Raw genomic sequence first — 144179 nt, 5'->3', positions numbered from 1 at the left:
GAGTTGGATGAAGTGATGAACAGTGTACCCAAGGGACAGAAAGTGGTGATTGGAGTAGATTTCAATGGACATGTTGGTGAAGGAAAAAGTGGACACGAGGAGGTGATGGGTAAGTATGGTGTCAAGGAGAGGAATGAAGAAGGTCAGAGGATAGTGAATTTTGCCAAAAGGATGGTCATGGCTGTTGTGAATACATATTTTAAGAAGAGGAAGGAACATATGGTGATGCACAAGAGTGGAGGAAGATGCACACAGGTAGATTACATCCTATGCAGAAGAGTCAATCTGAAGGAGAATGAAGACTGCAAAGTGGTGGCAGGGGAAAGTGTAGTTAAGCAGCACAGGATGGTGGTCTGTAGGATGACGTTGGAGATCAAGAAGATGAAGAAAGTGAGGGCAGAGCCAAGGATCAAATGGTGGAAGTTGAAAAAGGAAGACTGCAAGGTTGAGTTTAGGGAGAAGGTGAGACAGGCAGTGAGTGGCAGTGAAGAGTTACCAGACAGTTGGGAAACTACAGCAGATGTAGTAAAGGTGACAGAAAGAAGGGTTCTTGGCGTGACATCTGGAAAGAGGAAGAAGGAAAAGGAAACCTGGTGGTGGAATGAGGAAGTACAGGAGAGTATACAGAGGAAGAGGATGGCAAAGAAGAAGTGGGATAGTCAGAGAGATGTAGAAGGTAGACAAGAGTAAAAGGAGATAAGGCGCAAGGCGGAGAGAGAGGTGATGAAGGCTAAAGAAAAGGCGTATGATGAGTTGTATGAGAAGTTGGACACTAAGGAGGGAGAAAGGGACCTGTGGGCTTGACAGAGGGACTGAGCTGGGAAAGATGTGCAGCAGGTTAGGGTAATAAAGGATAAAGATGAAAACGTACTCACAAGTGAGGAGAGTGTGTTGAGCAGATGGAAAGAGTACTTTGAGAGGCTGATAAATGAAGAGAACGAGAGAGAGAAGAGGCTGGATGATGTGGAGACAGTGAATCAGGAAGTGCAACGGATTAGCAAGGAGGAAGTTAGGACAGTGATGAAGAGGATGAAGAACGGAAAGGCCGTTGGTCCAGATGACATACCTGTGGCGACATGGAGGTGTTTAGGAGAGATGGCAGTGGAGTTTTTAACTAGATTGTTTAATGGAATCTTGGAAAGTGAGAGGATGCCTAAGGAGTTGAGAAGAAGTGTACTGGTGCCGATATTTACGAATTAGGGGAATGTGCAGGACTGTAGTAACTACAGAGGGATAAAATTGATGAGCCACAGCATGAAGTTATGGGAATGAGTCGTGGAAGCTCAGTTAAGAAGTGAGGTGATGATTAGTGAGCAGCAGTATGCTTTCATGTCAAGAAAGAGCACCACAGATGTGATGTTTGCTCTGAGGATGTTGATGGAGAAGTTTAGAGAAGGCCAGAAGGAGTTGCATTGCGTCTTAGTGGACCTGGAGAAAGCCTATGACAGGGTGCCTCAGGAGGAGCTGTGGTATTGTATGAGGAAGTCGGGAGTGGCAGAGAAGTATGTAAGAGTTGTGCAGGATATGTACGAGGGAAGTGTGACAGTGGTGAGGTCTGCGGTAGGTGTGACGGATGCGTTCAACATGGAGGTGGGATTACATCAGGGATCGGCTCTGAGCCCCTTTCTTATTTGCAATGGTGATGGACAGGTTGACAGACGAGATTTGACAGGAGTCCCTGTGAACTGTGATGTTTGCTGATGACATTGTTATCTGTAGCGATAGAGCAGGTTGAGGAGACCCTGGAGAGGTGGAGATCTGCTCTAGAGAGGAGAGGAATGATGGTCAGTAGGAACAAGACAGAATACATGTGTGAATGAGAGGGAGGTCAGTGGGATGGTGAGGATGAGGTGGATGAGTTTAAATACTTGGGGTCAACAGTACAGAGTAATGGGGATTGTGGAAGAGAAGTGAAGAAGAGAGTGCAGGTAGGGTGGAATGGGTGGAGAAGAGTGTCAGGAGTAATTTGTGACAGATGGATATCAGCAAGAGTGAAAGGGAAGATCTATAGGACGGTAGTGAGACCAGATTTGCTAAGATTTGCATTGGGTGTGATGAGGATGGACAGGATTAAAAATGAGGACATTAGAGGGTCAGCTCATGTTGGATGGTTTGGAGACAAAGTCAGAGAGGTGAGATTGCGGTGGTCTGAACATGTGCAGAGGAGAGATGCTGGGTATATTGGGAGAAGGATGCTAAGGAAAGAGCTGGCAGGCAAGAGGAAAAGAGGAAGGCCAAAGAGAAGGTTTATGGATGTGGTGAGAGGACATGCAGGTGATGGGTGTAACAGAACAAGATGATGATGACAGGAAGATATGGAAGAAGATGATCCGCTGTGGCAACCACTAATGGGTGCGGACAAAAGAGGATGACGATAATGGTGTGACCACAACTTCTAATTCTAAGCATTGTAAGAAACAGAAAGATCAAGTAAAAAGGGTCGGGCAAGTTGTTACTGTATATTATTGAAAACAACAAGAAAAACAAATAGACTTTCAAAAAAGGAACAACAAAGTAACTTCTTTCCAGGCATGAATGTCTTTCTAGACATACCTAAAATGGCCAAACATCCAGTCTTATGAGCTTCTATCATGAAGGGGTGGGTCAAGGAGGCTGAACAGTGGCAGCGATGTCAAAGATGGTAGAGTGGTCAATCTTCCGGTGTACAGAAAAACAGAAGGCATTAGTACACAGTGCCAACCCCTGGTTCGGTGGGTAGTTACCCTCCACCTAGCCCTTAAGCTGTTTCCCAAACACACAAACGTGACAGCATGGTGCTTGAGCACCTTATGAAAAGAGTTGGGTGGAATGGTGACACAGCGGTAGTGCTGGTGCTTCGCAGTAAGTATACCATGGTTCATGTCTCCAGTGCTCCCTCTTTGGAGTTTGCATGTTCTCCCCATGTCATGCAGGTTAGGTGAATTGGTGACACTACATTGACCCCTAATGTGTGTGTGTGTGATGTCTGTGTGATGAACTGGCTCCATGCTTGCTGGATTTGGCTTGAGGACCCCCACCAAGTCCCTGTTCGGAACTAAGTGGATTGAGAAAATGGCATGATATGCAGATTTTAGATCTTTGACCACAACCAGCTTGCGCCTTTTAAAAATGTAACTTTATCATATTGATATTATGGCCTACAAGGGGCACACAGCTCCCCAAACCCGACACGGAGAGATGTTCACACAAGTTCAGAAGCACCACACACATTTTATTCTTAGTGGGAAACGCCTTCCCTTCAGGATTTCCCACACACCAAACGTAACAGCAAAAGCTCCCAAAATAAAACTTATTCTTCTTTCTCTTCTTCTGCCTTCACTCTCCCTTTGGCAAGCTTCGTCCTCCGCCACCCGACTCTGGTTCCTGGAATGAAGGCGGGCGGCTTCTTTTATGCCACACCTGGGAGTACTCCAGATGGCTCATTAGCAAGATCAGGAAATACTCCCAAGTGTGGCTCAACAAAATAGGGCTCTGCAGTGCCCCCTGGTGGCACCAACAGACCCAAACCGGGCTGTCCTGAATTCCAAGTCCCAGACTGCCTTGTGGGAATCCTAACCTGGGGGGCTGCCATCTAGTGGCCCGAGGGAGGTACTGTCCTGTGTTTTTTCAACCACCACCATCCATCCATCCTTCCAGGTCACAGGCATCCCAGCTGGGCAAGGGAACCTGGCCATCTGCCAAAATATGTATTCGGTATTTCATGAAAACTTCACAGTTGTCATTTGCAGGACTTGTCTTGTCACAGTCATGGTCACACCAATCGATGCTTTTAGAATTGGGAATAAGGCAGAGACCCACTCTGGATAAGAGAGGCCTGTCTGTCACATGACCCACCCATTAGCGGACAATGGGAGGACATCCCCACAAGTGTGAGACGTACAGTACATGTGCACTCTGCACAGGACTAGTGTCCAAGTAAAGTGAGATGGCTGCACCGCCTGCTGTGCCACCAGTCCTCCCCACAATTTAATGTCAGTAATATAAGCCATTTGGAGCGGCTTCACGTTGGAGTGGCGCTCTACAGAGCGGACACCACCCACCTTATTTTGCACTGTCAGTGCTGATGACGCCATTGGTATGCAGCTCTGGAATGAGAGGAAGTTGAGTTTTATCACCGAAGACAGAAAGGAAGCCCCCTCGTGTTTGTGTTTGGCGAAAAAAGCGCTGAAAGCCTGAGGTACACTCTGCAATCAAAACAGTTGACTCATTGTTTTCGGGAACCCTTGGATTCCACGCTGCCCAGCTTCTGAGTGAGCTCAGAGGAATGGAATCTTATTTTGTCATTAATCTCTTACACAATTCTGGCATCAACCAGAGATGGCAATTTTCTGAAACGTAGCAATGCCCCTGCTCTTTGTCTGGGGTTAATTGAGATCAAGTGAGGACAGTGAAGGACATGGTGGGCATCGCCTGGCTGAACCTGCTATACACGTTAAGAGCACAAATGGTGGCCACAGGGGTCTTATTATAAGGAGCTAAGGGGTCAGTTACTCTACAAATTTTGATCTGAAGAAAATGGAATCTGCTTAAACACATACACTCACTGGCCACTTTATTAGGTACACCTTACTAGTACCAGGCTGGACCCCTTTTTGCCTTCAGGACTGCTGGAATTCTTCAACAAGGTGCTGGAAACATTCCTCAGGGGTTTTGGTCCATATTGAGATGATAGCATCACACAGTTGCTGCAGATTTGTTGCCCGCACATCCATGATGTGAATCTCCTGTTCCACCACATCCCAAAGGTGCTCTGTTAGCATGAGATCTTGTGACCATTTGAGTCCAGTGAGCTCATTGTCATGTTCAAGAAACCAGTTTGAGATGATCTGAGCTTTGTGACACGGCATGTTATCCTGCTGGAAGGAGCCATCAGAAGATGGGGACTCTGCAGTCATAAAGGCATGGACATGGTCAGCAACAATACTACGCCTGTGGAATTTAAATGATGCTCAATTGGTACTAAGGGGCCCATAGTGTGCCAAGAAAATATCCCCAAGCATCATTACACCACCACTAGCCTGAACCATTAACCCAATAATGGATCCCTGCTTTCATGTTGTTGATGCCAAATTCTGACCTTACCATCCGAATGTCACAGCAGGAGTCGAGACTCATCAGACCAGGCAACACTCCTCCAATCTTCTATTGTCTAATTTTGGTGAGCCCGTGCAAATTGTAGCCTCAGTTAACTGTTCTTACTGTTGGTGACAGGAGTGGCACCCACTGTGGTTTCCTGCTGATGTAGCCCACCTGCTTCAAGGTTTGACGTGTTGTGTGTTCAGTGATGCTCTTCTGCATACCGCAGTTGTATTGAGTGCTTATTTGAGTTCCTGTTGCCTTTCTATCTGCTGAGACCAGTCTGGTCGTTCTCCTCTGACCTCTGGCATCAACATAGGACTGTTACTCACTGATATTTTCCCTTTTTCAGACCATTCTCTGTAAACCCTTAGAGGTGCTTGTTCATGAAAATCCCAGTAGATCAGCAGTTTCTGAACTACTCAGACCAGCCCATCTGGCACCAACAATCATAGCACGTTCAGAGTCACTTACATTACCTTACTTTCCCATTCTGGTGCTCAGTTTGAACTTCAGCAGGTCGTCTTCACCATGTCTTCAGGTTGAAATGCATTGAGTACAAGCAGTTGAACAGGTGTACCTAATGAAGTGGCCGGTGAGTGTATCAGCTCCATGATACTACAATTCCCAGCATACCATACAGGTGTCCATTTGGGCACCAATTGTTTACGGATACTGTCATCTAGTATATCAAAGGGGACTTATCCACTTCCCATTGTCTGCCCTTGTAGATAAATAGTTAGTAAAGGCACTATATAATAGATAGATAGATAGATAGATAGATAGATAGATAGATAGATAGATAGATAGATAGATAGATAGATACATAGATAGACAGATAGATAGGAAAGGCACTATATAATAGATAGATAGATAGATAGATAGATAGATAGATAGATAGATAGATAGGAAAGGCACTATATAATAGATAGATAGATAGATAGATAGATAGATAGATGTGAAAGGCACTATATTATAGATAGTGTGTGACACAAAGGGGTGCCACCGAGCCCTAATCCCTGGATACAACTTACACAAATCCAGTCACGGGTTCAAAACAGAAGGTTTTTGGGTGATTATAATTACCTCACAAATGTTTCTTCAAAAGTTGTACAAGCACGAGTATAAGCAAATTCTTCTTTCCATTCTTCTCATCTCTCTCCATTCACCTCCCACCAGTGTGTGTTCTCGACTTTGACTCCCCTGTTTGAGGTCGAGCAGCTTCTTTTATTTTAGACCCGGGAGAACTTCTGGTGCAAGGGCATAGCCTGCTGGGAGCACTTCTGGGTCAAGCAAAAGTCAACAAAAGCAGGTCACAAATCTCCACAGTGCCCTCTTAACAGGGACGCTCAATGATACTACAATTCCCAGCATGCCATGCTGGTGTCCATTTGGGCACCAATTATTATGGGGTACTGCCATCTACAGTAGTGTATCAGAGGAGACTATCCACTATCCATTGTCTGCCCTTGTAGATAAATAGTTAGGAAAGGCACTATATAATAGCTCTTTTGTGCCCTATGACCCGGGAGTATGTCATGGTCACGTGATAGGAAGGAACGACGTGCTCCCGGGTTGAAGAAAAGGACTGTTTGCCCTGACCCAGAAGGAATAAGGAACTGTGGACTGTTGGGACAGGAACACCTCCGGGTCAGGGCCTGTAAAAGGACAGTGCCTCAGTCCAGACGCTGAGCTGAGCTGGGAGGTAGATGAGCAAGTGTCTGGGCGAGGAGGAGGGTTTTGTTAAGAGAGAGAGAGAGAGAGAGTATTGTTTATTGTATTTAAATATATGAGTAGTGTGGAGGGTGCTTGGTGCACTGTGAAAGAAAATAAAGTCTTGGACTTTTACCTGGTGTCTGGAGTTATACTTGAGGGTTTAAGGGAGCACTAGCGCCCCCTACTGCCACAATAGATAGATAGATAGATAGAACTTTATTTGTCTCCAGGGGAACAGCTGACAATTTGGAATGCTTTATAGTCCACCCAAACCTCAAAGGGTCCTAATCTTTGCACTGCTTTTCCATTCTGTAAGCTGACGCAGCAGTATTGCTGATGATACCCGCCACCGTTGGCTCAAACTGAGCACAATGAACGTGAGGTACGTGTTAAGTTGTAAGTCATTGAGTTTGTCAAGGCGCGATGTACTATAGAACTCGTATCACAGTACACAACCATCATAGACTCAGCCAGCCTGCTAGTGAGCTTTGCTGCTGCGTCTCAGTTGCCTGCTATGGTGCTGTGCTCAAGTGGATAGCCGTAGAATTTTTTTTTTTAAACCCAAAAGCTTACGGAAATAGTGCAACAAATAGATTGTCTATAGTTATGTCATCGCGAAAAAAGGTATAAAGCTGCTGATGTTTTGAAACAGCTTAATTTGTTGCAAGATGAACATTTTGATGATAATGACAGTGGTCTAGACAGTGACAATCACTTAGATGTGTCTATTGATGATTCAGATAGCTACCCTGAAGGCATTTCTTCATCATAAGGCACTTGACTCGTCACGACTGTCACTTCATTATGCTGCCCACGTAACACAAATAAACGGTAACTACTAAAATGTGTTTTGTGCAACAAGCTTGGACAGCACAAAGAAATATGTTTTATTTACGGCACATTCACTTCTAGGCCTGCACTCTGCTTGGTGCCATCCTTCTAGGACTCTCAGTCAAATGGACACTTTAAGTCATGGTACTGGTGAAAATGAAGTAATTAACATTTGCTTTACATTTTTACTGTTGATAATAAAACCCTTACTTTCTAATACGTTTCTTTACATTTTTTTTATGAGTTTATCATGTATACTGTATGCATAGACCTCTACTGTAACGTCCTGGTAATAAATGGTCCAGCAGTCAGTGTGTTAATGATGGTCATCATCATATCTTATCACGCCACTGCCGTATCCAGGTAAGAGCGGCATCATTAGCATCCTTGAGATCTTCATCGGTACATTTAAGGCCTCGGGAACATTCATGGTAGAATGTGGTCCATTGTTTGGGTGGGCTCACCACAGGGACATTCAGTGCTTGTTGTGAGGCCCCATCTAAATAGGTTGTCCCTTGTTTTGCCCACCTTTGACCTCGCTCGGGTAAGCGCGACCCAGTCTTTCCTAGAGAGAGATGTTCCTTTGGGTAGATGCTCTTGAGGTGTAGGAAGAGCTTCATTGGGACGGCTATAGTCAGTCTCTCGCCACCTCTCGAGCCTATGTTTTGTGGACTGCTTTGGATTAAGGGGCTCCACTGTGGCAAAGCTGAGACGAGACGGTAGTCGTGTAGCAAACCTTCTCGTGGTGCCCCTGTTAATCTGCCCTACCAGACAGAGACCAATTGCTACACTACACAGTCCACTGCGATCGTCAGGGGCGCAAAAAGATAAACCCTCGACCCCAAAGATGTCCATGTTTAGAGTTAATGATGGTGTTAGAGGGGTTTACAGCCGTACAATTGTGAGACAGCAGAGTGAACAGAAGTGGGTGTCTCAGTGCTCAGTGATGGTACTGGAGGTGGTGGGCTTTCTGGGGTATCTCTGTCAGGAAGTCCAGGATCCAGTTGCAAATGGGAAGTGACGTATCCCAGCAGCCTTAAGTTCCCTATGAGCTTCTCAGGAATGATGGTGTTGAAAGATGAACCTGAAGTTACTGAAATGTGTTCAAGCCTAAGTGTTTTACTATCTAAAGTTTTTCGTTTAAATGTAAAAAAACATTTTGTTATGTGCTTTGTGTTTTGTGGGTGGAGCCTCAGGAGGTGTGGCCAATGGTGAAGGACCACCTACAGTATATATTCTGGTTGAGGGTCAAGAGTGGCATAGTGAATCAGTGAGTATGGTTTACATTTTCTGTTTTATGAATTTCTGAATAATTTTTATATACATTTGAGAATTGGATTATGGGTTGGCTTTGTCCGATTTGCTTGCTTTTGTTCATTTTTTTTTTTTTGCCTTAACTGATTTCTGCTTTTCCTGTTGTAACTCGTTGAGGCCAGAATATATTCTTCAAAAAACTCTGGCAGTGGGGAGGAATGTGTGGTGGGCCGGCTTCACATGGCAGGTGGGTGGTACGGGAAGTCGAAGTGGTGGTCCTCCCAGGTGAACGTTGCCATAGGCGCATCAGCTACCCGAATGTGTTCAGCACCACAGTCAGCTGAGAAGCGATCAGCGAATGCTGTACCTCACTTTCGTTTTCGATCTCCATCTCCAGATCACTCACTTCAAAATCAGAGTCCAATTCAGCGATAATACGCAAAAAAGCGGTGAGTATTTTACTTGGCACATTTGCTTCGGTCTCTCACCAGATATCAATGCAATTTTAGAGGTGGTTTGCTTGTCACTACTCATACATGCGCAGGAAATCGAGTTCAAATCAATGAAGCGAACTTTTCTTCTAGCAAAGAGAGTCGAACTGAAAGGCCTGTCGCTGTTTAGTGCCGATTACCGTCCTCTAGCCCTGAATTTCGCCAAAAGTCGACATGCGCCCTGAAAGAGTTAATTTATTATTGGCTGGTGAAGAGCCTGCCAGTGGAGGTTGGAGTCAGGGTTTTCTAGGACAATCACTATGGAGAACATGGAAAATCCATAAAAGACAACAGCACAAGAAGATATGCACCATGGTGGGACAAGAAACAGAAGGGGTTTAAAAGGCCGGAGCAGTGGCTCAGGTCAGAGCTCATCACCCTTGATGTGATAGTGTCAAAACATCTCACGAAGAAGGGACTCACCTGAGGATGACTCCACCAGGAGCTATAAAATCCAGCTGCATGTAAATATGACTGCAAATCTCATTCATATTATCTTCTTTGTTGTGGTGTCCTTTGACCAGAATTTCATGCTCACCCTCATTTCTTAGGGGCAGTTTTGAGATATTTGAACCTTAAATTTATTTTATTTATCAATTTGAATTTCTGTGTATTTTGTTTTATGTGTTTTCGTTCATTTTGTGTGGTTGTCTTTCATTTCTTTATGTTATTTCTATTGGCTTCGATTGCAATTCTATTGTTATGTTCTTTCTCTTTAAATGTTCTACCCTTCCTTGTTCTTTGTGGGTGGAGTCCCAGGAGGTGGGGCCACCCGAACGTCACCACCCCTTACCTCATCCCTCTGCTACATGAGTGGTCTTAGAAGGCTCCGGAAATGGAGATCATTCATCTTCTGTGGGGTTTGTGAGTTGTGCTGTGTATTGTGGTTGGATTTTTTGGTTATGCTCACTCTGTCTTATCGATTCTCTTTATTGGATTTTGTTTTGGGAATACCTTTGAAGGCAACTCATGTGCCTCTTTTTATTCTGCTGACCTTTACTTTTTATTTTTCTATTTTCATGTAGTTAGGATATAGCGAGTTTGATAATGGATGGATGGAATAAACCTTTATGAACTCTATTCTGTTTGCCCTTTTTATACATGCCAAGGGTGTTTGGGCCTACATTTATTGGTTTCTTTCTTGTACATTAATTTACATTGTGCCCTGGCATATCCTCGACTGGCTAAATCTCTGTCTTTCTATGGTCTACAGTTTAGAGCAGGGGTGGGCAATGTCGGTCCTGGAAGGCCGCAGTGGCTGCAAGTTTTCATTCCAACCCAATTGGTTAATTAGAAACCAATAATTGCCAATCTGAAGCCGAACTGAACGCAGCTGTTTAAGACTGAAATAAGCAATCAAGGGTGGGGAACCTTAACAAGCGAGACCACCAAAATGAAGCAGAAAAATGTCACTTGAGCAAGAAGTGCTTCATCAGCAATCATTGAGTTTTCATTCAGAAACTGGGATGGAATTAAAACCTGCAGCCACTGTGGCCCCCCAGGACCAACGTTGCCCACCCCTGGATTAGAAGGCATTGATTAACCTAACAGCACATCCTTTAGAGAGGGCATCTAATTGAACGTGAGTCTCTGGAACTCTGAGGCAGTACCACTCACCACCCTGCCAATGAAGCAACGTCTTACTAATCAGTCAGGCTTCATAGTTCACAAGATAACAAGAAGACGTTATCTACATGTTAGCATCTCATGTACTGCCCTCAAAAGGAGGGTACAACACAAAACACACAGCAATACCCCAAACAGCTCTACCCAATAATGGGAATAATAATCTATCTATCTATCTATCTATCTATAATGGCCAGGACAGATACACAATGAATCAACAGGGGAGCTATTTAGCAGTTCAGCGTCACTGTGGAAAAGTCTGCAAGAACATATTGTGATAAGTAAAAAGCACAGAGACACCGGTTAAGTGTTGGGAAGCCTCCCCATATACTGATTTTAGGTTCCAGTACACTCAGACTGTCATAAATCAACTCAAATATTTGACCACATTTGACTTATATGGAAGCTAAACAGGAAGCATAATTAAGAGCTGCTGGTGTAATAGACGGTAGTAGTGGCCGGAGATGACGTCAGTAGCAGAGGGACAGAACTGAGGACATCAGAAGGGGACCGGAAGTGAGGTATTTTCTTGGAGCCGGAAGAGGAGTATTCTTATTTTGTCGGGGTGGGACTGGATATTGGAGAAATATGTAGGATGGAATGCTTTTTTATTCTGATGTTTTTCTGTGGATGGAAGGAGAGAAAGTCTTAAGTGCTCCATTCCAGTTCCCCCTCGCGACATCGAGTCTTTTGACTGTCCCCTAATCGCTCATGTGTAACAATATATGGACTACAGATGTGTCAAGTCAGAAGCAAATGTGGAGGAGGAGTGACATCACTGCAGCACAAGGTGGTAACACCAGGCGATAAGCAGGAGATCTGCACTCAGGAAGCACCCTACAGTACTGAAGGTCCCTCAAAATCAGTGCCAAATGATGGACCCTTCTGTTGCTACCCAGGAAAGCCAACCTGTCAGAAAAAATGATTGAAATGGCCCATGATGGGATTTTGAGGAAAGAAGAGGAGCAGAGCAGCTTGTGGACTTGGGGAGGCAGCAGAAAAAGCCTCTTACAGGATATGACATAAAAGGAAGGAGAGAGGAGCTGATGTGCACTTAGAGTATGTGGCCATCAATGCTGACCCTTCAAATGGAGGGCGTTACGGTGGAGGGTCGAAGGAAACTTTGGGTACCAACAGATGACATCAATGAGGTGACTGAGGACAAAACATCCTGTCATGTATGTTAGAATGTTACCAAATATTATAATGTATATTGAGAGGCAGCTAAAGGTCCTGGATGATAGTAATTCCACACCGGACCAGGGGTGGCCAGGTGCACTGACTTACTTTCTCAGTCCCTTGCAGACCATCCACGGGAAATCCTGCACGGTTCTGGTGCCTCTGCTGATGCCACTGTTCCTCGAACCTCTGATCATGCCACCTCTGGTTTTTGGAACTTCTGATGACGTCACTTCTGGTTCCAGCCCTGATAACATCACTTCCTGTCTTGGCATAAGAAATACCCCATTTGCAGCCAGGGAATATTTTACAGGTGGCTGCCCCAAAACTTTCTTGATGTCTTGGGCTCGTTCTTGTGAACAGTTTATTGTTGAACAGTTTCAAGTAGAAAAATAAAAAAGGGAGCAACGACTTGAACCTGAAAACAGGTCAGCATTAAACTATTTGAACTCTGAACTAGTGCCAGGCTCTCGGGTTTTGTATGATCCATCATAATTAATTGCTGTGGCTCCCACAACGTTCCTCCATACACACACCATGCATACATTTCTTGTAATTATTTCATTCTGCATGTTTCGTCTGTCTGGTCCCATCATCTACATCTTCCCTTTTTTAATTCAGTTGTTTCTTTGCATAACAAGCCAGGAATTATTCTCTCCTGGCTGCTCCTGAATGCCCTATTGGTTACATTTGGCTCCGCCCACAGCCTTTCTTATTGTCCTTCATTTGAATAAGTTTTAGAGCCCAGGGTAAAGATTCTTTCTGCTCTGTCAAGTGCCCATGAGAGAAGAAAGATTCCAGTGTAATGCCAACTCACCCAAACAAAACTCTTCAAGGGATTCTCCAATATGATAAATGCCAATACAAGAAACACAAAAGACTAAAAGGTAATACGGGACGACTAATCACCTAAACCATCCTAAAATTTAACAACCCCTAACCCACACAGAGAAAACTGATTGTCATGAGACAAGTTAACAAGAATCTCACAGATTAAAAACACAGAGAGGATGCCTTCGGTCCTCCACGAGAGAAGAAAGATTCCAGTCCCAGTGCCCATGTGAATGTCACGTTAGTCACAAACACATGCAGACCGGCGCACTACGATATAATTATAGTTCATTCATTAGACCAGTGGTTCTAAAAGTGTGGTTAATTGGTCCACAAGCTTGTGCCAGGTGGTCCGTGGGCTGACCTAGTCATATGTCTTAGAACATTCCAGCTAACAAAGCCACAAAAAACTGCTCCATGACTCCGAATTCCCCTTCTCAGACTTTCTTGTAGAAGATTAACAGATTATAGTTCTACTCTGATTGCAGTCTTATTTAATGGGTAGAAAATGCCTTGTTAGTTGAGACAATTTTAGTTCAGAGGTCCATGATGTAATATATAGGATGTACCACAATGATCCGTTTGCTGTTATTTTCAACCTGCATGCTCCCAATTGACCAGATTATCTCAAAACACAAGGTGAGCTACCACAATTATGCAGATGACATACAGCTTTATTACTCTATAGCCCCTTTTGACCTCTGATCCAATGTCTTGCTTGTATTTCTGAATGGATGAGTAGGGATTTTCTTCAGATAAAGAAGGAAAAAGAAAAATCCTACTTGGTGGCAAAAATAGAAATTGTGAAGGTCTTAGAAATAAACTTGATTCCTTAGTATTAAACATCAAGATGGAAGCTTTAAGGGACAGCCGGCTGGGACGCCCCAAGAAGGGAAGGATGGGGGAAGGCAACTACATTTAGACACTGCCTCCCCCAAGACGCTAGATGGGGACTTCCCTGTAGCATAGCAGTTCCCCGGATTCCCGCAGGGCATTATGGGATTTGGAGTTGGGCTTCACAGCCCTGCTGTGGTACTGTGGGTGCCCTCTTGAGACACTGCAGGAGGACCTGGGAAGTCGTGCTTCCCTCATAGCCCAGAAATACTAGTGAGTCATGAGGACAGAAATCGTGAAGTATTTCCGGGCTGAAGAAAACGCAAGTTCTCCATCTGATCCTGGTTGTACACTATGTAAAGGACTGCTAGTCAGATGGTGGTGGATGAAGCTTGCTGGGAGGTGTGGATAATATATATAGTATATATTGTCACATGTGAGTGCTTGGGCAGCAGTTTAAGGACCCAATTCACACCGTGACAAGTCTTGCCGTTGTCCCTAACCTCTCTTTCTTTATTTCTTAAGAAAGATAGAGACACCTCCGCCGTAAGACCGCCCGGATGACTCGAAGAGCTGCAGCACTTCCTTTCTTCTCTCTGCTTCCCCATCAATGAAGTCAGACTCCTATACACCAACACGATTTACCCAGCTTCCCACGTTCTAATTTCTGGTCCTTCCCTATAAACTGTCCGTCTTCCTACCTTTCAATGTCTTTTGAGTTTTGTGGAAAACGATTGACCAATTTTTGTTACAATATACGGGGCTAAGAACCCCAAATTTTTATGAGTGTCTGTCTGTCTTTGCAATATATATATATATATATATATATATATATATATATATATATATATATATATATATATATATATATATATATATATACAGTGGTGTGAAAAACTATTTGCCCCTTCCTGATTTCTTATTCTTTTGCATGTTTGTCACACAAAATGTTTCTGATCATCAAACACATTTAACCATTAGTCAAATATAACACAAGTAAACACAAAATGCAGTTTTTAAAATGATGGTTTTATTATTTAGGGAGAAAAAAAAATCCAAACCTACATGGCCCTGTGTGAAAAAGTAATTGCCCCCTTGTTCAAAAATCACCTAACTGTGGTGTATCACACCTGAGTTCAATTTCCGTTGCCACCCCCAGGCCTGATTACTGCCACACCTGTTTCAATCAAGAAATCACTTCAATAGGAGCTGCCTGACACAGAGAAGTAGACCAAAAGCACCTCAAAAGCTAGACATCATGCCAAGATCCAAAGAAATTCAGGAACAAATGAGAACAGAAGTAATTGAGATCTATCAGTCTGGTAAAGGTTATAAAGCCATTTCTAAAGCTTTGGGACTACAGCGAACCACAGTGAGAGCCATTATCCACAAATGGCAAAAACATGTAACAGTGGTGAACCTTCCCAGGAGTGGCCGGCCGACCAAAATTACCCCAAGAGCGCAGAGACGACTCATCCGAGAGGTCACAGAAGACCCCAGGACAACGTCTAAAGAACTGCAGGCCTCACTTGCCTCAATTAAGGTCAGTGTTCACGACTCCACCATAAGAAAGAGACTGGGCAAAACGGCTTGCATGGCAGATTTCCAAGACGCAAACCACTTTTAAGCAAAAGAACATTAGGGCTCGTCTCAATTTTACTAAGAAACATCTCAATGATTGCCAAGACTTTTGGGAAAATACCTTGTGGACTGATGAGACAAAAGTTGAACTTTTGGAAGGCAAATGTCCCGTTACATCTGGCGTAAAAGGAACACAGCATTTCAGAAAAAGAACATCATACCAACAGTAAAATATGGTGTTGGTAGTGTGATGGTCTGGGGTTGTTTTGCTGCTTCAGGACCTGGAAGGTTTGCTGTGATAGATGGAACCATGAATTCTACTGTGTATCAAAAAATCCTGAAGGAGAATGTCCGGCCATCTGTTCGTCAACTCAAGCTGAAGTGATCTTGGGTGCTGCAACAGGACAATGACCCAAAACACACCAGCAAATCCACCTCTGAATGGCTGAAGAAAAACAAAATGAAAACTTTGGAGTGGCCTAGTCAAAGTCCTGACCTGAATCCAATTGAGATGCTATGGCATGACCTTAAAAAGGCGGTTCATGCTAGAAAACCCTCAAATAAAGCTGAATTACAACAATTCTGCAAAGATGAGTGGGCCAAAATTCCTCCAGAGCTGTAAAGACTCACTGCAAGTTATCGCAAACGCTTGATTGCAGTTATTGCTGCTAAGGGTGGCCCAACCAGTTATTAGGTTCAGGGGGCAATTACTTTTTCACACAGTGCCATGTAGGTTTGGATTTTTTTTTCTACCTAAATAATAAAAACCATCATTTAAAAACTGCATTTTGTGTTTACTTGTGTTATATTTGACTAATGGTTAAATGTGTTTGATGATCAGAAACATTTTGTGTGACAAACATGCAAAAGAATAAGAAATCAGGAAGGGGGCAGATAGTTTTTCACACCACTATATATATATATTATAAAAAGAAATACTGGAATGCAAAAGCAAGGCGACGATATGTGATTTTCTGGGAAGTTCTCGAAAGACATTTAAAAGACCCGAGAGACAAAGAGACTTGCCACGGAGCGTCTCGATGGTACCGTAAACATGAGACTTGGTGCCAAGAGACTGTCCCAGGGCCGTCTTGCGGGGACGTGGAGCATGAGATTCTTGCAAGACACGCCCTACTTACAAAAGATATCATATAAGAGCACATGCGTCAAAAAACAGTCAGTCGTGTAAAAGCACGTAGTACACACACATCCTGTGCTCTCAACACATATAAAGTGTATAAGGACAATACGGAGAATAGACACCCAAAGGCGTTGGAGAGAAAAAAAGGCAGATAAGAGATTATGAAACCAGTAAAATTCGAAAGTATTGCAGCATTCCTGCCAGGTGGCTGCCTTTTTGGTTTTAAGTGACAGTTCGGTCCGATTGACGGAGGGCGAAGTACAGCACGGAAGACTTATAGTGGGGTATTGATTGATGCGGTAAGGGGGGGCGAGACGCGGGGATGAGGGGGTTGGAGAAGGTGCTAGAAAGTTGTGTTTGGGGTGACGTAGTCAGGGATTGTTCAAGTAAAATGTTTGTGACACTTTATCACTTCAGTCGCTACAGTATCAATAAAAAGATAGTAAAGATCGCATTACCGCAAAACAAAAGGTGATTAACCATCAGAACCAGGTGTAATTGAAAAAAAGATCAGGACAAATTGAGGTCACAAATAAGTGGCATAGAGTAGAGTCTTTTCGCATTTGCATCATTCTTATGCACACAACGTGGATTTACACAATAATAGACCATACGCTATGAGAATCTGTGGTCCTGGAACAGTTAAAGCAACGACACGTTGAATTTCAAAGAAAACACAATTTGGTCAGGTGTATATTTATGATCACAGAGAAGCGATGCAAATTTTACCAGGCAAAAAGAAAGGTAATGTATAAATTCCGCGAAGAACATTACACACCAAAGGAGATTGTGATATGCCATTCGTATTAAAATGTTTAGAGTTTACCGTGAGAACAGCCTTTGCTATGACAATCAATAAATCACAGGGACAAACATTAAAAAAAGTCAGATTATTTATTAGAGAAACAGAAGCAATATTCACTCACGGACAGTTAACGTTGCATTGTCACAATGTGTCTCCAAAAATATTGTTTTTAATGAAGCTTTAAAGAAAAAGTGCAAATAATGAAATTGAAACAACTGCAAAGAAAAAAAAAACTAAAATTGTATATCCCATTAACCAAACACAGGGTTTGGCGAGCGAAGCCCCCTAGTATGTATATATTGTCACGACGAGCGCATCGGGAGCAGTTGAAAGACCCGACGCGCAGCGCGATAAGACCCGCCAGGAGACGAAGGCAGCGTACTAACCTCTCTCTCCCTTTTTCCCTCAGAAAAGATGAAGCAACGCTGCTGTAAAACAACCCGGAATGAACAACGGTCTCCATTTCCGGGTTCCTTTCTTCCCTCTGGTCCCCCAAAGATGACGTCAAGCTCCCATACACCACCACGCCTACCTACCCAGCAACCATCTCGCCTGATTTCCGGTCCGACCCCTTTATATTGTCCCTCCAATCCGCCATTTTTTGTCTTATGATTTCTTACAAGTTTTTTTGTGAGAAAAAGACCTGTGCAATCTATTTTTGTTACGGTATATGGGGTGTAAAAACCCCAACCCTTTATGCGACTCTGTGTTTTCTTTTACAATATATATATATATATATATATATATATTGTGGAAGACTGCCGGCTTCCCAGGCGGTCCGCACCCCCAGGCCGACAGGAGGAGCTCTCCCGACACCAGGATCGTGCCCCGAGGTCCAGCAGGGCCTTATGGACTCTGTAGTGTTTATACACAGCCCTGCTGGATACCTTGAGGACCACCAGGAATCGCTGTGGGGGGACTTCTGTGTTCTGTTGTGCCTTATGACCCGGGAGTACGTCACAGTCACGTGACGGGAAGGAATGGCGTGCTCCCGGGGTGATGTAAAAGACTGATTGCCCTGACCCGGAAGGAATAAGGAACTGTGGACTGCTGGGACAAGAACACCTCCGGGTCAGGGGCTATAAAAGGACGGTGCCTCAGTCCAGACAATGAGCTGTGCTGGGTGGGAGAGGAGCAAAGTGTCTGGGCGAGGAGGAGAGGTTATTGTGTTCATTTGTAGAGATTTGTGAGTAGTGTGGAAGGTGCTTGGTGCACTGGAAAATAATAAAGAGTATTGGACTGTTACCTGGTCTCCGGAGTTGTACCTGAGGGTTCAAGGGTGCACTACTGCCCCCTACTGCCACAATATATATATATATATATATATATATATATATATATATATATATATATTGTCACAAAGCTGAGACATACTCAAGAAAGGTTTGGGGCAGCCACCTGTATATTCTGGTATCCTGGCTGCAAAGTCGTTTTTTATTGCAATCAACAGCACTGATGTGCGTACAAATGAGTCCAAAACAAGACTGAGGGAAAGGGGAAAAAGGGCAGGCTTTTAAAGGGAAGACAGGAAGTGAGGTCATGGGAATCGGGCACGTGTTCGTCACTCATTGGATCAGGCCCGGACGTGACATCAGGGGGGCCGGCGCCGGTTAGTTCTGTCTCCATTGGTTCGGTCCCGGAAGTGATGTCACGAGAGCCAGGTGGAGTCTCCCAGGGATGGTCTACAGGGAAGTTAGAAAAAGAGTCAGTGCACTCTGCCACAGCCCGTCACTCAAGCCCTTTAGCTGCCTCCCATGCGCACGTGTGTGACAATATATATATATATATATCTATATATATATCTATATATATATATATGTACACAGTGTGTATATATATATATATAAAGAGAGAGAGAGATAGAGAATTGTGAATATTATTGTATTTACTTGTATTATTGTATTGTAGTGCTTGGAGGGCACTGTTTAATGAGAAGAGAATGAAACATCTTCTTAGTGCTTTTACTTTGTGTCCTACGTGTCTGTCTGTTGGGTTTGAGGGGCAGCAGTGACCGCTACCATCCACAAAGCAAAGAATTTATCATGAACTCTGACCTAAACTTATACCGCCTGATAACAAGATTACTAGGACTGCTGTTTTTCCATTTAGGGAAAATTACAAAAGTTAGATCTCTTGTTGCATTGCATTGCAAGAAATTGATTCAAGCTTTTGTTAGTCGACTAGATTACTGTATTGCACTCCTCACAGGACTACCTAAGAAATTAGTGCAAAATGCAGCAGCAAGAATCTCAATTAGAAAAAGAATATCTGAGCTTATCACACCAGTCTTAGCATCCTTGCATTGGTTGCCCGTGTCATTTTAGAACTGACTTTAAAAGACTACTAATAGTGTGTAAAGCCTTAAGGCAGTTCAAAGTGAGACCCCTTTCCATGTAGGCTGGGCATGCAGTGGGTGTCAAAAAAGGGGGTCAATACAATACAATACACAGAACAGAACACAAGTCATCCTCAGTACAATATAATAGTGCAATGGAAATATTACAAGTACAGAGCAGAATTCAACAGTAGATGATCTCACATAATAGGATTTGGATTTGTTCAGAGTCCAGGAGACCTCTGCCATCAAGCTGCCTCCCCCTATTGGCCATTCCACAGCTGAGTCAGCGCTGGGCCAGCCAATCCAATGAAAGGACCCCTCTACCCAATGATTCCTGCTATCCTCCATCAGAGATGACTTTACCATAGGTAGGCAGAACAACTTGGCCAGTGGGCAGTGGCACCAAGTGCCACATTTGAGTACCAGAAGAGAAACAGAATAGGTGAGGGTTAGTAACAAATATCATGTTACTTATGTTTTAGTGCTAATGACTAACAACAGAGATGCAGTCTGCACAGTTAATCAGCAGCTCTGGTCAGGGTGTGCTAAACTGAAGTAGTGAGTCTTCAGTCAAGATTTGAAAGCTGAGACCGAAGGGGCATCTCTTATAGTGGCAGACAGACCAGTCCACAGTTCAGGGGTCCTGTAACTAAAGGCTCGACCTCCCACTGTTATTTTATAAATCCTTGGAATCATAAGCAGACCGGCATCTTGAGATCGTAATGTGCGCTCAGGTTTGTAAGTCATGATAAGTTCAGACAAGTAAGTCGGACCTCGGCCATTTAATGCTTTATATGTTAAAAGGAGGATTTTGAAATCTGCCCTAAACTTAACCGGGAGCCAGTGTAAGGATTTAAGAACTGGAGTTATGTGTTCGTATTATCTTGTTCTTGTAATAATTCTAGCAGCAGCATTTTTGGATTAACTGGATACTGATTAGAGAACAGTTTGAACATTCAGTGAACACCGCATAGCAGTAGTCAATCCTACTAGAGATAAATGCATGAATTAATTTCCCAGAATCCTGTTTATTTAGAAAGCGCCCTAATTTCTCAACATTTTTAAGATGGAAGAAACATGATTTGGACAACTGTGTAATGTGTGCTTTAAATGACATGCTAGAGTCAAACATAGATAGATAGATAGATAGATAGATGAAAGGCACTATATGATAGATAGATAGATAGATAGATAGATAGATAGATAGATAGATAGATAGATAGATAGATATTTTTATTTTTTTATTTTTAAAAAAGACCTTTATTGTGAACATAAAAATTGAAAATAATAATACACAGTCAAAAACAAAACAAGCCCAATTTTCAGAAATATAACAAAAAGAGCCAAAAATATCAGACAACCACTACTCCCCCTTTACACTCCTCCTACTCCACACACTTATAAAAGCATATTGTTGATGCCCACCACTTTTCCATTCCCAGTTGAGCACCAGTTCTCCCCCCTCCACAGCACACAATACCTGATTAGATACTAACATCATCCTAAGAAAACAAAATACAAATACAGAAAACTTAACTAATGTCTCATACATTCATTTTTAGTTCTCCATCCTCAATTGAGCAAAGCACCCTTTAATTCCCCACACATTTTTAAATAACTCTAATGTATTCATCAATCTATGATACGTATATTCCATTATTATTCTAGATCGTACATTTATCTTTAAAATCAAGACAGCATCAGTGGCCCCTGTCCCAGATTGTTTATTATTTCGACTCTTTAAAATTGCTAGTTTGGCTTCACCCAATAGATAATTTAATAACTGAGCTTTTGCCGATATTTTTTGTTGTATTTTGTACCATAAATGAACATGATATTATTAAATTTCCCCATTAACTTTTACAAATTCACTAAAAACTGAAAAAAAACCTGAGTCTCATACATTGCAAGAATAAATGGAATATAGTTTCTTTTTGTCCACAAAATATACAATTATCATCCCCTTTCTGCTCAATTACTTTTAAAAAAGAATTTGTAGCGACAATCCCATGCAGAATTCTCCATTGCAGGTCAGCCGTTCTTTTCTTACTTGGGGCTTATATAGCTCCCTCCAAGCGGGTGCACTCCCACCATCCACCCCCAGATTGTCTCTCCATGGTGTGTCACATACTGTTTTTAGTTCTGTAAAGTGTATAATTTTAATACAATATTTATAAAGGTCCCCCTTTGACAAAGACTTAAAACTCACGACTTCCCCTTTATGGAATGTCACGATCGTATTGTCGGTGAGTGAGGACAGATCAACAGCAGGGCAGACCTCCATCTCCGTTTGTTGCTCTGATCGAGTTGTTCAGCCGATGATAATCTTTGGCCATGAATGATAAAAAACTCTGAACTATTCTGACCGACTTGACCCCCAGTATTGAAGATAGCTCTGTTGGGTCAATAAAAGACTTCTTGCTCTCATCGTAAATTTGGGACAGTGTAAGTATTTGATTTGTGATGAGTATTTTAACAAAACTATCGCTGAACAACAGAGGACATGAGAAAACAGAGTTGTAAACTAAAGGCTCATCAGCCAACCAACCAGATGTAACAAAGTTTCTTTTAAAAAAAAGTGCCATGTTAATAGGACTCCCTTGTAAAAATGGGGTAGGCTGGACAGGTCCATTTTGTGAATGTTCATCACTAGAAGTTGTCTATCAAAACGTAAACCTCCCACTCGTCTGAAGAAACCCAATGCCAGCTCTCTCCAACTCAGAGGGTGAGAAACAAAAAAAACTTTCTGCAGAGCCTGAAGTCTAAATTGTGCAACTTTAGAGACAACGTCAATGAGCCCCTGACCCCCCTCTTCCAAAGGTAAAAGATTACACTTTGTTTTATCCAGTGCAGGCCAACCCAAAAAAAATCAACCAGAAGTTTCTGGATTCTGTGTAAAAGTCCAGGAGGAGGGTCCCCACTCACAAGTTTGTGCCAAAGCATAGAAGCTATCAAATTGTTACAAACAATCACTCGTCCCCTGTAAGACAGCTTGGTCACAATCCACCTCCATTTGTTCAGTCGCATTGTTACTTTATCTAAAAATCCTTCCCAATTACTTTTGTCCACCCCCTCAGCACCCATCACCACCCCGAGATACCTAAAACACTTTCTGTCCCACTTAATTTCTAAGGGCAGATCTGGTGGTGAACTTGCAGTCCAGGATCCAAGTAAAAAAGCAGTACTTTTGGCCCAGTTGATTTTTGCTGAAGATATTCTCTCAAATATCTGTTGACATGAGATTAACATTTTAATGTCATCGTTTGACGTGACAAAATGACGACATCATCAGCGTAAGCCAAATATTTAAAAGTAACATTTGGGCACATAGGAAAACTCACGCCCTGCAGTTTGTGACTTATCTGACGTAAAAACGGTTCGATTGACAAAGCGTAGAGCATTCCAGATAAGGCACAGCCCTGTCGTATTCCTCTCTTTACTGAGAACGGGGCACTCAAAGAACCATTGACTTTTAGGACACCAAATATATTAGTATATAAGAGCCTGATCATATTTATAAAATATTCCCCAAATCCAAAGCTTTTCAGCGTATAAAACAAGTATCGATGATCTACTCGATCAAAAGCCTTTTCCTGGTCTAGAGACAGAATCCCCAAATCAACCCCGCACAGATTACAGGCTGAGATAACATCCCTCAATACAAATATATTATCATGGATTGAGCGGTCAGGCACACAGTACGATTGACACGGGTGAATTATGGAGTCCATCACATTCCTCAGGCGGTTGGCCAAGGCCCTTGAAAAGATTTTGTAATCCGTGCACAATAGGCTCACAGGGCGCCAGTTTTTGATTTGGCACAAGTCCCCTTTTTTTGGTAGCAGAACAATGACTGCCCTCCTGCAGCTCAGTGGTAATTCACCAACCTTTACACTCTCCATAAAAACTGTAAGCATGTCCGGTCCCAGCAAATGCCAGAACTGCTTATAAAATTCTGTTGGAATCCCATCAATCCCCGGAGTCTTTCCAACATTCAGATTAGAAAGTGAGTCAGAGAGTTCTTGAAGACTGATCTCGGTATCCAGATGTAATCGGAACTTTTCTGAAATTGTTGGCAAACCTTCCAAAAACTCGGACATGGCAGCTTCATCAATGCTTTCATCCTTAAACAAATTCTTGTAAAAAGAGACAGCAAAGTCCTTATCTCCCCTGTAGTGCACAGTTCTTGGCCGTGGTGTCCGGAGCATATGAATTGTCTTACTCTGTGCTTCCTTCTTTTCTAGACTAAAAAAAAACCTTGTGGGTGCGTCCAGGTGATTGAGATTCTGGAAGCGAGACCTCACTAAAGCTCCCTTAGCCTGCAACTCCAGAAGCTGAGACAGTGAATGTTTCTTAGCTGTTAAAATCTCAAAATTGTCTTTATCAAAACTGTTCTGAAGAGTGGCGTGTAGTTCAGTGATGTCCTCCTCCAGGCTTTTCATATGCTCCACACTCCTCTTCGTCACTTGCTGGGTGTATTGTTGGCAGAAAGCTTTAATCTGAACTTTTGAGACATCCCACCATTGTCTGAGGGAAGTGAATTTGGATTTAGTGAGGGTCCATTGCTGCCAGAAAACTCAAAGCACTGAAGGAAGTTTGAATCATCCAACAGGGAAACATTGAATTGCCAGAAAGACTTAAAGAAAGGTTTTTTTGAAAAGGTGAGCTTTAAAGCCACCAGAGAGTGATCAGAAAGACCGAAAGGACAGATATAAGTAGTAGTGACTGAATTTAAAAGATGCCTTGAACAGTAAAACCGGTCTAACCGTGCCATAGAAATGCGGCCACCCCCCCTTTGACCCAGGTGTATTGTCTATCTGTAGGGAATTTAATCCGCCATACATCCACCAGATCTGACTGCTGTAACAAAGTATTTAATACTCTGACAGAAGCTGGATGTGGCTCAGTACCATTTCGATCAAGCTGAGCGTTATCAGTACAATTAAAATCCCCTCCCAGTAGAAGAATTTCCCCATTAATAAAAGATTCCACCACTCTTCTCAAAGAATCAAAGAAACAGATCCTCTCTCGACCATTTGTTGGTGCATATGAATTAATTAACACGAGGTCTTGTTCCCCATCTTTAATCTGCACCACCAGCAGGCCCAGCCACCACCTCACTAATATTAGTGATTTTAAATTCACAGTTTTAGAAATCATCACAGCTACCCCAGCACTGACATGAGATCCGTGACTAAGCACAGCCTGACCCCCCCATTCACGTAACCAGTCCTGTTCATTCTTAATATCAGTGTGTGTTTCCTGAAGTAGTGCAATGTGAAGGCCTTTTTGCTCTAAATACTCAAAAACTGCAGCCCTTTTTGCGTCTCCCCTACACCCGTTCACATTCAGACTCCCAATATGAAAAGATTCCATTAATTCAAGACATAAGGGAGTAACCAATAAAATACATAACACAAATAAATAAAAGAAACGTAGGACTAAATCCATCATGATTAAAGCAGTGATTTCCTAACCCTACTGATCAAATTCTTTAGTCTCACTGACTCTTTCTGGTCCATGCCAAGCTGCACGGCATTGCGCATCACCCTCTGTGCTGACACCAGGAAGAGCTGAACGTCTGGGAAGTGCTCCTCCACTTTAACCCCTCTCTTACCCTCAATAAATTCTAAGAAATACCGTATACTTGCGGTGCTGTATCCAGTGTATATCTTGAAGAGGATTCGCTTCTCACGGAGGTGTCAGTGTCACTACCCTCATCCTCTCTGTCGCCCACGTCACAGTCACTGTAACTCTTGAACAAGTTGCTGCGTTCACTGGATGGCTCGCTGGACACAAGGCTTTTCTTTGCCGACTTAGTATTCTCTGATTTAATCTTTCGTTTGTGACGGGCACTTTGAAAATCTCATCCCTCTCGCTCACACTTGCACTCCCACTCTCCACTTCACACACCTCATCCATCGGCCTCTCATTCATCTGCCTTTCCACGGCTTGCTCTGGGATAGGCTTTATCAGCACCGCGTCTTCAGCAGCCTGCACTTGTGCAGCTTCATCGGATGCCTGAGACTCGTTCACAGCGGAGGCAACTGGCGCAACTCCCTCGGAAAGAGTGTTCAATGTCGTCCCCTCACTGCTACTAGTCTCAGGCTCTGTGCTCACTTTACTCGCTGCACTTTCAGTTTCAGCCGCCATATCCTCGGCAACAAGAAGCGCGCTCTTCTCTGGAGCGTCTTTAGACAGAATATTTTCGGGCCGATCACACACAACACCCGCTCCATCCAACCGCTCATTACACTCAGACCCATCCTTCTCCATATTCTCCACCTCACTTTCATACTCAGACTCGCTGTTTTCATCGTTAACCCTGTCAGTGTTCTCCTTAATCGGAGCGGAGCCGCCCGGCAACACTACGGGCTCATGTTTGCACTGTGCCGCTTTGTGTCCAGCTCTGCCACAGTTAAAACAACGCATTGAATCAGAAGTTACAACACAACATAATCATCGCCTTCCACCTTAAACCTGAGGGCCACGTTTAAATCTTCATTCATATTATTTAAAATCATATAAACTTGTCTCCGAAAGGAGACCACATGTTTTAACTCCTGCATTTTGCAGCCAAGGGGGATTAGCACTATATCAGACATAATCTGCCCATAACGTCTCAATTCCCTTAGTAAAATATCGTTTTTTAAGAAGGGTGGAACATTAGAGACAATAACTTTCTTCGCAGGCGCCGATAACGGCAGGACAGGAACTAATGCGCCATTTATAACAACCCCTTCTTCAACAAGTTTATTTACGAGGGACTCGTCGTTTAAAAAGACGACTACAGCCTTATTCATTCTGCTTGCTGATAGAACATTTTATAACCAACTATTTTCCCTACTCCCACCACACAAGCTTCAGCAGAAACCTGAGGGTCCACCAGGACCTTAGCGCCATGGCGGCGTGAAAGACTTTCAAACGCCTTTGAAAACAAACCAGGAGCCCGGCCTTTGGACACGGCCATGGCGATAACCGCCAAGGCCGCGTCTTAACAGTAAAAAAAAACTTATAAAAAAAACAATAACAACTCCAAAACAAATCTCAAAGAAAAGAAAAAAAAAACAAATAAGAGAAAAGAGAAAAAAAAATGAGGCTTACACAGAGACGTCGACGCCCGTCGGCTTCCACCGACTCAAACACGCCCACCCCAGACAGCACTAATCGAGCAACACACAGACAGCAAGAGATAGATAGATAGATAGATAGATAGATAGATAGATAGATAGATAGATAGATAGATAGATAGATAGATAGGAAAGGCACTATATAATAGATAGATAGATATGAAAGGCACTATATGATAGATAGATAGATAGATAGATAGATAGATAGATAGATAGATAGATAGATATGAAAGGCACTATATGATAGATAGATAGATAGATAGATAGATAGATAGATAGATAGGAAAGGCACTATATAATAGATAGATAGATAGATAGATAGATAGATAGATAGATAGATATATAGATAGGCAGATAGATAGATAGATAGATAGATAGATAGATAGGAAAGGCACTATATAATAGATAGATAGATAGGAAAGGCACTATATAATAGATAGATAGATAGATAGATAGATAGATAGATAGATAGACAGATAGATAGGAAAGGCACTATATGATAGATAGATAGATAGATAGATAGATAGATAGATAGATAGATAGATAGATAGGAAAGGCACTATATAATAGATAGATAGATAGATAGATAGATAGATATGATAGGCACTATATGATAGATAGATAGATAGATAGATAGATAGATAGATAGATAGATAGATATGAAAGGCACTATATGATAGATAGATAGATAGATAGATAGATAGATAGATAGATAGATAGATAGATAGATAGATAGATAGATAGATAGGAAAGGCACTATATAATAGATAGATAGATAGATAGATAGATAGATAGATAGATAGATAGATAGATAGATAGATAGATAGATAGATAGATAGATAGATAGGAAAGGCACTATATAATAGATAGATAGATAGATAGATAGATAGATAGATAGATAGATAGATAGATAGATAGATACTTTATTAATCCCAACGGGAAATTCACATAATCCAGCTGCAGTATACTGATACAAAAAGCAATATTAAATTAAATAGTAATAAAAATGCATGTAAAAGCAGACAATAACTTTGAGTAATGTTAGCATTTACTCCCCCGGGTGGAATTGAAGAGTCGCATAGTGTGGGGTCTCCTCAGTCTGTCAGTGGAGCTACTCCTCTGCCTGGAGATGATCTTGTTCAGTGGATTAGCTTCAGTGAACAGACAGTAACTTTGAGATTTTGGGCTGATTCAGTAAAATTAATGTAAAGTAAAGTTTTATCTGTATTTAAAGACAAGTAGCTCTCATCCATCCACACCTTTAATTCACTAACACAACTAATTAAAGACAACATTGGAGGAAGTTCATTTGGTCTAAAAGAAAGGTATAACTGGTTGTCATCTGCGTACGAGTGAAAATGAGCGTTATGTTGTCTAATGAGAGATCCCAGTACAAGCCTGTAATACTGTAGAACATTTACAAAACTGCAATAAAAACCACTTTTTTAATTTGCCTTTTTTATAGCTACATTTTAGTTCTCCTCCTAATAGATTATACTGTACATGCATATAATTATAATATTCTTCATGGATTTAAAGTCATTATTAATCTGTACTTTTCTTTTCTGTCTTTTCTGCGGTGGCTTTGTGTGCCACCACCAGCTGATCAAAGTCCTGAACAGCCACCTGAACCTGAAGCTCGAATGAAGGCAGAGGTGCCCCAGCTGTCCACAAGACCGACTGCATCGAATCCTCTGAGTTGAAGCCTGGAAACAGTGAGGAATGATTTACCCCTGCAGACAGTTTTCTATTTTTTTCTGTCCTTCCAGGCATCTGACCTTATCATTATACTCATTGTTGAGCACTTAGAAGATGATACTATAGATGTAAGGACTCTACCTTTCTATTAATTCTATATCTGTTTTATGTAAGCTTGCATTGATATACTTTTGTGTTATTTTTCTTCACTTTTATTCTGACCTAATGTAATGAGAAGTCAAGCAAAACGACACCTTTCATTGGCCATTACAATATGCGATTACAATACGCGAGCTTTCGACGGGGCGTCCAAGAGATGGTAGGATTCGGGAAGGAGCTTCTTTAGGGCACTGCCTCCCCAGAACGCTAGATGGCAGCACCTCTGGGTTTTACAGGTGCCCTGGATTCCCGCAGGTACTTTACCTGAGCCCTGTTGGGTACCGTAGGTGCCACCAGGGGGTGCTTCAAGGACTGAGGAGACATAGGCATGGTGTTTCCGCCTTACCATGTGGCCAGAAGAGTAGAAGCACTTCCGGGTTGCCCCGACATAAAAGAAGTTGCCGACCTGACAGAGGTGAGTCACAGTTGGGTGGAAGGTGGACGAGACTTGCTGGGAGGAGCAGAGGAGGCAGTGGCCAAGAAAGAGAAAGAATAATTGTGTACTTTGCCATTCATATACTTGTAGCTGTGGTGGTGGGAAACACTCTTGTGAAGCGTTTTCCACAGAACAAAAAAAAACTCTTTGTACTTTTAATTTGTGCCCTGTGTCTGTTGTGTTGGGTTTGGGGAGTTTGGAGTGCCCCCTTCTGTCCATAGATGGCAACAGAATACTACAAATGGTAGCCTGTTCGACCTGTTTGTAAGTCAGCAGTGTGGTTCTGTTTCTACCGTGAACAACACCTGTAAAGTTGCAGAAATCTCTTACAGGGTGGCAGGCTGGTTAGTACTGCTGTCCCACAACTCCATTGTCTCAGTTCATATCTGATGTGAGGTTCGTCTCTGGGTTCATCACAGGTTTTCAGATCTTCCTAACACATCCCTGAGAAATGCATGTTATGGTAAAGAGTGTGGATGCTTGTCCTAAATTGGCTTATCCAAGGGTCATTCTCGCTTTGCCCCATTCCCAGGCAAACAAAATGACACTGGGCCAGTGCAGGCCAAAATGTGGGCAAACATATTGGCCCCATGCGGACAGCCAACAAATGCGCAATTGAGATTTGCAAATGAAGGGCAACACTGGCCCCAAGACAATGGCCGAGTGAGGGCAAACAGGAAGGGAGCCCAAATTTGGTCACGGACTTGAAAAAATGTCCATACTCAGTACATTCTCTGCACCCGCTTATCCAGAGTAGGGTTGCTTGGCACCTGGCGCCTGTCCCAGCAGGCAATGGGCACAGGCAGAAACAAACCCTGGGTAAACACACTCACTTACCCACTCACACACAGTATATGGGGACTCCAGCCCCAGTCCACCTAACCTGTGTGACTTTGAACTGTGGGATTTAACCAGAAAACCTGGAGGGACATCAACATGGACACGGGGAAAACATGCAAACTCTGCAAAAGCTTTAAACAATTTATTCTTACAAAACCCAAAATACCTTTTGTATTTAATGGTACTAGTCCAGATATTTTCTTTAATTTTTTGTGGTTTTACAACCCTGAAAATGAAAATATTATCAAGAAAACATCAAAAATTGCCAGTTTAAAATCGATATTTTTTTGAAGTTCTTAAAATTATTTATTCTGTTACAGTCAAAATCTAAAACCCACTAATAATACACATTCAGTATTTCACTTTCTCTGTGACAACATTAAAAAGTGGGACACGGTGGGGTACCGATGACATCAGCCAAGCATTACCAAGCCATCACTGGGCCATCAGGGACTTACTGTGCTGCTGCGGCCAGCCATTTTGAGCCACTAGTGAAACTCTGTTTAGGGGATCCTTGTAGCAGCCCCCCAAACTGGGCCAATGAGGTGTTTAATTTGGCTTTCCAAGCCCACACTGTCCACGGTCTGCTGACAGAGTCAACTGAGTGTACGTTTGCCGGACGTTTCCTGCTATTGATTTATCCATTATGGGCCAGTAGGTGGGGGGATTGGGGGCACCCTGTAGCAACTCCCTATACTGGGCCAGAGTGGTACTGAATTGGGTTTACCCCAGCCCACACTGCCCATGGTGGGCACTACTTTGTGCATGTTTGCTGCAGCCTCTTGTGGCAGACCCCACTTTGGGGCAGCGTGGCATTTAATTGAGTTTTCCACACACACACACTGCCCATGGTCTACCCACAAGGGGGCCGCTGTGTGCAGATTTGCTGGGAAACCATCACTGGGCCAATCTGGGGCTTACTGAAGGTTCACTGCCATTGATTAACCCATTTTCGTCCTTAAGAGAACTTTGCTAAAGGACCCCCACATTTGGGCCAGTACAATATTTCATTACATTTTCCATGCCCATACTGCCCATGGTCTTCCTACAAGGGGCTGCCTTGTACATGATTGCTGTAAACCATTACTGGGGCAATAAAGTTGCTTACTGAACTGCCAGCAATTGAGCAGCTGTGGACCACTAGGGAAACCTTGCCACCTTGTAGCAGTTGGGCCAGTGTGGCATTTAATTGACTTTTTCTCAACCCAAACTTACCATGGTCTGCCCAAAAGGGGGCAACGGTGTGCATGTTTGCTGCAGCCCCTTATAGTAGCCCCCACATTAGGCCAGTGTGGTATTTAATTGGGTTTTCCCAAACCCAGAATGCCAATGGTCTGCTCACAGGGGGCCACAATGTGCATGTTTGCTGCAGCACCATGGGCCAATGTGGCATTTGATTAAGTTTCCCATGCCCACATAGCCCACAGGGGGCTGTTGTTTGCACGTTTGCTGTGAAACCATAGCTTAATGTGGTTGCTTACTGAACTTGTGCTGCCAACAATTAACCAATTTAACGCCCACATTGGGCCAGTGTGGTATTTAATTTGGGTTTTCCCAAACCCAGACTGCCCATGGTCTGCCCACAGGAGGCCACAGTGTATATGTTTGCTGCAGCCCCTTATAGTAGCCCCCACATTGGGCCAATGTGGTATTTAAGCCGACATTGCTTATGGTCAGCCGACAAGGGGCCAGTATGTACATGTTCACTGTGGCCCCCTGTAGTAACCCCCACGTTGAGCCAGTGTGGTATTTAATTTAATTTTCCCAAACCCAGACTACCCATGGTCTGCCCCCAGTGGGGCACTGTGTGCAAGTTTGCTGAAGCCCACTTGCACTAACCCCCACATTGGGCCAGTGTGGTATTTCATTGGGATTTCTATGTCCACTCTGCTCATGGTCAGCCCACAGGGGGCCAAGTGTGAACATGTTCACTGTGGCCCCTTGTAGTAGCCCCCAAATTGAGGTAGTGTAGTGTTTAACTGGGTTTTAACAAGCTAATGATGCCCATGGTCTGCCCACATTGGGTGGGCACTGTGTGCATATTCACCACGGCCCCTTGTAGCCACCCCCCACATTGGGCCAGTGTGGTATTTCATTGGGCGGCACAGTGGCACAGCGGTAGCACTGCTGCCTTGCAGTTAGGAGACCTGGGTTCGCTTCCTGGGTCCCCCCTGCATGGAGTTTGCATGTTCTCCCTGTGTCTGCGTGGGTTTCTTCCCAAAGTCCAAAGACATGCAGATTAGGTGCATTGGGGGTCCTAAATTGTCCCTGGTGTGTGTGTGTGTCTGTGCCCTGTGGTGGGCTGGCGCCCTGCCTGGGGTTTGTTTCCTGCCTTGCGCCATGTGTTGGCTGGGATTGGCACCAGCAGACCCCCGTGACCCTGTAGTTAGGATATAGCGAGTTGGATAATGGATGGATGGATGGATTTCTATGGCCACACTGCCCGTGGTCGGCCCACAGGGGGGCCACTCAGCGCTTGTTTGCTGGGTTGCCTGTTTGGTCCCCTGTGATTGTTTGAGTTGGATTAGGCAGATTTAGATAACAGATAAATAGAAGGATTTGTGTTGTTATTATAACCGTATCTACGGGGCGCACAACGCCAATAAGATGACAGCACTGCACTCACAGAGGAAGCAGTGGGATTTATCCGTAAACTCAGCTCCTTAGCCACAGGTCGGACAGAACACACGTTCCCGGCAGTGCTGTTTTTTTCTCTCTCTCTCTCTCTCTTATTCTCATTTTCATTTTTTCCACCACTTAACATCTGCTTATTGTTTACTGGCTGGTCCAGGTCGCTGCACTTGGCGAATATGACCCTTGGGTCCGAGCCTGGAATGGGCGGCTGCGCTTCAGCGGGGAGGTGTGTCTGCCGGACTGATTAAGCCACACCGAGCCAAGCAGCGGGGAGATTGGCGTTGTCTCCTGCCCGCTGTCGTGCCTCCACAGTGAAATCAGTAACACGATCGGGAAGGTCCTGAAAGGCAGGAAAGTCAATCAAGGGTGCATCAGAAGTGGAGGCAGAGGGAGGGAGAGACTGAGAAAGAGAAAGCGCATCTGTCAGCCCGCGGACGGGACCGGAGCAACAAGAAGTGAAACACACAAAAAAATCAAAATCAGAAAAGTCACTTCAATGAAGGGCACTCGCGCCCCACCAGAAAGAAGAAGAAAGCGTGGGAGGGAGTGAAAGAGGACGAGCCGAGACCACCGCACCAGGACCACAGAACAGGACGAATCTTTTAACTCTGGAGCTGAAAGTCAAACCATGGACTCTGCGCAACAGCAGCACTCTCTGGCAGTGAGTACTCGGGGATTCTTTTTCATTACTTTCACCTGAGAATGCCTTAGAAGACAGTGCATTATAAGAGAAGGGTCGGCATAGCCGGGGGGCTTCTTTTAATGTAAAACGCAAGTTCGCAGAGACGGACGCGCCTGTGTGCGCCTGGACAGGTCCGCTCCGCTGTGTCACTAACAATGACGGCTTGGCTCCTACATGGCACTTTACTGGGTTGTATGATTTCCTAGTAGAAGCTTTTCTTGGCAACGAACCTTTTCATTATGGGATGGGTTCTTTGCATATGAAAATTGTTCTTTAGGCTTTTAGTACTATAGGGTGACGTACCCTGTTAGCCATAATGGAAGCAATGAGAAGTGAAGCAAAATTACACCTTGCATTGGTTAACTGAACGGATTTCAATATGCAAGCTTACGAGGCTTCTCAGGCCCCTTCCTTTAGGCTTTTTATTAATATGTGGGCACATGTATAGTAGACAACCTCGCAGGAACTAACAGATCAAGAAAATGTGAAGCTAGCCAGCTGAATCTGTTATCAACCTACGGGTCCTGTTATGGATCTAAATAACTTAAAGGTCTTTGTGGACCCTCTCTGTGATTTGGTGCCTGGGGGAACAACAACAACAACAAAATGGTGCTCCTAACACTGCAAAAAATATTGTTAAATTTACAGTAAAGTAAAGGCAGCTGTCCTTGACAGAATTTTCCCATAAAAAATAAGGCAACAATATTTTTAGGTCTGAGGTATAACTTTGTAGTAAATAACTGTTTTTTTTTTAAACACATTCCAATAAAAGAGAACATTTAACCATAACCTGATATCCATGCACTGTAATAGATATGCCAATTACTGTAAAATGGTGATAATATTTTTAGGTCTACGGTAAACTTAAAAAAAAAGTCGTATTTACAGTAAAAAGCTGGCAGCTGTGGTTGCCAGAATTTTACAGTAAAAAATAAAGCAACGATATTTTTAGGTCTGCGGTATAACTTTGTAGTAAATAACTGTTTTTTCTTTACAACACATTCCAACAGAAGGGAATCCTTTCACAGGATTCATCACATCCCGGTCATTGCCTCTTCCAGCTTTTGCCATCGGGCAAGAAATAAAGAGCAATGAAAACCAGGACAGACCGCCTTAACACCAGCTTTGATCCAAAAGCAATCATCGCCCTGAACTCCGAATAAAACTGCTTTGTATCATTCTCCCAATGTGCAATATAGACCTTACGTCAACCAGTGCAATTTGTACATTTAACAAGTGCAATCTGTATAATTTGTAAAGTACTTTTAATACTATTCGCTTTGTTATTATTTTCTCTCTTCTTGTCTTTTTAACTCTTATGCCTCACACTGAGTCGACTGCACCTTCAATTTCATTGTTCCTTTGTAATAGTGACAATGACAATAAAGACCTATCTATCTATCTATCTATCTATCTATCTATCTATCTATCTATCTATCTATCTATCTATCTATCTATCTATTATATAGTGCCTTTCCTATCTATCTATCTATCTATCTATCTATCTATCTATCTATCTATCTATCTATCTATTATATAGTGCCTTTCCTATCTATCTATCTATCTATCTATCTATCTATCTATCTATCTATCTATCTATCTATCTATCTATCTATCTATCTATCTATCTATCTATCTATCTATCTACATTTAACCATAACCTGATGCCCATGCACTGTAATAAATAAGCCAATCAATAAACCATTAGAAAATACAATTAGGATCAAACACCAGTAGACAGTTTACATCCATAAAGTAACAACAATCGATCCCAAACATGTTGTATTATTTAATTACATACTTTGAAAATAATTCAGTGTTTAAGAAAGTTATGGCACATTGTCTGGTGGAGAAGTAAAGCTTGCTTAAGTGGTGTATGGTGTCCTACAGGTGTGCCAGCTTATCAAATACAACCCAACATCAATTAGCTTCCGTAACCTCAAGAAAACCTTCAGCACGTATGCAAAAAATAAGTCTGTTAACTTTGTTAATCCATTTTTACTGTTTAAAGCTATGCAGTTCACCAGGATCAATATGGTTAAAGAGGGTATGCCCTTATGCAAATATCGTAACATCGGCATTCCCGACACAGCGCTTCACCATTTTACGTTTTACAGTTGTGTTATTCTACTCCACCTGATCTAGTGTGGTGCTGAGGTGTCACCCGTTGCATGGCTGCACTTGGGTCTTAATCTGGATCCTGAGTTGGTTTGTCATATTGTGGGTGAGGCAATGCACTGTATCAGCATCTGCTCCTAACCTCCTCCTCCTCCTATGTATATTGTGATAATGGACCTACTTTTTGTGGTGTACACGTACTGTTAACCATTAGATAGATAGATAGATAGATAGATAGATAGATAGATAGATAGATAGATAGATAGATAGATAGATAGATAGATAGATAGATAGATGTGAAAGGCACTATATAATAGATAGATAGATAGATAGATAGATACTTTTTTAATCCCAAGGGGAAATTCCCATACTCCAGCAGCATACTGATAAAGAACAATATTAAATTAAAGAGTGATAACAATGAAGGTATAACAGACAATAAGTTTGTATAATGTTAACGTTTACCACAAAGGGTGGAATTGAAGAGTCGCATAGTGTGGGGTCTCCTCAGTCTGTCTCTGAAGCTGCTCCTCTGTTTGGAGATGATCCTGTTCAGTGGATGCAGTGGATTCTCCATGATTGGCAGCAGTCTGCTCAGTGCCCGTCGCTCTGCCACAGATGTCAAACCGTCCCGCTCCACGCCTACAATAGAGCCTGCCTTCCTCACCATTATGTGTGTGTATGCACGTTGATATAATTTCTCTTGGTAATACTACAACTTACAATAAAAAGAAAAAACACACAGAAGCGGTTATCACACAGCGTTTCTCCATTTTATATAAGGTAGAAAGTTGTAAGACACAACAAGTTGTTTACCATCGCTATTTAAGTTTTACATTGTCAAATTAACAGCGATTTTTTCAGTGTAACTGTAATGTATCAGTAAACGGTACTTAGCATTTTGAAGGAAGAAAAATATAGATTTTACAGAACTTGGCTGTAAAAAACAATGAAATGTATTGTTTAAGATATACAAATAATTTTCAGAAAAGGTATTTTACTTTCACCATTTACAGCATTTTTTACTGTTAAATTTACTGACACTTTTTTTCTAGCACATGGCATCACTCTGGCACCTTTGATATTTTTAAGAGTCAGTCACTCATTATCCAACCCTCTATATCCTAACACAGGGTCACGGGGGTCTGCTGGAGCCCATCCCAGCCAACACAGGGCACAAGGCAGGAAACAAATTCCTGGCAGGGCGACCGCCCTCCAGGCATGAACACACACTTGGGTCAATTTAGGACCACCAATGCACCTAACCTGCACGTCTTTGGGAGGAAACCCACGCAGACAACATGCAGACTCCACACAGGGAGGACCCAAGAAGCGAACCCGGGTCTCCTTATTGTGAGGCAGAAGCGCTACCCACTGCCCCACTGCGCCACTGTGCCACCCCTATTTTTAAGAGTGCAGGCACTGATAGTTTGTTGCTCGCCTCTTTGTTTCTGAGACTCTCCTTCAGCTTCTTCTCTTTTCTTGCACAATGGTAAACACTTGAGCGCCAGTCCTCTCATTGTCTGTGCGGAGGTCCGCATGGTCGGTCTTCTCATCTTCATGTGATGTTCTGCCAAGATCCAAAAGGTGATGCACCTGTTAGGCCACCTGGCAAATCTAAACTGGTCATTTATGAGTGAATGTAAGATGGGTTTGGCTGCCAACTTGGTTATAGCTGGAGATAATGGGGAGACATGGATTAATGCCCATGCAGCCATAGATCTTCCTTACCCAGTTATCGGTGCCACTCTTAAAAATGGCATTTTAAGGTTCTTAACTGGGTTGTGTGGTTCCTTGTAGAGCCTATGGCTTGACCAAGCACCATTTCATTCTGGTGTGGGTTCTTTGTGCTTTAAAAAAATTCCAAATATGTAGATAAAGCCGAAATCTTTAATGTGTGGTCGGCTACCTATCAGGACATATGCGGCAAGAGGCCTTTCAAAGTCATGAGCTATTTGGTGTGGCTGTTTACTGTATGGGGTCTGTGAGAGATCCAACCAAGTAAAGGGTCTTTCTGGATCCTTCATGTGGACGGGTCGTTTGGGAACCCAAAATGGTTCTCCTGTGGCATCGCTCTGAAGAAACCCACTCTGGCACCTTCATTTTTAAGAGGCGATTGCACAAGCAGATCTACTATGACACTAGGGAAGCTTGAACTTCAGGGCCCCTCATCCCAGAGAGGACCCAGAAAGCGATTCTAACTTTCATTTCTCCATAACTCAAAAAAAAATAATAGGCCTAGGAAATTTTTATTTGCACCATTGTCTTGAACATGTGAGATAACCCAGCACATCCATTTTAATCAAATTCTGAGATGTAGTCATTAAATTGTTGAAACTCTCTGGTGGAACGATGCCGTTGATGAGATAACAGAGCCTACTCAGACTTTGGGCCCCCACTATAACATTTGATGTTTCTGAGCCCCAAAAATGGTCCACTACTGAGCATAAGGACATAAAGCAGGAATAATCCCTGGACAAGATGCCAGTCCACACACAGGGAAGACTAAGCGCCACCAGTTCACCCAACCTATGCACAGGGGGAGAACATGCAAACTCCTCACAGGCAGCACCTGAGATGTGAAACTTCCTTCTCCTTGTTGAGAGGCAGCAGCGCCACCTATGGGTTACTATGTTACTGCAAAACACCCGATTAGTCTGTGAGTAGCGTCAATTGCACTGTTGTAGGTGCACATGCCTGTTTTATTTACAGCGTAAACCAAATTCTTGATGCTGAGGAGCTGCGGGCATTCAGGGCTGCTGTTTTACGGCAGTAATTGATTCGGGTTCACCACCCAGCCGAGCCCCTGTCTGTGTGGAGTTTGCCCCTTGTCATATCTGCATGGGTTTTAATACAAGCCTATATAAGTACAGTGTGTTAACCCGGTGCCCCGGCACGATGGTGCCACAATCTGCATGGAGTTTGTTTGCTCTCCTCGTGCCGCTGTGTCCTCCGACATACAGGTTATGACGACTGGCGACTATAAATTAACAGGATAGGACTCAGACGGAGATGGACATGTTGGCCTTTTCAGGACGGAACAGACTCGGCTTCAGTTGATTTAGTGACTGATCATAGAAAGCAATAAGAGACGAGAATCTCAGGACAGCTGATGGATAACTGATAGCTGATCGATATCGTCACGGGTGTGTTATATAATTGACCTGATAATCCTATACTGTGACGTTAAATCCATAAAGAAAGAGAATATTGAATGACAGGATGATTATTTATTAACGAGTCTTACTAGGCTTTACAGCTTGTGCACACGTGTGTGTGACTTTATAAATCATTTTTATTAGTACTGAAATTAATTTAAAATAAATACAGTAGGAGCCACAATCTTGAATTTGTACTCTCCAAATAAACCGACAATCAAATATAAATCAATAAATGACCACTGAGGGTCACCAATTAAATCATCACTTTGGCTTGCAGTCATTTGTCCCTCTGGTGAGACGCCGTTTGAGCGCTAAGCTTAGTGTCTGTCTGTCTGTAACACGTTCTGGCTGAACAGACAGAAGGTTACGAACAGGAGAGGCTGTTTAAAAGTGAGCTGGTTTGAACATCGATGGATGGATGCAGGGCCGTCTTAATGCATGGGCACACTGGACAGTTGCCCAGGGGTCCCATGCTTATCTGTGTCTGTTGTGACTTGCTGAGTGGTTGTGTAAGTAGGGGTCCCAGTGCACTGCTATGCCTGCGGGCCTATAATGCTGTTAGGACAGCCCTGGATGGATGGATGGATAGATAAATGGAGATTGTTCTGCTGATTGGAGAAATTAGGCAGGTATTGGTGATCTTTGCTGGGCTGAAAGGCCTGCTCTCGTCAATATGTGCCTAATGTTCTAACATACATCATGATCCTTCCATTTATTTTCTTGATAGAAAGACATGGCCTAGGATGGGATAACAGAATATCAGAGGGCATTTACTTCTTCTTCTTCTTCTTATTATTATTATTATTAACCTAGACACCATGGAATAAGTGACCAAATAGTGTGGTAGACAGAAGAACTTTAGAGACCTTCAGAACATGACTTGATGTTGTTTTAGAAGTAGGTGGATAGGCCTGGCAAGCTTTTTGGCGCTTTTCCACTACATAGTACGGCACGACACGGTTCAGTTCAGCTCACTTTTGGGGGATTTTCCACTGGGAGCAGTACCTGGTACCTGGTCCTTTTTTTAGTACCACCTCAGCCGAGGTTCCAAGCGCGCCAAACCGTTACCAAAACGTGACGTATAAACTCTGCTGGTCACTGATTGGCCGGAGAAAATCGTCATTACTGCGTCACTGAACTTGCGACACAAGACACAACAGACCCGCTAGATTTTTAGCACAGCCAGCGAAGGTTCGGACGCACCATTTTGTTTTAACCAAAAATGGCTGTTTCGTGGTCTATTGAGGAAGTACAGACGTTCCTCTCGTTGGTAGCCAAGGAGCAGATCCAGCGAGAGCTGGATGGGGCGACGCGGAATGAAAAAGTTTTTCAGGAGGTCGGCGCAACTATAACGACACGTGAATAATCCCGCCCACTCTAAAGCGGTACTAAACTGCAGTCGAACGCAAACCGAGCCGAACCGAGCCGAACCGAGCCGAACCAAGGTGAGCTGTACTGAACCGTGCTGTGCCGTACTATGCAGTGGAAAAGCGCCATTATTGGGCTCAATGGCCTGTTCTCATCTTAATTGTTTTAATGCTCTTCTTCTTCTTAAAATGTTCTGCAAACTCACATAATTCAATTTAGTACCATGGGGTTTATTATTATTCATTTTTGACCCTTCATCTTCCAACTCTGTTTTATCCAGCATGATTTGCAAAGTAGGAGGCAGCTTTGCATGAGATGTCAGTTTTATCTGAGCATGCTTAGACAAACATCTATGCCTATCAGTGCCGACCTGATTTCTTTGTTTGTGAGATGGGGCAGGGAACAGGAGCATCCATAGTGTGCAATGAGAGGACATGCCAGGCGAACTGTGGGTCAGCACTAACCAGTGGGCCTATAATAATAATAACAATAATAATAATAATAATAATAATAATAATAATAATAATAATAATAATAATAATAATAATTGCTCAGATTGTTTTTGTCATTTGGGATTGTGACATCGATAAAGACACACGACTGGCTCTTTTTATCGTGGAACACAATATGACGGTATGACGGTACAGTCTGTGGGAATGGTCTTGTCCCACATGATGGCACAGTCTCCAGTTTTAACAACCATGTCTGGTTTATGCTCGTAACACTTGCCAGTCGTCGGAACACCCAGCTGTGCCCAGTGCAGGTACATATAATGACCTTGTTGTGACAGTTAAGATATTCCTTCAGGTCCACTACACTGCATCCGGACACAATGTGGCTGTTGGTCTCCTCAGCATCACCACACAGACGGTATTTGCTGTTGACTGGTGTGCCAAACATATACTGTTGGTGGTGCCGGATGTTCAAGGCCTGATCTTGAGTGGTAGCCATGTGGCTTTCGGTTCCCCCCATGAGACCTGCACTTGAAGAAGTGGTCATACAGTGGCCTCTCCTTGTAGTGCTGCTGCATTCTCACCTCCATGTTCTTGGATATCAGTAACTGCTTGCGTTTCTCGCTGCCAGCCTTAGTCATCCTGGGCAAACGCTACCCTTTAACTCTTCACGATAGACTTGAGCTCATAAAGAACATGGTGGTGTTCGAGCAGCAGTCATAGTAGCCTTGCACTGGTCCACTCAGGGTACTTATACATCCATCCATTTTCCAACCCGCTGAATTCGAACACAGGGGTCTGCTGGAGCCAATCCCAGCCAACACAGGGCACAAGGCAGGAACCAATCCTGGGCAAGGTGCCAACCCACTGCAGGACACACACCAGGGCCAATTTAGAATCGCCAATCCACCTAACCTGCATGTCTTTGGACTGTAAGAGGAAACCCACGCAGACACGGGGAGAACATGCAAACCCCACACAGGGAGGACCCAAGAAGCGAACCCGGGTCTCCTAACTGCGAGGCAGCAGCGCTACCACTGCGCCACCGTGCCGCCCAGTACTTACACAGGCTATTATTATTATTATTATTATTATTGAATTGGTGTTGTTAAACTGGGCAGAGTGTGCTTGTGTCTCTTCACCCTGTCATATACTGGTGGTCTGTCCATGCATTGTTCGTGCCTTGTGCACTCTGATTGCTGGGATTGGCTCCAGCTTCCTCACAACCCTTTCCCGGGATAAGCAAGATAAGAAGATAGATGGACAGATGGATATTATTATTATTACTATTGTATGTCATTACAACATAATTTACTGTATCCGGCAATCTTTTTAGATTTGAATGATTTCCTGTGCCAGTTCAATTAATTAGCAGTTTGGCAGACAAAAGACTCTTCTTCTTCTTCTTCTTATTCTTACTCTTATTCTCCTTTTGGTTCTTCTCATTAGTAGCAGTATTGATGTTCTTCTTCATCACTCTCTTTCACTTAGTTAATATTTTTCAGTGTCTCGCAGTGACCGGTGAGACTAAATTGGATTAATGAGATTAAATAATGGTTGGAGGGATTAAGCACCTTGAGTGACTTGAGCATGGGAAAGGTGCTATATAAATTGAATTTATTATTATTATTATGATGATGATTATTGTTGTTGTTGTTCTTTGTGTCCGCAGTTCAGAGTTAGCCATGCATAGAGTCTGGCATCACTAAATGTCTCTACTCATGATGGCTGATTTCTTACAATGGACCCAAATATGTGTGTGTGTCTTTATTCCTTCCTTTGTTTTCTAAGCCTTTGAGGTAACCCTTGTCACTTTAGTATCTGTGACTGTGGGGGTCTTGATAACGGCTCCTTTTGCATACAGTCAGCTGACGGCCCCCTTAGACGAGTTTATCACACTCTTTATCGCGCTCCTCCTTGCCACCTTTGCTTATGATTTGCTCGTCTCGTTAGCCTCAGATTTGGCCGTCCCGGGTTGCTCAGCCCCTGCCACATGTGCTTTTTCACTTGACCTGCCATGTGGCTCTTGTGATCAAAGACCTGCACAAATTCATCTGGGCTCTTTTCCCACTTTCAGCTTTGCTTCTCAGCGAGGATGCCAAAACAGTATGACAGGATTCAAAAGTCTGTTTCCTTTTTTTTTGGCACATCTCGATACTTTTATATCAACAGATGAAATCCCACTTCTCCCATGTTAGTAGTTTTCCGGGCTTCTCTGACGGCACATTCAGTCTGTTAGCATTGACCTGCAGACGCAAACCCAAATGAACACATGTGGTTGTGCAATCACACATCCAGAGGCAGTATACAGTGGGTGACACAAAGGGGGCGCCACCGAGCTCTAATCCCTGGATACAACTAACACAAATCCAGTCACGGATTCAAAGCAGAAGGTTTTTTGGGTGATTATAATTACCTCACAAATGTTTCTTCAAAAGTTGCACAAGCACGAGTATAAGCAAATTCTTCTTTCCGTCCTTCTCATCTCTCTCCATCTCTCTCCTACAGTGTGTGTTCTCGACTTTGACTCCCCTGGTTGAGGTCGAGCGGCTTCTTTTAATTTAGACCCGGAAGTACTTCTAGTGCAAGGGCATAGCCTGCTGGGAGCACTTCTGGGTCAAGCAAAAGTCAACAAAAGTAGGTCACAAATGTCCACAGTGCCCTCTGGTGGCACCCATGGAACCCAACAAGGCTGCTCCATGATACTACAATTCCCAGCATGCCATGCAGGTGTCCATTTGGGCACCAATTGTTCAGGGGTACTGCCATCTAGTGTGTCAGAGGAGACTATCCACTTCCCATTGTCTAGCCTTGTAGATAAATAGTTAGAAAAGGCACTATATAATAGATAGATAGATAGATAGATAGATAGATAGATAGATAGTGAAAGGCACTATATAACAGATAGATAGATAGATAGATAGATAGATAGATAGATAGATAGATAGATAGATAGATAGATAGATAGATAGATAGATAGATAGATAGATAGTGAAAGGCACTATATAACAGATAGATAGATAGATAGTGAAAGGCACTATATAACAGATAGGTAGGTACTCGGTTGGGAGGCCAATACATTAGAAGGACAAGGGGAGACAAGGGGATGTGGCTATGGTCTCCCTCAATATGTGAAATGACAGAACCCCTGGGCCTTGGTACCCAAATGGACACCTGCATGGCATGCTGGTAATTGTAGTGCCATGAAGTGGCCCTGTTTTGATTTCATGGGTGCCACCGGAGGGTGCCGTGGGGATTTAAGATCCCTGCTTTCAGGGACTTCCACTTACTCTAGATATACTTCCATTGGGTTAGAACTAGCGTAGAACCAAACAGGGCTTCCCCATGGGACTACAATTCCCAGCATGCCCTGCATGTGTTAATCCAAGCCCAATGAAGCTAGCATCCATTGAATTAAGAGAGCATGTGTTGTCTCCCTGTGTTCTTGCATCCTACTGGCTTCCCAGCCGAGTATTGCTATTTGGTCCCAGCATAATGGGATGCAACAAATGCTATAAAAAGAATTCACAATCTTGAAAGTTTTCACTTTTTATTGTTTTACAACATTGAATCCCAGTGGATTTTATTGTTCTGTTTGGACACTGATTAACAGAAAAAGATTCTTTAATGTCAATGCCGGAAGAGACCATTTGAGGTGGAATCTCTGTGAATTATCCACTCTCCAGAGGGAGGAAGAGAAAAGATATTGGGTGACAGCGCCACCTTCTGGTCAGGAGTGCAGCTACCAATAGTCAAGCCCTGAGGTTATCTTCCATATAAGAACATAAGACATCTGACAAATGAGAGGAGACCATTCAGTCCATCAAACCCATTTGTTTAGCCAGTAGCTAAGCTGTCCCAACATCTCATCCACACAATTAACCCTTTTGGCCCTGGGTTTTTTTGTTTTTATGGGAAAAATTATTTTGTGAGATATTCTACCTTTGGGGAAGCTCAAAAATGAAAATACAAAAAAATGATCACTATTATTTTACAATAGCTGCCAATTACTTCAATCCTCTTGAGGAAATGAAATTGAAAGTTGTCCAGAAGCAGTCTATTTTAACTTCCATGTTTCATGGACTGTATGCCAGTCTCTCCAGTTTGTGTTAATAGTAGCATGCCCGGTTCCAACAGCTACAAACGTACCCGTTCTTTACAAAAACAGCTGCATATATATGTACTAGTAATAGGATGTCAGGGCAGAGAGGGTTAAAGATATACAGTATATTTCTTTGTAAAAATAAATACTAAACACTTTATATGTACATCAGTTTGGCCAAAGCAATTTAACCCGACTATACACTGATCAGTCCCAACATTCAAACCACTGACAGGTGACATGAAGAACACTGATGTTCTCATCACAATGGCACCCCTGTTGTGGGGTGGGATTTATTAGGCCTCACGTGAACACCCAGTTCTTGAAGGTGACATGTTGGAAGCAGCAAGCATAAGGATCTGAGCGACTTTGACAAGAGATGAAATGTGATGGCCGGCTGACTGGGTCAGAGCAACTCCAAAATGGCAAGTCTTGTGGAGTGTTCCCACTCTGTAGTGCTTAGTACCTACTAAAAGTGGTCCAAGGAAGGACTACCTGTGAACTGGCAACAGGGTCCTGGGCGCTTAAGGCTCATTGATGCGCATGGGGAGTGAAGACTGGCCTGTCTGGTCTGATCCCACAGAAGAGCTACTGTAGTAGCTGGCCATGATAGAAACACGTCAGAACACAGAGTGCATTGTAGCTTCCTGTGTATAATGGCTGAGCAGACACAGACTGGTCAGAGAGTCCATGTTGACCCCTGTCCTCCACCGAAAGTGCCTACAATGGACATGTGAGCATCAAAACTGGAAGAAGGTGGCCTGGTCTGATGAATCACGTTTTCTTTTAGATCATGTGAGTAGCTGGGAGCCTGTGTGTTATTTTCCTGGGGAAGAAATGGCATTAGGATGCACTGTGGGAAAAAGAGACAGGTGGTATGATGCTCTGGACAATGTTCTGCTTTGAAACTTTGGGTCTGTTCATTCACGTGAATGTTACTTTGACATGTACCACCTAACGGAGATTGTTACACACCACACACACCCCTTCATGGCAGTTGTATTACCTGACAGCAGGATAACAGGATTATGAGCCCACCAACACTGCAAAAACTGTTCACGAATCATTTGAGGAACAGGACAAAGAGCCCAAGGTGTTGACTTGGCCTTCAAATTCATCAGATCTCAAGCTGCTTGAGCATCTATGGGACGTGCTGGAAAAACAAGTCCGATCCATGGAGGGCCCACCTCAGAACTTACAGGACTTAAGGGATCCGCTGCTAACGTCCAGGTGCCAGAGACCACAGGACACCTTCATGGGTCTTGTGGGATCCAGGGCTTGATGAGTCAGAGCATGACGGGACCTACACAATATTAGGCAGGGGGTGTTAATGTTGTCGATGATCAGTGTAATTAAAAGAAAGAAAGAAAGAAAGAAAGAATATGATTGATGTAAGATTTGTGTTTCTGCTCCTACTCTGTTCAGTGTCTGCATGGACTGGGTGTTGGGTGGGTCGTGGGGTCCAGCGGCTCTGAGGCATCTGTTGGTGAAGAGAGATTCACTGATCTTGACTTTGCTGATGATGTTGTTGTCTTCTCTGAGTCAATGGAAGTTAACTTGGTTAACTGTTGAAAGTTGACATATTTTAACTTATTTAATACTAGCCGCCCCCTGTGGCTCCACCCTCGTAGTAGCGAAACAGAACAAACTTTAAACATCAATAAACAGACTGGTATTGCTAGCTAAGCGGAGCTAAGCTAAAACGTGACGAGGGGTAGAGCGACTCGAACAGAGGCTGGCGCGTGAGTGAGGAGGACCCTTCCCAGCTCCCCACTCCTGACGTCATACTTCCCCCTCTCCTCGGCCCACAGCCTCTGTCTCAGAATAGTGTGAATGTTTCACTCCTGCAAGTGAACTACGATTCTTAGCACGATGAGAGAAGTCGCTAAATCAACCGGAATGTTCAAGCAAATTATAGAAAAACTAGCCATGTGCGCCCAACTACGTCGTGTGTGTTAAATTTATCTGTGAAGGCCTCCCTGTTTAAACGCGGCTGCCAGTCGTGAACTGGGCCCTTCGTCGCACAACATTATGAGAGAAACAAAATTACAAAAGAAAACCCTTGGACATTGACTCGATAGGAACGGCCTACTCGGAATCACTGTCCGAATCGTAATTATGTGGTGGTGTAGCAGCATTTCTGCTTCTGTCCGTTCACAGTCCGTCTCGTTTTCATGACGCTATCGTTTCCTCTCACAATGTCTTCTCAACCTTTCTCCAGTCTCGCAGGTTGCTTTGTGGCAATCCAAAGAGTAAGGCAATATACACGGAGCAATGGTTATAAAAGGGGAACACATAGGTATCCAGGCTCTTTAAAGCATAAATAGGGATCACTTCACTGACATGTGAGCAAGCCACGGTACAACTGTGAGACGCGCAGCACTCGTCGGCTACAATGTAACAATAATAATTTCCGGAACTGTCATTCATTTTACCCACTGTTTTTCTTTCATTCATATGTTACGTGGCACGTACCTTTTATTAATCTCATTCTCTAACCAGGCCTCAGGAGCTAACCAGCGTAACACTGTCCACCACCCCTTTCGTTAATCCGGCACATTGTTGACATCCGTGAGTAACAACAACGTACTAAACTGGAAGGTGGTCTACGCATGCGTGGAATTCACGGACAAACAAAGATCAAGATCTAAATGAAGATCTCTTTAGTTAATTTAAAGCACAACAATTTGTTTAGTTTGAATGTCTGTGTTTTGAGGTGTGACTGGTGTACTACAGTCTTCAGTAGTATAAGCCTCGAGGAGATTCTTAATGCAGTGCCTATGTTTTAGCTGTCTCTCTACTGCCATCTAGTGCTTCTTCTTCTAATTCATTCACGGACAAACAAAGATCAAGATCCAAATGAAGATTATATATAGAGATAAAACCCGATTGAAATCCACTAAGTAGTTCTCTCATTCGCTAGCTAAGTGGAGTTAAGGTTATGCCCCGAGGCTGGCACGTGAGTGAGGAGGGCCCCGCCCCCCTCCTGTCAGTCCGCTATGTCTGTCTTAGATTGCCACAAATAAATCGGTACCACCAGCGAACTCTGATACTTAGCGCGATGAGAGAAAGTCGCAAAATCAACCGGAATGTTCAAGAAAATTATTGAAAATAAAAAAACAGATTTAAATCCGTTAAGTAGTTCTCTCATGAAAAGCGGACAGACAGACAGACGTTGGATTTTATATAAATAGAGATTTATTCAATATATACTGCTCAAAAGAATTAAAGGAACACTTTTTAATCAGAGTATAGCACAAAGTCAATGAAACTTATGGGATATTAATCTGGTCAGTTAAGTAGCAGAGGGGGTTGTTAATCAGTTTCAGCTGCTGTGGTGTTCATGAAATTAACAACAGATGCACTAGAGGGGCAACAATGAGATGACCCCCAAAACAGGAATGGTTTAACAGGTGGAGGCCACTGACATTTTCCCTCCTCCTCTTTTCTGACTGTTTCTTCACTAGTTTTGCATTTGGCTACAGTCAGTGTCACTACTGGTAGCATGAGGCGATACCTGGACCCTACAGAGGTTGCACAGGTAGTCCAACTTCTCCAGGATGGCACATCAATACGTGTCATTGCCAGAAGGTTTGCTGTGTCTCCCTGCACAGTCTCAAGGGCATGGAGGAGATTCTAGGAGACAAGCAGTTACTCTAGGAGAGCTGGAGAGGGCCATAGAAGGTCCATAACCCATCAGCAGGACCAGTATCTGCTCCTTTGGGCAAGGAGGAACAGGATGAGCACTGCCAGAGCCCTACAAAATGACCTCCAGCAGGCCACTGGTGTGAATGTCTCTGACCAAACAACCAGAAAGACTTCATGAGGGTGACCCAAGGGCCCCATGTCCTCTAATGGGCCCTGAGCTCACTGCCCAGCAGCATGCAGCTCGATTGGCATTCGCCATAGAATACCAGAATTGGCAGATGAACCACTGGTGCCCTGTGCTTTTACAGATGAGAGCAGGTTCACCCTGAGCACGTGACAGAAGTGAAAGGGTCTGGAGAAGCCATGGAGAACATTATGCTGCCTGTAACATCATTCAGCATGAGCAGTTTGGTGGTGGGTTAATGATTGTCTGGGGAGGCATATCCATGGAGGGTCACACAGACCGCTACAGGCTTGACAAAGGCACCTTGGCTGCCATTAGGTATCAGGATGAAATCCTTGGACCCATTGTCAGACCCTATGCTGGTACAGTGGCTCCTGGTGCACGACAATTCCTGGCCTCATGTGGTGAGAGTATGCAGGCAGTTCCTGGAGGATGAAGGAATTGATACCATTGACTGGCCACCACACTTTCCTGACCTAAATCCAATAGACACCTCTGGGACATTATGTTTTGGTCCATCCAATGCCACCAGGTTGCACCTCAGACTGTCCAGGAGCTCAGTGATGCCCTGGTCCAGATCTGGGAGGAGATCCCCCACAACACCATCTGTCATCTCATTAGAAGCATGCACCGATGTTGTCAGGCATGTATACAAGAACACAGGGGCCATACAAAGTGCTGCGTACAATTTTGAGTTGCTGCAATTAAATGTTGGCAAAATGGACTAGCTTGCCACATAATTTTTTCACTCTGATTTTTGGGGCGTCTTTGAATTCAGGGCTCTGTAGGTTGATCATTTTCATTTCCATCAAACGATGTGGCATCCTTTCGTTCCTAACACATTACCCAGTCTATATCAGTATAGATATCCAGGAGGATTTCTTTTTCCCATTGAGATCTGATGTGTTTTCAAAGTGTTCCTTTAATTTTTTTGAGCAGTTTATTTCAATTCAATAGCGTGGGTGGCACGGCGGCACAGTGTGTAGGGCTGCTGCCTTGCAGTTAGGAGACCCGGGTTCGCATGTTCTCCCCGTGTCTGCGTGGGTTTCCTCCCACAGTCCAAAGACAGGCAGGTTAGGTGCTTTGGTGATCCTAAATTGTCCTGTGTGTGCTTGGTGTGAGTGTGTCTGTGCCCTGCGGAGGACTGGTACCCTGCCCAGGTTTGTTTCCTTCCTTGCACCCTGTGTTGGCTGGGATTGGCTCCAGCAGACCCCCGTGACCCTGTAGTTAGGATATAGCAGGTTGGATAATGGATGGATGTATTGTATTGTACTGGAGTCCATCTCTAGAAAACTCAATTAATTGGACGTCATTTCTAAAGGCCCACGTGGACCTCGGTGTAGAAGGTCCAGAGGTCACACTGCATGACAGCCCAAAAAACCAAGCCATGAATTTCAAGGAGCTCTCTGTAGACTTCTGTGATCAAATTGTGGTGAGGCATTGATCAGGTCAAAGGATTTATTGCCATTTCTAAAGCTTTGAGTATTCCCTGGAGCTCAGTGGTCTCAATAATTGTGGAATGGAAGACGTTTGGAGCCATCAGGTATTTGAAATGGGCATCTCTCTCCTGGGAGGATTAGTTTTGCCGACGTGCTCACCTCGCTTGTGTTATTAACGGCTAAGCGTGTTTTCTGTTTCCTCGGAGGTGGAGCCCTTACCCCGACTCCACCTCTCACAGACACACATGCTTCCATGCGTAGATGTTTATATATAATATATGAGAGGGAGTCAAGCTAAGGTTAGAAAATGGGATTTATCAGAAAATAGAATGCACCTTCACAAAACTGCTCATGTCATTTCTCAATGTCCTCTCCACCCTTCTCAATGCACTTGTGCCACCTGCCTGGCAGTGCCAGCAGAATAAAAGGTTTTGTCTTGTCCTCACAACCACTCGTGCCCCTGAGTTCTTGTCAAACAGGACTACCGAGGGGTCCTCGAGTCACTAGTGCAAGTTACTGTGACTTGCTGGAGACCAATGTGAAGCCTGCTGTTCGATCCAAGATGGCAGAGTCTGCTATCTCAAGGAGTCCTTTTGCTGTAAGACAATGACACACACACTGCTAAGAACACCCATGGCCTGTCTGGAGAAACTGAAGTGTGAGGTATTGCAACATCCTCCTTATTCTCCCGATTTGGCACCGTGTGATTTCCACCTTTTTGGACCGCTAAAAAAAAAACACGTGGGTGGTCATTGATTCAGGACAAGAAAGCGGTACACGAGTGGTGGCGAGGACAAGACCAAATCTTTTATTCTGCTGGCACTGCCAGGCAGGTGGCGCAAAGTGCATTGAGAAGGGTGGAGACGACATTGAGAAATGATATGATGAGCTTTGTGAAGGTGCATTCCATTTTCTGATAAATCCCATTTCCTAACTTTTCCTAACCTCGTATATGCAGCATGTTCAATATTTGGTTGACAACTTCATCCTAGGCAGCTTATAACATTTAGGATAGGACTGGTACCATCAGGGACATTCTTAGGCATACACGAACTACGCATCCGCATACGGCCCCGACTTACAATTTTGTGTCTGTCCCAAGAAATTCAGTGCATCTCTTAGTCTAATTATCAATGGTAATTTATTATCCAAATTGCAGTCTTCACCTAAATCCATAATAATGTTGTCACGTCGTCGTAACTTTGCCAAATGCACTATAGCAAACGTTAATTTTAGAGATTCGTTTCGGATTCACTCGGAGAGATCGCCATAAAATCATCATAAAATAATCCCTATATTACCAGCCTTTACCAGAACAAAATCAATATTTTACCACTCTGCATACACATGTAGGTCATGTAAGGCCTTTTCCGGACATTTTATTAGAACACCTTCCTGAGCTATGGGGGGACTTGCTCTCCCGGACCCCCCAACCCCCCCATCCAGGTCCTGCACATTTCTGAACCGTGTAAGGCCTCCAAACTGCTAAGAACGGCCCCGGTTCCATTTCCTTTGTTTTTCCAATTGGAGCACAGGCGGGTCATGTGACTTGCTCAGGGTGACATAATGGTGTCAGTAGTGGGATTTGAATCCACAACCTCAGGGTTTGAAGTCCAAAGCCTTACAGCGAGTGCCTGCCTGTATGTTGTGTACACAGTATGTGAATAGACACAGGAGCCCAAATGCGTCCCTAAAGTCATACGTATATCCTGTCACACTTAAACAGGCAGGTATTGTCACATAACTACACACACACACCCGCACACACATAAATCAGGCACATACAGTACAAGACCCCCACATACGCACAACGTGCCCACACACACACACACGCCTTAGTTCATGTGAGTCTCGTGTCCCTTTTAGTCAATCGGTGGATATTTGAGTGAGAAGAAAGCAAAAAAAAAAACCAAAAGAAAAAATCAGGACATTCCAGTACAATGCAATTGATTAAATGGATTTCCTTCTATGGAATAAAATGCGATTAGATAAAAAGAATTTCCTGGTCCTGACATTAGCAAAGGATCTCTTTAACAATAGAACAGTTTTGAAAAATATTTGAAGGAGAAGCAAGTTGAGGCTGCCAGGCCCCACTTTCATTTCTCTCCTGTCCCTGATGGCCCCCTCGCCATTTTTTATTTGAGCTTCTGATTGTTCCTTCTGTCATGTTGTTCGCACTGTCGTCTCGCTATCAGCAGTTTATTATCTGAGCGGTATTTTTGTAAACAGGAAGCAGGAAAGAGACGCACGCCTTGGATTATCACCGCCAAACACGGCTCCGGGTCTGGATGTGGACGGCTCGCGGGTGTCATCTGCAGGTCATCCGTCCATCAGACAGCCCTTACAGGTCACACCACCAGAAGGGGGACATTTTAGTGCTTATTCCAGATTCTCTCTCAATGTCACCTTTGTATCTGGACTGAAATAATGACCCCCTAAGCCCACCCTATGCCCTGCTGGCACCCTGGCAGACCCATTTGAGCAGAAGCCGAGTCAGCGCACAGGATAAAATGTTCATCTTTGCAGTTGTCCCCAGTCGAGGACGAGTGAGCATTGCAGTCTGCAACAGTGACATTTGTCAATCTCAGCCTTTTTCACGTATTCGTCTTATTTTTTTTGAAAAGCACAACACAAAAAACTCAAAGTGAAAACATTCAGTGGGCTAAATGAATCGTAAATATAAAACATAAAATCATTAATTGCATAAGTATTCATAAGAAGTCCCAGAGTTATCTCAATGGACTTCATCCATCTGTACTGTAGTACTAGGGTGTTGTACCGTGGTAGCCATTATGGATGTAGTGAGAAGTCGAGCAAAATGACACCTCTTATTAGCTAACAAAAAGATTACAATATGCAAGCTTTCAAGGCAACTCAGGCCCTTTCTTCAGGCAAGATGGAATCACTAATCCAATTGTACTATAAATGCGTCTGAATGTGGGAGAAAGAACTGGTGGGCCGACCGACACAATGAAGACAAAGGAACACACTCCACGAAACTCCACAAAGAGCACCAGTCAGGGGATGGATATCAAAGTCTCGGAATATCTTGAAGTAATGGAAATCTATCTAGAGCTGGCAATCCACAAAAAAGTGAAGAAGACAAGGTGAGGGAGGCCATCAAGAGACCTCGGAGAACTCAGATGGAGTTACAAGCTACAAGTGACTTACATTGGAGAGACTATGTGGGCAGTAACTGCTGCTCGGGTGCATCACCGGTCACGGCTCTATGGGAGAGCAACTAAAAGAAAAAAAAAAATAACATATGGGACGTCTCAGCAGAAGGGCCATGGGGGACTCTGAAGTCAGCTGTGGTATGATGAGGCCCAATGTGAGCTTTTTGGTCATCAGAGAAGGTGCTGAGTTTGAACACATCATTTTCACTATAATGGATGGCAGGATGCTTCTCTGCAGAACGCCCTGGATGGTTTGTGAGAGTCAAATGAATGCAGCAAAATATGTTGAAATCCTGGAGGGACACCTGTAGATGTCTGCAAGAAACCTGCACCTTGCAAGAAGATTGGCTTCCCAGCAAAACAACCAGGCCAAGCATAAAGCACAGAGCTACACAGGAAAGGCTTCAGAATAACAAAGTGAAGGCTCTGGAGTGGCCGAGTCAGAGCCCTGATCTGAATCCAGCTGAGACTTGGTGGCTCAACTTGAAATTGGCCGCTCACTCATGACAACCATGAAGAAAAAGAAGAAGAAGAAGAAGAAGAAGAAGAAGAAGAAGAAGAAGAAGAATGGGGAAAAATGGCAGAGCTGATGGAGAGAGAGAGAGAGAGAGAGAGAGACCTGCGCACAGACTCAAGCCTGTCATGGCTGCCATCTACTAAACACTGACTTGAAGGGAGTGAATACTTATGAGATCAACAATTCAATCTTTTATGTTTGTAATTAATTTAGGCCATTTTGCAGAGATCCAGTTTTGATTTCTGTTGACCCTTGTCATTATGTGAAAAGGCTGAATATTATAATAAAATACTAATACAGGCTATATAGATAGATATACAGTATATCCATCCATCCATTGGCTAACCTGCTGAATCCAAATACAGGGTCACGGGGGTCTGCTGGAGCCAATCCCAGCCAACGAACCAATCCTAGGCAGGGTGCCAACCCACCGCAGGACACACACAAACACATCCACACACCAGGCCCAATTTAGAACTGCCAACCCACCTAACCGGCATGTCTTTGGACTGTGGGAGGAAACCGGAGCACCCGGAGGAAATCCACACAGACACGGGGAGAACATGCCAACTCCACGCAGGGAGGACCGGAGAGCGAACCGGGTCTCCTAACTGCGAGGCAGCAGCGCTACCACTGCGCCACCGTGCCGCCCTATACAGTATATGAAAGACACTATATGATAGATAGATAGATAGATAGATAGATGTGAAAGGCACTATATAATAGATAGATAGATAGATAGATAGATGTGAAAGGCACTATATAATAGATAGATAGATAGATAGATAGATAGATAGATAGATAGATGTGAAAGGCACTATATAGATAGATAGATAGATAGATAGATAGATAGATAGATAGATAGATAGATAGATAAATAGAACTTTATTTGTCCCCAGGGGGAAATGTGGCTGTTTGCAGAAGCTCAATAAAATAAATTCATAAATAGATAAATAAATGCATATCTGCATACACACTATGGTGTGAACAAACACCAGAATGATTAAAAAAGGGAGAAAATTTATAAAGAAATAAACCTTCTGACAGTCCCAGTCCCAGTCCCAGTCCCAGTCCCAGCGTTCCACCATATTGCTGTTGTTACAAAGGATCCCCCATTGCATTTCTTGGCCCACATCTGCTGAATGATTTGATGGCTGAAAGTCCTCAGTGTTGGCCTGTCAGAGAGAGGATGTGCAGCTTTGTTCATAATGGCACTCAATTTTGTTTTAATTCCCTTTTGCTATGACTTCTCGGGGTCCAAATCTGAGCCTTCCCTTTAAATTAGCTTGTTGATTTGGTGGGCCTTTCTTGAAGTGATGCTACCAGTCTAGCAAACCAGAAAACCAGTAGAAAATCACACTCACTGTCACAGAGTTGTAGAAGACATCATGGGTGTCACTGCCCATAATAAAGGAACACGTCTCCTAAGAAAAAATAAGAGCCTGTTCTGGCCTTTTTTGTATAGTTCCTCTTTGCAATTAGACCAGTCCAATCTGTCATTCTTGTGGACCCCCAAGTACTTATCAGAGAGCACCATCTCAACATCCCCTCCTTGAACAGTAAACCAGACATGGAGGCTGTTTGGTGCGGTGAAAGTCAATCAGCAGTTCCTTGGTTTTTACTAATGTTAAGTTGCAGACAATTCTCTTTGCACCAACAAACCAAGTTCTCCTTCCGACTCCTCTCCTTTGCCTCATCCCCTTTATCAATACACCTCATAAGTGCAGAATCATCTGAGAAGCTCAGCCAGTGACGTGACCTCATGTTATATTTCTAGCCGGAGGTGTGCTGAGTGAAGAGTAAAGCAGACAGGCCTGCTCCTTGTGGTTTTGCTCTCACAGTCCTCATGTCTCCCTGACAGACTGTCCATTACCCAGGACCCCATAGGCTCCTCCACCTGCATATCTAGGAGTTGTCCCCTTAACAGGGATGGCAGGATGGTCTTTGAGTCTCACCAACTGCAGTCTCCCCAACAGAATATGCTGCATCGAGGCAGAGCACGGACCCCTTCAACGAAACTGGGCTTTTACGAAGACTTAACTCCCCCTCGATGTTATGTGCCAATTGTTTCTGAAGATTTAACATGCCTGTCCTCCATTAAAGGTTTAGTTCGTCCTTATAGGCTGACGTCACATTACAGGATAGTGCAGTGTCTGTAGGGTGACTTTAGTAGTAGGCTGTTGTACTGTGTTAGCCATTATGGATGCAATGAGAACTGAACTGAACTGAACAGATTACAATACAGGCAGCTCAGGTACTACAACATGCCTGAGGAAGGGGCCTCAAAAGCTCGTTTATCAGAATCTGTTCAGTCAGTCAATAAAAGACGTCATTTTGTAGGGTGAATTAAAACCTATTAAAACACTTTATGATAATAAATGAAAACTATACACACACACCCGACATTACAGTGTAGTACAACACCCACAGCAAAATACACATTCATTTAAAGTTACAGTTCAATGTATAATATAATTATAATATAAATATAATTCCAACCATCCATCCATTATCCATCCCGCTATATCCCAACTACAGGGTCACGGGGGTCTGCTGGAGCCAATCCCAGCCAACACATGGCACAAGGCAGGAAACAAAGCCCGGGCAGAGTGCCAGCCCACCGCAGGGCACACACACCAAGCACACACTAAGGACAATCTAGGATCGCCAATGCACCTACCCGCAGACACGGGGAGAACAAGCAAACTCCACCTGGGAAGCAAACCTGGGTCTCCTAACTGCGAGGCAGCAGCGCTACCCACTGCGCCACCGTGCCGCCCTAAATATAATTAATAATGATCAATATAATTATATGAATGTATAATACAATTAAGTACTGTATAATTGATGGCTACCTACCCAATAGTGACACATCACAGCATAGCCATTCAAATTTGGAAAGTGTGGCGTTTCCAGTCCTAACCCTCCCTCTAAAATCCCCCCCCAACCGCCTTTCTCCCATATCAGCGGCGCCCAGCGGTCTTATCTGAGTGGGCCCTGAACAGATCGGTCTGATCCAGCCTTCCAGCCTTCCCCCTCCATTCTTACCGTATTTACTCCACAGTCTGCTTATCTCCTAAAGTATTTTATCTTTTTTTTTGTTGTCTGTTTTTCAGAGACTCTTGTCAATTTTCTTATCTCAAGGTTCAACTTTTAAAGAGGCAGATGACCTCCATGTCACTGATTAGTTAAGAGCTGGAGTCCATCTGCCAAAGGAGTCCTCTCCTGGTTGGGGGTTAGGGATGAAGTTACATTAACATATCAGCGGATTCCCTAAAACAATTTGAGTTAAAGTACCTGTTTATAAAGGTAGGGTGGGGGTTTGGGGGTCTGCTAATGTTTGTGTTTAGCCCCTGGTTGAAAAAATGTGAAAACAAGAAGCTCAATCTCAGTACATACAGTGGATTCAGAAAAAATTCCGATGGAATTCAATGGAAAATGTTGCCCCTTTTGCCCATCCATCCACACTCAATAACCCATACTTGGTGTTTTCCCACCGCAGGAACTTCGTTTTCCGGGACCAATGAGTTCCTGTGTAATGAAGGGTGGTCTCCGGCCACTTTAGTGTGCTGCGTTCCCACCGCACAACAGGAAGTGTAAACTTTATACAAAATCTGCACAAACAAAAGCCATGTGATATGAACAGATAGATAGATAGATAGATAGATAGATAGATAGATAGATAGATAGATAGATAGATAGATAGATAGATAGATAGATAGATGTGAAAGGCACTATATAACAGATAGATAGATAGATAGATAGATAGATAGATAGATAGATAGAGAAAGGCACTATATTATAGATAGATAGATAGATAGATAGATAGATAGATAGATAGATAGATAGATAGATACTTTATTAATCCCAAGGGCAAATTCACATAATCCAGCAGCAGTATACTGATACAAAGAAACAATATTAAATTAAATAGTAATAAAAATGAAAAAAATGAAAATAAAATTAATGTTAGCATTTACTCCCCCGGGTGGAATTGAAGAGTCGCATAGTGTGGGGTCTCCTCAGTCTGTCAGTGGAGCAGGACGGTGACAAAAGTCTGTCACTGAAGCTACTCCTCTGCCTGGAGATGATCCTGTTCAGTGGATGCAGTGGATTCTTCATGATTGACAGGAGTTTGTTTAGTGCCCGTCGCTCTGCCACAGATGTTAAACTGTCCAACTTTAATCCTACAATAGAGCCTGCATTCTTAACAAGTTTGTCCAGACATGAGGCGTCTTTCATCTTTATGCTGCCACCCCAGCACACCACCGCGTAGAAGAGGGCACTCGCCACAACCGTCTGGTAGAACATCTGCAGCATCTTACTGCAGATGTTGAAGGATGCCAACCTTCTCAGAAAGTATAGTCTGCTCTGACCTTTCTTACATAGAGCATCAGTACTGGCAGTCCAGTCCAACTAAGAACTGAGGCGCATTGGCAAGTTCATGGTGTTGCCCCCCACACACACACTTATTGCTTCAATGCAACTGTGACTTTATGGTGGAGATTACCATTTTAATGCAGTGCATGGCACAGGACTGTCGTAAGGCATCTATGGCGCTCCATCTTCATCATCAGCTCTCCAAAGTCCGGACAACTAACAGATTTATAAGATGGTGCCAGCTATTGGTCAACCAATCAGTGCCATGCAACAAATGGGCCAAACCCACAATGGTTCTTGGTTGAATAGAAAGTACACACCCTGGAGTGGGAGCTACAAAAAATAAAAAGTTCCAGGAACCACAAATGTCCAGAGTTCCTGCAGTGGGAATGCAACAAAAGTCCCTGATTCCCGAAAAAAAAGTTCCTGTGGTGGGAAAGCAGCAAAGTGAGAATATGTCTTCAGAAAGGTTTTCAAATTTCTAAATAATCAAAACCTGAATTGAGTCATTGCTACAAGCATTCAGAGCCTGAATTCGTTACTCTGTAGAAGCCTCTTTGGCAGCTTGAAGTCTTCATGGTAGGTCTCTACAAGCTTTGCACCCCTGGATTTGAGCAATTTATCCAGTTCTTCCTGGCTGATCCTCTTAAACTCTGTTAGATTAGACGGGAAGAGTCTGTAAGCTGCCATCTTCAGGTCTCTCCTCAGAAGTTCTATGGGATTTAAGTCTGACCCTCAGAGACTTGTGCCAAAGCCAGTCTGGCATTTTCTTGTCTATGGATGATCGTTGTGCCCCAGTCTGAGGCCACGTGCACTCTGGAGCAGGTTCTCTTCAATGACCTCCCTGTAATTGGCTGCATTCGTCCTTCTCTTAACTGTGACCAGTTTCCAGGAAACAAACCCTGGGCAGGGTGCCAGCCCACTGCATGTAATAATAATAATAATAATAATAATAATAATAATAATAATTATAATAATAATGGCGCAGTGGTAGCGCTGCTGCTGCCTCGACAGTTTATTAGACCCGGGTTCGCTTCCTAGGTCCACCCTGCGTGGAGTTTGCATGTTCTCCCCGTGTCTGCGTGGGTTTCCTCCCACAGTCCAAAGACATGCAGGTTAGGTGCATTGGCGATCCTAAATTGTCCCCAGTGTGTGTGTGTGTGCCCTGTGGTGGGCTGGTGCCCTGCCCGGTGTTTGTTTCCTGCCTTGCGCCCTGTGTTAGCTGGGATTGGCTCCAGCAGACCCCCGTGACCCTGTAGTTGGGATATAGCGGGTTGGATAATGGATGGATGGATAATAATAATAATGCATTTTATTTATATGAATAAAGTATTGCACGTAGAAAGTACAAATGTTAGGTTGGAATACACAATGGGAGGTCTGAAAATCGAAGGTCAACCTTATGAGAAGGATTTTGGATTAATAGTGGACTTATCACTTTCAGCTGCTAAATGGTGTTCAGAAGCCATTAAGAAGGCTAACAGAATGTCAGGTTATATAGCGCCTTGACGTGTGGAGTACAAGTCACAAGAGGTTCTGCTCAACGTTTATAACACACTGGTGAGGCCTCATCTGGAGTACTGGGTGCAGTTTTCGTCTCCAAGCTACAAAAAGGACACAGCAGTGCTAGAGAAGGTCCAGAGAAGAGCAACTAGGCTGATTCAGGGCTACAGGGATGAGTTAAAAAAGTAAGATTAAAAGAGCTGAGCCTTTACAGTTTAAGAAAAAGAAGATTAAGAGGAGACCTGAGTGAAGTATTCAAAATTAGGAAGGGAATGAGTCCAGTGGATCGAGACAGTGACTTTTAAAACGAGGTCATCAAGATCACAAGGACACAGTTGGACACTTGTTAAAGGTCCATTTCACACAAACGTCAAGAAGTTTTTCTTTACGCAGAGAACCACAGACACATGGAATGAATGACAGTAGGACTTTAGGGACGTTCAAAACTCCACTTGATGTTATTTTAGAAGAATAAAATGGGCAGGACTGGTGAGCTCTGTTGGGCTGAATGGCATCTTCTAGTCCAGACTGTTCTAACGTTGTAACGTTTGGATTTGGAGGACATTGTGGCTGCGTTTGATGCAGCCAAAGCCTAAAAACAGCATTTTTGAAAGTTAGAGTAATACCTTTATGAGCCATTTTTTAAGTTTTACTTTTTAAAATCTCTATTGTATACACTTTTTATTTTTTTTTTAAACATTATGTGCATGTTACATTTATTTTATATACTAGCTGGCCCCCGTGGCTTCGCCTGCATATTCCTAAAACAGGACAGTGTGGAGGGCCTGGCCCAGCTCTCTACTCCTGACATCAGTCTTCCCCCTCTCCTCGGCCCGAATGTTCAAGCAAATTATAGAAAAAAAAAAGATCTAAATCCGCTAAGCAGTTCTCTCATTCGCTAGCTAAGCGGATGGAGGATACGCCCCAAGGCTGGCGCATGACTGATAAGAGCCCTTTACCCTTCCCCTTGGCCCGCAGCCTCTCTCTCGGACTGGCACAAACAAATCGGCACTGCAAGCACACTATGATTCTTAGTGCAATGAGAGAAGTCTCAAAACCAACCGGAATGTTCGAGCAAATTCTAGAAAAAAAACCCGATCTAAATCCGTTAAGTAGTTCTCTAGTGAAAAGCGGACAGACAGACAAACAGACTTTGGAGTCTAAGAGATTTTATTTACTTTTTTAAGCATTTAGAATTTTAAAATTTACTTTTTTCTGTTATTATTGTCTTTCTATTTTCTAACACATGGTGCATTTATTGTTTTATATATATCCATCCATTCATCCATTATCCAACCCGTTATATCCTAAGACAGGGTCATGGGGGTCTGCTGGAGCCAATAGCAGCCAGCACAGGGTGCAAGGCAGGAACAAACCCCGGCCAGGCGCCAGCCCACCGCAGATTGTATATATATATATATATATACAATCTGATTTTCACTTAATAGAATTAAACAATTTGTGTGTATTAAATGCTCCATATTTATCTTATTCATTTACTGTATTTTGGTATACTTTATAAATCCCTGAGGGGTAATTATCTTTTCGCATGCCTTCTGAGGGTCAGAGCGCAAGGTCAGTCCTTGTACAGCAGCCCTGGAGCAATTGGAGCTTAATCAGGAGCCCAACAGAGTAGGATCCCTTCTGGCAGTAGCCTAAGAGCCCCCACTCCATCTAGACTCGTGACGCAGGAGAGGGTTAGTTGGAGGGGCACCCCATGGAGTTTTTTTTTTGTCTGTGGACCCCCAAGTCTCTAGAATCACCTCTGACTGCCAGCTTCATTTATGTTCATAAGTTTTTGATTACTTTGTTTTCCTGTCTGCTGCTGTTTACCCCATGCATGGCTTGGGCTTGGAATTCTATGCAATTAAAATTATCATATAGTGCCTTTCACATCTATCTATCTATCTATCTATCTATCTATCTATCTATCTATCTATCTATCTATCTATCTATCTATCTATCTATCTATCTATCTATCTATCTATCATATAGTGCCTTTCACATCTATCTATCTATCTATCTATCTATCTATCTATCTATCTATCATGTAGTGCCTTTCACATCTATCTATCTATCTATCTATCTATCTATAATATAGTGCCTTTCACATCTATCTATCTATCTATCTATCTATCTATCTATCTATCTATCTATCTATCTATCTATCTATCTATCTATCTATCTATCATATAGTGCCTTTCACATCTATCTATCTATCTATCTATCTATCTATCTATCTATCTATCTATCTATCTCTTACCTTTCACATTCCCGAGATGCCCCTAAAAGTGCCCACGATGCCCCCCAGGTGTCGACGGGACATGAATCGTGTAAAAGTTGCCTTTTTTAAGCCTCGCTCTTTTCCTTCTTTTTCCTGTTTTTACAAGCCGCCCACCTCAGTTTTCCTAAAGCTCCATCATTGCGTCAGCTGCATCCTCATCTGTGTTTATTCGTCGCGATCCGTAAAGGCGTCTCCTGTTCCGTGCCCTCAGACTGCCTTTCCTAATCCTTTGCTCATGACCCCCATGCTGCTAATCGAATGAATGTTAAAATTACTGCTTTGGATTTAAGTGATTAAGCCCCCAAAGAATTTCGAAAGGCTCTATTAAAGTGGTGATGACGCCCGGCTTAGATCTGCTTATTATTCCCTTAAGAATTCTGAAGGTGTCTGTCAGATCCATTGGAAGTGACAGGTTGTGGTAAACGTTGCTGTTTTCATGCCTTGTAGGCTTTACTGCTTGTGTCTTTGTTGGCACTCATGTCTGGAGCTTCGTATTTGAGTTTGTTTTTCTTAATATTTTCAACCTGTCAGCACTCACCTTTTTTTTTTGTTGTTGTTTTTGTTTTTGCTACTAGAGCCACAATGGTCCCTGCTAACCTGCTGGTTCTTATGGTTCTGCTGGTACCAGACGTCTTGCTGGGTTATGAGGGTAAGCTGAGATCTGGGATGAGCCCAAGAAAGGAACCGAGCCTGGTGCAATCCATCCAAACGCTTCTCTTAAGCAGGCTCGGCCTGCAGGACCGCCCGGCCCCCCGCTCTGACATCCACGTGCCTCAGTATCTGATGAACCTGTACCACTTCCATTCTCTCGAATTCCATCGGATCCAAGACTCCACGTTCAACTTCCCTTTCTCGCACACCCAGAGGGCCAACACTGTCCGTGCTTTCCAACACCATGGTGAGTCAGTGCTGGGTGGAATTGGGGGTTTGATTTTGGGTGGCCTAATATGGTGGGGTCATATGGGGGTCATCAGAGAGGGTTTATCATGCACATGTTCTCCAGATTCCTAATATAAGGCATACAGAATGCTTCCATGGCCAGCCCTCCATTATGGTGTTGACACTTTCATTATGGCCTTGACCTCCTGAGGGAACCGAAATACACTTTTAGGGGATGAGGTGTGAACAACACATCAACATCTGCGGCAGATGAGGCCACACGTCCACGGCCCTCGTTACAGGCGGAGAACCAGGGGCTTCCTCAAGGCCACTCAGTGAGTCAGTGTGGCTAAATGAAGATTTATTCTGGAAACTTCCTCATTTTAAGTGCTTTCCTTTCACCGCCAGTCTGCTCGCTCTCTCGGGACTTCACAAAACCTTCTGGATTTTTTTGGCCGTAATTTAACTTGTTTCCTCCCTATAAAAATACTCAGGTGTTTGTCGGTTCCACACTTTCTATTTTTTTATTTATTTTTTTGCTCAGTTTCTGCATTAAGAGCTGGCAGAGTGTCGCCGTAGAGAAGTCATTTAAAGAGCAGCCGGCAGGCCGGGGGACTGGCAAATGGGCGGATGAAGAAGGAAGGACTGCTGAACCCTAAAAAATGAACAAAGACAAAGAGCAGTCAGGTTTATGCAAAAGGCAAAGACTTAAATCGTAAAAGTCTACCCTGAGGAACCTCATCAGAATTGGCCGCTGTTAAGAGTGGTGGCCAGCAGGGGTCAGTGTTGGGGCCGCTGCCATCCATCCATCCATTATCCAACCCGCTATATCCTTACTACAGGGTCACGGGGGTCTGATGGAGCCAATCCCAGCCAACACAGGGTGCAAGGCAGGAAATAAACCCCGGGCAGGGTGCCAGCCCACCACAGGGCACATACTAGAGACAATTTAGGACCGCCAATGCACCCAACCTGCATGTCTTTGGACTGTGGGAGGAAACCCATGCAGACATGAGGAGAACATGCAAACTCCACGCAGGGTGGACCTAGGAAGCGAACCCAGGTCTCCTTATTGCGAGGCAGCAGCGCTACCCACTGCACCACCGTGCCACCCTGGGGCCGCTGCTCTTTTTAATACTCAGCGGGGAAAATAAGTACTGAATGTGTCAACTTTTTTTTCTCAGTAAATCAATTTCTAATTGGGCTATTGACATGAAATTTTCACCAGATGTCGGTAACAACTCAAGTAATCCACAAGTAGAAAGAAATGAAAACAAACAAGTTGTGTAATAAAGTGGAATGACATAGGGAATAAGTCTCGAACAAGAGGCCTGGAGAAACAAGAAAGCAGCTGACATCTGTCAGTACTGAGAAAGCCATCCTGATAGGATATCACAAATCTGCCCGAGCCCGTCTGCTGACCAAGTCCTTCTGTGATGATACAACGGATCCCAAATTATCTGCTAATCCACCTATCTTGGTATCATCTGCAAACTCAACCACCTTGTTACTTACAGAATCTCACCAAAGTGAGCGCACCTTCCCATTTTTGTAAATATTTAATTCTGTCTTTTCATGGGACAACACTGACAATGTGACACTTTGATCCAATGTCAAGTAGTCCGTGTACAGCTTGTATAAAAGTGTAAATTTGCTGTCCCCTCAAAATAACTCAACACACGGCCATTAATGTCTAACAACCAAAGTGAGAGTTCACCCCTAAGTGACATATGTCCAAATTGTGCCCAGTCAGCCATTTTCCCTCCCCGGTGTCATGTGACTTGTTCTTGTCACAAGGTGTTAAATTTGCTGTTCTCGCTCTCACACTCTCTCATACTGGTCACTGGAAGTTCAACATGGCACCTCATGGCAAAGAACTCTCTGAGGATCTGAAAAAAAGAATTCTTGCTCTACATAAAGATGGCCGAGGCTATAAGAAGATCGGCAACACCCTGAAACTGAGCTGCAGCATGGTGGCCAAGACCCTACAGTGACAGGTTTCACGGGACAGGCTCCACTCAGAACAGGCCTCGCCACGGTCGACCAAAGAAGTTGAGTGCAGTTGCTCAGCGTCATATGCAGAGGTTGTCTTTTGAAAATAGACGTACGAGTGCTGCCAGCATTGCTGCAGAGGGTGAAGGGGTGGGGGGTCAGCCTGTCAGTGCTCAGACCATACGCCCGCCGCACACGGCATCAAACTGGTCTGCATGGCCATCGTCCAAGAAGGAAGCCTCTTCTAATGATGATGCACAAGAAAGACAAGCAGACTAAGGACATGGATTACTGGAACCACGTCCTGTGGTGTGATGAGACCAAGATAAACTTATTTGGTTGAGATGGTGTCAAGCGAGTGTGGTGGCAACAAGTTGAGAAGTACAAAGACAAGTGAGTCTTATCTACAGTCAAGCATGATGGTGGGAGTGTCATGGTTTGGGGCTGCATGAGTGCTGCCGGCACTGGGGAGCTACAGTTCATTGAAGGATCCATGAAAGCCAACATGTACTGTGACATACTGAAGCAGAGCATGATCCCCTCACTGGGCTGCAGGGTATTATTCCAACATGATAACCTCCAAGACGACCACTGCCTTGCTAAAGAAACTGAGGGTAAAGGTGCTGGACTGGCCAAGCATGTCTCCAGACCTAAACCCTACTGAGCATCTGTGAGGGGGTATCCTGAAACAGAAGATGGAGGAGCGCAAGGTCTCTAACATCCACCAGCTCCATGATGTCGTCATGGAGGAGTGGAAGAGGATTGCAGTGGCAACCTGTGAAGCTCGTGTGAACTCCATACCCAAGAGTGTTAAGGCAGTGCTGGAAAATAATGGTGAACACACAAGATATTGACACTTTGGGCACAATTTGGGCATTTTTCCTTCAGGGGTGTACTCACTGTTGTTGCTAGTGGTTTAGATGTTAATGGCCGTGTGTCGAGTTATTTTGAGGGGACAGCAAATTTACACTTTTATACAAGCTGTACACGGACTACTTGACATTGGATTAAAGTGTCACATTTTCAGTGTTGTCCCATGAAAAGATATCACAAAATATTTACAAAAATGGGAGGGTTGTACTCATTTTGGTGAGATACTGTATATTCCTATCTAAATCATTTATATACAGTGTGGAAAGTAAGTATTGAACGCATCAACGTTTTTCTCAGTAAATCTATTTCTAATGGGGCTATTGATATGTAATTTTCACCAGATGTCGGTAACAACTCAAGTAATCCACTCAACCCAAAGAAATCAAAACTAAAAGTGAGATAACGCTGGGAATAAGTATCGAACATGCTTACTGAAATGTATTTCATACTTGGTAGAAAAGCCTTTGTTGGTGATGGCAGCTTCAAGACGCCTCCTGTATGGAGAAACGAGCCGCACTCATTGCTCAGGTGGGATTTTTGACCCGTTCTTCCACACCAACTGTTCTTCAGCTCTTGAAAGTTCCAGGGGCCTCTTCTCTGAACTCTGATTTTCAGTTCTTTCCATAGATTTTCAATCGGATTCAAGTCGGCTGATTGACTGGGCCATTCTGCACCGTAAAAAGCAATTCAAGGGACCTCTAACCCTCACTTAATCAAATGCATGCTATTAGGTTAAAAATTCAAGTTAAATATTTTAATTTGAAAACATCATTTAATGTGCTGACATGAAATAATTATATTAGTACATACCTTAGCTTACACTTGCAAATAATCTAAACTCAAATTCCTGTTTTCATTTATTGAAAAACTAAATTTAAGTTCGTCTAACCTAATCTAACGCTATGGCTACTTCATTTCTCTGCTTCATGAGTGTGAAACTCTTCCCACTTAACATGCTGTGACGAGATCAGCACGCCATACTGCAAGTGAAAAAAACAACTACGGTGAGTGATAGAACGGATATTTTAGTGATAGAGGAGCAATTTCAAGCTAATAATTCTTTACATTGCTCTAATATAGTAAATATCATTTACAGTAATCCCTCGTTTATCGCAGGTTCCAAGGCCGGCCGCAATAACTGAATTTCCGCGAAGTAGGGACACCGTATTTATTTAATAATTTAACGTGTATTTGGACGTTTTTAAACCCTCCCTGTACTGTTTACAACCCACCCTTTACTCTATTAATAACAGGGACAATATGAAATCGGTAGATAAGTTTACAGTTACTGTATAGCGAAGTACACGTACCTATATACGACGTGATGATGGTGATGAATATGCTGTGCAGTAAAAATGATGACGATGAAGGTGATGATGACTTTTACTGCGCAGCCGATGACTGTATTTTACGTCTCTTCAGACGGCGGTGCCATTTCCTGGGGCACCTCTTCCACGGTTTCCAAAGGTGTATCCGTAGTAGTAGTAGTAGGAACTGGCTCTTTATTGCGAGGCTGCAAAAACATTGTGATCGGCAGCTGCAGCCGCGGCTTACCTTCTCAGCGATCGTCATCATTCTTCGTTGGCGTTCAGGCTTAGCACCAGCCTTGGAAGAAGGAGCACGTTTGGGAGCCATTGCAGGGGGTGAAAATTGAAGTGAAGTTCAACACAAAGAAACCACAAAAAAATCACACACAGTACAGTGTAAAGTAAACCACTCGGCGAGAAAGCTTGAAGCGAAATGGCCGCGACAGAAAGACAAGGGGAGGTGCTGTGGGATCTGGGCATCAGTCAAAGCACCAATCACGGGCCCGATTAGAAAGCGGGAAGCTGTCGTCTCCCTCCCATGTACCAATCACAGCCCGTGGTACAACGCACTTAGTCACCAAACTTGTTTTGTTGTTCTTAGACTAGGCAATACTACTACTATATTTAAAAACCCGCAAAGTCGTGAATCCGCGAAAAGTGAACCGCAAAGTAGCGAGGGATTACTATACTTATTTTGCATTACAGGTTGAAAAGCTCTAGTGAAATTTAGTGCCATCCATCTTACCAGATTTTCTCAACATTACTTTTTTGTTCCAGCCGCTAACGATTTCTCACGTGCGTTTGTATGTGGGTTAAGGATTTTAGACGCGATATTGCTTTACTGGATGTAAGCCTGATGGCATATTGAGAAGATACTTCATTAATTGTAATAATCTTTCTTTGACTTTACTTATTTTCCAGTTGTAAGGTTAAGAGTTTACTCCGAAGCTGTAATGGAAAATGTTTTTGCATCTTGCAATAGAAGTCAGGTTCGACATATTTGGCAATTGAGTATTACATTGAGGCCGATATCTTTGCTGCTGTAGTATGGCTATTTGTTAGACAAAGTTTTTGAAAGATGCTGAAAAATGTAAGTAAAAAAAGTGGCTGTAGTTTTAATAATTTAGTAAGTAATTAAACTTGATAAAGCTTAAAATTATAGGCAGAAAACACTAATTACACCAGCTTCATTTTTTACATCATCACAACTTTAAAATATGTTAATAATTAAGTATTTAGAACTTAAAAGTGCAACATCAAATGTAACATAAATTAGTTGGGACAACTTAATTTTTATGTGCAGTGAATTTAAAAAGTGTGTATCCTATATTTTTTTAAGTAGATGGTACTTAAAAGTAATTTAAGATCTGAAGGAAAAATCTTTTCCAGTTACTCAATGTTGTGGGTTGCTTCTACGTAATTTTAACCAGAAGTTGTAGTAACTCAAAAAACTTGATGCAGAGCGTTGCGTTAATTTTTTTTGTTGGTTCAAAACACTTGTTTTTCGAGTGTACCAGCTTTATGTTCTTTATTCTCTGACACCAATTGAGAGTTTCCTCGGCTGTGTGTTTGGGATCCTTGTCCTGCTGAAATGTCCTCACCCGTCGTTTCATCTTCGGCATCCTGGTAGAAGGCAGCAGATTCTTATCAAGTATATCCTGCCACATTTCTCCATTCATCCTTCCTTCAATTCTATGAAGTCTGCCAGGCCCTCACACGCCATGATGTTCCCACCTCCAAACTTCACTGTAGCTGTGGTGTTTTTGGGGTGATGTGCAGTGCCATTTCTCCTCCAAACATGGCGTGTGCAATGACACCCAAAGAGTTCAGTGTTGCTCTCATCTGACCAGACTCTATTCTCCTAGTTATCTCATTGGCTTGTCCAAATGTTGTGCAGCAAACTTTCAATGAGCTTCAACGTGCTTTTTCTTCAGCGTGCTGAGCGTGCAGAGAGGCCATGGCGGTCGAGTGCATTACTTCTTTTTTTCTTTGAAACGACTGGACCTGCTAATTGCAGGTCTTTCTGAAGCTCTCAGCGAGTGGTCCACTCTTCTGGTTATTCTTTTGTCAGAAATCTTGCGAGGACCACCTGGTTATGGCCAGTTTATGGTGACATGATGTTCTTTCCACTTCTGGATTATGACCCTAGTGGTGCTATCTGGAACATTCAGAAGTTTAGAAGTACGTCTGTCACCAATGCCAACAATAAGGCTGTGAAGGTCTTGAGGGAGCTCTGTGCTTTTACCCATCATGAGATGCTTCTTGTGTGACACCTTGGGAATGATATAGGCCATCACTTAGGACTCAACCAGCGGATATTCATTTGTACTGATGGGGGGGCTAACAGGATTGCTTTCTCTATGTTTACAGATGTCAGCTGCTTTCTTGTTTTGCTCATCCTCTTCTTCAATACTAATTCCCTGTATCCATAACAATTAATGGACTTATTCGTTTTGATTTCTTTGTACTTGTGGATTACTTGAGTTGTTACCGACATCTGGTGAAAATTTCATGTCAATAGCCCCATTAGAAATAGATTTACTGAGAAAAACGTTGACGCGTTCAATACTTATTTTCCCCACTGTAAGTAACAAGTTGGTTAAGTTTGAAGACGATACCAAGATAGGTGGATTAGAAGATCAATTGGAGTTTATTAAATCATTACAGAAGGACTTGGGTAACATATAGGCTTGGGCAGATGGTTCACCGACAAAAGCGCGATAGACATATGCACCCTGACAAACCGCGACCGACAAACCCGCTAACTGGTTTTCGACAAATGCGCGCCGACAAAATCGCGAGAGAGGCCAAAAGAGTGGGACGGCCATATGCCGGGCGTGACCTTAAGGACTATCTGCGTGCCGTGCTGATGGCATGTTGCGTCTCATAATATTGACTTCTAAAATAAACATTATTATATATGCTTTAAACTAGTTTATACTAATTTATACTTAATGAAACTTTCGCGATTTTGTCGGCACGTTTTAATCGACGCTATTTTGTCGGTGCGCATATGTCTATCTCGCAAATGCCGGGTCACATGGGCAGATTTGTGTGAAATTTAACGTCAGTAAATGTAAAATATTACACGTAGGAAGGGGGTCAAGAATAAGGACTGGTCACGCTACCCCGACAGATTATTAATAATGAACTGCTTTTCTCTAGCGGTAGTCTGATCGTGCATCGGTCCTGGGTGTAGTTGTTCTCCCGGGGCGGTGGTACACAGTGCCAGAACATGCAGAGAAAAGTGCTGGGTAAACCAAGGGGGCATACTTGACAGAGGAGATCAGTAGTGAGGCCTGTTAGAAGCCCCTTGCGAGGAGTAGGAGAAAGTCTGTGTAGAATTTTGAACTGGGTGTACTGGTAAGCTTTGGTTTCTAGAACAAAACTTTACATGGGACAGTCATCCATTTTTACAGTACAGAATCCCCATCACTATACTGGTGGGCACTGGGATCCACACACAGGCCACAGGGTAAGCGGCCCCTGCTGGCCTCACCAACACCTTTTCCAGCAGCAACCCAAACTTTTCCTAAATGGTCTTCCGCCCAAGTACAGGCCGGGCCCTAAAATGCTTAGCCTCAGGTGGATGGTCTGTTTTGAAACGCATTCATGTATGGCTGCTGGCAACGATTACAGAACAGAAAGATAAACCAGAACTTAGAAACCTTAAAACCTGAATATTAACTTCTCTCTCTCTCTCTCATTAAATTAGCAAAACTGGGAAAAACACATCACAGCGGTCCGAATGTACAATGTATAGGCCATTATCAATTGTGAAAATGACATGTGGATGTGACTTCCACCCTGGGTATAAATAAGTCACTGAGTGTCAGCTGTCATTAGTTAATGCACTCTTAGGGACCAAACATGTCATGTCAACGAGGATGACAGCCATGCTTACGTCCAGTGTTTGGAATTGTGGGAATACGGAAAGGTGAATTATCCTTTGGTGAGAGCACAGTGATGAGAGGATGGCATCAGTGGGTAAGGGAGGGTTGGACCCACTCTAGTGAGGGGTCAGGAGCACAAATGAATGGGAAGACAGACATCTTGGGAGCATGGCAGTGATGGGCTGAATAACCTCAGCTGGGGTCTGTCACAAGTCGACGGGTACCTGCTTGCATTCTTTGATGCCATTTGCTCATTCACCAGCCATTGCCTCTGATACCCTTGAACCTCATCACCCATAGACAACAATCTGCAACTGCAATGGTGCCAAGGACTCCGCCAATGCTAGGATGACTGGCATTGGATTATATTTTCAGACGAGTTCCGGATGAGTAAAGGCAATTTATACCAAAGGTCGCCAATCCAATCCACTTAATCATTCTAAAATACCATCATGTCGAGTTTAGAAAGCCCAAAAAGTCCTACCATCTACCATACTTCTTGGTACCTTGTTCCAAGTGTCTATGGTTCTCTATGTGAAGTAAAACTTCCTAATGTTTGAGCGAAATTTACCCTTAATAACGTTCTAATTGTGTCCCCCTGTTCTTGATGAACTCATTTTAATTTACTGCAGCAAGATGAACGGATCCATGAATGAAGGCACTCTGGTTTTATGGGGTGGAGTGCCATTGGGTTCCATTCCCACCTCATACCCAGTGCTGGTACTGTGACCAGCCAGCAGTACATCCCAGAGGTGTTAGATTGGGGTCTCCATCTCCAGTCCCGGAGAACTACTATGGCTGCAGGTTTTCATTCTAACCCTTTTCTTAATTAGTGACCAGATTTTGCTACTAATTAACTCTTTGCCTTAATTTTAATTGATGTACATCTTAAGACTCAGGGCCCTTAATAATTTCTTTTTTAATTAATTAGCAAACCAAACAATATTAAGACACAAAATGAATCAACAAATAAACAACAACCTGCATCCATCACACAATAACTGAAAATAAAGAAAGGTGAAGGCCTCAGTAATGTTGATCTGCTCAGGTCCACAAAACATTTTGACTGCGCTCTTCAAAAAGAAAATCAACAGTTTTGGAAATGTCTGCCATGGCAGTATGAGCACCATGGAATTAAATAATGGGGTTAATTAGCAATGAGAATTGCTTTCAAATTAAGAAACTGAATGAAGTGAAGTCAATCAGAGTTTGAGGCCCCAACTTAGTTGGTCATCTTTTGGCTCACTTCACATCAAATTTATGTTTAGGTGCCATTTAAGGAAAAAAAGAATCAATTCAGTGGTCAAAGTCTCAAGAAAATTCTATTAAAATCAAGGAATATAGTGAATTAGCAGCAAAACTGATCACTAATTAACAAAAGAGTTAGAATGAAAACTTGCAGCCACAGTATTTCTCCAGGGGCCTCATGCATAACGTCGCAGAAAGAATTCACACTAAAATATGGTATATGGACTAAAGCAAAAATGTGCTTATGCACAAAAAAATCCAGATGCATAAATCTGTGTGAATGCCAACTTCCACGTTCTTCCGCTCCATAAATCCTGATCAGCATGAAAAGTAACGCACGTGCACAGCCTGCTGTCCCGCCCCGACTCCTCCCAGAATTACGCCTCTTTGAATATGCAAATCAAAGCAAAGCGTGTCAGAGAAACTCGAAAGCTCAAGTTCACAAAGTCGCACAGTGCCTGAAGTAAAAAAGAAGTTGTCATATATCAAAGTTGCCGTGAAAAGGTGAGTCGGAGCCCACCGTCTGAATGTCATATGAAAGCTTATTAGGGTACAGAGAAAAAAAAATAGGGACACAGTGGGGAAAAAACTTGAATCTCTAAATTTCCACTTTAATCACGTAATTTATTTTGTCTTTAAGGTAGAACATCATAAACTTCATCTTTAAATCATTTAATTTACTCGTTTCTCAAATCCCATCGTAACTAAAGTAGCACGTTAAATGCTTTGTTTTGTATTTGTTCTTCTATGTGCTCTGTGTGTGTGAATCACTATGTGCTTCTTAAATGGGCTTACTCTTCCTCCGACAGGACACAGAATCCATCACATTTGTGATACAACAGCTCTCTGAATAATTTAAATACTGAGATGTATACGTGATATCATTTTCATGATGATAGGTGTTAAAGCACGTTATTAAATGGGAACATGGTGGTGCAGTGATAGTGACGAACTCGTGTCCCATCCAGTGATTGTTCATACCTCACTCAGAATGCTTGCTGCGCTGTGCGTGACCTTCGATGAAATAATTTATTGTAACAGTACTGTCTCTTTCTAACGTACTAACCTCCAATTCCTGTCCTTACTTTTCTTTCTCCAAATACCCAATCGCCACACAATCAGCTCTGTAATAGACATTAAGCCATCTGTAAGCTGTGAATGCTGATTCTTCAAAACCTTTAAGGAACATTGAAATATCTTCATAGTACATGTTGAATTATTCTATCCTTCCAATGTCACGCCAGTCCCAGAAAGAATACAGCTCGTGGCAGGAACAATCCATGAGCGGCGCGCCAGGTCCTAGCTAACGCTGTGGCACCATATCCTGGCATGTTTAATTATTAACAATATAGATTTTTAAAATCAAGTTAAAGTTTTATCTGTATAATATAATAAAACATATTTTGCTGCATTTCATCTTAAAAATTATATTATCATCATATGTAAATACATCCATCAATCCATGTTCTAACCTGCTGAATCTGAATACAGGGTCACGAGGGTCTGCTGAAGCCAACCCCAGCCAACACAGGGCACAAGGCAGAAACCAATCCTGGGCAGGGTGCCAACCCACTGCAGGACACACACAAACACACACTAGGGCCAATTTAGAATCGCCAATCCACCTAACCTGCATGTCTTTGGACTGTGGGAGGAAACCGGAGCACCCGGAGGAAACCCACGCAGACACGGGAGAACATGCAAACTCCACGCAGGGAGAACCCGGGAGGCAGCAGCACTACCACTGCGCCACCATGCCGCCTATGTAAATACAGTATGTGCTTTATAAAGTGCCTCAACATTATAACTGTAGTGCAAGTTTACAGTGAGGTATTTGTACTTATAAGTCCAAACAGATCTACAGAAGCTCTTGATGGACTAATTGAGTGCTTTTAGAGCTCTTGGGAAGAAACTGTTGCTGAACCGCGAGGTCTGTGTTTTGGGAACAGTGTAGAAATTAGAAAACTAAGTTTGGTAAAAAAAAAAAACATATATATATATGTATATATATACACTGCTCACAAAAATTAAAGGAACACTTTAAAGAAACACATTAGATACATCAGATCTCAATATGAAGTTGGATATCTATACAAATAACGACAGGGCAATGTCTTAGGAACAAAAGGATGCCAAGTCTTTTAATGGAAATAAAAGTTTTCTGCCTACAGAGGGCTTAATTGTGTAGACACCCTAAAATCAGAGTGAAATGAAGATGTGGCAGGCTAGTCCATTTTTTCAAAAACTTAATTTCCGCTACTCTAAATGCTTTTAGTATCTTGTGTGGCCCCCACGAGCTTGTATGCATGCTTGACAACGTCGGGGCATGCTCCTAATGAGACGACAGATGGTGTCTTGTGGCATTTCCTCCCAGATCTGTATGAGGGCATCCCTGAGCTGTTGTACAGTCTGAGGAGCAACCTGGCGGTGCCTAATGGACCGAAACATAATGTCCCACAGATGTTCTATTGGGTTTAAGTCAGGGGATCGTGAAGGCCATTCAATTGTTTCAATTCCTTCATCCTCCAGGTACTGCCTGCATACTCTTGCCACATGAGGCCGGGCATTGTCGTGCATTAGGAGGAAACCAGGACCTACTGCACCAGCGTAGGGTCTGACAATGGGTCCAAGGATTTCATCTCGATACCTTATGGCAGTCAAGGTGTCTTTATCTAGCTTGTAGAAGTCTGTGCGTCCCTCCATGGATATGCTTCCCCAGACCATCACTGACCCACCACCAAACTGTTCATGCCGAATGATGTTACAGACAGCATAACATTCTCCATGGCTTCTCCAGACCCTTTCACTTCTGTCACGTGCTCAGGGTGAACCTGCTCTCATCTGTAAAAAGCACAGGGCACGAGTGGTGCATCTGCCAATTCTGGTATTCTATGGCGAATGCCAATCGAGCTGCATGCTGCTGGGCAGTGAGCTCTGGGCCCATTAGAGGACATGGGGCCCTTGGGTCACCCTCAAGAAGTCTGTTTCTGATTGTTTGGTCAGAGACATTCACACCAGTGGCCTGCTGGAGGTCATTTTGTAGGGCTCTGGCAGTGCTCATTCTGTTCCTCCTTGCCTAAAGGATCAGATACTGGTCCTGCTGATGGGTTATGGACCTTCTATGGCCCTCTCCAGCTCTCCTAGAGTAACTGCTTGTCTCCTAGAATCTCCTCCATGCCCTTGAGACTGTGCAGGGAGACACAGCAAACCTTCTGGCAATGACACGTATTGATGTGCCATCCTGGAGAAGTTGGACTACCTGTGCAACCTCTGTAGGGTCCAGGTATCGCCTCATGCTACCAGTAGTGACACTGACTGTAGCCAAATGCAAAACTAGTGAAGAAACAGTCAGAAAAGATGAGGAGGGAAAAATGTCAGTGGCCTCCACCTGTTAAACCATTCCTGTTTTGGGGGTCATCTCATTGTTGCCCCTCTAGTGCATCTGTTGTTAATTTCATTAACACCACAGCAGCTGAAACTGATTAACAACCCCCTCTGCTACTTAACTGACCAGATTAATATCCCATAAGTTTCATTGACTTTATGCTATACTCTGATTAAAAAGTGTTCCTTTAATTCTTTTGAGCAGTATATATATATACTCTATATATAAAATCCTAAGCCTAAAAGTGCAATGATTTTGTGCAACAATTTTTTGTGAAGTTTTTATGTCACGCTTTAACTCACGCTTTAAATTGGTTTATTTTAAAACCAACATATATATGTGTGGTATCATTCTTTTCAGAATTTATCGAACTTTAATGTGATGTTGTTAGATTTTCAGAGTTCTTATTTTTAAATTATAAAATAAAAAGATTCTGTGTTTTGAGAACAATGTGGAAATTAGAAAACTAACTTTGGTTAAAAAAATATATTAAAATGGACTAAGCAGTTATTTTGGAATAATGTATTTTTTTTCTATTTACCAATATTTTCATCTTGATTTTCATTTTACTTTTCCAGATGTTGTCATTGTTTAATTAATCCATTATTTTCTAATTAGTGGGTCTGACACCAAACTAGTTGCAGCCTTTCATGATTCAGTGTTGTTTGCATGAGTGTCTGTTCTGCCCATTTTAATAGTCATTATTAGGAATTAATATAATATTAATTCATAATTATATTAATTAATATAATTATTAATAATATTTAAAGGAGCAAACTGTACAGAGATAAGGTTAAATATATTGAAAGAAACAAAAGTGAGTTAAGCATTTAAATCTATAGCAAAAAGGGAAATATTTCTAAATGTCTTATAAATGTAAAAATCATACTGCTGTGCTTTCTTAAAGTAGAATAAGAGAAGAAAACAATCAGCTAATTAACTGAGATGAGTGCTTTCAGGTGTCACTGATTATGAATCTGGTTGAAGCAAAAACCTGAAGCCACAGTCGTGCCCCAGGACCGACTTTGAGAACACCTGGCTTAGTACTTTTATATATACATATATATATATATATATACACTGGGAATTGAAAAGAATCCCCCCTTCGAAATATTCCCATTTTGTTTGCTTTACGGCCTTAAATGAAAACACACAAACCAATATTTCTTCCCAGCTTTACTTACCCAATGCACCCTCTAACATCCAAGTGAAAGATATCACAGCTACAGTTCAGAAGAATTTAAAAAAATCAAAAACAAGAAATCCTGAGATAAATAAAGGGTCACCCCCTCCTAAACTCAATCAGGTGTCAGTGCCCAGTATTCCCATTGCAGTTACTGGCTCTCCTCCACCTGTGATCAGTTCTAATGAGTGTGACTAGTGAAGTTGTTCCTGGTCCATTCATTCCCTTATTTGGCAGTGCAACTGACAGCAAACAACTGACTATGGCTGGCAAGCCACTTTCAAAAGATCTCAGGGATAGAGTTGTGGACAGACATAAGGTAGGAGACATCTCAAAGACTTTATCAATCCTAAGGAGCTCAGTAAAGTCCATCATAAAGAAGTGACAAGTGTTTGGTATTACTAGGACCCTCCCTGGATCTGGCTGTCACCTTCAAACTAGATGGAAGAGCAAGAAGGAAACTGGTAAGAGAGGCTACCGAGAGGTCAATGGCCACTTTGAAGGAGTTACAAGATTGAGTGGTCATTGTGTGCACGCGCTCAAGCGCTCCACAATTGTGGCTTGTTCAGGAGGGTCGCAAGGAAAAAGCCACTTCTCAAGAAAGGCCACATTAAGGCTCGTTTGAGCTTTGCCAGAATGCACCTTGAAGATTCTGATGCCAAGTGGAAAAAAGGTCTTATGGTCAAATGAGACCAAAATAAAACTATTTGGCCTCAACACCAAACAGTCCACCAATGCAGCTCACCATCCACAACACACCATACCTACAGCAAAGCATGGAGGGGTCAGCATCCTGTTGTCGGGGTGTTTCTCTACCACAGGGCGTGGGGCTCTCATTAGGGTGGAAGGAAAAATGGATGGGGCAAAATACCGTCAAGTTCTTGAGGAAAACCTGCTACCCTCTGCCAGAAAGTTGAAGATGGGCAGAATGTTCACCTTTCAACACGACAACAACCTGAAGCACACAGCAAAACTGACCCCACAGTGGCTGAAGGAGGAAAAAGTGAATGTCCTGGTGTGGCCAGTCAGAGCCCAGACCTAAATCTGTGGAAAGATTTGAAGATAGCAGACCACCAACGCTCACCATCCAATGTGACCGAACCTGAACAGTTCTGTAAAGAAGAGTGGGGGGCAAATATTGAGTGGGCTTAGTCTAGATGTGCAAAGCTGATAGAGAAGAATCTCAACAGACTCAAGGCTGTCATTAAAGCAAAAAAGGGGGTTCAACAAAATGACATTGGGGTGGTGATCCTTTATTAATCTCAGTCTTGTTTTGATTTTTTTAAATTCTTCTGAACTGTAGCTGTGATATCTTTGACTTGGATGTTTTAGGTTGAATTGAGCAAGTAAAGCTGGAAAGAAATGTTGGTTTCTGTGTTTTCATTCAAGGCTGTAAAACAAAAAAATGGGAATATTTCGAAGTGGGGGATTCTGTTCTAAACCCACTGTATATACATACATGTACAGGTATATATATACTACGGGGGCAAGCCCCCCTGGCGCCTTCGGTGCCCAACGCCCAGTTGTAGCCAGTCTTCCACTCGTGTTGTGAAGAGGGGGGCTGAACGCACACCTAGGAGACGCAGTCGCTGCTCCGAAACCCCCTCTTAAATGGTAATACAATGGGAAACAAATCCAGTTTTTTTTTTTAACCTCCTCTTTGCTTGATCCGTTGCTGGCTTGCTGCTGCTGCCGTGCCGCGTGATCTGCATCTCACACAGCACTTCAAACATTTCAAAGCCTGTACAGCAGTTGTCCTACTCTTTGTCTTTTATTTCCGGCCCCGTGCGTAGTTAATTCTCTTGGGACTCTTGGTTAAGTCTTGTTTCACGGGATGTGAGTTTTATAATTTAAAAATAAAAATCCAAAAATCTAACAACATCACATTAAATTTTGATAAATTCTGAAAAGAATGTTACCAAACATATATATGTAGGTTTTAAAATAAGCCAATTTAAAGCGTGACAAAAAACATGACATAAAATGGTCACATAAAATTATCGCACTTTTAGGCTTAGGATTTTATATATAGAGTAGATATATATATATATATATATATATATATATATATATATATATATATATATATATATATACTGTGGTCCCCGCCAGGCGACGCCCAGGAGGACCGGAGGAGGGCTTGTGCCTCCTCCAGGCCACGAGGGGGCGTCCGCCCTGGTTATGTTGGGGGCCTCGGGTTAAGGGGCCACCTCCCTTCAGTCGATGGCAGAAGTCGGGTGGAAGAGGACGGAGCTGGAGGGAGGACTAGAGGCGGCCAGGAGAGAGGCACTGGAAGTGTGTGGCCTGGACATTGGGGGAATCGGTGCTGGAGGCACTGGGGTTTGTGAGTGCACAAAAAACTTTTACATATTTGTAAATAAACGAGTGTTGGGTGAAACATGATGGCCATCTGTGTGTGTCCAGGCCAGTGTCGACAATATATATATATATATATATATATATATATATATATATATATATATATATATATATATATATATATATATACATTTTTACCAAACTTAGTTTTTTAATTTCTACACTGTTCCCAAAACACAGAATCTGAGAAATGACAATTAATTTAACTAGCCCAGTAGTCCAATTAAAACAAAAGCTGGTTGGAACAAAACCTTCAGCCACGGTGGGTCCCCAGGACCGAGTTTGGGTATCCCTGCTGTAAACTAAATTCTGTAGATAGAACACAGGGAAACTGTTAAAAACATATTAAGGGCAGCTTCAGCACAAAAGATTTTATTCACACAAAGATCCACAGATACATGGGATAAATGACCTAGTAGTGGTGGAAATCAGGACCCTTAGGGCCTTAAAATCTCGACTTATTGTTATTTTGGACAATCGAGGTGAATATGTTAAATGAGATGAATGGCCTGTTCTCATCACAATTATTCTAATATCCTAATTTTCTACCTGCAGAGTTTCCTCCTGCCATGAGAACAGGGCAATGCTCGGTCACATTTGGAATGAAACGTTCTGTAGTTCCCGCATGGCCACCTCATTCTACTTCTTTCCTAGCCAGCGATTTGACTTTATATGTCACCCATTGAAGACATCACAAGATCTAAACAAAAAAAGTAATTACCTTCCAATGACCATTTGTTAGGAGCTAAGTAACTGATACCATTTAGAGCTCTTTTTCTTGTTTTTGCTTAATTTCGACTTTTGTTTTGGGCCTTATTGTTCAATTTCTTGACCCTAATTTGATTTTTATCTCCAATTTCTATTCTTATTTGTGGCTGTTCTGCCTCCAAAGATACAGAGAGAGTTGAGAGGAAAAGGAGTGGAAAAGAAAAAGAAAAGCAAAGTGAAAGAGAAGCTGAAATCGTAATCAAATTCAAACCGCATGATCTGATTTTGAAAATAAATTTATAAATGTTGAGAGTAAAGATATTCCTTAAGCCGTACTTGTAGGTCACCTTTTGTATTCTAAATATCGTTATCAATTGCAATCAATACAATTTATATAAAGGATTAGCAATTTTGGTTGCAGAAGATAATGTAAGATAGAGTTTGTTCCATCTGTAGAATAAAGTTTGTTCGTCAATTATATAAATTTATTTTCAACATTTTAAATCACGATTTAAATATAATTTAAAAATCTCTTTGAATCTATTACCTAACTGGTAAAGGATGTCGCCGAGTTGTACAGTAATCCCCCGCTATATCGTGCTTCGACGTTCGCGGCTTCACTCTATCGCGGATTTTAAATGTAAGCATATCTAAATATATATCACGGATTTTTCGCTGGTTCACGGATTTCTGCGGACAATGGGTCTTTTAATTTAAAGTACACGCTTCCTCAGTTTGTTTGCCCAGTTGATTTCATACAAGGGACGCTATTGGCAGATGGCTGAGAAGCTACCCAATCAGAGCACGTATTACATATTAACTAAAACTCCTCAATGATATACGATGTGCTTCCCCGAGCGGATTGTTTGCTTTTCTCGGTCTTTCTCTGACATTTTCTGCGCCTGACGGAGGGGGTGTGAGCAGAGGGGCTGTTTGCGTGGAGGATATGGACGCTCACTCTAAGAAATGAAAGCACGTATTGATTTTTTGATTGTTTGCTTTAATCTCGCGCGCTGTCTCTCTGACGTTCTCTGCGCCTGACGGAGGGGCTGTTTGCACAGAGGCTGTTTGTTTAGAAGATACGGAGGCTACTCTAAAAAATGCTGAAAGACTTAACTTCACATTGCTCCCTTCTTTGCGGCTGCTTTATCGCGGTGCTCATGCTTAAAAGCCCAACAGCACGTATTGATTTTTTGATTGTTTGTTTGTCTGTCACGCTCTCTCTATCTCTCTGACATTCTCTGCTCCTGACGGCGCTCGTTTGAAGAGAAGATATGTTTGCATTCTTTTAATTGTGAGAAAGAACTGTCATCTCTTTTGACTAAAGGGTGTTATTTCATGTCTAGAGTGCTCTAATAATGTTAACAGTGTGGGTGAGTTTATAAGGGCTTAAAATATATAAAAATAACCATATAAACATATGGTTTCTACTTCGCAGATTTTCATCTATCGCGGGGGGTTCTGGAACGCAAGGAGGGATTACTGTATTTCGCCAAGTAATTTTTTCGCCAAACTGGCTTTCGCTGAGTTGTCTTTTCGCCGAGTTGACTGTTTCCCAGTTGCCACCGAACCGATCTGAATGCAGAAATCAAAGACCCCGAATGCCAGAAAGCAAGTCTGGTAACCAGAAAGAATTTTAAAAAACAAGGAAATACACTAACAGTACTTAGATAGTTCAAAACTGGAAGAGCCAGACTTTAAATGGTCACCCCGATAATGTCACACGTCGCACACTCGCAAGGATTTGTGAGTGATTTGGCATAGCACCGACTGATGTGACTTTTGCAGAATAGAAGCACTCACACAGAAAACAAAATGGCGTCACGAGAAGATGTTCAAATTTTTCGGTTTCTCTAGACTCATGTTAGGAAAACACTAACGTCAGCATTAGATTCCTTGGTTAAGAAAACCCCAGAATCAATACCTAGAATAATAAATCCATCCTGGACTTGTCACAAAAACTCAAACACAAACTCAAATCACAACAGTGACCACACAAGCGATTAAGTGTCACTTCTTGATCCTTTAGTTGGGTATTGGTAACATTACTGTAATCAGAGTAAGATGGATTAAGACGAAATTAGGCCTGATGCCACAACGCAATATAGGCCTATTTTTTCTCGCCATTGGTGCAGGTGCATTCAACACTCACCGTACATGCACACGCAGACCGACCAATGAGCCTTGAATGCTTGCGACACAACCAGCCAGCCTTTATTGAACATGAATAATAATAACGACGCAGTATCGTAACAACTCGAGATTAGCATCAAACTATGTATCATCAACATTCAATAGCAATTGTCTGAAAAGTGCACTTAATGCAGAAAACTTAACAGTGAAATACACAAAATTGCGCAATTCTCTTACGAAACAGAGTAAGAAAAAAGGAATTTGCAGAGACATCGGGTCAAAGTGGCTCAGTTCAGGCTCTTGAGGGTAAAAATTTGTCCACGATTTAAATTTCATAATAGACCAGAATCCTGTCGAGGATTTTAAAAATTCTAAACATCCATTCCAGGCCCACGGGCCAGCTTTTAGTTTTACCTTTACAGATAACCATTTAAATAGCCATCTATTTTTACTGTACAACTAACTTTCAAGGTGAAAAATTTACTACGTGGCACTTACCGAACAATAATATAGTGGAAAGAATCGGCAAGATATTGCAAAAAACGCAGCTAAATTACTAAGTAAACCGTTTAATGTAAAATTGATAGCATTAACTTGAAATCTTCGATTAACAATAAACACCACAACGTTATAGTTACGTCACAGCGCAAAGAACAATAGCAACTGTATAATAAGTAATGCTGTGTCTAGGTGTCCAAAAGTTGGACTCCAAATTTCATTCTAAGAATTATTTTGAGGTTAATATAGCAAAGGAAAACCGTTCAGCTTCCGCAAAATTCTCGTCTGTTTTCATCTGGGCCAATTTCAGGAATGGGCCTAATGCTGCAGGATCAATAGCACCCACCTTAATCTGGTAATCTCCATGATAAAATAGACACTGTAGCATTTCTCTCACACGGTGTATATGTCTCCTGAAAAGTGGCTGTTCTGCATGAGGGTGGTCCAACGTATAAGTTGAGGTGGATTTTCTTTACAGGTTTTATATCCGCATTTGATGCAATTGTTCAAATGAAAAGATTTACAGAAGAAATATAGTGTAAAACCAGGAATTTAACATAAATAAATAAATGCTTATATCAGTTTAACATCACATTACCTTATTAGAGTTGCTCTTATAGTTGTGGGTTGGGCCGCTTTTTGAATCCACTGTTTCACAGAGTAGCAGATGTCATGAACTTGGAGTTCCTAAGTACAAAAGTACCTCAGAATGCCCACAGGTGCTGTCAAACTCCAGCTAGGCATGACAAGAGCTAACATGGAATCTCCACAATTTTTTTAATAAGCTCTATTGAACAAAGGAGGCTTTGATCGCCACAAAAAATAAAGAAGGATTTGCCTAAAATGGCAGTCAAATAGCAAACAATGTCCCAATACACAAATGTAAAAGAACAGTCATAAAATAACAGAGCAAACCAATAGACACACCAGCACTCACCAACACCAGGAGCACATTTAATGAACCGCAAGGGACTGCTTGTTTCCCCTGCCTGTACCGGGCTGAGGGCAGTTCCTTGACATTTATAGGCAGGTGGTCCCTCGTTTTGGAGAACCACCCACAAGACACATTGAACACAGTAGAAAACACACAGACGCATTAAAACTAAATGAACAACAATATAAACATAAAGAGAAAAATCAAAAATGAAAAAAGGCATAAAAAAGGAATCTGAAACCCAGCCAGGCTGAAATGAAACAGAGGATTTATCTTGAAGCAGAAAGGGGAGATTGTCGACAATTACTGATGAGCGAAACAGCCAAGTCTCATTACATGTGCAGTTTTGCCAAATTGATGCTGAAATTCATGTTGCATGCATTTTAATAATCAAAACATCCATCCATCCATTTTCTAACCCGCTGAATCCGAACACAGGGTCACGGGGGTCTGCTGGAGCCAATCCCAGCCAACACAGTTCACAAGGCAGGAACCAATCCTGGGCAGGGTGCCAACCCACCGCAGGACACACACAAACACACCCACACACCAAGCACACACTAGGGCCAATTTAGAATCGCCAATCCACCTAACCTGCATGTCTTTGGATTGCGGGAGGAAACCGGAGCGCCCGGAGGAAACCCAGGCAGACATGGGGAGAACATGCAAACTCCACGCAGGGAGGACCCGGGAAGCGAACCCGGGTCTCCTAACTGCGAGGCATAATCAAAACATACACTTCATTACTGTGGCTTATGTTTAAATTTCGTTTTAATCTCCTTTTTGACCCTTTGGTTGTTATTATTCATGCTGCTGATGTTGTTTGGATCAGTTGTGCTTATTGCTTGGTTTCTGCCCGTGTGCTTTTGTTCTGCCATGTCCCTTGTGTCTTGTGGGTGGTTCCCCGGGAGGTGTGGCCACCTGTCAATCTCCTGTGATGGATTGCTCCCAGTCCTATACATGCTCAGTTTCTCATGGTACATTGTATGCGCTTGGTATTGCTAAGATCTTCCGGTTTTGCTAATTGCCAATTCTTTGTATTTACTGGCTTTTTGACAATTTTGCTTCTGTTCTCGGGATTCTGATTTCTGGGTAATGGTTTGGGGTCTTTTTTTCCTGATGATTGCATTATTGGCAAATTCCTTTTTTACATTTTGAACTTTTTTCGCATCGGTAGCACTGCTGCCTCACGGTAAGGAGACCTGGTTCGCTTCCTCCCTGCGTGGAGTTTGCGTGTTCTCCCTGTGCTCTGCGTGCGTTTCCCGGGTTTCCTCCCACAGTCCACAGACATGCAGGTTAGGTGCATTGACGATCCTAAACTGTCCCTAGTGTATGCTTGGTGTGTGTGGGCTGGCGCACTGCTCGGGATTTGTTCCTGCCTTGCACCCTATACTGGCTGGGTTTGGCTCCAGCAGACCCCCGTGACCCTGTGTTAGGATATAGCGGGCTGGACAATGACTGACTGATGTGTGACTTTTTTCAATAAACTCTTTTGTTGCCTTGCTCTGTACTTGCCAGGGGTTAATAGTGATCCCTTCTCTAGCGGAGGAATTTGAATAACTTTTAGGACACTTCAGACCATATTTCGGAAATCTGGGAGTTAATAACATTTAGCCCAAAGTAGGCCAAAGCCAGCCATTCAAGTGAAGCTAGGCTGCCTATTGATGCACCTCCTCTGGCATGGCATTGGGATTCAGGTTGCTTCCCTGGCTATTTTTGAAGGCCTTCCACCACTTTGATTTTTTCAGGTGAGTTGTTCACTACTGTAGTCTTCTAATTTATTTCTAATTACAGAGTCCATAATCTTACATGGGACAGAGAGTGAATCTATTGGTCCATGATTACATCCACGCCACCTCGTTTTCATTTAAAAACAAAACCATCTCCTTCCACACTGAAGAATCCCTGTCCATACTGAAATGTCCGAAGATGTACACGATGTAGACATTCACACTGAACATGCACACATCGGCGGCAAACTCCTTGAAAGGACTGTGTTATGAAAAATTCAGAGCTCCATGAATATCCGATCCTTCATGTCCCTTTCAAAATTATCGGTGCAGGCAGCGTGTTCACAGTATAGTAAAAGAAAGAAATTCTTTTAGGGGCTGCAATGAATTGCCTTGTGTCACCTTAATGCACTTGTTACAGTTGAACGTTACAGTCTTCAAAACTGGAGACAGTTGTCTTCTCATTAAATAAAATGAACGGCTAAAAAATTTTTTAGCTTTACGTTAATTCGTGAGAGGATTGATTATAAGCAGTCCACAGAAATCGTAGCGTTCCTTGTACCAAACAACATTTGTAAAACTAACTTAATAGAGGAAATAAAAAAATAAATAAATGCAGGTGTGCATGCGTGTGTTTATATCTTCGATACACGCCATTGTGCTTTCGTGTCTCTCTGTTTCCTATAATATTGTGCGCTCGGCTGCATTCTACACTCACCCATGTCCTTAGGCGCCATATTATTCATTTTGCTACGGAATGCACTCCGACTTACTGAACAGATTAAGGTTAAGTTATAAACACTGATTTCAGGGTGTGAATTAAGTTACTTACAATCTGAGATTCACGAGGCTCGGATCTTTTCAGTACAACGGTAATGCTGCCAGCCATGGGATCTTTTGAAAAACTGGTAAGCGGTAAATAATTTGTATTTTACGCATGTATGCAGCATTTAACATGCAAATGGCACAATTTAGATGCATACACAACAAGCACCATGGCAAGCAGCTCTTTCATGCCCGCCTGGCCAATCAGGGAATGAGCTGTTGTAATGAGCAGGATCCAATCAGGAAAGGGCCATGAAATATGCACGAACCAATCAGGGTGTGATTTTTGGGTTTTGTAGTATTTTTCACTTTGTTTTTTTCTGAATTTTTACATTTTTTGATGTGTTGGAGGACACCATTATGTTGCCTGACAGTTTAAAACTTTGCTTTCTCATCACTGTGATATCGCTGTGCATGCGTCCACTGATGGCATTATTGTATGATGGCAACACTTTATATTACAAGAAGGTTTGACTCCTTCGTATCTCCATAACCTGCTCTGGCTCTACATTCCATCTCAAGCAGTGAGGTCCTCTGGAGCACAATAGCTTTGTGTACCTTCATCTTGGTTTCATTCTTTGGGTGACAGGCTATTCAGTGTACTCGTAGGTGGTCCTAGGCGATGGAAGGCTTTGCCTTAATCTCTGCAGACTTGCACTTCACTTCTAACCTTTAATGAATGGTTAAAAACTCATCTTTTTACAATAGCTTTACCATCATTTTCAGTTGTACAGTTGGAAACTTGTTAAGGGTAAATTTCACATAAACATTTGGGAAGTTTGTCTTCACACAGAGAACCACAAACACAGTAGACAGTAAAACTTTAGGGACCTCAACTTGGTGTTATTATGGAGGAATGAAGTGGACAGGCGAGCTTCTCATCTAGATTGTTCTATGTTCTGAAAAGAATGGTTCTGTATAGATACAGTTTTCATTACATTTATTTTCATATTCTTTCAATTTTTAGAATCATTGATTATTGAGTGATTCTTGAGGCCACATGAAAGGCACCTATAGATAAAATAAATGTACGGTTATTAGATAGATAGATAGATAGATAGATAGATAGATAGATAGATAGATAGATAGATAGATAGATAGATGGATGAAAGGCACTATATGATAGATAGATAGATAGATAGATAGATAGATAGATAGATAGATAGATAGATAGATAGATAGATAGATAGATAGATAGATAGTGTCAGGGATGCCAGGGGCAACGACCCGGCCGGGACGCCTTGAGGGACTGGAAGAGGGTCTATGCCCGCCAGATCTATCTATCTATCTATCTATCTATCTATCTATCTATCTATCTATCTATCTATCTATCTATCTATCTATCTATCTATCTATCTAATAGATGTAAAAGGCATTATACTGTATAATAGAGGGAGAGAATGATGTAAAATATATTATATAACAGACAGATGTGAAAGGCACTATATCATAGATAGATAGATAGATAGATAGATAGATAGATAGATAGATAGATAGATAGATAGAAATGAAAGGCACTATATAACAGATAGATAGATTGACATGAAAGGCACTATATGATAGATAGATAGATAGATAGATAGATAGATAGATAGATAGATAGATAGAAATGAAAGGCACTATATAACAGATAGATAGATTGACATGAAAGGCACTATATCATAGATAGATAGATAGATAGATAGATAGATAGACAGATAGATAGATATGAAAGGCACTATATCATAGATAGATAGATAGATAGATAGATAGATAGATAGATAGATAGATAGATAGATAGACATGAAAGGCACTATATCATAGATAGATAGATAGATAGATAGATAGATAGATAGATAGATAGATAGATAGAGATTTGAAAGGCACTATATGATAGATAGATACTTTATTAATTCCAAGGGGAAATCACATACTCCTCCAGCAGCATACTGATAAAAACAATATATAAATTAAAGAGTGATAAAATTGCAGTGCAAGTTAAAAAATGCAAGGTGGAGAGTGCAAGGCAGGTATAAGAGACAATCATTTTGTATAATGTTAACGTTTACCCCCCCAGGTGGAACTAAAGAGTTGCATAGTGTGGGGTCTCCTCAGTCTGTCAGTGAGCAGGACGGTGACAGCAGTCTGTCTGTCGCTGAAGCTGCTCCTCTATCTGGAGATGATCCTGTTCAGTGGATGCGATGGATTCTCCATGATTGACAGGAGTCTGCTTAGCACCCGTCGCTTTGATGCTGTGTATGACACCATCTTGTTTGACAATTCAGTATTCAAAAACTTAATTAAAATTAAGCAAAGGCTTTTTGAGAAAAGTAATAATAGATATGTTTGATTTAAGAATTAACCCAGGCCATTGGGAATATCTCGGATTGTCTACAACAAAGGAACAATTGTGATGAGAAAAGACCATTCAGTCTGTTGTGTATGTCAGTCTAAATGTATGCATTTTTTTTGTTGTCCTTGTGTTTCATTTTACATTTTTATGAGTTTTCTATTATGCCTATTATTATTTACTCAATTCTTTTTGCATTGTGGGTGGAGCCCCAGGAGGTGGAGCCACCCTGACATCACCACTGCTGAGCCCTCCCTCTGGTTATTTAAAGCCAGAACAGAATGAGCTCAGATCAAGAGAGCATCGTGTTAGTTGGAGTTAGTTGTGAGAGTTGCTGCTTTTCTTTGGATTTTTCTGTTTTTTCTGGCTTTCCTGCTTCTGTTTTAAGGATGACAATGATGAATTGTTTATTGGAATTTGTCTTTTAAGAAACTCCTTTTGCCAATTTTTGGACTTTTGAGCTTTTCCCTGTATCTTTCTTTTTTTCCTAAATAAGTCCCTTATTTATAAAGATTGCTAATTTGCCCTTCTATTTGGAAGCCAAAGGGTTTACAGTCATCCTCCCTCTTTTGTGAGTCCTTTTATAGTTATTTTGCCAGCTCCCCTTGTTTGGAGCCTACTAGACTGGAAGCCTGCAGCTGAAGTTATTAGCCTGGCTGGATTTAGGGTGATTCACCTCAGGTAGGCTGGTTAGGTTGTGGTCCTGCCTTTATGGTCCTTTTTGATGGTGTCACACCCTTTATTCTATATTTGAAACTCCACATCATATAACAGTCCAACAATCTTGTCTTTGCGATTCGTTGAGATTATCCAAATTAACATCAAGTTGAGAGATGAACATATCTAGAATTACATTTCAGATATCTCAAAATGCATATTACTTTAAGAATATCCCAAAGTGTACATGAAAAATCTAAATAAATTTAGCTGCACATTTTCAGATATCTGTAATTCATTTAAAAATATCATATGTAGGTTTCCAAGAGGAAGGATAGGCATCCTTGCCGGGATAATGGAAGGTTTCATACCAGGCCAGAAGGCCATAATGGAAGAGACCGGAAGCAATTCCCAGGTTTGGCATAAAAGGAAGCCAGCTGCCTCCCAACTCTGACTCATCCATGTGTGGCAGTGGGCTTCCTTTTATCCCTGACCCGGGAATAGTTTTCGGTTTCTTGTCACTCTCATCCAGAGCACTTCTGAATGGTGCTGAAACCTGAGCAGTCCTCCCACACCATTGCCCACTGGCAGACCCCAAAAACCCCAACAGGCATGCGTTTCTGTACGTCATTTCCTGTGGGTGTCCTAATTGGGTTTGGCCCTGGGGAACACTGCCACCTGCCATGCAGGGGAATGACCTGCTCCTGGTGGGTCTATTCTGCCAATCCTTCGATTATGGCCTCCTGGCCGGGTATGAAGCCTTCCGTTATCCCTGCCAGGATGCCTGTCACAACTACATCTGGACACCCACACATAAAATGCATTTTCTGTGACTGTAACCATTTCTTGACTTTGATGTTTTAGCCTATGCATTTTGTCTCAAACATCATTTCTCATGCTGAATTGGTTTTAATCACTAAACGCATCCTAATTCATTATTGGGGAACCATGTCTCAATACTACAGAAAGCCTCACTGCTCTACCATTAGAAGAAGCCATTTGGCCCAACAAGCTCGTCCATCCTATTCACTTCGATTGTCTAAAAAAACATCAAGTCGAGATTTGAAGGTCCCTAAATTCCTACTCTCCAAAACACTACTTGGGAATTTATTCCATATGTCTATGGTTTTTTTGCATGAAAAAAATAATTTAGCTAATTCCATATTATCTGTCCTTCCACCTGTTTGGATTTTATTTGCAAACTTGGCCTGCTTACTGATTATGTTCTCTTCTATATAATTTTTAAATATATAAAAAAAAAAAGCAGCACTGACGCCTGAGGGACACCACTTCAAATTTCACCAATTTTTGATAAAGTTCCTCATTCTTTGCTTCCTGTGTTTGAGCCCATTTTGTATCCACCTACAGACCGCACCCTGAATTCCCACTTTTAGTTGTGAAATGTGAAACTGAGAGTCATCTTTATTACCCAATGTTCAACCAAAATTGAAAAATATTCTTACAGAAGCAAGGAAGACCTATGGTATCCATGAAAAGATCTTCCAAGGCCTAACTTACATCCATCCATCCATTTTCTAACCCGCTGAATCCGAATACAGGGTCACGGGGGTCTGCTGGAGCCAATCCCAGCCAACACAGGGCACAAGGCAGGAACCAATCCTGGGCAGGGCGCCAACCCACCGCAGGACACACACTAACACACCCACACACCCAGCACACACTAGGGCCAATTTAGAATCGCCAATCCACCTAACCTGCATGTCTTTGGATTGTGGGAGGAAACCGGAGCGCCCAGAGGAAACCCACGCAGACACGGGGAGAACATGCAAACTCCACGCAGGGAGGACCCGGGAAGCGAACCGGGTCTCCTAACTGCGAGGCAGCAGCACTACCACTGCGCCACCGTGCCGCCCCCTAACTTACATGTCTTATATATATTTCTCTTTTGGTTCGTCCTGCTTCCTCTTCAAACCTGGTCCCGCCCACATGCAGCCCACGTGGCATTTCTCAATTCCTATTCGTCCTTTTCCAAACCCTTCCCCACGCTGCCTGCGGCCTCCCATACACCCCGCATTCCTCCTTCGGACTACTGCGTTCCCCGCTCCTCTCTCATGACCCCATTGGTGTCACGTCACCACCCGATATCTAGCCTGACCCCGTGACCTTTCAATTCGGCCATGTCTGTGCCTGGGAGTCTTTTCCATTGCCTGCTACAGGAAGGTACTCTCCCGACCATTGCCATTGGTTTCGCTCCTTGCTATTTTCGTTATACTGTGCCTTTGTTATAAAATGAACGACAATATCTTCTCTGTCAACGGGTTTTTGTACAACATCATCTCTATTCCAGGATCCGGCAACTGCCTGTTCCTATCAGTGGGTTATTTCTTGACACAAACAGGGTTGACGAAGACAATGCACTCACACTACGACATAGGGCAGTAGATTTCGTTGCATCACATTGGGACAGATTTGGAGACGTTCTTCCTGTTGTTCTTCCCAACGCAAGTCGAGTTTTCAGAACAAGTCACGAGTACTATCAATACATGGCAACATCTACAGTTTATGGTGGTGAAGCTGAAATTCAAGCTCTTTCCGAGATTAGATCTTTCGACTCATTATCTGTCGTCTCCAGCAAAACACCTATTCACAACTACATCTTTCAAGAAGTATTTCTTTCCTCTTGATTTCTGATTTCCTTTCTCACCGTTTTCCGTTCCTATTCTTACAATGGCAGGCGTCCACTAGTTTACATTTTATTTGCTTAGTAGTCTCTTTTATCCAAAGCGACTTACAAAAGAGATCAACATCATCGAGTAAGCATCCATTTTGGGGGTCTGTTTGAGGCCACGTGTTACAGGACAAGGTTGCAAAATTGATCACCACAACTGAAGAGCTCAGACAAAATACAAGCATGTTAGTCCTCCTCACTTACAAAAACCTAGTAAGGCAAAAATCTATCAAACATCTTCAAATGGTTCTTAAATGCATTGAGGGTGTCCGAATTTTGAAATGGAGATCCGCAGCTCATTCCAACAGCTTGGAGATACTCATGAAGAATCTGGATTGAGATTTGAATGCACCAAAAGACACCATTCATCAGTAGACATGAGTGGGCGAGAAGGAGCATAGGACCTCACCGATATACGAGGGGAAGTCAAAAAGTTCCTGGAATTGTGATATAGCAGGAGACTGAGAGATCAGATTACATACACAAACTGCAAGTGCGGTAGTGGTGCTAGCGTATCTGAAGCCGATTTCCCCAGTTTGTACGTGAACTTGATGTCAGTAATGTCGTTCTTCGAACTGTGACATGGCGGCGAATGACTATGCATCCATCTAACTCAAACGGTTATTAAAACAATACTATATGCCGAAACCAATCCAGACCTGTTGTAACTGGTCTACAGATGTGCTGCGCTCCCCTCCGCAACAATGTGTTTGTAATCTGATCTCTCACTCTCCCGCTAGATCACAATTCCAGGATCTGACAAAGCTCAGACTTATCCACACACTCTTTTTCTCAGCGGTCAATTATGGATGGCAAAGCTGGACATTAAAGAAATAAGTCAGAAAGAAGATTGACTTTTTTGAACTTTGGTGCTTTAGTAGGATTCTAGGCATATCATGAACCATCAGAAGAACTAACGAGTTTTGGAAGAGGTCAAACCGGCTATGCTGCTCAAAGCCCAAATGATGAAGTTACAACTGTCTTATTTGGGTCACATCAAGAGATCACTGAAGAAAGGCATCATGTTTGGAAAGATTGAAGTAATCAGGTGAAGAGGGCGACCTGCAAACAGATGGCCGGACACGTTGATGGCAACCATGGGGATGACATTGGAGTACCTCATCAGACAAGCACAAAACTGACTTATTTTTAGATCTTGCATCAAGTTGTGAAGACCTGAACCAGAGTTGATGGCACTTAATATTAATAATAAAGGAAGCCAGCGTAGTGAAAAGAGGAGTGACATGTGCCCAGTGTGGCTGGTTGAACACTTAAGTGTGCTGCTGCATTTTGAATCATCTGACACATGCCAGTACTCCCGTTAGAGAGTTGACGAAACCAGTATGGTCTGATCTTCCAGGTGTTGTATCGAGTGAATCTGCAAGACCGAGAAAGAGTTGCAAGTGAAGAACAGCGGGTCATCAGTCACCACCCCATGGTTGTGTACTGACTTGGTGAGTGTTGGCGATAGTCAACTGAACGGCAGAGATTGGGAGGTGAATAGATGGAGAAGCCGGGATAACAAGGAGGTCCATCTTGACCGGGTGGAGCTGGAGATGATTATCCTTCATCCAGGTTAAGATATCATCAAGACACACAGGGAAATTCTAGCTGATACCATGTAGTCTCCTGGAGGAAATGACAGGTACAGCAGAGTATCATCGACATGGCACTGATATGAGATATCATGAGGCATGATGATAGGACCTAGTGAGGAGGTGTGTAGAGAGAAAATGAGGGATGGGGAGAGGACTCAGCACTCATCCTTGGGGCACGCCCTGTGCTTGCATTCTTGACAACTCACCTCACCAGACCACATAGCAGAAAGAACCAGAATATAATAGCCCAGTCCAGGAGGTAGGGATTAAACTACCTGAGGGCACACACAGCGGTTAAAGAGGGTGGCAAGAGGGGACTTGAATCTGAATACGAGAGGAAGCAATTATGAGAAGGTGCATGGTAATATTGTGAACAGAAACACTGAAAAAATGAGGAATGGCTTCATGCTGAGCTCCCATTTAAATGACATGGCAGGACTGACATGTGCACTCATGTGACTAGAAATGACGCTCATTTCTCAAGCAGCAACGTGCAGGAAGACTGGTGAAGTCATAGACACAATGCACCAGAAGAAAGTGAGCAAAAGAAATAAATAATAATCCATCCATCCATTATCCAACCTGCTATATCCTAACTATAGGGTCACAGGGGACTGCTGGAGCCAATCCCAGCCAACACTGGGTGCAAGGCAGGAAACAAACCCCGGGCAGGGTGCCAGCCCACCACAGGGCACACACACCCACACACCAAGCACACACTAGGGACAATTTAGGATCACCAATGCACCTAACCTGCATGTCTTTGGACTGTGGGAGGAAAGCCACACAGACACGAAGAGAACATGCAAACTCCATGAAGGGAGGACCTGGGAAAGCGAACCCAGGTCTCCTAACTGCGAGGCAGCAGCGCTACCCACTGCGGCACCGTGCTGCCCATAAATGATAATCATCTAGTGATATAAAAATATACACATAAAGAAATAATCGCTACAACCTAATAAAATGCCATAACAATGAATAGCAATACATCTCGAGTTCGAGTAGGAGAGCGTGTCACACAGCTGACTGATCTCATCGATTTGAGGACTAGAAATCACAAACCATCACGGATTGTAGGACTCACTCATGACTTTTCTGCAATTTCATATTTCCTATTGCACCACAAAATAGTATGTAAGGCAAGATAGCAAGGATATCTGAGTAATAACCTGTAGAAAAACATACATCCAAAACCAAGATGTCAACCGTATTGTGACCAAGGCCAAATCATGAGACAAAAATTAAAGCAAAAAATAGGAGCAAAGTCAAAAACCAAAGAAGCAAAAGTAATAGGATTTAAAGGCACACATAGGGTTGTTTTGAATCCGCAAACTCGGATAACAAAGAGCTTCCAAATATGACCTTTTAACCTATTGTGTCATTAACCAGAATTTGTGATTGTTTCAAAATTTTCTCTGCTTTTCAGAAGATAGAAACATGACTTTGGTGTCACTTCGGAGGTTTTGATACCCAAGGAATTTAATTCTGCAATCAGAATTTATCAGAGCTGTGATTTGAAAGTTCATTTTTATCGTCTTTTCCAATGCCATTTTGTTTTACCAATAGGCATCACTATTTTGTGGAGTAGGCATTCTCTGTTATCTTAGAGACTTTCCCATGATGCACCATGTCACTGCCCTATATAATATTGTCAGGGGTGCCGGTCTAAAATTTCCCCCACTGGTCTTTCAGTATCTGGCCCCAATATACAGTACAGCAAATTTCCTGATTATTGCTTTTGAAAACAGCTCAGCTTTTTGACTTTGATTTTCACTTTGTATTTTGGCTCTGACGGTTTTCTCTTTTTGACGTATGGTTTTGAGTCTCGCTTTACCTTGCACCTCCCCAGTCTCTGTTTTTGGACTGACTGCCATTTTGCAGCTTCCACTTCAGAGGTCACAACCTCAGAGGACACGCCCCTAACAACGTGAGAGGCTGATGGGAATGAACAAAAGTGACAGCGAAAATGTCCCAAAATAAGTTAAAAACAAATGTAAGTTTTAATTCAATGTTAGATTCAGACTCTAGGACTCAAGAAACCCCCAAAGCGAGAGCTAGATCTTGTAAAAAGAAAGAAAATAACGTGCAAAAATTGAAATAAAGAGCCCATTCATTTCACAAAAGCTTTGTGAGGTCAGCCAATTAACATGACACATTTTTTTTTCCATTCTCTCAATTTCAGTCTTTTCTCATTTTGATTTAATGCCAGAGAGAAGAACAACCGATGTACTCTTTAAATTTAGACAGCTGATAGAGAAGCGTCGAGAAAATCAGAAAGGTTTGCATATGGCGTTTAATGATTTGGAGAAGACTTATGATGGAGTGCCACGTCAAGAGGTCTGGAGGTGCATGAGAAGTGTGTGAGGATTGTCCAGGATGTGTATGAGCGTTGGGGTAACAGACGTGGTAGAAATCTACATCGTAATTTAAGAAAGAAACTTATCCTCTCCAAAAACACAGAACAAATCAGTAATCAGGCAGGAGAAAGGCTGTTCATTGTATCTTTTAGTTACTACTCACCCCAAAGCCTTAGAGAGGAGGATTCTTCAAAAGCAGTCTGTTACAGCCTGGTCAGAATGATCAGAGAAACAAAGGATAGAGGTTCATCTTATAAACTACTGAATGTACATAGGGCGGCACGGTGGCGCAGTGGGTAGCGCTGTTGCCTCGTAGTAAGGTAACCAGGGTTCACTTCCCAGGTCCTCCCTGCGTGGAGTTTGCATGTTCTCCCTGTGTCTGTGTGGGTTTCCTCCCACAGTCCAAAGACATGCAGGTTAAGTGCATTGGCGATTCTAAATTGTTCCTAGTATGTGCTTGGTGTGTGTGTGTGTGCCCGCCCTGTGATGGGCTGGCACCCTGCCCGGATTTGTTTCCTGCCTTGCGCCCTGTGTTGGCTGGGACTGGCTCCAGCAGACCTCTGTGACCCTGTAGTTAGGATATAGCGGATTGGATAATGGATGGATGGATGAATTTACATCGGTGGCACGGTGGTGCAGTGGGTAGTGCTGCTGCCTCGCAGTAAGGAGACCTGGGTTCGCTTCACGGGTCCTCCCTGTGTGGAGTTTGCATGTTCTCCCCGTGAGTGCGTGGGTTTCCTCCCACAGTCCAAAGACATGCAGGTTATGTGCATTGGCGATTCTAAATTGTTCCTAGTATGTGCTTGGTGTGTGTGTGTGCCCGCCCTGTGATGGGCGGGCACCCTGCCATTTGTTTCCTGCCTTGCGCCCTGTGTTGGCTGGGATTGGCTCCAGCAGACCTCTGTGACCCTGTAGTTAGGATATAGCGGATTGGATAATGGATGGATGGATGAATTTACATCGGTGGCACGGTGGTGCAGTGGGTAGTGCTGCTTCCTCGCAGTAAGGAGACCTGGGTTCGCTTCACGGGTCCTACCTGTGTGGAGTTTGCATGTTCTCCCCGTATCTGTGTGGGTTTCCTCCCACAGTCCAAAGACATGCAGGTTAGTTGCATTAGTAATCATAAATTGTGCTTGGTGTGTGTGTGTGTGTGTGTGTGTGTGCCCTGCAGTGGGCTGGCGCCCTGCCAGGTGATTGGCTCCAGCAGACCCCCGTGACCCTGTAGTTAGGATATAGCGGGTTGGATAATGGATGGATGGATTTACATACGGTGTCAATCAATGCATACGTTTACTCTGGTTAGTTCATTGGTTTATATCCAAATGATTTATGTAAAATATTAGCTGTGTAAGTCCACGTTGTAAAAAGCCCAGGCTCCTAGAAACTATTGAAATAGTCAGAAAAAAACTAAAATGCACAGTCGGAGGTTTCGGTTCGCAGACGTGCGTGCCCCCCTAGTCTATCAGCGGCTAAGCGAGTTCCTCTCTCGTTTGTCTTTCCTCGCCGGTTTCACTTTGGTGATGGAGTCGCTTTCTTTTAGCTTTCTTCTTCCGACTCATTAACTTGGGGCTGCCTTGCCAGCTCTTTGAGCTTCATGCTGTAGCATATCTTCATATATAATACGCTACCGTGGCTGTCTGTTTATCAGTCCAGGATTTTAAATCACCTGTAGCTCACAAGCCATTTGACTGATTGACCTGAAATTTGGTACACACATAATACATGACCTCTACTGTCCGCTTTTGGGGTGATGATTTTCATTATTCTTTTTATTTTTATTTTATTTTATTGTAGAATCAAATCTCAGTAGAGGGCAGCAGGGTGGCCATGCAGCGCATGCGTACGAGCGCCATTTTCATCCCTACCAACTTCGCTGCCACTTCCCCTACCGCTCCATACAGACTTAAGTGCCAGCTTAAGTGAAAACTTAAGAAAAACACACTAAGTAATTGCAACACAAACACTGACTTAATCTGTTTTAACGTGAAAAGATGCCCACGGAAGAAAAGAAGAAGCGGGCCGCTCGGGTGGAGAAAAGAAGAGCTGCTCAGGAACAGCAAGCGCATCAAACTCTGAGAAAACGAATGATAAACGTACAGAGAAAGAGGAGGAAAACTGGGAATGCTCAAGTCAAGTGGATTCACTGCACGTTATCGTGCAGTCCGCCATTACTGGTTATATTATATTCTGGTTCTTCTTATACCTTTGAGTTGAGCCACCACCCTTGAATTTTCTGTCCATATAACGACTGTCCATTCTGGTTGTTTACAGCACATCTGCTGACTTCTTAGTCGTCTCTTAGTCACCTTTCAGTACATTTTGTTCTTCCCTTCACCTTTATCTGGTTTCCTGTTATGACTGAAAAGGTTTCTGACATTTATTAACCCTTGTCACAATAATAGTCAAAAGACATCGAAAAAAGGTTTGGGGCAGCCACCCGTATATTGTGCCCTGGCTGCAAGAGGATAATTTGGGTTTTAGTTGTTCACAGGTCTGAGTCCAAAACAGAACTGAGGCAGGTTGTTAAAGATGGCGGCAAGGCAGGACGTGATGTCATCGGGCCCAGAACCAGAAGCGACATCATCAGGGTCGGAACCCAAAGTGACATCATCATAGGCACTGGATCTGGAAGTGATGTCTACGTATACGCGGGATCGGGAAGTGACGTCATCATAGGCACCAGATCCGGAAGTGACATCATCATAGGCGTCGGAACTGTGTGGGATTTCCCGTGTATGGTCTGCAGAGGATTGAGAGAGAAAGTCAGTGCATCTCGCCACCCCCCTGGTCTGGCATGGTACTGCTATTATTGAGGCCCTTTAGCTGCCTCCCAATTGCCCGTGTGTGGCACCCTTTTTGCTATTTCTTTAAGATGAATGCTATGCTACCCTAAAATTATTCTTCCACACAGACAAGACCCCAGATAGAGGAGGTCTGCACCAGGGATCTTCTTTAAGTCCTGACCTTTTCGTTCTGCTTATGGCTGTATTGTGTCATGTAATAAAAGTCCAACCCCCCTCCCCGGTGCAGGCTGTTGGCCGATGACGTTGTGTTGTGTAACACCAGCAAAGTTGAATTGGAGAGGAAGTTGGAAGAACTGTGAAGGACTTTGGAAGAGAGGACTAAAGATAAATAGGAAGAAGAAGACTGAATAGTTGATATTTATTTATGATCAGAATTCAGAAGTTAGCCTTCAGGGAGAGCTATTGAAAAGAGTGGAAACATTTTAATATCTGTGATCAGTGGTAGCACAAGATGGTGAATTAGATGCAGAGATAACCCACAGAGTGCAGTGTGGATGGAACAATTGGAAGACGGTATCAGGAGTATTGTGTGTTTGAAGAATTGAGGCGACGGTTGAAGGTAAGGTTTATGAAGACAGTGGTGAGACCAGCAATAATGTGTGGAGCTGAGACATGGGCAATTAAAGAGGCACAGTAGAAGAAGTTTGTAGCGGTTTGCGAAACACTCAGGTTCTCACTGTCTTTAAATGGTAACGAACCCTCTGAAAATATTTACAGTCCTGGAAAAAGATATTTGGAGGAGTTCAAATATCTCAGGGTCTTGTTCACAAGTGAGGGAAGAATGGAGCGTGAGATCGACAAAAGGATCGGTGTGGCGTCCACAGTGATGCGGACTCCGCATCGGTCTATCGTGGTAAGGCAAAGCTCTCAATTTACCAGTCGATCTGCGGTTCCTAACCTCACCTATGGTCATGAGCTGTGAGTAGTGACTGAAACAACGAGATCGCGAATACAAGCGGCTGAAATGAGTTTCCTCCACAGGGTGTCTGGGCTTTCCCTTAAAGATAGGGTGAGAAGCTCAGTCATCCGGTAGGGGCTCAGAGTAGAGCCGCTGCTCCTCCACATCGAGAGGAGTCAGATGAGGTGCCTCGGGCATCTGATCAGGATGCCTCCTGGACGCCTCCCTGGTGACGTGTTCCGGGCATGTCTGACTGGGAAGAGGCCCTCGGGAAAGACCCAGGACATGCTGGAGGGACTATGTCTCTCGGCTGGCCTGGGAATGCCTCTGGATTCTCCTAGAAGAGCTGGAAGAAGTGGCCAGGGAGAGGGAAGTCTGGGCATCTCTGCTCAAGCTGCTACACCCGCGACCTAACCCAGGATAAGCGAAAGAGGATGGATGAATGGATGGATGGAAGGAAAAACTCTTTGCGGTAGGTAATAAAGAAGGCCCTTGAAGTGCATTCACCGGTTAACAGACGAAAAGATGTGGAGGAATACTCCCCTTTAGCTTCCCGTAACATGGATAGAAAATACAGTCCTACCACCAGAGTCCAGAAGATACATTATCTTCTTAGATGCGTCTCTTCACAAAGAGCATCGGTGGACTGGATTTGGGAAACAGAACCCACCGCCGTCCCTAAATCTAGTGGCTGCGCACAGTCCTTCTCCGCTGTGAATGTCCAGTTAATAAAAAAGGGTCAGGTGCTGCTGAAGATGAAATCGATCAAAAATGAACACGTCAAAAGGTCCCACCACATCCTTCTCTTCCAGTTTTATGTGTACAGAGCCTACAGACATCAAACTACAAATCCCACAAGCCCCTCTGCATCCATACATACCTGTTTAAAGTCACAGACCCCGTATTTACAAACAGGAACCTGCACGACCAGTGTTGTTATTAACATTCAATAAGCAGGACATACCTATAAACAGATGAAACCCTCTACAAAGAGGCAACCCAATGTCATTGTCGGGGGTTAAAGAAATGAATGAAGAAGACCCTGGACATGAAACAATTATAGTATCTGGGTGAAGGAACAGAGCAAACCAAATGTTCATCCAACCATATCCAAGATACAAGGCAAAAGTCTGAACCAAAAAATGTTGAACTAAACAAAAAGTTTGGTGTAGTTTTAGGTGGCGCGGTGGGTAGTGCTGCTGCCTCGCAGTTAGGAGACCCGGGTTCGCTTGCCAGGTCCTCCCTGCGTGAAGTTTGCATGTTCTCCCCGTGTCTGAGTGGGTTTCCTCCCACAATCCAAAGACATGCAGGTTAGGTGGATTGGCGATCCTAAATTGTCCCTAGTGTGTGCTTGGTGTGTGTGTGCCCTGCAGTGGGTTTGTTCCCTGCCTTGCTCCCTGTGTTGGCTGGGATTGGCTCCAGCGAACCCCCGTGACCCTGTAGTTAGGATATAGCAGGTTGGAAGATGGATGGATGGATAGTTTTAGGTGTAATGCATAGACTTGGGTAAACCAGGAAAACTAAAGGTCTGAGTGTTTGCTGCGTTCACCTGCTCTCGGACAGATGATAAATCCGAGTTGTCGAGTCAGAAATATCACGTAAATGCACAATAAACTCAGAATTACAATTTGGACAATTCAGACAAGGCAAAGCTTTCCAGAACTGTCCCAGATTTGACACAACACTGAGCTGTCAGTTACTGGTTTAAAATAAAACATATAACCTGGTGTGGAAAGCAAGTCCCCGGACACAGACAGACAGACACGAGAATGTCCAAAACACACATGTTTAATTATACACAGCACCACAATGCCTTGTTACCAACAGTCCCGTCTCTTAATCTCTCTCTCTCACCCTTCATCACCTCCACACACTCCTCACAAGCTCCATCTCCTTCCTCCCAACTCCGGCTCCCATGGAGCCCTGCGGGAGGCTGAGGCACCACTCCAACCCAGGGGGGCGGCCATCCAGTGTCCAGGGGGAGGTATTACACCGTCCAGGGCTGCTCCCCCTGAATACTGTATATAGTGAAGGGGCGTCCACACTGGTCAGCCTAAAATACTGTATATTTAGATGTAAGTAATACACATGTCATATGTACAGAAAAAAGGCATTTATCTTTAGTTATTTTTATTTATGTATTTATTTTTTTGCAGACCAACTCACAAATCAACAGTGACCTCACATTTTTCTGAATAGTCCGACTGGAAGCCCATGTGAATGCACTTAAGTTGGAAGGTGAAATGCCGCAAGTCGGAGGTCCAAATAGTCTAAGAACATGTGAATGCAGCATTTGTTTTGCCTAAATTGTCTGAGTTGTAATTCTGAGTTCATCGGGCATTCACGTGGTATTTCCAACTCAACAACTCGGATTTACCAGGTGAACGCAGCATTTATACCCCTGGACCTGTGATGCCATGCTATTTATGCCCCTTGATGTCAGCCCTAACAACCACACAGCAACTGACAACACTAAAGTACTAAAACGAAAAAAAAAAAAATTTGGCCGTGAGCAACAGTAGGCTTTGCAGCCTAGGAACCAACTATACTATGAGGTGTGATCAAAAAGTATGGTGAATGTTGATGCAGAGCGTCCACCCAAGAGCGACGCAAAACAATTCAATGCAGGTTCTGACAGATCCATCCTAGAGCCGAGTTTGTGAGAAGTTGTTTGATACTATCGGTCGTTTGTGAGCCACTGTTGAGTTCAAGTGTGTTACAATGACAGAATGTACTGTCGTCGTCTTCTTCTTCTTTCGGCTGTTCACATTTAGGGATCACCACAGCAGATCATCCATCTCCATCTATCCCTGTGTTTTTCATCATTTTCTACCTTCATGGCCTCCCTCACTACATCCATAAACCTCCTGTTTTCCTCTTGCCTGGAGGTTTCATCCTCAACATCCTTTTCCTGATGTACCCCTCATCTCTACACTGCACATACCCAAACCATCTTCATCGAGCCTTTGTCACTTGGTCACCAAACTGTTGTACCTGTGTTGTCCCTCAAATATACTCATTCCTAATCCTTTCTGCCCTTGTTACTGTAATGGAGATGAACAATGTTTAAATTAAAAGGTAGCAGTGTGGATATAGTCGAAGCAATTTCTCTTTGATAATTTGAAAACTCAATGGATTGTTGATGTAAAGTGCTCTTGAAAAGTCATTCTTACCATTTCATACCCCAAATGTGTTTCCTTAAGCCCTTGCTCTCCAAAATATCTCTTCACTGTCTCTTCAGAGTCCACCTTCCTGCTCACACAGAACGTGTTTTGTTTAGACGCTGATCCTTCTCTTCTTCCCAATGTTTAACAGTTTTGTGAGATTACCATTGGCACGTCTGACATGGCACAACACTTCACTTGGTGGCATTGTAGTCCAGAAGAGCCAGATGTCTCCATTATGCTCAGCAGGACTGTTCAATGGCAGAGTTTGACTGGTTCCCAGGGGTTACCTATCACCATTATCATGGCTTTATAGTTAGATAAAATGGTTTGTGTTGATCGAGAAGCACTTATAATAATAATAATAATAATAGGAATAATAATAATAATTTATATAGCACTTTTAATATTAATAATAATAATCTTCTTCTTTCGGCTGTTTGCGTTAGGGGTTGCCACAGCCGATCATCTTCTTCCATATCTTCCTGTCCCTGTCATCGTCCTCTGTCATCCCCATCACCTGCATGTCTTTTCTCACCACATCCACAAACCTTCACTTTGGCCTTCCTCTTTTCCTCTTCCTTGGCAGCTCTATCCTTAGCATCCTTTTCCCAATATACCCAGCATCTCTCCTCTGCACATGTCCAAACCAACACCATCTCGCCTCTCTGACTTTGTTTTCCAACCGTCCAACCTGAGCTGACCCTCTAATGTCCTCATTTCTAATCCTGTTCATCCTCATCACACCCAATGCCATTCTTAGCATCTTTAACTCTGCCACCTCCAGCTCTGTCTCCTGCTTTCTGGTCACTGCCACCGTCTCCAGCCCATATAACATAGCTGGTCTCACTACCGTCCTGTAGACCTTCCCTGTCACTCTTGCTGATCCCCGTCAGTCACAAATCACTCCTGACACTCTTCTCCAACCACTCCACCCTGCCTGCACTCTCTTCTTCACCCTCTTCCACACTCCCCATTACTCTGTACTGTTGATCCCAAGTATTTAAACTCATCCACCTTCGCCAACTCTACTCCCTCATCCTCACCATTACACTGATCTCCCTCTCATTTACACACATGTATTCTGTCTTGGTGGTCCTACTGACCTTCATTCCTCTCCTCTCTAGGAATATCTCCACCTCTCCAGGGTCTCCTCAACCTGCTCCCTACTGTCGCTACAGATCACAATGTCATCAGCAAACATTATAGTCCACGTTGACTCCTGTCTAATCTTGTCTGTCAGCCTGTCCATCACCATTGCAAAGGGCTCAGAGCCGATCCCTGATGTCATTCCACCTCCATCACTCCTACCACAGACCTCACCACTGTCAAACTTCCCTTGTACATAATAATAATACATTTTATTTATTTGTAGGCATCTTTCCACACATTTAAGGACAGCGAACAAAAGATAAAACACACATTATAAACAAATCTAAAAATAAAAAAAAATTAAATCAGAGTAATTAAAATCAAAGAGAAAAAGCAGTCTTAAACAGATGAGTTTTAAGTTTAGATTTGAATAATGAAAATGATTCAATATTTCTAAGCTCAGATGGCAGTGAGTTCCAGAGCTGGGGAGCAGAGCAATAACAGCATTTATTTCTATAGCACATTTTCATACAAACAGTAGCTCAAAGTGCTTTACATAATAAAGAATAGAAAAATAAACGACACAATAAGAAAAGAAAATAAGTCAACATTAATTAACAGTCCCCTCTGGGCATTCAACCTAACATAAATGAAACAGTCCTCTTTGGATTTAGGGAAGGACGGAAGGACTTGATGATGATGGTCACGTAGACTTTTGCCTTTTAATCTATCCATCATTGTTGGAGCATCAGGATGCTTTGAGTAGGTGGTGGTGGCGCAGACCACCACAAAGAAACCGGAAAAAGAAACAGAAGAGAGAGTAGGGGTCAGTACGGATTTTAGAGCCACCATGAGTAATTATTATGAGGAAATTGAACATACAGAGTATCAGGATTAAGTTAAAGTGAAGTTATAAAAGGCCATGTTAAAGTAATGTGCTTTCAGCAGTGTTTTAAAGTGTTTCACTGTATCAGCCTGGTGAATTCCTATTGGCAGGCTATTTCAGATTTTAGTTGCATAGCAGCAGAAGGCTGCCCGCCGCCCGCCTCACCACTTCTTTTAAGTTTTGCTCTTGGAATTCTAAGGAGACACTCATTTGAGGATCTGAGGTTACGATTTGGAATATAAGGTGTCAGACATTCCGATATATAAGATGGGGTGAGATTATTTTAGGCTTTGTAAAACATTAGCAGTATTTTAAAGTCAATCCTGAATGACACAGGTAACCAGTGTAGTGACATCAAAACTGGTGAGATGTGCTCGGATTTTCTTTTCCTAGTTAGGATTCTGGCAGCTGCATTCTGCACTCATTGTAAATGATTTATGTCTTTTTTGGGTAGTCGTGAGAGGAGTGCGTTACAGTAATCTAGTCGACTGAAAACAAACACGTGAACTAATTTCTCAGCATCTTTCAGTGATATAAGAGGTTTAACTTTACTTATGTTTCTTAAGTGAAAAAATGCTGTCCCAGTGATCTGATTAATATGTGATTTAAAATTCAGGTTACAGTCAACAATCACCCCTAAGCTTTTTACCTCCGTCTTGACTTTTAATCCTAATGTATCCAGTTTATTTCTAATAACCTCATTGTATCCATTATTGCTAATCACTAAGATTTCAGTTTTCTCTTTATTTAAGTTGAGAAAGTTACTATTCATCCATTCTGAGATACAAGTCAGACATTGTGTTAGTGAATCAATAGAATCAGGGTCATCAGGTGCTATTGATAAGTACAGCTGTGTGTCATCAGCATAGCTGTGGTAGCTCACGTTGTGCCCTGAGATAATCTGACCTAACGGAAGCATGTAGATTGAGAAGAGCAGCAGACTCAGGATAGAGCCTTGTGGAACACCATATTGGATATCATGTGTCTTCGAGTTGTAATTACCACAACTAACAAAGAATTTTCTCTCTGTCAGGTAGGATTCAAACCAATTTAAGACACTGCCAGAGAGGCCCACCCATTGACTAAGGCGATTTCTAAGAATATTGTGATCAATGGTGTCAAATGCAGCACTCAGATCTAAGAGGATGAGAACAGATAAATGGCCTCTGTCTGCATTTACCTACAAGTCATTTACTACTTTAACGAGTGCAGTTTCTGTGCTGTGATTTGTTCTAAAACCCGACTGAAATTTATCAAGAATAGCAGGTTTATTGAGGTGGTCATTTAACTGCATAATGGCTGCCTTCTCTAGAACTTTACTTAAGAAAGGCAGGTTAGAGATGGGTCTAAAATTGTCAAGAGCTGAGGGGTCAAGATTATGTTTCTTAAGTAGGGGTTTAACTACAGCAGTCTTAAGACAGTCTGGGAAGACCCCCGTATCTAATGACGAATTTACTATGTCCAGAACATTATCAATTAGCACGCCTGATACTTCTTTGAAAAACCTTGTTGGTATAGAGCAACTGAATGCCTTTTGTGGTAAGATGTACAAAAGGAATGGTCAAGTGGATGGAGGAAGAGGATCTGAGGGTGCGGGAGGGAATGGCAACATGGAGGAGGTTGGACAAATATGGAGGGGTGAGGTTATAGATAGCCTTAACATGTTGACAGGAGAATTTTGAAGTCAATATGGAACTTAACTGGAATCCAGTGAAGCTGCTGCAAAACGGGAGTGATATGGTGAATAGAGGGGGTTCTAGTAATGATGTGGGCGGGCAGCTGAATTGTGGACCAGTTGAAGCTTATAAAGAGATTTGCAAGAAAGACCAAAGAAAAAAGAATTGCAAAAATCCAGACGAGAAGTGACCAGGCTGTGAACGAGGATAGCAGTGGTGTGGGGAGTGAGGGAGGGAGAGGCGAATACGATTAACGTTACACAAGTCGAAATATGGAAACCGGGAAATGTTACTGATGTGGGACTGAAAAGATAAAGTACTGTCAAGGATAACACCCAGACTCTTAACCTGTGGGGAACAGAGAAACAGAGGAATTAACAATAACAAAGGAAAAATTACCAGATTTGGATAATGCTGATTTTGTGCCAATGAGGAAAACCGAAGTTTTGTCTCTTTTCTCACTAAGTGCTGTACATAAAGAGTGGGGAGCCACTATTGTGTAGCATCCACTTGGATGATGTGACAGCAGCCATTAGTGTGCCAGAACGCTCACCACACATTAGCTGTTAGGTGGTGAAGAGAGCCAATTCGAGACAGAGAATAATTAGGGGGGGCAGAATGACCAGGTCGTGGTGGACAATTTAGCCTGGACACCGACATATGCCCTACACTTTATGAAGGATGGCAAGTCAAGTTGTGGAGCATGCACTGGTACAGTGTGTTCCCACACCCACTACATGTCAAAACAGCTCGGGATCCCAGTTGGCAACACCCCAGGCAGACACGTGGTCCAATCCCACCCGCCAGAAAGGACCCTCTATCTACCACAGCCAGGTGTTAATGTGGGCAACCTCTTGGCCTGGTCCAGCCACTTGGGTCCTCAACAATGAGGATCTTACGAGCCGGATCTCCCTCGGGGAAACGAGGCTGTAGTGCCGTAACTGATGCTCCCTCACAATGCAGGTAATGTGCCTCATTCGGGACTCCATGAGCAATCGCTCATTCGACACAAAGTCAAACCAACGGTACCCAAGGGTTTTCCGGAGAGACACAGTACCAAAGGAGTCCAGTCTTCATCTCAGGTCACTAGATAGTGTCCATGTCTCACAACCATATACAGTAGCAAGACAGGAAGCACCAGGACTCTAAAGACTTGGACTTTCGTCCTTTTGCATGGATATCAGAAGCGGCACACACCCCTTTCCAACGACCCCATGAAGCCCCCCCCACCCCCACATTCTCTCGCAATCGGTCTACTGACTTCATAGGAAGAGTCACCAGAGACATGAATGTAACAGTAAACATCTCAATAAGGTCGACACTCTCTCCACAGACAGACACACTGCTGATGGCCGTGCCCAAGAGGTCATTAAAGGCCTGGCTGCTGGTTTTTATCAGGACACTCGCAAGCCCCGCCACTCAGACTCCTCACTCAGTCTCTCAAGCACCCTGATCAGAGCCTCCATTGACTCCAAGAAGATAACAACATCATCAGCAAAGTCAAGATCAGTGAATCTTTCCTCACCAACAGATGCCCCACAGCCGTTGGACCCCACGACACTACCCAACACCCAGTCCATACAATCATTGAACAGAGTAGGAGCAGAACACACCACTGACGAACAGTAGAATCAACTGGGAAAGACGTAGAGGTTCTGCCTCCACTCTGCACAGCACTCACAGTACCAGTGAACAGGCCCGCCATGATATCCAGCAACCTCGAGGGGATCCCGCGAACCCTCAGGATGTCCCACAGGGCAGTTCGATCAACTGAGTCGAACGCCTTGTGAAAATCGACAAAGGCTGCAAAGAAACTCTGCCGATATTCGTGTTTGTGCTCCATGAGAACCCTCAGTGCCAGGACGCGGTCGATGGTAGACCTCTTAGGTGTAAGACCAGACTGTTCCAGTCGCTGGTAGGTGAGCAAGTGATCACGGGATTTTTAATAATCGCAGAAGAGACAGGACCTTGGTTGTACATCTCATCTGAAGGACGGCATCATTTTTACAGCATGGTGTCCCCATCACTACACTGAGGCATTGAAATCCATGTTCATGCCACCCAGTAAGTGTCCCCTGCAGGCCCCACCAACACCTCTTCCAGAACATCTTCAAGCTTTTCCCAGATGGTCTCCCATTCAAATCCTGGCCGGGCCCAAACATGCTTAGCTTCAGTGGGATGACCTCTTCTGAAGTCAAACAGCCGCAGAAGAGCTCTCCGTGTGTGGAGGATCCCGTTTGGCGCATTAAGAAGATTTGCTGCATAGCGTTAAGAAATTGCTTACATTTGAATTGTTTTTTGTTTTCTTTAATAGGCAACTTGGGGAAAGGTTCCTGGAATTGGAACTGTTTTGTTTGATAAAGACATCAATTTTCAGACAATCAGCAGCCTGGCATGACCAGGAAACAGCCCACCAGGTTGGCTTTGTAGCCAGCGAGCCCAAACTCCTCAAGGGTCCGGTGCTCTCATTTTCTGAGCACCACCTTATGAGGCATCTGTTAATTTCCTCTTTTCTCATTTTCGTAATCTCACTATTATTTTTCAAAAGTTGTCTGCCAAGCAGTTCCCCGTAAAGCCCCCTCCTGTCTCGACACTCTTTTTTATGTGGGCCATGAGGTAGGAGACCAATACACATTTCAACGTGATTTGTTTTTTTTCTGTTTTCAAAGTCATCCAAGTCCACTCGAAATTCCAGCGTCGATATGGGATTCCAAAGTTCTATTTTTGCAGTAGTTCTCAGGCCCCTGGCAGCTGTCACTTATTCTGATTTATGTCTGTTTTTCTTTTTTTCCCACACAGAGGCTCCTGTGGATTTCCATTCCAGCCAGCAGGACTCTGACCATTTCTACTTTGCCTTCAACGTTTCGTCAATTCCTCAGGATGAAGAGGTCACCTCCGCTGAACTCCGCTTCTACTGCAAAGGCAACAACGAACTTGAAAGCTCCAGGTTGCAAACTTTGAACTTGTATCACATCCCTGACCTCCAGTTTAAAAAGCAGCCCCTGCTCCTGGAGTCACGTCAAGCTGGCCTACTTTCGGGTGTAGACACGTGGCAGAGCTTTTCCATCAATGCGTCATTTTTCAACAAGCCTGACTGCCGAGAAACTATCTTGACATTCATGTTAGAGCTGAGGCCCAACGATGAGAGTCCACCCACCAAGAAAAGACTCAACCTTAGGGTCCGGAGGTCAGCTGAACAGGACGAATCTAGCTGGGCGCATGAGAGACCTCTGCTGGTGACCTATAGCCATGATGGCCGTGGGCAGCCGTTAGCACAAAGAGGTGTGAAAGGCTACCACCCAAAACATCAAGTTCTCCATCGTAAAAATGAGGGTCACAAAAGAAGCAAAGATGGACGAGAGAGGGGTAAGAGAACAAAAAGAAATGGCAGGAACAAAAAACTTAAAAAGATGGCAATGGCCCGGTGCAAGAGACACCCACTCTTTGTGGATTTCAAGCACGTCGGTTGGAATCAGTGGATTGTGGCTCCCACAGGGTATCATGCCTACTACTGTCATGGAGAATGCCGTTTCCCCTTGGCAGACCACATGAACTCTTCAAGTCATGCCATGGTCCAAACCCTAGTGAACTCAGTCAATGGGAAGGTGCCGCAGGCTTGCTGTGTGCCCACTGAGCTTAGCTCAATTGCCATGTTATATCTGGATCACCAGGACCGGGTGGTCCTTAAGAATTATCAGGACATGGTAGTGGAGGCGTGCGGCTGCCGGTGAAGACCCGGCAATGGCAATTGGAAGGGTGAAGGACATGTAGGGCAGCAAAGAACGGAGAAGCCGCCTACTCGGTGACACTTTAATCGGGCTGGGGTGCCTGAGAAATTAAGTGTTGCCACTCGCCAAAAGTATGTACGTGCCCAAAATGAGGTGGGTGACTGAAATCCCACTCTGCCATCGTTTAAATGAAGGTCTTGGTATCCAAGAAGAAAAACTGTCAAGAGTGCAAGTGTGTTCTGGTAACGTGTGCCATAAACGGTTACGTGGTCACTGGAATCTGAAGCGTTGAATCGGAGAGGCAGTTTCATCAAAGGGGGCTTTAAATAACTGAATACGTTGCCAGCAGATTTGTTTCTTTTCTATCAGCCTTAGGTACTGTATGGCTTCTTTGACACTACACCTTTAAAAATGTATCCCTCGACAAAGGCCTACTCTTCTTTGCTCTTCACAGTTGTCAATTATACTCTGCTGAAAGGAAATTATTAAAATTAGAATACATTTTTATTTTGTGCCCTGCCAAGTGTGTGTCCGTTCATCCATTTATAGTTGCATTCACATATAATGCAAATCGATCACCCTGTCTGTCTGTCTGTCTGACCGTATGCATGTCCACATGAAGCGACTCAGCTTCAGTGTGAAATGAAATGCCTTGATGCAGGGAAAAGGTTTGGGGCAACCGCCCATATACTTGAATAAGGCTGCAAAAAAGTGAAGATTGGTAGTACAGTAGCGTACAGAACTGAATTCACAGCGGGAAGGGGTCAGGCTTTTAAGGCAGGTAACCGGAAGTGACGTCAGCGGGCTCGGAACTGGAAGTGACAGACGTGGCGTCATCAGAGTGGGAAACAGGAAGTGATGTCATTGGGGTCGGAACTGGAAATGGTGTCATCAGAGCGGGAAACAGGACGTGACGTCATCGGGCCCAGGCAGAATTTCCAGTGTTTGGTCTGCAAAGATAAAAGAGAAAGGTTTATTGCCTGGCATGGAATTGCCTTCTTTTGATCCTTCTAGCTGCCTCCCATGTGCACGTGTGTGAAAAGAGGCTTTGGTGAAATCTGGCCCACTTATTCTTTGAGGAAATATTCAAGTAAAATGACACCATTTATTGGCCGACTAAAAAAGATTACAATATGCAAGCTTTTGAGGCAACTCAGGCCCCTTCTTCAGGCTTATAGGATCTTGTCATTTTACTCAACTTGTCACTACATTCATAGTGGCTAACACGGTACAACACCCTAGTCCTACAGGAAACTTTCAGAAAAGTTCCATTGTAATCGTGGAGCACAAAATTTTTACATTTCAAAATCTCACATTAAAAGTCATTGGCGAACTTTTCAACTCTCGGGTGATTTCAGTTATGAACTGGTGTACTGTTTTAAATTTACCTTAAGAGAGGTTGCTCAAGCATGTGTCTGTATATATAAAATATTATATATATACAGTATATATATATACAGTGGTGTGAAAAAGTATTTGCCCCCTTCCTGATTTCTTATTCTTTTGCATGTTTGTCACACAAAATGTTTCTGATCATCAAACACATTTAACCATTAGTCAAATATAACGCAAGTAAACACAAAATGCAGTTTTTAAATGATGGTTTTTATTATTTAGGGAGAAAAAATCCAAACCTACATGGCACTGTGTGAAAAAGTAATTGCCCCCTGAACCTAATAACCGGTTGGGCCACCCTTAGCAGCAATAACTGCAATCAAGCGTTTGCGATAACTTGCAATGGGTCTTTTACAGCGCTCTGGAGGAATTTTGGCCCACTCATCTTTGCAGAATTGTTGTAATTCAGCTTTATTTGAGGGTTTTCTAGCATGAACCGCCTTTTTAAGGTTTAGCCATAGCATCTCAATTGGATTCAGGTCAGGACTTTGACTAGGCCACTCCAAAGTCTTCATTTTGTTTTTCTTCAGCCATTCAGAGGTGGATTTGCTGGTGTTTTTTGGGTCATTGTCCTGTTGCAGCACCCAAGATCGCTTCAGCTTGAGTTGACGAACAGATGGCGGACATTCTCCTTCAGGTTTTTTGGTAGACAGTAGAATTCATGGTTCCATCTATCACAGCAAGCCTTCCAGGTCCTGAAGCAGCAAAACAACCCCAGACCATCACACTACCAACACCATATTTTACTGTTGGTATGATGTTCTTTTTCTGAAATGCTGTGTTCCTTTTACGCCAGATGTAACGGACATTTGCCTTCCAAAAAGTTCAACTTTTGTCTCATCAGTCCACAAGGTATTTTCCCAAAAGTCTTGGCAATCATTGAGATGTTTCTTAGCAAAATTGAGACGAGCCCTAATGTTCTTCTTGCTTAACAGTGGTTTGCGTCTTGGAAATCTGCCATGCAGGCCGTTTTTGCCCAGTCTTTTTTTATGGTGGAGTCGTGAACACTGACCTTAATTGAGGCAAGTGAGGCCTGCAGTTCTTTAGACGTTGTCCTGGGGTCTTTGTGACCTCTCAGATGAGTCGCTCTCGCTCTTGGGGTAATTTTGGTCGGCCGCCACTCCTGGGAAGGTTCACCACTGTTCCATGTTTTTGCCATTTGTGGATAATGGCTCTCACTGTGGTTCGCTGGAGTCCCAAAGCTTTAGAAATGGCTTTATAACCTTTACCAGACTGATAGATCTCAATTACTTCTGTTCTCATTTGTTCCTGAATTTCTTTGGATCTTGGCATGATGTCTAGCTTTTGAGGTGCTTTTGGTCTACTTCTCTGTGTCAGGCAGATCCTATTGAAGTGATTTCTGGATTGAAACAGGTGTGGCAGTAATCAGGCCTGGGGGTGGCTACGGAAATTGAACTCAGGTGTGATACACCACAGTTAGGTTATTTTTTAACAAGGGGGCAATTACTTTTTCACACAGGGCCATGTAGGTTTGGATTTTTTCTCCCTAAATAATAAAACCATCATTTAAAACTGCATTTTGTGTTTACTTGTGTTATATTTGACTAATGGTTAAATGTGTTTGATGATCAGAAACATTTTGTGTGACAAACATGCAAAAGAATAAGAAATCAGGAAGGGGGCAAATAGTTTTTCACACCACTCTATCTATCTATCTATCTATCTATCTATCTATCTATCTATCTATCTATCTATCTATCTTTTATACTGCCTTTCACTATCTATCTATCTATCTATCTATCTATCTATCTATCTATCTATCTATCTATCTATCTATCTATCTATCTATCTATCTATCTATCTATCTATTCTTAAGCCCCTATGTGTTTAGAATGTTTTCCTGCTTTGGGTAACAAAACCCTTTCTTTTGTCACTTCTCTAGTTCAAAGTAGTCAGATTACCTTTTTAAATAATAAAATACATTTTACTGAGGCAAAAATACCTGCGTTACATGAAAAAAAATTGATTTGCATTACTGTGTTATTTTTTTTTAATATCTCTGGGGCTTCGCAATGCTGCTTTTGCTTGTCAGCTGCACTGTCAGGTAAGCATGGCCTGCCTTAAAATGGTATTTTTAACAGTTGGAGGCATTCACATTATGTTGGCTTAAAATGAAAAGGACAAAGAGCTGCATAATAAAATGGGCTTACGCAGGGCCGGTTCATGAGGGGTGCGAAGGCGGAGAAGATGATAATGGAAAAAGGTGCTGTGATGGTCCGGATAGGCCTCATGCTCCCTTGCAGTTACTGAGATTCTTTTAGAACCGGAACTGTCAATAATTATAGACAGACATGAGCCGGGCAAATGAGGACATGCACTTACAGCAAAGGGTCAGTGCTCAGTGCTTTTATTTAAAGTGTTCACAAGCTCAGGGCATCAAAATCTTATTCTATAAATGAATAATGTATAAAACGGTGCGAAGATAGTTGTTTAAACAATATATAAATAAGTATCCTTTTTAACTCTTAAACTGCCGGAAACAACTATAGTCGCTTCCCAGTGCAATTTGCCAGCACGCCGGAGCTGATCAGTCCGTGCCGTACATTTGTTGAGTAGCCAGCTCATGACCACTAGCGCCCCCTAGCGATTTAGCCTCACTGTCCCTGGAATTCAGCTGCTGCACTACACTGGCCTGCAGTCATCAGCATTGGCCTCTGTGTGCTCGTGTGCAGCCAGTTGAAGGGCAGTTGGCTCGGTGATTTACTGAATTTCATCAATGGTGTCAGTTGCACCTTGTACACATAATAATTGATCGTTGCAGTAGTTTTTTTTTATAGTTTCTATAGTTCATTGGCAGTGTTTAAAATGATCAGTGTTGCAGTAATTGTGATGCTCTTTGCATGAAAAAAATGTGTTCCATTAAAATTTCACATTTTATTGGTGAATTGTGACATTTCCTTTAAAAGTGCAGCAAAAAAGTATTTGGCATCCAGGGGTGCATTAACTCCCCCAAGTATGTGGCAGGTTAAGGGTTAAAAAAATTAGGTTAAAACCCACGGTAGGGAACTGTTCTTCAAAAATGTACAAGCCGCGGTGTCCTCCTTCTAAAAGCTGACGTCTCCCTTATTCAGACCCAGCAGTGCGTGGACAGGCATGGCCAGCCATCTTAATCCAGGCTCGGGTTTTCAGCAGTGTTTTAAAGTGCTCTACTGTATCAGCCTGGTGAATTCCTATTGTCAGGCTATTCCAGATTTTAGGTGCATAACAGCAGAAGGCCGCCTCACCACTTCTTTTAAGTTTTGCTCTTGGAATTCTAAGGAGACACTCATTTGAGGATCTGAGGTTACAATTTGGAATATAAGGTGTCAGACATTCCGATATATAAGATGGAGCGAGATTATTTAAGGCTTTATAAACCATAAGCAGGATTTTAAAGTCAATCCTGAATGACACAGGTAATCAGTGTAGTGCAATTAAAACTAGAGAAATGTGTTCGGATTTTCTTTTCCTAGTTAGGATTCTAGCAGCTGAATTCTGCACTAATTGCAAACGATTTATGTCTTTTTTGGGTAGTCCTGAGAGGAGTGCGTTACAGTAATCTAGTCGACTGAAAACAAACGCGTGAACTAATTTCTCAGCATCTTTCAGTGATATAAGCGGTCTAACTTTACTTATGTTTCTTAAGTGAAAAAATACTGTCCTAGTGAGCTGATTTAATATGCGATTTAAAATTCAGATTACAGTCAACAGTTACCCCTAAACTTTTTACCTCCGTCTTGACTTTTAATCCTAATGCATCCAGTTTATTTCTAATAGCCTCATTGTATCCATTATTGCCAATCACTAAGATTTCAGTTTTCTCTTTATTTAACTTGAGAAAGTTACTATTCATCCATTCTGAGATACAAGTCAGACATTGTGTTAGTGAATCAAGAGAATCGGGGTCATCAGGTGCTATTGATAAATACAGCTGTGTGTCATCAGCATAGCTGTGGTCGCTCACGTTGTGCCCTGAGATAATCTGACCTAACGGAAGCATGTAGATTGAGAAGAGCAGCGGACCCAGGATAGAGCCTTGTGGAACACCATATCGCCAGAGAGGCCAACCCATTGACTAAGGCGATTTCTAAAAATGTTGTGATCAATGGTGTCAAATGCAACAGTCAGATCTAAGAGGATGAGAACAGATAAATGGCCTCTGTCTGCATTCACACGCAAGTCATTTACTACTTTAACGAGTGCAGTTTCTGTGCTGTGATTTGTTCTAAAACCTGACTGAAATTTATCAGGAATAGCATGTTTATTGAGGTGGTCATTTAACTGCATAATGACTGCCTTCTCAGAACTTTACTTAAGAAAGGCAGGTTAGAGATGGGTCTAAAATTTTCAAGAGCTGAGGGGTCAAGATTATGTTTCTTAAGTAGGGGTTTAACTACAGCAGTCTTAAGACAGTCTGGGAAGACCCCCGTATCTAATGATGAATTTCTATGTCAAGAACATTATCAATTAGCACGCCTGATACTTCTTTGAAATAATTTGTTGGTATCGGGTCAAGGACGCAGGTGGAGGATTTTAATTGAGATATTATTTTTTGTAAATCAGGTAAATCTATCCTAGTGAAAGAGTTTAATTTGTTTATAACAGGATGCTGGGGTTTAGGAGGATCCTTAGTGTTGGGGAGATATACTATGTTATTTCTAATATCATTAATTTTTTGATTGAAAAATACAGCAATAGCCTCACAGGTTTTACTGGAAGTACTTAGGAGGCATTCCTTTGAGTTACCTGGTTTAGTAGGCAATCAATTGTAGAAAATAAGACTCTGGGATTACTAGCATTGTTATTTATAATCTTAGAGAAATAGCAGCGTCTCTCAAGACGGACAGTGTTATTGTATTCTGTTATTTTAACTTTTAATATTTCATGGTGGATAGTAAGTTTAGTCTTCCTCCATTTACGCTCAGCTCTACATGTTCTCTTTAAATCAGACACTCTTTGGGTCTTCCATGGTATAACAATGCTAGAAGATTTTTTCACTGTCTTTTCAGGTGCAACTATGTCAACAGCAGCTCTCACTTTAGAATTAAATCTTTCCACCTTACTATTTACATTATCCTCGCTATTATAGTTGGCACTATAAACGGACTGATTGCTTAGAATGTTTGTAAGTTTTAAAGCTGCTGCTGAGTCAAAGAAGCGTTTTTTAACAATATGCTTCTCATGGGAGTTTTTTATCATTATTTCTATATTAAAAGTAGAAGAAAATGGTCTGATAGACCAATATCAATGATCTGTTTTATATCAACTTTCAGTCCTTTAGTAATCACTAAGTCTAACGTATGACCTGCTTTATGTGTAGGCTGATTTACGAGCTGTCTCAAATCAAAAGAATCCAGGAGGTTCATAAATTCTTTTACTTTTAGATCACACTGATTATCTATATGAAAATTAAAGTCGCCAACTATTAGGAGTGTGTCATAGTTAGTAATTAAAATTGACATTAAGTCAGAGAATTCCTCAAAAAAAGACGCGTTGAATTTTGGAGGTCTATACACGGATAATACTAGAACTTGAGAATCTCCATGGATAACAACGGCGAGATACTCAAAGGACTTGAACTTACCAAAACTGACATCTTTACATTTTAACGGCTCGAGTAAATGTTCGCCAATCCGCCTTCCTTTTTCCCTGGCGGTCTGCACGAGTAAAACTGTAATCCGGAGGCAGATTCGATTAAAACAGCCGCGCTGTCTGAGTTAAGCCATGTTTCACTTAGTGCAATAAAATCTATTTTTTTATCACTAATAAGATCGTTGATAAAAAACGTTTTGTTAGTTAAAGCTCTAACATTTAATAGCGCCATATTTAATGTTTGGGATGTACAGAGATGAATACTATATGTGTTATTGATATTTGGAATAGGAACTAAATTATTTTTATTAGCGCCGCTCTGTGTGTATTTTTGTTTAATCTGTGATCTGTTTTATAGTTTTAATACATTGTTCCTCTAAAATAGTAATTTTAATTAGATTATTGGAGTTTATGCCGTATTTCCTAGATTTTCTATGTGCATTGAGATTGCTTATTACAGTATTAATGTTGTGCACTTTAACGGAAGATTCTATTAAACACTTATCATGTCCTAGCACAGCAGTATCATTTCGGAAGGGGCTAAGAGCAGAGATAGATAGTCAAGATAAACAAATTACCTTCGATATGTTTTCAGAGAGGACCCGGGCACGAAACTGTTCGGATGCAGGCCATCTCGCCTGAAGAAACGCGGCCTTTCCAAAAAGAGATTCCAATTGTTGATGAACCTGATGTCTTGCTTCTTGCAGAATCCCTGAAGCCAGTTGTTCAATCCTAACAGACGACTGTAGTACTCGTAGTACAGACATCCTCTGCTTTATTCTTTATTACGCTGTTTACGAATAAAGCTTAAGTTTCTTTAACCCCTGAATGAATCTGTTCAGCTGTGTGACCCAAGCGTGACAGTATGTACACACGATCAGACGGGCGCGAGACCATCCACTCAATTGGAGTCTGAACTTCCCAGGTCTTGGTTATTTAATGAAATTTGCATTATGCCACGGACTATGAAACTTGTGATGCTTTTGCTGTATTTTTTAATCAAAAAATTAACAATATTAGAAATATTATAGTACATCTCCCCAATACTGATCCTCTTAAACCCAAGTACTCCACCAGGATAGAGTTACCTGATTTAAATAAAATAATTTCTGAACTGAGACTCTCCACCTGCGTCCTTGACCCAATTCCAACAAGTTTTTTCAAAGAAGTATCTGGTGTTGCTAATTGACAATATTCTTGACATAGTAAACTCGTCATTAGATACAGGGGTCTTCCCAGACTGTCTTAAGACTGCTGTAGTTAAATCCCTGCTCAAGAAAAATTATCTCGACTCCTCTGCTTTTGAAAATTTTAGACCCATTTCTAACCTGCCTTTCATAAGTAAAATTCTAGAGAAGGAAGTCAATATGCAGCTAAGTGACCACCTCAATAAACCTGCTATCTATACTAATAAAAGGCAAAGCCCTCACTCACTCACTCACTCACTCATCACTAATTCTCCAACTTCCCGTGTAGGTAGAAGGCTGAAATATGGTACTTATTTCGGTGGTATGATGCCACTGTCAGCCGCCATATTGAACTTTTCAACGGTCTTTGTTACTTATGGGCCCATCTTCAAGAAATTTGGTACGCGGGTTCCCAACGCTAACTGAATCCTACTTACGTACATATATACATCCATAGCCTGCAGCTCGGTCACCGTGTGAGGTGGCGTTGGGTCCCCCATCCCCACACCTCCCACGTTGTTGGCTGCCTGTCTATATAAGGCCGTCCGTCGCTCCGGTCTCTACATTCCCTTCCTTGCATCGCCACGGGATTCACGTCTCCCTGCTGATAACTACAGCCTTTTTATTTAATCCACGGCTTCTCCGCTGTTTTATTGTTCATTTATTACATTTATAGTTATTGTGTAGGTATTTTACACTTACTTTACATTGTTCAGGTACCCATTTCCTTTATCATTCCAACCGTACCCCCATTAACATGTCTATCGAGGTGATCTCCATTGATCAAAGAACTGTCACTTACCGAGTGGTTTCCATGCCCGGAGATGGCACCTGCCTTTTCCATTCTCTTTGTTACATATTGCACACCCATATCAGGCTCACTCTTGATATCCGGAGGAACATTGTGTCTTATGTATTGAATGACTGGGACAGGTTCAAGGTGTGGACTGATGACGGTACAGGAGATAATTAGACTACACAGGAGCACTAGAAGAGTGAAATCCTTAAGCCCTTCACCTATGGATCTGCATGTGAGTTGATGGCTGCCGCTGAATTGTTCGGTTGTCGCTTTCAAGTGTACCGAAATGGCCAAATATTTTACACCTTTCGACAACCGCCAATGCCTCTTAAAAATCTTAAGATTCACAGGTGATGATTTGAGTAGTGGACACTTTGATGTTTATGAATGTTTAAACTCTCAAAAGCTGGATGTGAAGTTATCGATGAAACTGGTTGTATACTTACAATGCTTGACAGATGCCGAATGTCACTTCAACACAAGTCCTACAAATACTGTCGTAATTGAAACAAACCATGAAACTCAAACCGATTATGACAGCAGTAATCCAAGCTGTGAGATTTGAAACAAGATTACTGTTCACATGGCCAACTGTACGTTGCATGCTCAAGAGTAAGCTCAGCGCACAGCTTGGTCATGTTACAACCGGAGGGCCAAACTCACAATGTGGTATACAAAGAGATCCTTAACAAATAATTATTGGTATATTTTCCCTCTGTTTAAAAAGATTTAATTTTCTTCTTAATAAAAATTTTAAGGCAGTACTTTGCCGCTGCAAAGCGCGGATATTTTGCTAGTATACTAATAAAAGGCAAAGCCCTCACTCACTCACTCACTCACTCACTCACTCACTTATCACTAATTCTCCAACTTACCGTGTTGGTAGAAGGCTGAAATTTGTCAGGCTCATTCCTTACAGCTTACTTACAAAAGTTAAGCAGGTTGCATTTCGAAATTCTACGCGTAAAGGTCATAACTGGAACCTTCGTCCATATACTGTATACGGCCATAGCCAGCAGGTCAGTCGCCGTGTGAGGCGGAGTTGCATTCCGCGTCATCACGCCTCCCACATAATTGAGTGCCTGCCCATATAAGGTAAATATTCGCGGGTGAAGGACTGTGCTTGGCATATTCATAAGTGCAGCTACTGCGGAAATCAGCACGCCTCCCACGTAATTGACTGCCTGCCCATAGACACACAGCCGCTAAATATTCGCAACCACACACTCGGTAGCCAGTTTCCCTTTCGGTTTGTACATGTTCAGTGTCTCCCTGTGCATTTCCTGTGCAGCTAGCAAGAGAGAGACAGACGCACACACACAGAGCGACACACGCACAGGCAGCGCGAGAGAGTTAACGTGACACACAAACACACAGAATCAGCGAGAGAGATTTACATGCAATCCTTTGGGGGAAATTGCTTCGTTCACGACCAAATCGGTTTACGACCAGAGTTTTGGAACGAATTATGGTTGTGAGCCGAGGTTACACTGTACCGGGAATGCCTGTTAAACATCTTAGATTCACGAGTAGCGATTTGGGTGGTGAGACGTCTATCGAGGTGATCATTGTAATATTTATATGTCATTGAATGTATTATTATCAGACATGGTTTAGGTACTTATGTCATCAGGAAGGCACCAGAAAAAGGGACCTCAAGGTTACTATTATGGAAGTTAATTTAGAGCACGGATGCCGTGAATGTCAGAGCTGTAATAAATAAAGTTCCTCTGCATACTTTAAAAGAAAGTCTCGCAATCATTTAATTTTTCACAATTTGTGAAAACAAGACATGGTGTCATAATAGAGGACAGTCATGGAATTTGTTGGAGTTCCTTTGCCACAAATTGTCTGGGATTCTCTTAACCTGCCAGGAGAATGGAAAAAGTTCCGACAGCACGTGGAGCTGATGTTTTCTGGCCCGCTAAAAGGCAAAGACGAGAGTGAGAAATGCAGCTACCTGCTCCTGTGGACTGGGGAAGAAGGAGGAGACATTTTTAACACATGGACTCTCACCCAGGAGGAAGCCAAGGTACTGAAAACTTACTATGACTGCTTTGAGGCGTTTGTCATGCCTAAGACGAATACGATATTCGCGAGCTACAAGTTTAATGAGAAGACGTAGGGTATAAACGAGACTTTTGATCACTTTGTAACGGAGTTAAAATTGCTGGTGAAGGACTGTGCTTATGCAAACGAAGATGAGATGGTCAGGGATGGAATAGTGTTTGTCACAAACTCAGCGAAAGTGCGAGAGAAACTTTCAAGTGCCGGGTCTGAGCTAACATTAAATAAAGCCGTGGACATCGCAAGATCGCACGAGATAGCACAAGCACAGGTGAGAACCTTCGATGCATGTACTCCGAGTGGCTCACGTGAACTGACAGTGAACGCAGTACGCAGACAACAAGAAAGAGCTGCAAAGAGCGCTGAACGAAAAATGCATTACACAATTGAGAAGGCAGCAAAAGAATATGAAGCGTGTGACGCATACAAGCATATTCATAAGTGCAGCTACTGTGGAAACAAAGCACACGGTGTAAAAAGTCAATGTCCAGCTAAAGGAAGACAGTGTAAAAAATGTGGTAAATTGAACCACTTCACTAAAGTTTACAGGACTGGGAAAGGTAAACCCATGCATGCAGTGTGTGATGTCTCAGATAAAGAGGAAGACGAGCTGTTTATTGACACAGTAAGAAAGGAACAACCCTCTGAAGCTGAACAAGCCTTTGTAGACATATCAATAGGAAAACAAGGTTTAAAGCTTAAGTTTAAATTAAGTTCATAGACACACTGCCGCTAAATATTCACAGGCAAATCCACAACTTAATACCGGGAATGCCTGTTAAACAGCTTAGATTCTCGAGTACCGATTTGGGTAGTGTAGGTATCTTTACAACGGTTGACAAACACGGAATGTAACTTGAACACAACACATCCTCCAAATACGAACTTGATTGAAAGAAATAATGATAATCAAATCCTTGATGACAGCAACACTCATGACAGTCACAAAACAATTACATTGACAATCAGGTTACGTTAATTTTAAAATGTTTCTTATTCTTTTTCATAACTTCTTTAACACACTACTTCACCGCTGCGAAGCGCAGGTATTTTGCTAGTTCTTGATAAATTTCAGTCGGGTTTCAGAACAAATCACAACACAGAAACTGCACTCGTTAAAGTAGTAAATGACTTGCTGGTAAATGCAAACAGAGGCCATTTATCTGTTCTCATCCCCTTAGATCTGAGTGCCACATTTGATACCATTGATCAGAATATTCTTAGAAATCGCCTTAGTCAATGGGTGGGCCTCTCTGGCAGTGTCTTAAATTGGTTTGAATCCTACTTGTCAAGTAGAAAATTCTTTGTTAGTTGTGGTAATTATACTTCAAAGACCCATGATATCCTACATGGTGTTCCACAAGGCTCTATCCTGGGCCCGCTGCTCTTTTCGATTTACATGCTTCCATTAGGTCAGATTATCTCAAGGCCTAACGTGAGTTACCACAGCTATGTTGATGGCACACAACTGTATTTATCTATAGCGCCTGACCACCCTGACTCTCTTGATTCACTGATACAATGTCTTACTTGTGTTTCTGAATGGATGAGTAGTAATTTTCTCAAACTAAATAAGGAGAAAACAGAAATTTTAGTTATTGGATACAATGAGAAATCAACTTGATCCATTAGGATTAAAAGTCAAGATGGAGGTAAAGAATTTAGGGGTAATTATTAACTCTCACCTGAAGTTTAAATTACATATTAATCAGATCACTAGGACATCATTTATTCACTTAAGAAATATAGCAAAAGTTAGACCTCTTATAACTTTGTAAGATGCGGAGAAATTAGTTCACACTTTTGTTTTTAGTCGACCAGATTACATCAATCGATTGTAACTCATGCAGAATGGAGCTGCCAGAATCTGAACAAGGAAAAGAAAATCCAAGCACATCACCCCAGTTCTGATGTCACTACACTGGTTACCTGTGTCATTTAGAATTGACTTTAAAATCCTGCTTATGGTTTACAAAGCCTTCAATAATCTGCTCCATCTTATATTTCAGAATGCCTCTCACTTTACACTCCAAATTAGATAAAATAATAAAATCTGCAGTAGATTGCCAATAAGAATTTGCCCGGCTAATACGGTGGAGCACTTTAAAAAACTGATCAAAAGACATTACTTCAACATGGCTTTCTCATAGCTTAATTTTTGTTTAATCCTGATATTCTGTATATGCCAGTGGTTCTCAACCTGTGGGGCGGGCGGGAAGTAACAAAACGGGGGACGCGAAGATGTGAAAAAAAGAAAACAAGAATCAAAAATATGAAAAAAGCATCTGTTGGAACCAAAACAAATTAACTTAAACTACATTCTGATACTAGAACAATAAATATAGAGTTAGATAAATGTCGATAAAAGTTAAGTAGGTATAATAAAATAATGCATCTACATTTCAAAAAAATGTTGAGGGGGCGCGATTAAAACTGTTATGAAAACTCGGGTCGCAAATACTTAAAGGTTGAGAATGAAATGCTGGAATATGCATTTAATTATCATTCCTGGTGGCTCCGTAATCTGTACTAAGCCCTACTTTCTCTTCTGTTCTTTTTCCTCTTTTCTGTGGTGGCTGATCTGCACCACCACCACCACCCGATCAAAGCACCGTGATGTCCCTACATTTGATGGATTAAAGGCCAGAGGTCCACATGACCGTCATCATCAAGTTCTCCCATGTGAACGCTGAATACAATGAGGAGTGATTGAGGTCATTGATGTTAGGTAGAATGCCTAGACGGGACTGGGTGGTCTCATGGCCTCGGAACCCCTGCAGATTTTGTTTTTTTTTTTTTCTAAAGCCGTCTGGAGTTTTTTTTTTTGTTTGTTTTTTCTGTCCTCCCTGGCCATCAGACCTTACTTTTATTCTATGTTAATTAGTATTTCCTAATTCTATTTTCTTATTTACTTTTTTCTCGTTCTTCATCCTGTAAAGCACTTTGAGCTCCATCATTTGCATGAAAATGTGCAATAGAAAGAAATATTGTTGTTGTTGTTATCACAGGTGCATTCATTTTTTAACGTTTCCGACATTTTCTGCGCCTACCGTATGTTTTTTGCTGGTGTATTATACAACGTGGCAGTTTGATGGTCATAGAGCATGGTGGTGTGCAGTCATGGGAGGAATTTAAAGGGGCACAGGTGGCTAGTAAGAGACACTGGGCCACAGAGGCTCTTCTACTGGTCCTCATAAAAAAGAAGAATCCATTATTTTTTTATGTTCTTTATGTTGTCAAACTACAAATTTAACTCTTTCAGGGCTGGTGTCGAGTTTTGTCAAAATTCAGGGGTAGAGGACGGTAATCAGCTGTAAGCTGCGACAAAACTCGCCCTTACGTTTTAGTTTGATTCTCTTTGCTAGAAGGAATGTTACATAGTTTTGTTGATTTGATCCGATTCCCTACACGTGCATCAGAAGCAAAGAACAAACAATCTCAAAAATGGCATCGACATCTGGTGAGAGACCAAAGCGAATATGCAAAGCAAAATACTCCATGGATGTTTTTACGTAATTTCATTGAATTGGACTCTAACTTGTGATCTGGAGATGGACGAAAGTGAGGTACCAGCCTCATCTGATCGTTCCCCAGCTGATTGTGGTGCTGAACAACTTTTGCGTAGCTGATGCGCCTACAGCAGTGTTCGCTGGGGAGGACCACCACCCACCACCCACCTGCTGTGCGAAGACAGCCAGGCAGCAGGCCCACCGTGCATTCCTGCTGTCCTTTGAGGTGCCCCCACGCAGACATTGCTGCCAGAGATGCCAACAGGAGCCACAGCACATAGCAACAGATGTTGTATGTTGATTTATGTGTGAAACAATTTCTTTGTGTGCTTTTTAGAAAAAATATTCAGCTCTCAAAGAGTTAAATTATATGCAGCTCGCCCGTATGTTGTTCAGAAATTGTAAAACAGCGGGCAGCTTTAAAGTGTCCTCACACGGGCACAGTCATTACGATTGTCTCATTTCCTCTTGCGGCGGGCGGTTGCTATGCTCACTGGCACCAAGTGCTCTTTTAGGTAGCGCCGTCATTTGCCATCGCTGCCCTATTTGGAATTCTTTTGCCAACTCGCAGTTTTGCGTTTTTTGGAATGCCAGCTCATACTACATCTGACTCATCCGTTAACAATGTAAAAAAAAAAAAATCAAAACAAATCTTATTTTGCATCTTTCAGAACATGAAGACTCAATTTTATTCTTTGGACACACCAAAATATCTCCTCGAGTCGGCTAAGTGCCCAGGATTTAGTAACCGATGCTGGAAATGTGCTGTTCTTCATATTAAAAAAAAAAAGGAAACGTAACACAAATTTAACATACTGTTCATAACGGGTCACGTTTTATACACTATATTTAGTTTGTGAGTCATGAATAAAGGCATGAAAGTTGCTTATAAAAGTAACATTCAACAACACTGTTAGTCACTCAATCAACCAATGAACCGAACGTAAATGATAACGGATGGTAAATTAGACTGGGCACAACCAAGCTTGACTGCTGGCAGCCCTTTTGAATCTAAACATCTCTTGCGGTAAAGGGAAACTTTCCAGAAATGTGAAATTAGCAAAAAGGTGTCAGCAAGCAGCACACCACACTTCCCACGTGACTGTTTCCATCAAAGACGAGATGTCCTCCCTTCAGTCCTTTCATATCCATTCTCTAACTCTACGTTGCTCAGGGGCCAAATTGTGCCCTCCTCTCCTCCCTGGTCTTTCCCTAATAGTCAGCAGTTCAGAATATGGCGCAACGGCTCCTTCTCACCTTCACATGGCTGCGGCTTCTCCACACCTTCAATAGTACTCTGCCCAGAGACAACTCACCTACTCTCTCTGCACCCACCTGAAATACACCTGGCATTGGATACTCCCATGGAGGCGAAGACTTCTTACCCTCAGCTGCATGTAAGGTGTACATGCCCCAGTGGGACAAGTGGGCATCTCGCACTGGAGGGAAGCAAATTGCTTACCCAGCTGGGATGCCATAACAGAAGGATGGAATAAGTGGGGGCAGTACCCGGCCAGGACGTCTTATGATTCCCATCCTGATCAGGGTACTCAAAGATGTCAGGAATCAGCAGGGGAGCAATTCATCCCCCATCATTCTAGGCGGCAGCGTTCCTCATGTAGGGTCCCAGTCTGGATACCCGCAGGGCTGCATGTGAGTTGGAGTCCAGAAGTGCAGCCCTGGGGGTGCAGTGGAGAGCGCTGCAGGGGGCGAGGGGGTCTTCTTCCCAAAAGTGATTCCAAATGACCACGTTCCAGGAAATACTCCCAGGTTCGCCTTAAAAGGAGCCATAGTTCTGGGAGACAGAGGCAGGAGGAAGTGGGCAACACTCACCAGGAGGATGGAAAGAGGAAGATTTACTGGTTTATCGTGGTTGTATTTATATTTGTGTCTTGTTATTGGAAGGAAAGTTACAGAGGAGCCTGGGAAAGGAATACAAATCCTTTATTATACCCTGTTGTTTTACTGTGTCTGAGGTTTGGGGCTCTCTGGCGCTCCTTTGTGGCCACAAAAGTAAAGTAAAAACTAAACATTTATTTTAAAGCAACTATCCATCCATCCATTATCCAACCCGCTATATCCTAACACAGGTTCACGGGGGTCAGCTGGAGCCAATCCCAGCCAATTCAATAACTAAATCCCCGGGCAGGGTGCCAGCCCACCACAGTAAAGCAACTATCACAGATAAAAGTCACAAATCGCTGAACAATTAAACACAGAATAAAATGAAATATTATAACTAAATACAGAGCAGTGACAATACAAAAAAAAAAAAAAACATTGGAAATGCTTGCCAAAGGAGAACCTCACGCATCCCGCACTGGACGGAGGCAAATTACTTACCCAGCTGGGATGCGTGTAAACGGGGGGTTAGGTTTTTTAAGAAAGCAGGTGTCACATTTGTAATGGATATTTGTGATTGTCATTGGCAGTTTGCACCTTTCTCTAGTCCTGTTAACAGTTGGAATCACAGACGTAGAATTACTAGACGTCGCATGACCAGCAGCATCGTACGTCAACGTCGCCGCCATATTGCGAGTGGCACTGCTGTGGAGTGAAGTAATGGATAAAGATGCCTCACGCATGTGCTGCTTGGGATTGTACAAACCGCTGTACGCTCCAAACCAGATCCCAGGGGATTACATTTCATAGGTGAGGCTGAACAATTGTTTTGGTTATATTTGGCCATTTGAAAATCCCATTTTATAATCTTAACTTTAGCTACACCAGGCTAAGCTAGCAAAGCTATGCATTTATGTGCTCAAGTGAACCTCCAAACATCATTTTGGCAAAACGTATTTAGTCACTAACTATTTAGATTGTTGTTAGCTGTTAACATTTCTCAAACTTTGAAGGTTTCCCAAAGAAATCCACCTCAGGAAGCAGTGGGAGGTCAGGTAGCCCTTAGACGGGACTTTGAGAAAGCTGTCCTGTGATGTGTGCCATGCTAGTTTGGTAACAGATGCTGTACCGGCGTCATATGATCAAAGCTACCACTCGATCACATTAAAAAACTAAGGAGGTTTGATGATTCCTTTGAAGGGTCCAGTCAAGGTGGTCAAAGTAGCTGAACGTGTTATCCGACAGTCGACATTAGGGCAAGCTGTCAGTGTATCTTTGATCGATCAGTTTGTTCGGGCTGAGATTTGTTCAAATGATGTGTTTTTTCTCAAGGAGCACATCAAGGAAACAGTTTGAAATTGACAACCATCATTTCATGCCCATGTCTTTAGTTGTGTCTGTCTTCCACAAACTAAGGCTGCACCATATTGTCAGACTGAATACTCTCAGATTACAGGATCTGAGTGAGCGAGAGGAGTGTCAGTCTGGAGGAGATCAGTGAGGTTGTGGAGAGCTTTAAATGTTCAGAGCGGTATTTAGTATTGTATTCAGTAGTGAACAGGGAGCCAGTGAAGTTGAGAGAGAATCGGTGTGATATGATCAGTGGATTTAGAACAGCAGGTTATTATCCTGGCAGCAGAATTTTGAAGAAGTTGTCAGCGATGGATACGTTTTTGTGTGATGCCACATAGAATAGCATTACAGTAATCTATACGTGAGGCGACTCGGGCATTAACCGATACTTTAGTACTGTGTTGCGTAAGAACAGGACGAAGTCTAGAAATGTTTCGGAGATGGAAGAAGGCAGTCCAAGAAATGTTACTTATATGGGAGGAATTATTTAATAATTATTATTATTATTGTCATTATTATTTAATAATTGCAATTATTAGTGTATGCGGTGGGCTGGCACCCTGCCCGAGGTTTATTTCCTGCCTTGTGCCCTGTGTTGTCTGGGATTGGCTCCAGCAGACCCCCGTGACCCTGTAGTTAGGATATATGGATGGATGGGTTATTAGTGTATAAATGGATATAAATAATTGCATTTAAACAATTCACCAAAATCTGTTGTATGTAAACAATACTGTGTCAAACGTTATTGTTTTTTCATCAGAAAACCCGGTCTCCACGTCTCCCTGTATTAGTTTAAATGGCACTTTTGCCACTCGCAATATGGCGGATGCGCCGACGTATCGTGGCGGCTGGGCAGCACAGTGAATGTGGCGTCTAGTAATTCTGTGTCTACGGTTGGAATGGCTAAATGTGCAAGGCTGGCCAATGGTTTGTGGGGAAGGGAGCACCTGACTCTGAGGGCCAAACAGACTTTGAGGGGAGGAGCAGACTATATATAACTATAATTATATGTAAATCTGTGGGTGGGAAAAAGGTGAGGGAGGAGCAGAGAGCGCAGAGCCACAGGAGGAGGAGACCCTAATAAAAAACGACAAGAGGGACAGCTACTCAACTCAGGGGGAGTCAGGTGAACCCGGGTTCATTTCTGTAAGAATCATTTCTCTTTTCTAATTAATCTTATTCAACACCATCCAACCTCTGCTCCTTAGGGACAAGCTGACAGAGATGGGAGTAGATTCACACCTGGTGCCATGGATCGTGGACTATCTTACAGACAGACCTCAGTATGTCCGTCTCAGGAACTTCAGGTCTGACATTGTGGTCAGCAGCACAGGAGCGCCGCAGGGGACTGGACTTTCTCCGGACCTGTTCAGCCAACATACATCGGACTTCCAATACAACTCGGAGTCCTGCAACGTGCAAAAGTTCGCTGACGACACTGCTATCGTGGGCTGCATCAGGAGTGGGCAATACGAGGAGTATAGGAAGCTAATCAAGGACTTCAGGAGAGGACCTGACGGGCCAGCATAAGAGACTGAGTAGCATTACGTTTCCCAAGAGCAGGAGGTCCGGCTTGGCTCATTCTTCGTCATAACAGACTGTAGATGATCATGCCTAACGGTGAATATTTACAGGACTCTGTTTTCATTCTTTGTGTCTTAGTGGTGGATGTTGTTGACTGTATTGTTTCGTGATTCGTGTGAGGGGGTGGAAGCGCTGTAGCACAGTACTATGTATACCGGGGGTTTGTTTGTTGTCTGGGCGGCACGGTGGCACAGTGGGTAGTGCTGCTGCCTCACAGTAAGGAGACCCGTCTGGGTTCGTTTCCCGGGTCCTCCCTGCGTGGAGTTTGCATGTTCTCCCCGTGTCTGCGTGGGTTTTCTCCCACACTCCAAAGACATGCAGGTTTGGTGCGTTGGCAATCCGAAATTGACCCTAGTGTGTGCTTGGTGTGTGGGTGTGTGTGTGCCCTGCGGTGGGCTGGCACAGTGCCTGGGGATTTGTTCCTGCCTTGTGCCCTGTGTTGCCTGGGATCGGCTCCAGCAGACCCCCGTGACCCTGTAGTTAGGATATAGTGGGTTGGACACTGACTGACTGATGACTGACCGATGACTGACTGTCAGTTGTATCCATTTCCTTATTTTACTGGATAATAAAAATTTTGCTTCTGCCAGTGTGCTTCTGTACTTGTGACGGTTTAGTGGTGTTTTGGTTGCTCACTCCCCAGATCCCTTCTTTATTGTTTTCTCTCTCCCTTTGCTGCCACTCTAGAATGGCAGTGCATATTATAATCGTGCCAGCTCAGGGAGTGTTACAATTGGATTACTCACCTTACTTACTTCTGTGCGTGTGTGTGGACACACTCAAGATTACAAGAGCAGCTCGAGCCTTACATGTAGTGCACCGGTAAACGCGCGCTGTCAACCTCAACATGTGGAGGACGAACCTCAGCGCGTCAGTAACATCCCAGAGCTTCTGCAGGTGGCAAGTGAGGTGACGTGCAGGTTGAAAATCTCTGCTCTATGCTGACACTCATCAATTTCTATATCTCAATTGGCACCACCTCAAGCTGGACAGAAAATGGGTGCTTAGGATGTCAGCCCTCATGAGAAAACTTCAGTTTCATTTAGGAAATTAAAGTTAATAATGTATTTGCAAGGGCTATAGTTTAAAATCCACGTGACTGTATGTATGGGACTGTATGTTCTTTATATGCAGGTCCTCACTAACAACATGAAGTCAAAAAAAAAAAAAAATCAACTCTGACGTAGCTGTTTTTCCTCTAAGTGTGTAATATAGACAGTTGAAGAATGTTCAAGTTGAAAAATACATTTACTCTTTTGTTTTTATAAACAGTCTTTCCATGCTGAAATTCACCCCATGCTGCATCACAGGTAGAGCACAAAATATTTTTTTCCATACTTGTATAATGTGATCACCAGCAGGCAAAAAAATGACTCGCATACAACCACACAGGGAGGCACCGGCAAGAGGGAGTCGACTGACTAAAGGGTCTGCAAAAAAACGACAGGAAAACAATTCAGTGCTGGAAAGAAACTCGTCAGATGTCACTTCCTAAGAGTGTCATGAAACACATCTGAACTGATTAATGACTGTGAAGCAAATCCAACGTAGTCATCGTCATCATACGGCAACGTCACGTCTGTCAGTCCTACTGTGCATACCACATGTCCACTCTCTCCGTATTATTATGTGTCCATTCTATCTATTTAGATGATATAGCGCCTTTTACATCTATCTATCTATCTATCTATCTATCTATCTATCTATCTATCTATCTATCTATCTATCTATCTATCTATTATAGAGTGCCTTTCATATCTATCTATCTATCTATCTATCTATCTATCTATCTATCTATCTATCTATCTATTATATAGGGCCTTTCATATCTATCTATCTATCTATCTATCTATCTATCATCTATATATCTATTATATGCCTTTCATATCTATCTATTCATCTATCTATCTATCATCTATCTATCATGAGTGCCTTTCATATCTATCTTTCTATCTATCTATCTATATCTATCTATCTATCTGTTATGTAGTGCCTTTCACATCTATCTGTCTATCTATGATATAGTGCCTTTCATGTCAATCAATCTATCTATATATTATATAGTGCATTTCATATGTCTGTTATATAATATATTTTACATCATTCTCTCCCTCTATTATACAGTATAATGCCTTTTACATCTATTAGATAGATAGATAGATAGATAGATAGATAGATAGATAGATAGATAGATAGATAGATAGATGAAAGGCACTATATGATAGATAGATAGATAGATAGATAGATAGATAGATAGATGAAAGGCACTATATGATAGATAGATAGATAGATAGATAGATAGATAGATAGATAGATAGATAGATAGATAGATAGATAGATAGAAAAGGCACTATATGATAGATAGATAGATAGATAGATAGATAGATAGATAGATAGATAGATAGATAGATAGATAGATAGATAGATGAAAGGCACTATATGATAGATAGATAGATAGATAGATAGATAGATAGATAGATAGATAGATAGATGAAAGGCACTATATGATAGATAGATAGATAGATAGATAGATAGATAGATAGATAGATAGATAGATAGATAGAATTTAATTTTAGAAGAGTAGGCAGGATGTGAAAGGCACTGTATAAGTTTAACTTTAGTATAGTAGGCAGGATTAGATAGATAGATAGATATGAAAGGCACTATATATCTATTCAGGATGGACTCAAGTCATCGCCCCCCAATGTTGACTACACGTTTGCAGCTCTCAGCCCTGCAGTTGTGCCTCCATTGGCCGTCTGTGCTTTGAAGCCCCCCTACTGGTCTCTGGGCTCACGTGTGTACGTTTGTGCACTTGTCTGTCTTAGTGGCCTCCTCAGTTCGCGTTGTCCATTTGGGTTTGCGGGGTCGCTGCCTGTACGTTTTTACTCTGAGCGGCAGTTGCTCGATGTTGAATTAATTAGAAAGGAACGGCAAGTGAAATCAATTCGCCGTGACTCAGAGTCCTGGGAGCGCGGGGCCCCTCGCCTGCACATTCGCTTCCAATAGCCACAGATGTTAAGATGCTGTGGCCGGTGGCAGTTACCAGCAAGTTGACGTTCGGCTACTTTTTTGCCTTTTTTTATTATTATTATTTTTTTTTTCATTTCTGGTTTTGAGCTGAAGCGCAGTTTCCCAAAGGGGGGAAGAAGGTAGACAAGTGTGTTTCAAAACAGGATGTGAACTGCGGTTGGCCTCCTACAATCGGCGTCTGTTAAAAGGCACTTCTTCTTCTTCTCTTCCTTGTCCATCTTATAAACACAGCGCTCGGGGGGCTTCATGCGGCAAAAATATTTACACGCTGCTCCGTCCGAAAATGTCCCGGGGCGACTTTAAGATAAACTTGGACTCACCCAGATGACAGCTGCTACAAGTGGTTTCCGCTGCTTGCTGGCGACAGGTGTGGCTGTCATGCAGACGCTGTTTTAACTTCCCTTTGGCAAAGGCACTATATAGCAAGAACCCCCCCGACCCCCCCCGTACTGGAGGGACTGTAGCATTAAAATGACATCATTGACTTTAAAAAATGATTTCTTTCCTTTCTTTGTCAGGATTGTGTGGCTTACTAGTTAAAGAATTTGGACTTTAAATAATAAGGACTCCAGTTCAACTGCTGCTATTGGCTCGAGTACCAGGGAAGCTGACTGTTAATTTGGAAATAATTAAGCCGAAAAGGTGTAAATATGGGCGGCACGGTGGCGCAGTGGGTCCTCCCTGTGTGGAGTCTGCATGTTCTCCCCGTGTCTGTGTGGGTTTCCTCCCACAGTCCAAAGACATGCAGGTTAGGTGGTTTGGCGATTCTAAATTGTCCCTAGTGTGTGAGTGTGTGTGTGTGTGTGTGTGTGTGAGTGTGTGTGTGTGTGTGTGTGTGAGTGTGTGTGTGTGTGTGCCCTGTGGTGGGCTGGCACCCGGCCCGGGGTTTGTTTCCTGCCTTGCACCCTGTGTTGTCTGGGATTGGCTCCAGCAGACCCCTATGCGCCTGTAGTTAAGATATAGCGGGCTGGATAATGGATGGATGGATGGAGGTGTAAATATTTGGTGTTCAACGTGAAAGACACTATAAAAACGAGGATAAGCATCTCCACATAGGATTATAGACATTATTATACTGCAGCTCCATATGAAGGGAGTGCCTGTGTGAAAGGTGCTGTAATAAACTACAAGGATCAGCACCCACTTAATCTTGAATGGAAATTCCACCCAAGTCAGGAGTTGGCGCCGACTCTTAATGACGCTCCTCTTCCTCCATCTGCAGACCAGAATGTAGGATTACTAAAGATGGATGGCCTAAATATTACAGGTGGTTTGTGAATAAGGTGAGTGTCTCTTTAAGAGACTAATTCACCCACCTGTATAAATTGGCCCAGTGTGAGGAGTGCAACGGTGAACTGGGGGTCCGCAGTAAGGAAGTGAAAGCTGTGCCTTATGTGGTTTTAATAGTAGGGATTAATTATTTTAAAGGGGATTTTAAGTATTTATTTTGCATAGGTGTATACTAAGAGTCAAGATGTTTTAACTAATTGTCATTTTTTTTTGTTTATAGACACAATGGGGTTTGTCACATTTTTTCTTTTCTCTTTTCACAATCTATTATTAGATTGACTAGCTTTGTGTTTTTGACGCACTGTTTGTTTATAGATTTTTTTTTTTTCTGTTCATCATTCCACTTGAGTTTTTTTGGTTTGTGGGGTTTTAATGCATGTTATGAAGTTCATTTGTATTCATATAAGCTTCGAGGAGTTACTTGATGTTTGTCATAAGACTTTTATGACTCTTTTGACAGATAGGGGGCAGTATTGCTCCCTTGAAACCCCGTCCAAGACTCCAGACACCAGGTAAAAGTCCAAAAGTAGACTATATTTATTAACAACTAGCAAAATACCCGGGCTTCGCAGAGGCAAAGTACTGCCTTAAAACTTTTATTAAAAAGAAAATTGAACCTTTTTAAACTGAGGGAAAATATACCAATAATTATTTGTTAAGGATCTCTTTGTACACCACATTGTGAGTTCGGCCCTCACTGCACTGAGCTTACTCTTGAGCATGCAACGTACAGTTGGCCATGTGAACAGTAATCTTGTTCAAATCTCACAGCTTGGATTGCTGCTGTCATAATCGGTTTGAGTTTATTTCAATGACGACAGTATTTGCAGGACTTGTATTGAAGACTTGTATTGATGAGACATTCGGCATCTGTCAAACGTTGTAAGTATACAACCGGTTTCATCGATAAATTCACATCCGCCTCACACGGTGACCGAGCTGCAGGCTATGGACTTATATATGTACATAAGTTGGATTCAGTTAGCGTTGGGAACCCGCATATCAAATTTCTTGAAGATGGGCCCATAAGTAACAAAGACCGTTGAAAAGTTCAATATGGCGGCCAACAGTGGCAACATACCACCTAAATAAGTACGTGCATCGGTTTTGGTTAGCGCAGGGAAGCCAACTACCAAATGTCGTGAAGATGGGGTCAGCCTTCTACCTACACGGGAAGTTGGAGAATTAGTGACGTTGGAAAGTTCAATATGGCGGCCGACAGTGGCGTCATACCACCGAAATAAGTACGTTCATCGGTTTCAGTTAGCGCAGGGAAGCTGCCTACCAAATTTCATGAAGAGGGTGCCATAAATAAGAAAGTTCAATATGGTGGACGTTGTCGACTGTTATCGACCATTATGACCATTACATGTAGAATTTCGAAATGAAACCTGCTTAACTTTTGTAAGTAAACTGTAAGGAATGAGCCTGCCAAATTTCAGCTTTCTACCTACACGGGAAATTGGAGAATTAGTGATTTGTGAGTCAGTTAGTGAGTGAGTGAGTGAGGGCTTTGCGTTTTATTAGTATAGATAGTGCACAAAGCTCCCTCCTCTCCACAACACTTATTAATCAATCCTCCACTCCCAGACGCGTTGCCCTCCTACCACCCAGCTCAGCTCGCCGTCTGGGACCTGCCACAGTCCTTTTATATTACCTGAGTCGGAAATGTTCCAATCCTCAGTCCTTGTGATCTCCTATCACTTCCAGGTCAGATAATAAGTCCCTTTCTTCAACCCGGAAGCACGACATTCCCCTTGTCCATGTGACTCGGACGTACTTCCTGGGGCGTAAGGCAAATAACCATCGTTCCTCCCTGCAGCGTCATCTAGTGTCCCCTATGGTATCCAGCAGGGCTATGTATAAAAACTCCAATGTCCATGATGCCCTGCTGGTCTTCGGGGGACCTCCATACTGCAGGGAGGGCTCCACCTGGTGGCTTGGGGGTATTGGCCGGGATGAAGGGCCGGCCATACGCCACACTCTATAGGCATGAGCATTTGTATTAAATGCTGGCCTTGTGCTACAAGAAGATTGACGCTCCAAAGACCACAGAAGTCGCTTCTGGTTCCCAGTTTCACCTGAGCCCACCTCTTCCTGCCACCCTACTTATAACCACCTCCACCACTGCCACTTGCAGACTCACATCTGAAAAGATGTCTCCTCGAGAACTCTTCTGTACATCAACCTTCAATTATCTGGAGACCACCATTCGGTGTTTCAACTCTTTACAGTCTCTTTGGTGTCTTTCTTACGGGTGCTATAGAAAAGTTCAAGGATGAACACCTGCTTAGCCTTACAGTATAGGAATAGGACCATTATGAACATTACTATCCTGTAGTTGTGTATACAGGGAGTCTTCTCTATGAAAGGTGCTATATAAAAGCATGAGGATTAGCACCTACTTAGTCCCTCACTATAGGAATATGAATGTTATTGTGTTCTGTAGCTGTGTGTAAAAGGGAGTGTTCTATATGAAATCTACTCTCTCTCTCTCTCTATATATATATATATATAGTGATATATGGTCAGCCGTTCATCCCGGCCAATACCCCCAGGCGGCCAGATGGAGACCTCCCTACAGCATGGAGGTGCCCCGAAGGCCAGCAGGGAATCCTGGACAATGGAGATTTTATACACAACCCTGCTGGATACCATGGGGGCCGCTAGAGGATGCTGTAGGGAGGAACAAAGAGTATTTTCCCTACAACCCGGAAGTGTTCCTAGTCACATGGACAGAGACAGCAAAACACTTCCAGGTCGAGGACTATAAAAGGACTATGGGAAATCCCAGACAGTGAGCTGAGCTGGGCGGAAGGGTGGCAACGCGTCTGGGAGTGGAGGATTGGTTTATTGAGAATTATTGTGTATTTGTATGAGAATTGTGGAGAGGAGGGTGCTTTGTGCACTGTTATTAATAATAAAGTCAACTTATTGGACTTTTACCTGGTGTCTGACGTATTGTCTGAGGGTTCAAGAGGACGATAGTGCCCTCAATCTGTCACTATATATATATATATATATATCCTCTTCCCCCCAGCACTTCCAGGGTTCTCCAGACACGCGGCGCCCCCTGGAGGTGACCACGGACCCCAACAGGGTTGAGCTTCAATGCTCTCTACCCGTGGTCCCCAAAGCAACCAGGGCGGTCGCCCCCTCGTGGTCTGGAGGAGGTGTAAGACCTCCTCCGGTCCTCCTGGGCATCCCGGCTATAGATATATATGTAGTGTTCTGTGTGAAAGGTTTGTCCCACACATGTGCTTGGGAGAGAACTTCGGGGCTTGTCGAATGGTAATGTCATAATGCCTCTCATCTTCCTCCATCTACAGACCAGAAGACTGACCCTCCAAAGACCACTGAGGTCACTTCTGGTTTCTGGTCACCTGTGCCCGCCTCTTCTTGCCAGCCTACTTTATAACAACACCCACCTTCACCACTTGCTCCAGTCTGTGTCAAGACTCACATCTGAGAAGACGTCTCCTCTACAACTCTTCTGTACATCAACCTTCAATTATAGGGGGATCATCATTCGGTGCCTTAACCCTGTATGATCTCTCTTGTGTCTTTCTTACAGGTTCTATATAAAAGTTCAAGGATCAGCACCTACTTAGTCTCTCACTATAAGAATATGGAGTATATAATTATAATGTATTCTATGCGAAAGGTGCTATGTAAAACTACAAGGTGTGACGCCACCGTAACCCGGACACAAGTTCAAAACACAGCACCCAGTTTATTTATAATAAAAGTGCACAAACCACCAACACCACAATACACAGTCCATTCCCTTCCTTGCCGCCAGTCCATCCGCCTCCACTCTTCCTCAGGCTTTGTCCACTCCTTCCTCCCAACTCTGGCCTCTGAATGGTGGGACTGGCACCTTTTTATAGGGCACCTGAGATTCTTCTGGCCACAATTCCAGGTATGGCGGAAGTGTGGCCAAATAAGGCCTTGGAGAGGCCTATGTGCACCCTGGTGGTGACCACGGGTTCCAACAGGGTTGAGCTGGAAACTATATGCTGGAAACCCGGGGGGCTGTCCCTTGTTGGCCCGGGAGAGAAACTGTCCCAAAAATACACTCTCCCCCATTCCTTCCACACTCTGGGTGTCAGAGCCTGGCAAGAGTTCCAGCTGCCTGCCGCAAAGGATTAATTCCTACGTAGTCTCACACTATGGAAATAGATAGATAGATAGATAGATAGATAGATAGATAGATAGATAGATAGATAGATAGATAGGAAAGACACTATAGATAGATAGATAGATAGATAGGAAAGACACTATAGATAGATAGATAGATAGATAGATAGATAGATAGATAGATAGATAGATAGATAGATAGATAGATAGATAGATAGATAGATAGATAGATACTTTAGGAGAAATTCACATAATCCAGCAGCAGCATACTGATACAAAAAACAATATTAAATTAAAGATTAATAACAATGCATGTAAAAACAGACAACAACTTTGAATAATGTTAGTGTTTACCCAAGGGGTGGAACTGAAGAGTCGTATAGTGCGGCGGAGGAACGATCTCCTCAGTCTGTCACTGAAGCTGCTTCTCTGTCTGGAGATGACACTGTTCAGTGGATGTAGTGGATTCTCCATGACTGACAGGAGTTTTCTTAATGCCCGTCGCTCTGCCACAGATGTTACACTGTCCAGCTCCATGCCTACAATAGAGCCTGCCTTCTTAACAAGTTTGTCCAGGTGTGAGGCGTCCTTCATCTTTATGCTGCCTTCCCAGTACACTACCGTTTAGAAGAGGGCACTCGCTACAACCGTGTGGTAGAACATCTGCAGCATCTTAATGCAATTATGCGGTAATAATAATATAATATATATTATTTCAGTGTAGCTCTTGTGGACGCTGGCCCGGACACACACAGACGGACATCATATTTCACCCAACACACGTTTATTTACAAATATGTACAAGTTTTTTGTGCACTCACAAACCCCAGTGCCTCCAGCACCGATTCCCCCAAAGTCCAGGCCACACAGTTCCAGTGCCTTTCTCCTGGCCGCCTCTAGTCCTCCCTCCAGCTCCGTCCTCTTCCACCCGACTTCTGCCAATGACTGGAGGGAGGCGGCCCCTTAAATAGGAACCCGGATGGGCTCCAGCTGCTTCAAAGGCATTCCTCCGTAGCCACGTCTCAGTGTGACGGAAGTGCCGGCTGCGTACCCGGAAGCCGTCCGGGTGTCCCCTGTCGTCTTCCCCTGAAGTGCTGGGCTCCCGGGATATTCAGGCACTGGGGCGCCACCTGGCGGTGGCCACGGGTCCCTACAGGGCTGGGCATCCAAGCCCTTCACCCGAGGTCCCCAACATAACCAGGGCGGACGCCCCCTTATGGCCTGGAGGAGGCACAAGCCCTCCTCCGGTCCTCCTGGGCGTCCCGGCCGGGCGCCAGCCCTAGCCGAGGACCACACTCTGCATACAGTGGTGGCACTGAGGATAGGGATCTGCACAAGCAATCGGAAGGTTGCCAGTTCAAAACCCATAAACACCAGAAGTGACTCTACTCTTTTGGGCCCCTGAACAAGGCCCTTAACCTGTAATTGTTCCATCCTGGGTGTGACGTTAATCTGCATCAAGCCCTGCAAGTAGGCCCTCCAATCAAAAAACAGGAAACAGGAAAAATGTCTGATATATTAAAGCTGCCATACACACACCCGGTTGCCACCCTGAAACAACCATAAGTAGACTATGCTAATGAATCTCATACATATGTAATGCTGCAGACCTTTATTGGCTGCCACCCACTTGACGGATCTGGTGATCATCGCACTGCATTGTAGTGCTCTGAGGATTAGGGTGCCATCATTTGAACGGGTAGCCGTTATCTCCTGGCATGATTGTTGTTACAATGAATAGGACAGGCATTGTGAAACACAAAGGGTTGCGCCAGTTACCAACAAGTCGGCCATCACATACAACCCCATCAATAATTTGTCTGTTACCTCTACATTGCCTCAAAACAAATGGATCAAGGGATGACCCAGACCGCCATGTCAGTCTCATCTTGGCATCAGAGATAACTAATGAGTTGATTGAATGTCACTGCTTATCTCTCTAGATATAAAAAAACTGTCTGTATGTCTGTCTGCTTTCCACTTACTTAATGGATTTAGATGGAATTTACTTGAACATTCTGGTTGATTTTGTGACTTCTCTCATTGCACTAAGTATCAATGTTCGGCTGCGGTACCAATTTATTTGCACGAATCCGAGAGACACACAGCGAGCCAAGGGGAGCACCACCCTTGGGGCATTTACCTTACTTCTGCTTAGCTAGCAAACGAGAGAACTACTTAACGGGTTTTTTCTAGAATTTGCTTCAACATTCTGGTTGATTTTGTGACGTCTCTCATCTCGCTAAGAGGGGAGGAGAAAGCGTGATGTCAGGAGTACGGAGCCAGGCAAAGCCCTCCTCACTGTCCTGTTTCACTACTACACGGGTACGGCTAGTGGTTAATAAAAACGGCTTCATTCTTCCACACTAGAAAAACATGAAACAGCTCATTAGCCAATGATCATCATGGACAAAAGACCCTAAATGTTTGCTCCCTTCATGTGTGACCATCTGCATGTACTTCAGGTAGCACTAAACAAGTCATATTAGGCTATGAAATAACAACAACAACAACATTTATTTATATAGCACATTTTCATACAAACAGTAGCTCAAAGTGCTTTACATATTAAAGAATAGAAAAATGAAAGACACAATAAGAAAACAAAATAAATCAACATTAATTAACATCGAATAAGAGTAAGGTTCAATGGCCAGGGGGGACAGAAAAACAAAAAAACTCCAGACGGCTGGAGAAAAAATAAAATCTGTAGGGATTCCAGACCATGAGACCGCCAGTCCCCTCTGGGCATTCTACCTAACATAAATGAAACAGTCCTCTTTGGATTTAGGGTTCTCACGGAAGGGCTTGATGATGATGATGGTCACGTAGACTTCTGCCTTTTAATCCGTCCATCATTGTTGGAGCATCGTGAAGCTTTGAGTAGGTGGAGGTGGTGCAGGCCACCACAAGGAAACAGGAAAAAGAAACAGAAGAGAGAGTAGGGGTCAGTACAGATTTTAGAGCCACCATGAATAGTTATTTTGAGGAAATTGAACATACAGAGTATCAGGATTAAGTTAAATTAAGATTAAAATGAAGTTATGAGAAGGCCATGTTAAAGTAATGTGTTTTCAGCAGTGTTTTAAAGTGCTCTACTGTATCAGCCTGGTGAATTCCTATTGGCAGGCTATTCCAGATTTTAGGTGCATAACAGCAGAAGGCCGCCTCACCACTTCTTTTAAGTTTTGTTCTTGGAATTCTAAGGAGACACTCATTTGAGGATCTGAGGTGACGATTTGGAATATAAGGTGTAAGACATTCCGATATATAAGATGAGGAGAGATTATTTAAGGCTTTATAAACCATAAGCAGAATTTCAAAGTCAATCCTGAATGACACAGGTAACCAGTGTAGTGACATTAAAACTGGAGAAATGTGTTCGGATTTTCTTTTCCTAGTTAGGATTCTAGCAGCTCCATTCTGCACTCGTTGCAAACGATTTATATCTTTTTTGGGTAGTCCTGAGAGGAGTGCGTTACAGTAATCTAGTCGACTGAAAATAAACGCGTGAACTAATTTCTCAGCATCTTTCAGTGATATAAGAGGTTTAACTTTACTTATGTTTCCTAAGTGAAAAAATGCTGTCCTAGTGGTCTGATGAATATGTGATTTAAAATTCAGATTACAGTCAACAATCACCCCTAAGCTTTTTACCTCCGTCTTGACTGTTAATCCTAATGTATCCAGTTTATTTCTAATAGCCTCATTGTATCCATTATTGCTGATCACTAAAATTTCAGTTTTCTCTTTATTTAACTTGAGAAAGTTACTATTCATCCATTCTGAGATACAAGTCAGACATTCTGTTAGTGAATCAAGAGAATCGGAGTCATCAGGTGCTATTGATAAGTACAGCTGTGTGTCATCAGCATAGCTGTGGTAGCTCACGTTGTGCCCTGAGATAATCTGACCTAACGGAAGCATGTAGATTGAGAAGAGCAGCGGACTCAGGATAGAGCCTTGTGGACCACCATATCGGATATCATGTGTCTTCGAGTTGTAATTCCCACAACTAACAAAAAGTTTTCTCCCTGTCAGGTAGGATTCAAACCAATTTAAGACACTGCCAGAGAGGCCCACCCATTGACTAAGGCGATTTCTAAGAATATTGTGATCAATGGTGTCAAATGCAGCACTCAGATCTAAGAGGATGAGAACAGATAAATGGCCTCTGTCTGTGTTCACCCCCAAGTCTTTTACTACTTTAACGAGTGCAGTTTCTGTGCTGTGATTTGTTCTAAAACCCGACTGAAATTTATCAAGAAATGGCTGAAGGGCATGAGATTTAGAGCTTTCTGTATGCGGGCAGTGAATCATTTCTGTGTTTTTACTGCACTTTGGCTGCTAATCCTCAGAAGCAACAACAGGCAGCCAATATGAACTGAAGAAAAAACAAAAAAAAAGTGTAAAAACGCAGTATTGGCCCTCTTAAAATGGAACTTAAACAGAGTTGCTACATCAGCCTCATCAGTTTTGAGCTTTAATATGTTTGGCATTTCAACGCTCAGCGATATGAATTAGTAGCCGCGTGAGTCGTCCTTTAGCTGGTTTGGCTGCATTTCCCTTGTTGATCCTTGATTTCTCCAAAATGTGGCATACGGATTGGTCAGAGTGGTTCTCCCGTCAAGTTGCGTTTTATAAATCCTGACTTTTGCATTGCAAGAAGGAGAAGGGACAAGTAATAAAGTGGCTGGGCAATCTGTGCCCATATATTGTTGAAAACAACAAAGAAAAAAGAGTTTCAAAAAAGAGCAACAAAGTATCGCCTATCCAGACACGGGTTCAAAGCTGAACTACCAAAGTTGGGCAAACATCCCGTCTGGTGTTCTTCAGGGAGGAAGGGGCAGGTCCAGTGGGCGGGACACCAGAAGTGATGTCAAAGATGGTAGCGCTGTCAATCGTCTGGTCTGCAGAGAGACTTAAAGAGACTCATCTAATGTCACTTTACTAGGACTTATGTAGAAAGTGGGGAAAAATGAAAGGAAGGATCAAATCACAACCTCAGACAAGTGAACTCCATTGAAGTAATTCTGTGACTTCTAAATTCAATGGGCTGACCCCAGGTATCATATTAAAAGAGGGTGAATACTTATGATATTTTGTGTTTTATATTGTTACTAGCCCGTGTATTACTGAAACAGGACAGTGAGGATGGCCCGGCCCAGCTCTCCACTCCTGACGTCACTGTTCCCCCTACCCTCGGCCCGCAGCCTCTGTCTCAGATTAGTGCAAAAATATCGCTCCCGCAAACGAACTATGATTCTTAGCGCAATGAGAGAAGTCGCCGGAATGTTCAAGCAAATTCTAGAAAAAAATCCGTTAAGTAGTTTTCTCATGAAAAGCGGACAGACATTCAAACGCGTCTAAAAAACTATAAGAAATTTCACGCTTGGACCACGAAATTTTTAAAACCGTTTCTTAGCGAGCACCTATGGGCCAAGGGTAACCTACATTTCAAATTTCAAGTCCCAAGTCCTCAATGGTTCGGGAGATTTTGTGAGTCAGTGGTGTTTGGCTTTTATATATACTGTATAGATTATTTTAGACCACGATGACGAGAGCTATTTTCACTTTAACATTAAAGAGTCAAAAAAGCCAAATCAGATCCACTGTTGTATAACAACAAGAAAATGTGACAACTTACCATTAGGGCAGTGACAGATAATCTATTAGGCAACCAAGGTGGCAGCCTAGGGCATCGTCATCTGAAGGGCAACATTTATGAAAGTTAAGGGGCGCGTGATCCTGATGCTGAGTTGGACCCCACCTCCATAGTGATTGAAGTATGATAATAATGTCAACGCAAAAGGACGAGGAGTTGAAGTAGTATGATGATAATAAGTGGGCACAGCTAGTAAAAGTCAATCCCAGGGGTCAAACTCTCATAATACTGAGTGGGAGCAGTTAACCTCGGAAAACATTAATGAAAGTAAAAGTGCGCAAACTCCAGACACTGAGGGCTGGGCACTCCTTGACTTCTGCAGTATATGCACAAGGGTACACTATATTTGCTATTGAAGGGGTGCCCCCTACTGAAACTGAGAGGTACCAGGTCGTCAAAGTCTAATAATACTGACTACCTGCTATGGACAATGAGGAGTGACGTCCATCGACCCAACCTAGGGCTCCAAATGGGCACTTCATGAGGGTGAATACTTTTTATGGGCGCCGAGTATACAGAGTATAGTGACATTCTAACTGGCATGTCTGACCAACACACAGCATGTTAACAATAACATTTATTTATATAGCACATTTTCATACAAATGATGTCACTCCTGCGGTGGGCTGGCGTCCTGCCCGGGGTTTGTTTCCTGCCTTACGCCCTGTGTTGGTTGGGATTGGCTCCAACAGACCCCTGTGACCCTGTAGTTAGGATATAGCGGGTTAGATAATGGATGATGTCACTCTACAGTGCCATGAGCAGCACATATTAACAGCCAAACATGGACCTCACCTCGAACCCTCTGCATTCTTCCTTTTTTTTCTTAAAGAACTAGACAGAATCTCTCCGTATGTAAAATCCCACGTCTGTCTGTCTTTCTTCCTCTTTTTCATGAGAGAACTACTTAATAGATTTAGATCGGGTTTTTTTTTTTTCTGTAATTTGCTTGAACATTCCGTTTAATTTTGTGACTACTGTCATCGCGCTAAGTATCGAAGTTCACTTACGGGAGCGATTAATTTTTGTTAATCAGAGACAGAGGCTGCAAGCCGAGGGGAGCGGGAAGTGTGACGTCAGGAGTGAGGGAACCAGGCTTATCCTCATTAACGTGCCAGCCTCCGTTCAAGTCGCTTTACCTCTGGGCACATTTTGAAGAGTACCCTGCCTCCACTTAGCTAGCGATACCTGTTTGTTTATTGATTTTTTAACCCTTAAACTGCCGGAACCAGCTTTAGTCGGTTCCCAATACAATTTGCCAGCA

At 42.9% G+C, this 144179-nt stretch overlaps 1 protein-coding gene across 1 annotated transcript; it reads left to right on the top strand.

The window, feature by feature from the left end:
- Window positions 1-32714: 32714 nt before the first annotated feature.
- On the top strand, window positions 32715-109966 carry bmp16 (bone morphogenetic protein 16). Its single transcript, XM_039768065.1, has 3 exons — window positions 32715-33261; window positions 62190-62512; window positions 108531-109966. The coding sequence occupies exons 2-3, from the start codon at window positions 62197-62199 to the stop codon at window positions 109460-109462; spliced, it is 1248 nt and encodes a 415-aa protein (XP_039623999.1). The 5' UTR covers window positions 32715-33261; window positions 62190-62196; the 3' UTR covers window positions 109463-109966.
- Window positions 109967-144179: the final 34213 nt, after the last annotated feature.

The sequence above is a fragment of the Polypterus senegalus genome, chromosome 11, assembly GCF_016835505.1.
Source record: "Polypterus senegalus isolate Bchr_013 chromosome 11, ASM1683550v1, whole genome shotgun sequence".
Lineage (NCBI taxonomy): Eukaryota > Metazoa > Chordata > Cladistia > Polypteriformes > Polypteridae > Polypterus > Polypterus senegalus.
This window is presented reverse-complemented; position numbering and strand designations above follow the sequence as displayed.

Coding starts and splice junctions, on each gene's coding strand:
- bmp16 (XM_039768065.1), top strand. CDS start 62,197: ATGGTCCCTGCTAACCTGCTGGTTCTTATGGTTCTGCTGGTACCAGAC. Junction 62,513..108,530: donor CCGTGCTTTCCAACACCATG/GTGAGTCAGTGC, acceptor TTTCCCACACAG/AGGCTCCTGTGGATTTCCAT.